Source organism: Hemitrygon akajei, chromosome 16, assembly GCF_048418815.1.
Source record: "Hemitrygon akajei chromosome 16, sHemAka1.3, whole genome shotgun sequence".
NCBI classification, from domain to species: Eukaryota; Metazoa; Chordata; class Chondrichthyes; order Myliobatiformes; family Dasyatidae; genus Hemitrygon; species Hemitrygon akajei.
In genome coordinates, this window is record NC_133139.1 from 91,122,597 (window position 1) to 91,266,775 (window position 144,179).

The window sequence follows — 144,179 nt, forward strand, 5'->3', positions numbered from 1 at the left end:
ACATTGCCCTTTTGACTCGCCTTTTCTATTTCCTGTTGTAACCTGTGGTCCACCTCCCAGCCACTGAAATAGGAGGGCTGGAGATGACTGCCATCAATGTCCTTTTACCCTTGCAGTTTCTAAACTCAACCCACCAGGATTCAACATCTTCTGATCCTACGTCACACCTTTCTACTGATTTGATGCCATTCTTCACCAGTAGGGTCACACCACCCCCTCTGCCTACCTTCCTATCCCTCCGATATAACGTGTAACTTGGACATTCAACTCCCAAATACAACCATCCTTCAGCCATGATTCAGTGATGGCCACAACATCATATTTGGTAATCAGTAATTGTGCAACAAGATCATTCACCTTATTTCCTATACTACATCCATTTAGTTACAACACCTTGAGTACTGCATTTGCTATCCTCTCTGATTCTGAATCCCTAATGATTTGATACTTAGCCTGTTGGCTGCAACTAAGTCCCATCACCTGCTTCCCTTCCTGACAGTCTGACTGCATGCTAACTTTACTGTGCACGCTAACTTTACTTTTTTTCCCTTCACTCCGGTTCCCACCCCCCTGCCAAGTTAGTTTAAACCCTCCTCAACAGCTCTAACAAATCTGCCCACAAGAATATTGGTCCCCCTCAGGTTCAGATGCAAACCGTCACTTTTGAACAGGTCATACCTCCCCAGAAGGGATCCCAATTATCCGAAAACCTGAAGCCCTGCCCCCTGCACCAGGTTCTCAGCCACACATTTATCTGCCAAATCATCCTGTTTCTACCCTCACTGGTGCATGGCACAGGCAGCAATCCAGAAATTACTACCCGAGAGGTCTTGCTTTTCAGGTTTCTACCTAGCTCTCTAAATTCTCTTTTCAGGATTCTTCCTTCCTATGTCATTGGTAGCAATATATACCAAGACATCTGACTGCTCCCCCTCCCTCTCCAAAATGTTGTGGATGCATTCTGAGACGTCCCTGACCCTGGCACCTGGGAGGCAATATACCATCCGAGTGTCCTGTTCACATCCATAGAATCTCCTGTCTGTACCCCTCACTAAGAAGTGTAAAAGAGGCGAGAGTGGATATCAGATCACTGGAAAACAATGCTGGAGAGGAAGTAATGGGGGACAAGGAAATAGTGGATGAATTAAATAAGTATTTTACACCAGTCTTCACTGTGGAAGAGGCGCCATGTGCCACCTAGGCACTAAGGGTTCAGGCAACGACTTCACTGTGGAAGACACCAGCAGTATGGTGGATGCTCCAGGTGTCAGGGGTCATAAAATGTGTGAAGTTTCCATAAGTAGAAAAAAGGTTCTTGGGAAACTGAAAGGTCTGAAAGTAGATTAGTCACCTGGACCAGATGGTACACACCCCAGAGTTCTGAAAGAAGTGGCTGAAGAGATCATTGGAGATATTAGATTCTTGGATGGCTCCGGAAGACTGGAAAATTGCAAATGTCACTCCACCCTTCAGAAAGGGAGAGAGGCTGAAGAAAGAAAACTATAGTCTGGCCTTAGTGGTTGGGAAGATGTTGGAGTTAATTATTACGGATGAAGTCTCAGGGTACTTGGAGGCACTTGATAAAACATGTGGTATTCAACTTTATTCAGTATAGTTTCCACAAGGGAAAATCTTGACAGACAAATCCATTGGAAGTCTTTGAAAAAATAACAAGCAGGATAGACAAAAGAGAATGGCTTGATGTTGTGTACTTGAATTTTCAGAAGGGCTTTGACAAAATGCCACACATGAGGCTGTATAACAAGCTATAAGGTCATGTTATAACAGGGACGATTCTAGCATGGTTAAAGCAGTGACTGATTGGCAGAAAGCAAAGAGTGGGAATGAAGGGAGCCTTTTCTGGTTGGCTGCCGGTGACTGGTGGCGTTCCATAGGGGTCTGTGTTGGTATCAACTCTTTTTACATTATATGTTAATGATTTTGATGATGGAATTGATGGCTTCATTGCAAAATTTGCTGTTGGTATGAAGATAGGTGGAGGGACAGGTAGTTTTGAAGAAGTAGAAAGACTACAGTAGGACTTAGATGGATTAGGAGAATGGACAAAGAAATGGCAGATGGAATACAGTGTCAGGAAGTGTATGGTCATGCACTTTGGTAGAAGAAATGAAAGGTTGACAATTTTCTAAATGGAGAGAAAATGCAAAAAAACTGAGGTGCAAATTGACTTGGGAGATTCCCTAAAAGTTAATTTGCAGGTTGAGTCTGTGGTGAGGAAGGTAAATGCAATGTTAGCATTCATTTCAAGAGGATTAGAATATAAAAGCAAGGATGTAATGTTGAAATTTTATAAAGCACTGGTGAGGCCTCACTTGGAATATTCTGAGCAGGCTTGGGCCCTTGTCTTAAAAGGGATGTGCTGAAACTGGAGAGAGTTCAAAGGAGGTTCATAAAAATGTTCCCAGGATTGAATGGCATGTCATATGAAGAGCATTTAATGGCTCTTGACCTGTATTCACTAGAATTCAGAAGAATGAGGGATGGCCTCATTGAAATACATCAAATGGTGAAAGGCCTTGACAGAGTGGAGATGAAAAGGATGTTACCTATGGTGGGAGAGTCTAAGACCAGAGTACGTAACCTCAGAGTATAGGGGCGTCCTTTTAGAAAGGAAATGAGGAAGAATTTATTTAGCCAGAGAGTGGTGAATCTGTGCAATTCTTTGCCACAGGCAGCTGTGGAGGCCAAATCTTCATGTTTATCTAAGGCAGAGGTTGATAGATTCTTGATTGGTCAGGGCATGAAGGGATGCGGGGAGAAGGCAGGAGATTGGGGCTGAGAGGAAAATTGGATCAGCTATGGCTTAATTCTGCTTTTATTTCTTATGGTCTTGTGGTCTTATGACTCTTTGACTAAGAGTTCACCAATATGTATGTTTTTAAGAGTTTAACAAAAAGTTGTGGCTAAGTTCAAACTTCTAATGTAAGAGATTTAAACACAAATGTTAAATCTGTTCCTCTTTCCACAGATGCTGCCAGACCTACAAAGCACAATGCAGTTCCTGCTTCTATTTCAGGTTTTCCACATCTGCAGTTTGATATTTTTCCTCTTTTATTTCATTTAATTAAATTCCCTAGATGCATTTTTATTCAGTACTTTGGGCAAACAATTACATGGGCTCAGCCCGTTCACTTACTCCTCAACCGAGCAACAAATCCCCCACTCCCTTCTTCCAACATTATCTCGTGAGCCAGAGACACAGGAACATCCAAAAGTGCAGCCATGTTAATGACCCTCGACGGAGCTGGTCAATTGGCTGCTGGAGTCCAGCAGTCGATGCGGGTGGGAGATCCCAGAAGACTGAGTACAGGACAAACCAGAAGACTGAGTACAGGATTAATGGTCAGTTACTTAACAGTGTGGATGAACAAAGGGACCTTGGGGTTCAAATCCATACATCCCTCAAGGTCGCTGCGCATGTTGATAGGGTAGTTAAGAAGGCCTATGGGATACTAGGCTTCATTAACAGGGGGATTGATTTCAAGAGTAGAGAGGTCATGTTGCAACTCTACAAATCTCTGGTGAGACCGCACTTGAGTATTGTGTTCAATTCTGGTCACCTCATTATAGGAAGGATGTGGAAGCTATGGAGAGGGTGCAGAGGAGATTTACCAGGATGTTGCCTGGTTTGGAGAACAAGTCATATGAAGCAAGGTTAGCAGAGCTGGGACTTTTCTCTTTGGAGCGTAGAAGAATGAGAGGGGACTTGATAGAAGTCTACAAGATTATGAGAGGCATAGATAGAGTGGATAGTCAGCACCTGTTTCCCAGGGCATCAATAGCAAACACCAGAGGGCATATGTACAAAATTAAGGGAGGGAACTTTAGGGGAGACATCAGGGGTAAGTTTTTTACATAGAGGGTTGTGAGTGCCTGGAATGACTTGCCAGAGATGGTGGTGGAGGCTAAAACATTTAGGGGTATTTAAGAGCCTCTTGGACAGGCACATGAATGAAAGAAAAATGGAGGGTTATGGGGTAGTGTGGGTTTAGTACATTTTTTAAGGATTATATGGGTCAGCACAACATGGAGGGCTGAAGGGCCTGTACTGTGCTCTAGTGTTCTATGGTTCTATCCCATAGCAAAGGACTGACCTTTAAAGTTCAAAGTAAATTTTTATCATCAGAGTACATATATGTCACCCCATACAATCCCGAGATTCATTTCCTGCAGGCATATTCAGCAAATCTATGGAATAGTAACTCTAGCAGGATAATAAAAGATCGACTAGAGTGCAGGGGACAACAAACTGTGCAAATGCAAATAGAAATAAACAGCAATAAATAACAAGAATGCAAGATAATGAGATAAAGAGTCCTTGAAGTGAGATCATTGGTTGTGGGAACTTCAGTGATGGGGCAAGTGAGTGTCGTTAGCCTCTTTTGTTCAAGAGTCTGATGGTTGAGGGGTAGTATCTATTCTTGAACCTGCTGGTGTGAGTCCTAAGGCTCTTGTGCCTCCTACCTGTTGGCAGTAGCGAAAGAAGATCACGGGCTGGGTGGTGAGGATCTCTGATGATGGCTGTTACTTTTCTACGTCAGCGATTCATGTAGATGTGCTCAATGGTTGGGAGGGTTTTACCCATGATGTACTAGGCTGAATGCACTAATTTTTGTAGGATTTTCCATCAAAGGCATTGGTGTTTCTATACCAGTCTATGATATACTCAGTCAATATTCTCTCCACTACACATGGATAGAAGTTTCTCAAAGTTTTAGATGTCATGCTGATTCTCCGCAGACTTCTAAGGAAGTAAAGGTGCTGCTGGGCTTTCTTCGTAATTGCACTTATGTGCTGGATCCAGGACAGGTCCTCTGAAATAGTAACATCCAGCAATTTAAAGTTACTAATCCTCTCCACCTTTGATCCTCCAATGGGGATTGGTTCTTGGACCCCTGGTTTCCCTCTACTGAAGTCTACAATCAGTTCCTTGGTCTCACAGATATTGAGTGAAGTCAGAAGTCACTTATCTGGCAATCTCCGTCAGTCCAGCTTTCTGTCATTTGGGAATAAAGGCAAATCTGATGGTTACTCCAATGACTGCTGATTGGAAGTTATGTAACAGAGTAATTTCTACATAATAATGTGATTTTGATCAAGGGGGCAGGTGCCCAATCAAATGCATTGATTGATAGTCCCACAGTATGGAAACAATCCATTCAGTTCAATTCATTCAGCTTGGCTGAAATGCCTATCTAAGCCAATACAATTTACCAGTTTGGACCAGTTAATCTCATCTGCATCTCATCAAAAGGGGAAAAGCAACATAAAAATAGAGAATACCAGAGACACTCAGCAGGTCAGGTAACATCTACGGAAAATGAAACAGAGATAACATTTCGGGTCTGAGAATCCATTAGTATGTTCTGGTATAAAAATCTAATATTGATAATTGTGACCACGAAGGGTTGACTTTGGGTCAAGACCAATTTGATCAGTTAATAGCTTTTACCTTTAGTTAATTTTGTCCGTGCTGTGGTCGACATGTGACTCCAAAGCAAACAACGTAGCAGGCTGCCTTCAGATAACCACTTAGAGATGAGCAATGAGTACATGTGATGAAGTTTTAAGGTTATTGGGGACGTAAGAAATGATTCTTGGACTCCTGTAAATAATGGGTTAAAATTAAGTGCTAACTTATGTGTGCTCTGTTCTGGATAGTGTACAAATTTCTGTTTGTCCTTCACTGAGGAATCGACCTGCGGCTTGTCTAGATTAATGACTCACAGATGTCTCTTGAGAACGATATGGGGGTTGGGTTCACACAGATCGCACACACCATGCCTTACGGTTTCACTCCACTGAGCTAAGTTCCCTCGTTTGTTCAGGGAAAAGGGGAGGACTCACTGATAAGGACAAGAACGAATATCTGTCTGTAATTAAAACCTTTATTTATTGGACTCTCTTATCGAAATAATTAAGTTTTGCTCTAACTGACTTGGCAGGAATACCTGTTGAACTGAGTGCTCTTTGTCTCGCTAGTTCTATAAATTGTAACGTTTCTGTATGTTAGGCAGAGGTCTGTTACGAGCTCCTAGAGGGAGAGGAGCACTGTCCCTCTGGTATGCAGCTCCGAGCCTCTCACTGGCTGAGTTTGAACAAATAAACTGGTAACAAGGATAAAGTAAAGAACTGCTTGTGGTGTGGTTATTGGCCTGGCAAATTTAAGTTTACACAAGTCTTCCTAGTATTGCCCTACATCCCACAAATAAATTTAAAAGTGAAACATGACTTATGCTGGGATTTGAAAGTTATACTCAGTTGCCACTTTATTAGGTACGTCCTATTATCTAGTGAAGTGACCACTGAGTTTATGTTCATGGTCTTCTTCTGCTGTAGCCCATCCGTCTTGACATTTTGTGTGTTTAGAGATGTTCACCTGCCCAACACTGATGCAACACATGGTTATTTGTGTTTCTGTTGCCTTCCTATCAGCTTGAACCAGTTTCGTCATTCTCTTCTAACCTCTTTAACAAGGCATTTTTGCCCATGGAACTGCCGCTTACTGAATGTTTTTTTGTTTTTTGCACCATTCTCTGTAATCTCTAGAAACTATTGTGTGTGAAAATCCCAGGAGATCAGCAGTTTCTGAGGTACTCAAACCACCCAGCCTGGGCCCAACAATCATTCCATGGTCAAAGCCACTTGCATCATATTCCTTTCTTATTCTGATATTTGGTTTGAACAATGACTGAATCTCTTGACCAGGTCTGCACACTTTTACGCATTGAGGTGCTTCAATTTGTTTGTCTGATTAGACATTTGCATTAACGAGCAGGTGTACCTAATAAAGTGGCCACTGTGTGTAGATTAGTATTACATCATATATGTCAAACTCAAGGCCCGCGGGCCAAATCCGGCCCATGGTGGAATTATCTTTGGCCCGCAAGATAATATCTAATTACTATTAAAGCTGGCCCCAGTAATCGAAGCGCCTATGGCGTATGATATGGCTAATGCTGAGTTTATTCAGGTACCAGATTTTCAGGGTTTTTAGTGTTTATTCGGCAGTCTTCTTCATAAGAAACGGAATTTGTAAAGTGAAACACTTTGTAGTTACAGCAGAGACTGAGACACATGACAGCAGGCTGAAAAAACGGAGGCAACGAAAGCTGCGTTTGCACGCGTCCGACTGATCCGGCCCGCATGAAGCTGCATTTTGCTCAATCCGGCCCGTGACCTAAAATGAGTTTGACACCCCTGTACAGTGTTACCATTTTATGTTCTGGTATGCAGTGTCAGAAGACAATGTATTTTCCTTTAAGGAAACTACTTATAGTTTGGAACAGGAGATACTAAGATGTCTCTATGTTACTGAGTAGCAGTATATGCACTTAACCACTAATACAGTTTATAGGTACATTCTTCCAGGAATAATCCACATATGTTCCCTTAATCTAATGATAAATTAGCTTCATTTTACAGAGAACATCCATGTAAAACAAAGATATCATTACTCATGTTAGCCTCCATGTCAAATAAAAGGTCATGGCAACTCGAGTAATTTTTTGGAATCTATGCAGCGCCTGAAGGCTGTAGGGTAAGTTACCCTGGAGACCTTGGTGATTTATTCCCATCAACCCCTTCACCTTCTCCATTAGCCTTAAGTAATCCTCAGTCAGAAAAATCTCATTCAACACCCTCTAGCTACTCAAGGTTATTTAAACCCACAGAATATGGATATTAATGGTAGTTCCTCTGATGTTTATCTGAAGTTCAAGAATAACACTGGGTCTCTAATCTGTGTATTGCCAGTTTTGACCACATTTCATTGTACTCAAACAGCTGAAGAATTACCCCTGGCTATGTCTTATTGTGATGATGGAAGAACCTTTTCATTTCCATTTACTCAGATGCTGCAAAGCCTCCAGACCATCTCAAATAAAACACTTCAAATTACATTATTAATCTCACTGCTGCCTCATTTAGATGAAGTCTGTTTTATTGAAAAGGTTTCTGTTCTATACTGCAAATAATCATCAGACAGCACTCAGCTTTTCCTCTGGGATCCCAAATGCATTACAATGATTCAAGTATTGATGATTTTTTTTTACTCCAGAAATGCCTGGTATGCAGAACAAACACAGGGTGCCTCTGTAATCATCAATACCAACCTGACATCGATCATTGCTTGGAGCTGGAGGTACGTGATGAGTCAATCTCTCCTGAATGAGAACAAACCTTTCAAGCTTTTTGAGCGTACTCACAAAATTGGCTTTTTAATACATTTTCTGATGAAATACCATCCTAATGAAAGTAGATGACAAATTCAATACAACAAATTATGCAAGAGGACAGTCAAAACACCTGAGTATTTTGCCTAATGGTCAGTAAATGTAGATTTGTATGAAACTTTGGAAAAGATTAGGGTTGTGGAGAGTGGTCTAATTGGTTAATTCATTTAAATAACCAGCATGGATATATTGGACCAAATAGTGCCTTTCAGTGTTATACGATATACTGTAAATGCAACATCTCACAATTTCACATATTTAAGCAGAGAAAGCCTTTACTTTTGAAATGGACAAGTTTCACAAACAAAGCAATCCATTCTCCAAAATTGTACACTGTGGATTTGTCAGCATTTTCAAATAAAAATGGATTTTCTTCCGTCTTTGGGGACAATTTTATTCCAGCTTATAAAACATCTTTGAACCATATTAAGAAAAAGGAACTTAGCTCTTTTTTTTGCCAAAAGGGTGCCTACAATTATTAATTTGCTTTCAGTTAAATTACATTCACTATGAATGCAGCTAGTTCAGAGTGAAATCTGTATAGAGAATGCAATTAAACTTAAGTCATAAATCAAACTGAGTTTTGCTAAATTCTGAATTATCCAACGTGCTTTACTTATCCATGAGATCCTTTAATTAAAGCTTGTTGCAAATGTAATGAACCAGTTGTAATTAATGTTCCTGTGTGTTACAACTGGACTTACAATGTGAATAAGACCATACGACACAGAAGCAGAATTAGGCCCTTCAGCTCATCAAATCTGCTCCGCTATTTCATCATGGCTGATCCATTTCCCTCTGAACCCCATTCTTCTGCCTTCTCCCCATAGCCTTTCAAGCCTTGATTAATCAAGAACCTATCAACCTCCATCTTAAATATACCCAATGAGCTAGACACCATAGCCACCAGTGGCAATGAATTCCATAGGTTCACCATCCTCTGGCTAAAGAAATTCCTCCTCACCTCTTTTCTAAATGGACATCCCTCTACTCTGAGGCTGTGCCCTATGGTCCTAGATTCCCCCACCATAGGAAACATCCTTTCCACATCCACTCTATCTAGGCCTTGTTTGGTTTGTTTGGATTCAACAAGATCTGCCCCCCCCCCCCATTTCTTCTAAATACCAGTGAATAAAGGCCATCAATCACTCTCATATGATAAGCCTTTCATTACAGGAATCACTCTCATGAACCTTCTCTGAATCTCCCCTACATCAGCACATTCTTTAGAAACATAGAAAACCTACAGCACAACACAGGCCCTTTGGCCCACAAAACTGTGCTGAATATGTCCTTACCTTAGACATTACCTAGGGTTACCTATAGTCCTCTATTTTTCTAAGTTCCATGTACATGTTCTAAGCTCCTTCAAATAAGGGGCCCAAAATTGCTCACAATACTTCAAGTGAGGCCTCATCAGTGCTTTATAAAGTCTCAGCATTACATTCTTGTTTTTTTATTCTAGTTCTCTCGAAATCAATGCCTTCCTCACCACTGGCTCAACCTGCAAATTAACCTTGAGGGAATCCTGCATGAGGACTTCCAAGTTGTTTTGCACCTCAGATTTTTGAATTTTCTCCATTTAGAAAATGGCTAATACTTTTATTCCTTCTACCAAAGTGCATTCCATCTGTCACTACTTTGCCCATTTTCCCAATCTAAATCCTTCTGCAGTCTCCTTGCTTCCACTACCTGCCTCATGAGCAAACATGCAAAGATGTATTGACAGTAAATAAATGCATTTTAAATAATGGAGGCATTAAGATCCAGCTCAGAAATCAGAACATCCTAGATTTAGATGCATTTATCTATAATCTGAATATACGAAATAGGAGTGTAGGCCATTTAGCCTCTCAGTACCTGCTTATCAATTCACCAAGAGCCATTTAGCCTCTCAGTGCAAATCTTGGCCTCATCTCCACTTCCCTTCTTGTCCCACCATAACCCTTGAATCCTCACCCCATTTTTTAGATCCACTTCATGCTTGAAAATCTCAGTTTTCAGTGTCCACATTAGGGTTCAGAAAAATCCAAAGAATCATGGATTTTTGAGAGACCTGAGAGAAATCCCTCCTCATTTTCAGCTTAACTCCTTATTCTGTAACAGCATCCTCCATTCTCTCAGTGTCTGTAGTACCCATGTAAGTTATTATAATTCTATAATAGAAGAGTTATACCCTGAAATACTCAGAAAAATGGAACTTTGTCAAAGGACCTAAGTAGGTTGCAATATTACAAATATTTAGGATCTTGCGATATCATGCCTCAACTACAAAGGGCTGAATTATCTGACCAGCTCCCATTTCTTGGTCTCTGGTCTTCTTGTTGGATACCCCAGGGATCTTTGAACACCTTTTCATCCACTCCCAGAATTTGACTTATGTGCACCCAGTCCTGGGTTCTTTGGATCAGCTGATTCACCTCTAATTAGAACAATATCCTGCAATGCCCGGAAGATTAAAATGAATACTTCTTTCTATAAAATTCACCTCACAACATAGGGAGCTTAAAAGGATTAATGGCACCTAATAGCAACTCCTTTGCTTGCATCTTTGGAAACAGCTCTATTTCCATCATTAATATCCCTTTTTTCCCCTTTCAGAGTCCTTTCAAAGACAGTGAACTGGAGTTACACGCCGATTACGGTTCTTTGTGGGAATGGGACCTGCTCTCGGAGTTTCACGAATGGCCAGTGTTCGGCACCCCAATGGCTTGGCCCAAGAGTTTCACTTGCCTTCAGAGGACCGAGTTTTTGTGACTCTGTAGATGGAGGTCGGTGCCTCTGCAGGAGATTGGTGTGTTGTTGGAGATAGAAGGTCTTTGGCTGTGTGCCCAGAGACTTCAGATCTTTGGGCACAGAGTCTGGAAAAGCGACACAATGGACTTCTAACATCATAAACCAGCGAGTTGTTTGTTATGTCTCCCCTCTCGCTGTGAAACGGAGACACCTCTTTCTCCCTTATTAGAGACAGAGAGAGCCTGTGGTATGTCAAATACCAGGTGAACAAGTAGTCTTTGGAGTTCTGCGAGCCTGTGTCTTTGCTGTTGCTTTGCTCATGCTTGAGTGATCGGTGGTGGGTGCCGATGCTTTTTAAAAAAATCGGTGTGGGGAGGGGGGATTGTTGCTTGCTGTCGCTTATGCGCGGAAGGGAGGGGAGCTGGGGGGTACTTTGGGGTTCTGACATTTAAGTGTCATTCATTCTTTCGGGACACTCCTCTGTTTTTGTGGATTGTTGCCAAGAAAAAGCATTTCAGGATGCATATTGTATACATTTTTCTGACATTAAATGTATCTTTGAAACTTTGAAACATGTTGTCACTAGGCAAAAAAATTGCAGAGCACAAGATTTTTGCTCACACTGGTCATTACAAATTAGAGGAAACATTGATAGTGACACCTGCAGGCTGCATTCAACACAATTCTCGGTTCTGTTACTTGTTGACACAAATGACACATTTCAATTTATGTCTTGATATATAGGTAACTAATCTTTATATTAAAATTGTCCACAGGTACGACTTATATGATTTTAGTGAAACAGCTTAAAGATTTTCTCCCAGAAACAAATGTGCCTAACATATGAAAAATAAGCACAATTATATATTAATTCTTCAAAATTCTGTCAGATCTTATTTGTATTTCAGCTATAATTTTTATGAAGTTCATTTAAGTGGGCTCCTTACTAAATGTTGACCAGCCTCTGTGCTGGTGAAGTGCAAACATTCATATACATAAGTGAAAAAGGCTGGACAATCAAACTCAGAAAAATGTTTAAGGGAACTCAGCGGATGGTGAAAGTGTAATGAGAAGGCGGAAGCTGGTTCAATTTCAACATTTATGAGAAATTTAGATAGGTATGTGGATGGGAGGGCTATGGTCCAAATGCTGGTTGATGGGACTAGACAGAGGGGTCGAATGGCCTGTTTCTATGACTCAAAGCAGCAAAAGCAGGCACTTCAGCCCACTTAGTCTGTGCTGACCACCAAAGGACCCACTTACACTAATGCTAAACTATTTCCTATTTTGTAATTCTCCCCAAATTTCTATCAGCTTCCTACCAGATTGTGTTACTCACCTGCACACTATGCGAAATTTAGTGGCCAATTAACTTACCTATCTGTACATCTTTGGGATGCGTGAAGAAACCAGAGCACCAGAGGAAATTCACATGGCCACAGGGAAAACATGCAAACCTCATACAGGTGTCACTGGAGGTCAGGATCAAACTGTGAGACAACAGCTCCACTAACTGCATCATTGTGCCTCTACAGACAAGGTTAAATTTATTAATTGCCAAATCACTTCTTGGAGAAACTGTTTGATTTTTCCTTTAATAAAACTTTACTTGATTTGCTAAAGGGGAGATATTCCTGGAAAACAATTCATTAAACAAAATTAATTGAAAAGGCTGGGCAAAATACATTATAGATATGCACAGCACCAAATGCCTACATACAGTGAACAAGCCACTATTACAATAAGAAATAGCTTCACAGATAATACGTATCTACTCCAGTCGATGGCTTTATAATGAAGATTTGCAAACAGATTATTCATTTGTCGAAGAATAATGACGCACAGCAGGTAGTGCTGCTGTCTCACAGCTTGGTTTGATCTCAAATTTGGTGCTGCCTGGTGAGTGTACACGTCTTAAAGACATGCTGGCTATGACGTTAATAAGATACGCAAATAGTCCTAAGGTGGAGGAGGGGGAAGTTGGTGGGTACGTTAAAAATAATAGGAGTCCAGAAAATAAGCACTTGCAGGATGCCTTTGTGTCAAAGGACTTTTTGACACAAAAAATGGCAGGTATATTTCTGGGAATAATGCAGAAGGTGCAGGATCGGTTCATTCCAAAGAGGAAGAAAGATCCTAAGGGGAGTAAGGCAGCCATGGCTGACGAGGGAAGTAAAGGGCAGTATAAAAATAAAAGAGAAGTATAACATAGCAAAGATGAGCGGGAAACCAGGGGACTGGGAAGCTTTTAAAGAGCAACAGAAGATAACAAAAAAGGCAATACGCCAAGAAAAAATGAGGTACGAAGGTAAACTAGCCAAGAATATAAAGGAGGATAGTAAAAGCTTCTTTAGGTATGTGAATAGGAAAAAAATAGTTAAGACCAAAATTGGGTCATTGAAGACAGAAACAGGTGAATTTATTATGGGGAACAAGGAAGTGGCAGACGAGTTGAACAGGTTCTTTGGATCTGTCTTCACTAGGGAAGACACAAACAATCTCCCAGATGTAATAGTGGCCAAAGGAACTAGGATAAAGGATAAACTGAAGGAAATTTATATTAGGCAAGAAATGGTGTTGGATAGACTGTTGAGTCTGAAGGCTGATAAGTCCCCGGGACCTGATGGTCTGCATCCCAGGGTACTTAAAGAGGTGGCTCTAGAAATCATGGACGCATTGGTAATCATTTTCCAATGTTCTATAGATTCAGGAACAGTTCCTGCTGATTGGAGGGTGGCTAATGTTGTCCCACTTTTCAAGAAAGGAGGGAGAGAGAAAACAGGGAATTATATTCCGGCTAGCCTGACATCAGTGGTGGGAAAGATGCCGGAGTCAATTATAAAAGAGGAAATTACGACACATTTGGATAGCAGTAGAGGGATCAGTCCGAGTCAGCATGGATTTATGAAGGGAAAATCATGCTTGACTAATCTTCTGGAGTTTTTTGAGGATGTAACTATGAAAATGGACAAGGGAGAGCCAGTGGATGTAGTGTACCTGGACTTCCAGAAAGCTTTTGATAAAGTCCCACATAGGAGATTAGTGGGCAAAATTAGGGCACATGGTATTGGGGGCAGAGTACTGACATGGATTCAAAATTGGCTGGCTGACAGGAAACAAAGAGTAGTGATTAACGGGTCCCTTTCGGAATGGCAGGCTGTGACCAGTGGGGTACCGCAAGGTTCGGTGCTGGGACTGCAGCTGTTTACAATATACATCAATGATTTAGATGAAGGGATTAAAAGTAACATTAGCAAATTTGCTGATGACACAAAGCTGGGTGGCAGTGTGAAATGTCAGGAGGATGTTATGAGAATGCAGGGTGACTTGGACAGGTTGGGTGAGTGGGCAAATGTATGGCAGATGCAGTTTAATGTGGATAAATGTGAGATTATCCACTTTGGTGGCAAGAACAGGAAGGCAGATTACTATCTAAATGGAGTCAAGTTAGGAAAAGGGGAAGTACAACGAGATCTAGGTGTTCTTGTACATCAGTCAATGAAAGCAAGCATGCAGGTACAGCAGGCAGTGAAGAAAGCTAATGGCATGCTGGCCTTTATAACAAGAGGAATTGAGTATAGGAGTAAAGAGGTCCTTCTGCAGCTGTACAGGTCCCTGGTGAGACCCCACCTGGAGTATTGTGTGCAGTTTTGGTCTCCAAATTTGAGGAAGGACATTCTTGTTATTGAGGGAGTGCAGCGTAGGTTCACAAGGTTAATTCCCGGAATGGTGGGACTGTCATATGTTGAAAGATTGGAGTGACTGGGCTTGTATACACTGGAATTTAGAAGGATGAGAGGGAATCTGATTGAAACATAAGATTATTAAGGGATTGGACACACTGGAGGCAGGAAGCATGTTCCCGCTGATGGGTGAGTCCAGAACTAGAGGCCACAGTTTAAGAATAAGGGGTAGGCCATTTAGAACAGAGATGCGGAAAAACTTTTTCACCCAGAGAGTGGTGGATATGTGGAATGCACTGCTCCAGAAGGCAGTGGAGGCCAAGTCTCTGGATGCATTCAAGAGAGTTAGGTAGAGCTCTTTTAGATAGTGGGGTCAAGGGACATGGGGAGAGGGCAGGAACTGGGTACTGATTGTGTATGATCAGCCATGATTACAGTGAATGGCGGTGCTGGCTAGAAGGGCCGAATGGCCTACTCCTGCACCTACTGTCTATTGTCTATTTGGATACTTGAGCAGGATTTGCAATAGGTTGGCGTTTTGGGTACTACAGGAGCAGGCCCTTTGGTCCACAACGTTGTGCCAACCACAACATTGGCTATCAAGAAGGCAAACGGACTGATTTTAAGAGCAGAGAGGTTATGCTGCAACAATACAGAGCACCAGTGAGGCCACACTGCATGCAGTTCTGGTCTCTTTACTTGAGAAACATTGAGATCGTTAAGAGCACCAAATTTCTTGGTGTTCACCTGGTCCCTCAACAGCGGCTCCATAGCAAAGAAAGCCCAGCAGCATCTCTACTTTCTGCGAAGGCTGAGGAAAGTCCGTCTCCCACCTGCCATCCTCACCACATTCTACAGAGGATGTATCGAGAGTATCCTGAGCAGCTGCATCACTGCCTGGTTCCGGAATTGCACCGTCTTGGATCGCAAGACTCTGCAGCAGATAGTGAGGTCAGCTGAAAAGATCATTGGGGTCTCTCTTCTCGCCATTACAGACATTTACACCATACGCTGCACCCACAAAGCTAACAGCATTGTGAAGGACACCACGTACCCCTCACACAAACTCTTCTCCCTCCTGCCATCTGGCAAAAGGTACCAAAGCATTCGGGCTCTCACGACCAGACTGTGCAACTGTTTCTTCCCCCCAAGTCATCAGACTCCTCAATACTCAGTCTAGACTGACATCTACATAATTTATTATTATATTGCAGTTGTCCTCTACTGTGCCTATTGTCGTGTTTATTAATTATTGTACTGCCCTGCACTGTTTTGTGGACTTTATGTAGTTCTGTGCAGGTCTGTAGTTTAGTGCAGTTTTTATGTTGTTTTACGTAGTCTAGTGTAGCCTTGTGCTGTCTCACATAGTCTACTGTAGTTTTGTGCTGTTTCATGTAGCACCAGGGTCCTGGAGGAACGTTTTTTTTGTTTTTACTGGGTACTGTACCAGCAGTCTATGGTCGAAATGACAATAAACTTGACTTGTACTAGCAGAGGAGGTTCACCAGGTTAAGTTAGCCTGAGATTGAATTGCCTTGGACTCAATTTGCAGTTTGCTAGAATGAGAGGGGATCTATGGAAGCATATAACATTACAAAAGGGATAGATAAGATAGAGGCAGAAAAGTTGTTTTCACTGGTGGGTGAAACTGTGGCCCCCAAGAGTTGCAGGTGAGTAGATTTAGCATCGATATGAGGAAAAGCAGTTTTCCTTCCCAGTGAGTGGTGAATCTGTTAAATTTCTCTGCTCATGGAAGCAGTAGAGGCTCCTTCATTAAATATATTTAAGACAAAGTTAGACTTTTTTTTTACATTGTAGGGTAATTATGGGAAAAATACAGGTAGATGCAGCTGAGTCTATGACTAAATTGGTAATGATTTTAATGGTGGGGCCACAGGCCGGATGGACTACTCCGATTTCTTATATGATTGGCACACCAGCTATATAAACAAGGATGGGTTGAATGGCCTCTAACATTATTAGAAATATGGCAGACACACAAGCTGCAGGGAAGGAAGAATTATATTTCAAATCAGAAGGAGAAGATGAACACCGGAGTAAATAAATCTCAATGTAAAGTGAAAAGTAAATGAACAGAAGCCTCTCAGTAATTACGAAGAGCACTGAAGTGAAACACATAGAGGATCAGATTGAAACCTTTCGGCTGAGAAATTGGCCAGTAAGAGCAAAATTAAACCTGTATAAGATGATCAGTTAGAGGAATCAGAAGACAAGAATCATGGTGAGGATGTTGAGGAAGGAACATTAATGGTAAAATATTGAATTGCCTGCTAATAGATCAGAGCATCACAGAAAAATCAATATTACATTTCATTTCATATCAACTTCTGCAGCCTTGGAACTGAGAGAAGAACCGTAAATTCACCTGCAAGCAAATCCTATAAGGCTCTGTCATAAAATAATCTTGGGGAATTGAATTAACTGTTTATTCTTTTAGACCAAACTCATTTGTATTTTATTCCAAGATTGTGGAGGCATATTGCATCTTGTCTGTAATATATTTAATGCAAATCTGAACACACAGATTATAGAATTAATGTATTCATCTTAAACATACTTGTACTGTGAGAGCAAACTGCAGTATAAAACATTTAAGATTCTGATGCCTATGTCACCTCCAGAATTCTCTGCAATTAACAGTATATTGGCAAATTTCAGTACACCAGAGACAAGGTCATAGAGACACAGCATTGAAAATTCCCTTAGCCCAGCTTGATGGTGTTGATCATTAACCACTCTAACCCTATTGTAACCCATTTTATTCTGGCTACATTTCCATCACTTGGATTCTACAAATAGGGTGAACAGTAGAATCCAGGTGATTATTAGCCTACCAGCTGTTGGAGGAAACTGGAACATATGGAAAAAAACAATGTGGTTACAGGGAGTTAAGGCAAACTGTTAACCCAGTGTAATATACACAAAATGCTGGAGGAACTCAGCAGGTTCAGCAACATCTATCTTTCTGATCTGCTGAGTTCCTCCAGCATTTTGAGAGTATTGCTCTGGATTTCCAGCATTTGTAGAATCGCATGTTTACGTTCATTGAATGTGTTTCAGTGGAGCTGCCTTACTCAGTACATTAACATTTCCAAGTGGTTGCCCAGTGTGAATTACAGCCTCATCAGTGTAGTTCCACTATGGCTTGTTTGCATTCCTACAAAATTTCTATCCTTCACAGGAAGATAGAATTCTGAAAGATTTCAGTTCATAGTTTTCAATGATGGGAATGCATTTAGTTGCTGTCTGCCCCAAAAATTTAAAGGTGATTTCAAAACTGAACTAGATGAAATGCTCGATGGGCAAAGACAGCAAGAGTGTACTTAATCTACCCCTGACCCAACCTAGGTTTTCAATATATTTAAAAAATTGTTTTCCAATTAAGGTATATATTTCCAATCAATGTACATATTTTGGCAAGGTCCTTTCTGCAAAAAAAATACCAGAGAGAACATGCATTTTACATTGTAGATCAGTGCACTAAATGGCAGTATGTATGTTCAATATTTTGTCACACAATGCTCTTGCCATTTCCTAACAGTGCAAGATAAAAATAGTCATCCAACTGTAGTTAACTGAGCTTTAAGTTGGCAAACAACACCTTTACACTACCAGCAGCTTAAGTAAATTGCACTTCATATTTCAAGATTGCAGTATCAGCGTGAACACTCAGTATAGATTGGGACAGGATGGTCAACAGTGCAAGACATAATGAGCGAGGTAGTGCTCATGAGTCGCTCAAATATCTGTTGAAGGGGAAGGAGATGTTCTTAAATTGTTGAAATTCAGGATCCTGTACCACCACCTTGATGGCAGCAATGCAGAGAACATGATTCGATGGCGAGGGTCCTTAATGACGGATGTCGCCTTTTTAAGGCACCACGTTTTGAAGATGCCCCTGATGGAGCTGGTTGAGTCTAGAACCCTCTGCAGCCTCTTTCAATTCTGTGCATTGGAGCCTCCATACCAGGCAAGAGAAGTATAGCCACTAAAACACTTATAACAATAATCTCACAACGTAGTCAGGTTATTCCAAAGAATGGTTAGAAGCATCCACATCATGTTGGTGCATTACAATGAGTTTAATGTAACCAGAGCATGAAAGCCCCACACTAGGATCTTCAGTATGTTCACACTCAGAGAAGAATATCAAATGCTTTCTAAGACTGGTTGCAAAATTATCTTGAAGTGAACCTGCAGCTTTTTAAAAACTGCTGAGCCATGTGGTTCAAATGTTCAGCCATTTACTGTTCTAAGATGAACACAACTTGATAGACACTTCAACTTGTTAGTTACCACACATCAAGGAAAAAGTTTTAGCAAGATATGGGCCAAATAGGACTAGCTTATGCAGGCCTGTTTTTGTACTGTATTTCTATGAGATTTATTAGATCATTCAAATTCTGCCACTCTTCCAGTTTTTGTCCCAAGATTCCTCTTGCTCCAAGAACATCCAGCTCACTGCCTAGTAAATGGTTTCAATTGTTTTCTGTGGTAGAGACTGTGTGCGTGTGGGGGGTGGTGGGGGGTTGGAGATACATCTCTACCAAAGGAAATGTAAGGCACGCCTTCCCTCTGTTAAGCTGCAGGTCACCCTTGGACAAGGTGCAGCACCTGCTTAGCCCCCCCATGAGGGTCACATGAAGCCATGTAAGCAGGTGGCAGATGTTCAGATGTTCACAAGTCTTGGTTATGCGACCACTGATGCCAGGCAATCTCTGAAGACTACTGATGATGGATGGAATCACCCATCTTGTAAAGACACTGCCCAGAGGAAGGCAATGGCAAACCACTTCTGTAGAACAATCATGGTCATACGACACGGGATTCAATGAACAATAGACACATGCACAGGTTCACTACTTTACAGAGAAAAGTTTTTGGATCCAGTGGTACTCTAAGACTTGGCTTTATCTTTCAACTATGAGTCTTGGCCTTGGACTCCTAGCTACTAGGAACATCCTTCCTGCATTCAATTGTCCAGTCCTATTAGAAATTTCTGGATTCTGCACTAATTCTCCTAAAATCCAGAGAATACACCAGTTCTGCTATTCCAGGCTGAAGCCTGGGCAGACTGTGCAACAGGATGGCTACAAGGGCAAAATCAAGTTAGGAATGGAGGGAGTTTGGTTTTCCAGTGGGGAGAAGAATAAACTGGTTTTTGGCAAGTTCAGGTAGGTGACAATCATTTAAAAATGATATCTCAGTAGTTTAAAAACCAAAGATATATTACAAAACTAAATCCTTGAATATTGAGCTACAAGATGCTTCCAAAATTGGCCAACAAAGTAAATATTTCAGTCAAATTCAGGCTGCTTAGGCAAGTAATTACGCATTAAAAATAAAACACACAAAGGTAAAGCACATCTCCACTTTAATTCCATTCAAATAAGACACAGAAGTGGTTTTCGGATACCCGGATAACAATGCAAACTAGTTAATGAACTTGCTTCTGCAGAGATGGGGGGGTGGATGCGCGAGGGGGGAATATGCAATGAGATGGCTTCCTTCAATCTTTGTTAAATCAGACATAAGATTCTAAATTTCAGAAAACATATAAAGCTTCAATTTCTTGAATTAGATTGTTGGCAATTCTTATATTTAAAAATGAATGGAAACAGTAGCAACAGCAAGACTCCCATGTGTAGCAGCATACTCAAGGCAAAATCTAGTCTAATACTGTGTGCTAAGTGGAAGAGTGCTCAGTGGAAGAGATTATGGTCAGGATGGGAACGAATAGATACGTGTGCAATTACACAGATTGATACTTTTATTTGCTAATAAACACTGGAAATGAAAAGTAACTTGTATTGGACAAAGAAATCAAGTATTCTGAAATAATTTCACAAAACTAAAGAAAAATAAGTACTGTTCAGAAAAGCACAAGTGTTCATTCTGAAGCCATAAGCTTATTTCCCCGCAAGCTGTTATTTGTGGCAAACTTCTCAGGCTGGAATACACTTCATTGATAATACAGCTCCAAGTTCATTCCATCATGAATCTCATCTGAAGGCAATTTGGTTAAGGCGCACACACTTAAAATGCTGTGCAACAAGTATACACTGCAGTCAACTTTTATTGGAGTATAAAAGTATAAACTTTAACTATGAAGTCAGTTATTTGCTATGCATGTACTCAATTTAGTAGAATGAAATCTTAGGAATGTAGAAGACAATGGTGTGTTAATGAGAGGTAGCTAAAGAACTAAAGAAATGTAGATTAGAACATTGCTCAGTTCTGAGTTTATTATTTTCTATGCATGTATCCAATTTGGTAGGAGACCAAAGTCTTAAAAATGTAGAAGACAATGGTGTGTTAAAGAAAGGTAGCTAAGAGATGTAGATTAGAACATAATTAAGTCGCATAATCCTAGGACTATTATTTGCTATGCATGTATCCAATTTGGTAGGAGACCGAAGTCTTAAAAATGTAGAAGACAATGGTGTGTTAATGAGAGGTAGCTAAGAGATGTAGATTAAAACATGATTAAGCCAATTGATAGGAACAAAAGGGACATGATGTATGCAACTAGAGATTGCTATAAAAGCTGCAGAGTCTCAGCTTTGATTTGCAAATTAAAGTTTAACCCTTCTTGAAGAATCTTCTGCGTCTCCTGGTCATTTGTGAGGCACGAAAAACCACGACATAATTGGCGACTGCGGCAGGACCGGATAGAGACCCGCGGAAGGGAAACGGCAGATTGGGAACGCTTCCCGGTCCTCTAGGGACCCCCACAAGGCTAACAGAATTAAGGGTGCACCCAAACAAAAGGAAAGCGCTTTTTGCGACAATTTGGAATAAAAATTCTGTTGGCTTTGGGGAGGTCTTGGAGTCTCAGAAGTGTGGAACCACTGCCAAAGGGTCTCTCCGGTCCAAAGAATCTGGCAGAATTGGGGGTTAACAGAGGAGGCTCAGAGGATTGCTCAAGAACACTGCAGTGAGGGTAAGTACAAATAAGTTAATACGTTAAGAAGAAGTCCACGTGGTGTTGGTAAATCCCTGTGGGTACCGCTTCGTATGAAACGAAGGGCTGAACGGGCAGGGAAAGTAGAATAGAATTAGAGTAGAAAGTCCTCGTGGATACCGCCTTAAGAGATAAGGGTCTAAACGGGCGAGGTGTTAGAATAGAATTAGAGTAGAAAGTCCTCGTGGATACCGCCTTAAGAGATAAGGGTCTGAACGGGCGAGGTGTTAGACTAGGCGTAGAATTAGAGTAAGTTATAGGAAGAAAAAGTCCACGTGGTGTTATAGGAAGAAAAAGTCCACGTGGTGTTAGATTAGGACTAGGTGTAGAATTAGAGTAAATATTATCCAGTAAACAAACTGTGAATCTCTGAAATACCTTAACAAGAGAGAATAACATGACAGGTAAAGGAACAGCAGTAGAGATTCTGAGCAAAAAATTCCCATTAGTTCAAAATGAGATCACAAAAACTTCAGAAAAATGGGAAAAAAGAACCAAAAACCTGGTCACAAAGTGGCCAAAAAAAGGAACATTTGATGTAAGTTTGTGCGAAGAAATGGAGGGACTAATTAAAAATTACAAATCAAAAGATAAATCTAAGAAAAGCAAGCAAAAAAGAGAACAAGAAATGGAAATGCTAAAACTCTTCAGAACGGAGGGAGAAAGGCTGAGGAGGACAGGTAGAATATTGATTACAAGCGAGGAAGACACTAAGGTGCTGGAGTAACAGCCTGTTAAAGAGAGAGAAGGGTACGGTGAGAAGCTGGCTTCGGCTCCGTACCCGGATGCGAAAGAAACAGAAAACCCTCCTCCCTATAATGAGGAAGGAACCCCTAAGCAGTGCCCCCTGCTGACGGGAACAGTAAACATGCAGGGAGAAGTCCAAGTTTGGGATAATGAGGGAAAAAAACAATACAAGAAGGAAAAAGCAGCGATATGGCAGGAGATACAGGCAGAAAGGATAAAGATAGAACAGGTACAGAGAGAAATGCAAGAACAGATTGAACGGATGAAATACTTGAGAGAGGAAAAGGAATATGAGGAGTATCGATTATACCATAGAAATAAACAGACTAGAAAAGGTGACTCATTGGAGGAGCAAGAGTTAAGTGGAGAGAGAGAGGATGTGAGAATTTGTGGGGAAGAGGTAGGAGGCAGAAGCCTAGAAGGACAGAAGGAGGCAGTAGGAGAGCGACTTGCGGAAGTAGAGAGAGAGCCAGATAAGTTACTGAAAGGGGATTGCCAGGAGAGATGCGAAAAATACTCTAGAGGCCAACCAAGTATTGAATCAAGACAGAAAGGAAGGACTCCACAGCGAGACCGAGGGAAGAGCAGGACCCCGGAGACATTTGTGTGGGAGGCAGTAAAGACATACCCTGAGACAGATGGGGAGTCAGGCGAGGAGGAAAGCCAGGGCAGGTGGGAAGGACGAGGAAGAATGATGCCGTTGTTAGTTAAAGGATCAGGACAAGTGCAGTAAATCCCTTGGGGATCCCAGGACCTAGAAGGGCTGAAAAACACTGCCCAATTTACATGAAGGAGCAGGGAAATGGATTAGAGCCTTTGAAGAAGAAACAGCAGGACGATTATTGGCTATGGGAGATTTGAAGGCACTGTTGATAAGGTTGATGGGAACCTCCAAATTTAACGAACTAATGGAAATGGCTGGCATAGTAAACTCGAAAGACCCAAGAACTGATGGAGATGGGTTTGACAGTGAGGCAGAGGGTATGGCAGGCCCTCAGAAAGCTTTATCCACCCAAAGTGGACCCCAAAGCCTTAAAAGGGGATCCACTGGGAGACACTGAAAACCCAGCAGCCTACGTAGAAAACCAGTTGAAAAGGTGGAGACTGGAGACTGAGCAAGAGGTGGAGAATAGCTTATTTATGACCTCACTGTTCCGACATAGCATTTTGGATGCAATGCCACCACAAGTAAAATCCAAACTGGAGGAGGTGGTTGGGCTAACGTCAAAGACCCCACAAAAATTTAGAGACCACGTAGTCCATGCGGTTGAGAAATACCGGAAAGACAAACAAAGGTTGGCTGAGCAGCAGGAAGAGGTGCAGAGAAAGTTAATACAAATGCAGCTCGAAGAACTCAAAAAGAAGGAAAAAGAGAAAAACAAAAAGATGCTGCCAACAACCACCGGTTCGAGTACAGCCATCGAGCTGGACAAAGCGCTACTATATGGAGGGACCGATCATACTGTAAGACAAGGGCTGGAAAACCCCATGCCAATAATTAACTTTGAGGGAGCATTCCTACAAATGCTCTATCAGGAACAGACTAAATTCAAACAGCCCAGACAGGACTGGAAGTCCCAAGGAGGGGGACAGAGGAGCTATGGGCAAAGGGGAGGCTGTGATAATTGGAAAGCAAGGGGCAGCTTTACAAGTTAAGTGGAACACCTTTTTAGAAAAATGGTACAGGATACCGGAGGCTGCGCCCCATGTAACGTTGTTGGTAAATAAGGGATATCAGTCTAAAGACTTAGGACCTTTAGTTAAGAGTGCTGAAACCGTAACAGCGTGGAGGGAAATTACGCCAGAGGTGTGGACATCAGAAGATAACAATTGTATTAAAATAATGGTAAGTGTAGATATGGTAGGGACAGTGAGAGAGGTCGAAATAACTCCCCAACCACACATGCCCTTGCTGGGGAAGGAAAGAGGCCAGCAGAAAGATAAAAGGTTAGATGAGTTGCCGTCTATTCTGTGGTCACAGCATGACATGGACGTAGGGAAAATAAAAACAGCTAGTCCGGTGGAAATAAGGCTGAAAAAAGGAGCAATTTCACCTAGGAGACCACAATACCCTCTAAGACCAGAAGCAGAAGAGGGAATAGCGTCGACAGTGCAGGGGTTGCTTGAAATAGGAGTGCTTAAAAGAACAAACAGTCCATGCAATACCCCGTTGTTGCCGGTCTTAAAAGCAGATAAATCTAAGTAGAGATTGGTGCATGATTTGCGAGCGGTAAACGATGTGGTAGAGGACTGGCCAGCGGTAGTCCCCAACCCACACACGCTTTTGACTAATGTTCCACCAGAAGCAAGTTACTTTTCAGTGATCGATTTGTGTTCGGCTTTCTTCAGCATTCCTCTGGCCGACCAGTGTCAGTATTTGTTTGCATTTACTTACAGAGGTGATCAGTATACCTATACCAGAATGCCGCAAGGACTTAAACATTCACCACACATTTTTAATCAGGTATTGAAGGCAGACCTAGAGGGCATGCCGTTGGAAAGTACATTGTTACAGTATGTGGATGACCTGTTGATTTGCTCCCACAGCGAAGAACAGTGTAAGCAGGACACTATAACTCTGTTAGAGAAGCTGGCGCACGGAGGACATAAAGTATCCAAAAAGAAACTGCAATTTTGCACGCAGCAAGTGGAATACTTAGGCAGGGTAATATCCAAGGGAGTGAAGGCGATAGCACCAGATCAGATTGAGGCAATAACTAAGGCCCCAAAACCCCAGACTGTAGGGCAAATGATGACGTTTTTGGGAATGGCAGGGTACAGCTCAGATTGGATAGGAGAATATGCTGAGATTGTGGCACCTTTAAGAAAGATAATGAAAGAAGCAGGACATACAAATTTGAAGTACGGCTTACAGTGGAATGGAGAGGCGGATATAGCTTTCAATACTATTAAGCAGGAATTGCAGTCAGCACCAGCATTAGCTTTGCCTGACTACGAGAAGGTTTTTTATTTGTATGTATCCAATCGACAGGAGGGTTATGTTGCAGCGGTTCTAACACAAGAGACAGGCACAGGAAAAGCAAAGCAGCCGATAGCATACTACAGTACGAGACTAGATGAGGTGGCTCAGGGATATCCACCCTGTTATCAGGGATTGGCGGCGCTGTACTATGCATATGAAAAGGCATCATCGGTAACCCTGGGCTATCCTGTGACTTTGTACACACACCACAAAGTAGCAGAATTGCTGGAAAGAGGGAAATTTGTGCTGACGCCAGCCAGGATAGCAGCGTATCAGATGCTATTGACATTTCCTGACATAACTATACAGAGATGCACTACCAGTAATATAGCCGATTATGTCCCTTTAGACTATGAAGGAGAACCCCATGATTGTGTAGGGAAGACGATGGCATTTGCCAAATTGAGAGCAGATTTACGGTCAGAACCACTAGAGGATATAGATAAAAAGGTTCTGTTCGTAGATGGCTCTTGTTATAGGGATTATGATGGAAATCACGCAGGATTCTGAGTGGTGCAGCAGGATCAGTCGAGCTATAAGATTATTAGGATGGAGTCCTGTCCCCAACCGTGTTCCGCCCAACTAGCAGAACTCAAAGCCCTGACAGCTGCATGTGAAATGATGGAAGGTGAGAAAGTAGACATCTATACTGATTCAGCATATGCTCATGGAGTATGCCATTTGATCGGGGCAGTGTGGAAGCAGAGAGGTTTTTAAAAAAGTAGTGGAGATCCCATACAACATTGTCAGCAAATTCTAGACTTAATAAAAGCCATAGTGAAACCTAAAGCATTGGCTATAGTAAAATGCCAGGCACATAAAAAGGGAAACGATGTAATAACAAAGGGAAATCAAGCTGCGGATGAGGCAGCTAGAAAAGCGTCTGGATGTACGTCAGCTGTCATTGCCCCCCAGGTAAGCCTAACTCCAGAACCTGACGTAGAGGACCTAATTGAAATACAAGGTAAGGCAACTTTGGCAGAACAGACAATGTGGAGAAAAAGGGGGGCCAAGCAGAACCCGGAAGGCTTGTGGAGCACGGAAGACGGTTTGTTGGTAGCGCCCGCCCCTCTCCTGACGATTCTGATTTCAGAAGCGCATGGGATGGACCATTGTGCAAGGGGGGAAGTGATAAAGAAAATAAAGAAGGATGGATTTTGGTCACCTTATTTTCAGGCTTCAGTGGACAGGGGGTGTGTGTGTGTAATGTTTGGAGAACAATGCTGCACTTTCATACCGAACAATACTAGCCCAGAAGGGTCTTTCACCAGAGCAATGAATAAGTTAAAGAATCTGCGGACGGAGGTCAAACAGAATGCGGGGTTCGGACATCAGTTCTTTGATTGGTTAGAAAGTAGACTCGGAGGATGGGGAGCATGGCTGACTAAAATAGCAATAACTGTCAGTATTATATTGTTGAGCTGTGCGCTTCTGCTGGCTGTTTTTTTCCTTGTCTCAAACCTCTTGTAGTGCGTGCTGCAACCAAACAATTTCCAATGCTCGTGGCAATTACTGAAGCAAGCTTAGTGGAGAAAGAAACACCGAACATGTATCGTTACAGCCTACAACACCTGCAGGATGAACAGGAGCAAAACGACAGTGTGGGAGTAGATTGTAAGGGCTTCTGAGTCTTTTTCCCTGTCTCAGATACATAGGGACAGGTTTTTGGCTCAGCGGCCCAGGGTATCAGGGAAAGAATACTTTGAGGTCTTGGCGCAGAAAATTATAGTTTAACCCGAGATTTGGGAATAAGTGCTTGAGTTTATTGGGGCTTTTGTGCGCAGACTCTTCGTCTTCCTTCTCTGTGTGAGACCCTCTGGGTCTCAAAGGGGGGATATATTGGAGTATAAAAGTATAAACTTTAACTATGAAGTCAGTTATTTGCTATGCATGTAGTCAATTTAGTAGAATGAAATCTTAGGAATGTAGAAGACAATGGTGTGTTAATGAGAGGTAGCTAAAGAACTAAAGAAATGTAGATTAGAACATTGCTCAGTTCTGAGTTTATTATTTTCTATGCATGTATCCAATTTGGTAGGAGACCAAAGTCTTAAAAATGTAGAAGACAATGGTGTGTTAATGAGAGGTAGCTAAGAGATGTAGATTAAAACATGATTAAGCCAATTGATAGGAACAAAAGGGACATGATGTATGCAACTAGAGATTGCTATAAAAGCTGCAGTGTCCGGGGATCGGGGATCGGGGATCGGGGATCGGGATCGGGGGGGGGGGGGGGGGGTGCAATCAGCGACTAGCTCAATGACTGTCTCAGCTTTGATTTGCAAATTAAAGTTTAACCCTTCTTGAAGAATCTTCTGCGTCTCCTGGTCATTTGTGAGGCACGAAAAACTACGACACTTTCTGGTGACATTTTACAGTGTATAAAAACCTAGAACACAAGATTTGAGGCCCCAGGATCTACCATTCACATATACACTAGAGATGACTTACAATATGGAAGGGGGCGGTTGCAGAGGCAGGTACACAAGGGACATTTAAGAGACTCTTAGAAAGGCAATGATAGAAAAATGGAGAGCTATATGGAAGGGTTAGATTGATCTTTGATCTTAGTGTAGATTGAAAGGTTGGTCAAAGGGCTTGTACTGTTCTAACACACACTGCTACAGGAAGGAGGAAAATTGGGCATGCAGAGTTATAGTGTGAGCATACGAACTCCAATTAGATAGTATCAGTACTCAGGAACCTAGATCTCTGGCACTGAGGCAACAGCTCTACTAACTATACCATTCTGCACCCTGAATAAACTCTAGAACCATAAAGGTAATGTTAGTTATCTGCTTCAGCAATGCTGTTCGTGAAACCACATGCCTATTCAGGAGAAGTTATCTACTATAAACACCTGACCAATGTATTTCCCCAGATTCAGAGTATTGCGCTTTAACAATACTGTGTCCAAGATTGTCACGCAAGTTTCGATGTACTGGCAATTCCTTGTAATCATGTTTAAGCATCCACTACATTATATTAAAGATATGACAGTATACCAGTAATTTATCAGATTGATAACTGGAACCCACTAACTCTACAGCAACTGAGAAACATAAGTTCAAATAATTAAATATTCTGGAATCAAAAAGATAATAATACCAAAAATACTACTGAAATTTCAATGTTTCACTGGCACCTTTCAGGGAAGGCAGCTGTTGCCGTGGCCCACTTTAGCCAAGTGACGTTTCTTCTAAACTGCCCTCTAAAATGTCCCAACATGCCACACATTTGAAGGATTAGGGATGGATGATACAATTCAGGCCCAGACACTTTAGACACCTCACCTCATGAATGGTTTTTCATTATCAAATAAAAAACATTTTCAAATTATTTCTGTATTTTTGACTTCCTAAGGATAACTTTTGAAATTTTCCCTTCACCAGAGACAGGATTTTGCAAAATTTAAGGACAAATTTGATAATATCTGGTACTGATTTCAAAGATTTGCCCACAACAACCACCTCCTCCCAGCAACTCTCAACAGAACTGAGCATAATTACAAGAGCAAAGGATACAATCCTCCAACTGAACATGATTCTTGAAAATGGTGTACCTAAAATTAGAAAACAATAACGTTAGAACAAGGAAATTAGATAAATGGTCTTCTTTCACTTGGATCACTCCAGAATGGCAACTGTTTCAAATTCAGCTCGAGGTCAAAAATATTGATGAGAGTTTTATCGGGGGGGGGGGGGGGGGAGAGAGGAAAGACAAGTCAACAGAACATTTTAGAGCTTAAAATTAAGAAAAAATATCTTAAAGAAACTAATGCCAATAAAAGTCAAATAAGAATACAAACCATTTCTTCAAGACCAGCTTGTCCCATTTTGTTCCAGTTTGTGCAGCGATCAACTTCTTCAGGTCTTGTATGGTATCATCAGGACTGAGGAATAGAAACATTAAGGAAAGAAAACACTTGACGTGAAACATTCCATCCTACAGTGCTGCAAGTGGCCTTGGTTTATAATTAAATCCAAAACCAGATGTAGCTCTGTAAACTACAGCTGTAATTTTAATTCTATGGATCAGTGCATCTTGAGATCCAGTGGAACCATTCCCAACTAATGACAAATATATTCATAAAATCAGCAACTTTTGATAAGGGCACTCCAGAGGTTGCATTTCCTGGTTGTAAATGACTGTTAGAATTTGAGCTTAATTACCATAATCATGCTATATTGGATGTTTAAATGATCACCAGACCTATAAGAAGAGTCTCATAGTGCTAAAAACATGTTCAACATCCATTTCCCCATGGCGATGAAAGAAAGACAGAACAAGAATTCCAGAGATTCAGCATTTGATTTGAAATTGAGTATGGGCCAAATCCTGATGGGAGAGTACAAGTGTCTACACAAACTATGTTATGGAACAGGCACATTTCTTGGTGCCATGGGGAGAGTTCAATGTGATGGATTTCACCACTCTTCTCAAAATGCCACTTGTTGCATTCTAGTCTTCCCACCCAACAACCCTCTCACCCTTGTCTTCCATTTACCCCTTAGCAGCTTACTCAACACTACAACTCTTCCTAGTCCTTATTGATCTGCAGTCTTCACACTAAACATTTGCTTCACCCACTAGTGGCAAACAGGAAACTACCAACCTCCCATCTAAATAATCCAAAATTCACCTCCCCCAATGTCTTTTCTGCTTTAAGGTGTACCTTGACCTGCACTCAACAACCATAAGCAGGTTATAGCCACTCACAACTAGATAGCTTTTAGACAAAGATTTTAAATTGATGCCAAGGTTTCTTTAATATCACCAAACAAGAACATTGCATTAAATTACCTTTTCTTTTTAAAAATAAAATTTCTGAAACCCAATTGGAAAGAACTACAGTGAGACAATGCCAATTTCACATGTTTCGCCTGCTTCTCAGAATGGGACCACCAGTGGACTTTATTCTACTTATTCATTTTTGGGATGTATCCAAGTAAGAAATGTATCGACTTTGAGGGAAACTTGCACCCAGTTATGTTTCATGCAACTCCCACGTTTGTGTTTTAGGTGGTAGAGATTGAACATAGAAGTTGCCCAGGCAAGTAACTGCAACTTTTTTGGAGATGACACACAGTTTAGCCACAGTAAACTACTATGAAGAAAATGAATACTTGGAGAAAATTTACCTTGTGGAAAGTTTGCATGACTCCAACTTGAGTATTTCACAAAGAGTGTCTATGAATAGCATGATGTCAGCCAATGACCTGAACTCAGAGCATGGCTCACAGCAAATTGGCTGCATATACATATGACACAATTTATTCCTAATGAGAAGAGTAGCTGAAGATAAAATTCAGCAACTTACTCTAAAAAATTATTTTATTAAACAAGTGAATTCTAGATACATAGAGATAAAAGAATGATTGAGGGCAGAAAGATCCAACATTTTTACTACGAAAATAATTCAAGCTGGACACTGATAAACCATGCATGTTCAGATTTATGTCGTGTGAAAGAGATGCAAAGGACAACCCTTCACATTGCAGCACAAGAAACTAAAACAAGTTATTAGGAAGTTAAGCTGTATTTCCTTCTGCAACTAGTCACAGCCTTATATAGATGTACAGCACAATAACCTCTATTTCTAACACACATGACTGTTTGCAAGGGTTCAGAGGTATTCATTATATCTGTGGATACAGAGGCGTAACCAATAGGGAAAACAGGGCACCAGAGACACCAACTCAACCACCAGCCAAGAACACGAAAGAACGCCAATTTAAAGAATTGTTACACTGATCACTATCTTTAAAGGATACTTGCACTTAACGCGAACCTTCTTTCCCAAACGGTCGTTGCAAATGATCTCAATCATTTTTATTTCCTGGAAAGAAAAGGAAGAAAAGATTTAAGAAAATAATGCAACATGGAATAAAATCATGTCATAATTCTCATTTCACAATGAAATGTATTCCATGATTCTGCTCTATTTTGATTTTAACCGTTCTAAAGGAACAAGTAGACAAATTTACAGATGGATAGATTTAGGGTATTGACTGCAGTTCAATGCAATTAGTAATGAAATTAAAGTAGGGTAACTAATGCAACATTGAAGCAATACTTCTTCAGTTCTATGTTAGGTACCCTGCATTATCTTTAACTTGTGGAGCAAAGAATTAAACTTGCGTCCAAAAAAAAATGACGATGCATCTTGGGTTGCATCGACATAGAATGTTGGCACTCAGTCCACTGTGCCTGGCTTGGCAAGATTTCTCTAAATAATTCCATTCTTTTACTTTCAGCTGTGACTATCACCTGCTGTGTTGTATTATTGCAAATTTCATAAAATCAAAAATTGCCTTAACTCAGATAACTGCTGTAATTAGTTGTAGATTCATAGAGAAACAGCACCAATTACAGTGAGGGTGTTCATAACACTAAAGACAATATTAATGCTAATGAGGACTTTAATGATAAAAACAATACTCAGATTATACAAAATAATATTGGTTATGTTATTAACAGCAATAGCAATTTAAAAAGCCACAGGTGTTGTAAACCTAAAATATAAAACAAAGCCAGAAACACTCAGCAGGTTAAGTTTCAGTTGCAGAGCAGGTACTTAGGAGGATTAATGAGTCAAATGGAACATCTCAAATGCGGTGAGAGCAAATGAATAAAAAGTGACAGCCGGGGGCACATTGAGCTTTGTAGTTAAGTTTGCTAATTGTAAAGAAAGAGGTACTCAAAGGTGCACAAGTGCCTATCAAGTACAGAAGGCTGCACTATGCCAAGTGGAAGTAGTGATCCTCAAGCCTGCATTGGGTCTGTTTGCAACAATGTAGAAGGCTACACTCAGATGTGTGAGATAGGGAATGGGATGGATAATTAAAACAGAAAGCAAAGGTAGGCTTAGGATTGGCCCCGCAGGCTGAATAAGTGCTCCAGAATATTCTGGCATCATCCCCCTTCCTTCTCAGTCCAGATGAAAGGTCTCTGCCTGGAACATCAGCTGTTTATTCATTTCCATAGATCTGCCTAACATGCTGATTTCCTCCACATTTTGAGTGTGCTGTTTGGGATTTCCAGCATCTGCAGAATCTCATGTTTATGATTTGCTGCTCTATAATATAATGGCTAAATCAATGTTCAATTTTCCCAATGCAAAGCAGGCCATAACAGCAATAGCATTTATGATTAAATCAATAATGTTATCAAAATATTAAAAAACTGACCGATAGCAGCACTGATATAAATGATGACCATTATGGTGATGTATTACTAATTGTATCAAGATACTACGGGTAGGACATAATTGCACAGGAGGGTGTCACAAGCAAATTGCCTTAGGTGGAGTGTTTCAGTTATGAGAGACTGGACTTGTTCTCCTTGCAATGATAAAGCACAAACAATACAGCATTGGAAGAGGCCCTTCAGCGCCAGATCCTGTGCCAAACTAATTAAGCTAAAAATATCTAATGTCTTCTCCTATACATGTTCCATATGCCTCCCTCCATTATCTGGAAATAATGGATCCTAACACCAAGCACATCTTTACCTCCACAGCCCCCCCTCACTTTCCACATGATTCCCTCGTCCATTCACCCTTCACTAACTTCACTCCCTCCAAATGCTACACCTACCCACTGACCTCCATTCAAGGCCCAAATTGGTCCTTCCAGGTGAGGCAACACTTCACCTGCAAATCTGATGGCACCGTCTATTATAACCAGTGCTCCTGATCAAGTCAAGTCACTGTTATTGTCATTTTGACCATAATTGCTGGTACGCAAATCATAGTAAAAATGAGACAACGTTTTTTAGGATACAGTACAAAAACTAGACTGAACTATGTAAAAAAAAAACACAGAGAAAGCTACACTAGAATACAGACCTACATTGGACTGCGTAAAGTGCACAAAAACAGTACAGGCATTACAATAAATAATAAACAAGACATAGGGCAAGGTGTCAGTCCAGGCTCTGGGTATTGAGGAGTCTGATAGCTTGAGGGAAGAAACTGTTACATAGTCTGGTCGTGAGAGCTCGAATGCTTCAGAGCCTTTTCCCAGACGGCAGGAGGTAGAAGAGATTGTATGAGGGGTGCATGGGGTCCTTCATAATGCTGTTTCCTTTGTGGATGTAGCATGTACTGTAAATGTCCGTGATGGCGGGAAGAGAGACCCCGATGATCTTTTTAGCTAACCTCACTATCCGCTGCAGGGTCCTGCAATCCAAGATGGTGCAATTTCCGAACCAGGCAGTGATGCAGATAGGGGGTGGGAGATGGACTTTCATCAGCCTTCACAGAAAGTAGAGATGCTGCTGGGCTTTCTTTGCTATGGAGCTGGTGTTGAAGGACCAGGTGAGATTCTCCGCCAGGTGAACACCAAGAAATTTGGTGCTCTTAACGATCTCTACCAAGGAGCCGTCGATGTTCAGCAGGGAGTGGTTGCTCCGTGTCCCCCTGAAGTCAACAACCATCTCTTTTGTTTTGTTCACATTAAGAGACAGGTTGTTGGCTCTGCACCAGTCCGTTAGCTGCTGCACCTCCTCTCTGTAAGCTGACTTGTCGTTCTTGCTAATGAGACCCACCACGGTCGTGTCATCGGCGAACTTGATGATGTGGTTCGAGCTGTGATTTGCAGCACAGTCGTGGGTCAGCAGAGTGAACAGCAGTGGACTGAGCACACAGCCCTGGGGGGCCCCCGTGCTCAATGTTGGAGATGCTGCTCCCGATCTGGACTGACTGAGGTCTCCTCTACACTGGTGAGACCCGATGCAAGTTGGGATACCGCTTTGTCGAGCAACTCCACTCTATCTGCCAAAAGCAGAATATACCAGTGGCCAACCATTTTAACTCTTATCCCCATTCTAACATGTTGATCTATGACTTCCTCTTTTGCCATGATCAGGGCAGATGGACCTGATATTTCATCTATGTAGCCTCCAACCTGATGGTGTGAACATCAATTTCTCCGTCCAGTAATTCTTCCCCTCCCCTTTCCTCTTATACTCCCTCTTGCCTCTTCTCACCTGCCCATTTATCCTCCACTACCTCAGGGTACCCAATCCTTCGTCACTTTACCCCATGGTCCACTCTCCTCTCCTATCAGATTCCCACCCACCTGGCCTCACCTATCACTTTCTAGTTAGCCTCCTTCCCCTCCCCTCACCTAATGCTTGCATCTTCCCCCTCCCTTTCCAATTCTGAAGAACAGTCTCAGCTCGAAATGTTGATTGTTTATTCACTTCCAAGAAGCTGCTTGACCTGCTGAGGCCCTCCAGCGTTTTGTCTGTGTTGCTCAGGAAATCCGTGTGTCTTGTGCCAACTCAAGGGCCTCTTAGATACCTTCTTTACATTTTTCTCTACCACCATCCTGACAGTGCATACCCAACAGCCACCACCGTATATCTCCATTGAATTTTCCCTCTCTTACCGTAAATACATGCCTTCTAGTATTACACATTTTGAGTCAAAAGAAAAAACACCAGAATCTCTTCTACCTATGTCTCATAGATAGACTTGATAAACAATTAGGTTTTTCCTCAGCCTTCATTACTCTGGAGCAGGGATTCCCTGCGTTAATGGCAGGGGTCCATGACATAGAAAAGGTTGGGAACTCCTACTCTGAGGAAACAGCCCCAAAACCTCTTCTTACAGCACATGCCCTTTAATATATACAGGATCCTGGTAAATCTCCACATAGCAGAGGCATGTCAAATTATGTGAGGTGTAGAGAGATAGCAAACAGCTGCATGGCAGAGGTGCCTAGGGCCACAGTGCATGGGTTCAAAGTAAGTACAGTCAGCCCTCCTTATCCGCGAGTTCCGCATGCGCAAATTCAACCAACCGCGAATCCAGAAAACCCAGAAGTGCTCTTCTAGCACTTGTTGTTCGAGCATGTACAGACTTTTTTTCTTGTCATTATTCCCTAAACAATGCAGTATAACAACTATTTTACACAGCAATTACATTGTATTAGATATTATACGTAATCTAGAAATGATTTAAAGTATATGGGAGGATGTGCATAGGTTATTGTGGATCGGGATCGAAAAAAATTGGAAGTTCTCTTACTAAATAAGTCGGAACAGGTACATCTGGTATTACTTAGCGTCAGTTAGTCAAACGTTTGTTTTAGTATATAGTATATATTTCACCTTTCTATGCATATAAAACACTTAAGAACATATGTTTCAGCACCGGGCTCAGGAACGGAAGTTCTCGAGTCGGATCCAGTGATAGATCGCCCCCGAGCGCGCTCTCCATCCGTGTCTAGTTGATGTGGAGGATTAAAAACCCAAAACCCCAATAATTAAACCACTGCATTGCTTAGTAATAATTGTAGCTATCATCGAGGCAGGGCCTTTCTCACTTTATCCTTTAAAATTGTTCTGATCATTGACCGACTGTAGCCTAACGCTTTTCCAGAAACCGATGGTGTTTCACCTCTTTCTGATTGCTTGATTATTTCCACTTTATTTTCAATCTTGATCGTGATTATTTTCGTGAACAGAAACACTGCGGATTCAGAGCTCCACTGCCGGGTCCCAATGTCCACCTCACTGAGACAGGTTAAATAAGGTCTAGGGTTCCACTGGGTCCTAATGTCCACCTCACTGAGACAGGTTAAATAAGGTCTAGGGTTCCACTGGGTCCTAATGTCCACCTCACTGAAACAGGTTAAATAAGGTCTAGGGTTCCACTGGGTCCTAATGTCCACCTCACTGAGACAGGTTAAATAAGGTCTAGGGTTCCACTGGGTCCTAATGTCCACCTCACTGAGACAGGTTAAATAAGGTCTAGGGTTCCACTGGGTCCTAATGTCCACCTCACTGAAATAGGTTAAATAAGGTCTAGGGTTCCACTGGGTCCTAATGTCCACCTCACTGAGACATGTTAAATAAGGTCTAGGGTTCCACTGGGTCCTAATGTCCACCTCACTGAAACAGGTTAAATAAGGTCTAGGGTTCCACTGGGTCCTAATGTCCACCTCACTGAGACAGGTTAAATAAGGGCATCTGAGTTTTTTGGTATCCGCAAGGGGTCCCGGAACCAATCCCTTGCAGATAAGGAGGGCTGACTGTAATAGATTTAGAGGGGACCCAGAGGCCAGTTAAAACTGGAACACTTCCTAAAAAGGTGATGAAGACAGGTATTCTCAGAACTTTTAAGCATGTGGAGAAACACTTGAATTATCAAAGCATAGGAATAATAGCAAAGAAAGCCCAGCAGTGTCTCTACTTTTTGCGAAGGCTGAGCGAAGTCCATCTCCCACCCCCCATCCTCATCACATTCTACAGGGGTTGTATTGAGAGCATCCTGAGCAGCTGCATCACTGCCTGGTTCGGAAACTGCACCATCTTGGATCGCAAGACCCTGGAGAAAGATAGTGAGGTCAGCTGAGAAGATCACCGGGGTCTCTCTTCCCGCCATCATGGACATTAACACTACACGCTGCATCCACAAAGGAAACAGCATTATGAAGGACCCCATACACCCCACAATCTCTTCTCCCTTCTGCCGTCTGGGAAAAGGCTCTGAAGCATTCGGGCTCTCACGACCAGACTATATAACAGTTTCTTCCCCCAAGCTATCAGACTCCTCAATACCCAAAGCCTGGACTGACACCTTGCCCTACTGTCCTGTTTATTATTTATTGTAATGCTTGCACTGTTTTTGCGCATTTTATGCAGTCCAGTATAGCTTTCTCTGTGTTTTTTTTATTACGTAGTTCAATCTAGTTTTTTTGTACTGTGTCATGTAAACCATGGTCCTGAAAAACGTTGTCTCATTTTTACTATGCATTGTACCAGCAGTTATGGTCGAAGTGACAATAAAAGTTGACTTGACTTGACTAGATGATCAGTACATTCAAGTACTTGATTGCTTTAGCATTGCCTCTTTCTGTGCTATATGACTATGATATTAACTGAAGAGGTTTTGCTCTTAAGAAATGGAAGGATTTGCCAGGTTCAGCATATTCACTTCTCCAGTCAATGCATGGTAGTGTCCCAAAAGGGGAAAAAAAATTACTTATGACAAATAAAGCTATATTGAACCATGCTGTGAAATGCATTGTTTGCGTCAATGACTACAGTTCCAATAACATGCTGGGGTTAGTCGATCAGTGTCACCATATTTTTGGCTCCATCATAGCATGCCCATAACTTACTAAGAGGAAACCAGAGCACCCGAAGGAAACGCATATGGTCATGGGAAGAATGGACAAACTCCATTCAAAAAGCTGTGGGAAATTGATTACTGGCACTAGAAAGTGTTATGCTAACGGCAACACTACCATGCTGTACCAGAGGCAAATAAGCCACCTCGAAGTACACCTCATTTTCACTGATACAGCATGCCTTCTCTGTCATAAATCTTAAGAAAAATATTAATGTAATTCCCTAGTTAAGATTTAACTGCTAATGCTGTGGGATATTTCATTTCATAGCTTTCTGTAGAAGCAGAGAGTTTTACTGACAGTATTTGGGACACCGTTAAATTAAGAGGTTGTGATGTTCAGCTTAGGAAAGTCGTGTCAGCCAATCAGGATGGGGAATTGGTTGAAGGTTCTAGATGGAGTCCAAGATGGAAGATTCTAGTGGTGATCAGTGAATAGCAGTTGGTTCCTTGAGTACAAGGACACCTCCGGCTCTCGGAAGATCCGAGCTCCAACTTTGTGCAGGTTTGACTGTTTTAATAATGCTGGATCCTTTTATTTTCTTTTTCTCCTTTAATAACCGTTTGATTAAATGACATTCATAAATACACCTTTCCTATAAATGTACGCAGTGTAGAATCTGTTATTCCTTGCTGGCGGGTAATAGCAAATGGGCAGTATTTACACAGTATTTGCTCAGATTGGGGTGTGAGTGGTTGAAACATCCTGGCCCTCCCAGTCTGGTGGGAACCAAGTCATATTGATCCTAGACGTATGGAGTTCAAGAAAGATGGTTTACTCACTGCTGAGTCCACTGGATTGTTACGAGGGGTTAACCAGCCATGTTTCTAGCAATGCCAGGTAAAAAAGGGTTTCAACAATAATAAAGAATATCATGTAAACCTTTTAGCTCAGCGTGATTTCCACCATGACCACTTTCAACCCATTCTAAGATAACATAATTTCTACAATAGATAAGGAAGTTGATTCTGTGGAAATTAATATTCGAATTAGGTTTATCATCACTTACACATTTCTGCAGCTTCAGTACAGTGCAATACATAAAATAGCATAAGTTATTATAGATGAATCCAAGATTGGTGAAGTTGTGGATAGTGTAGAAGACTGGTAAAGAATACAGCACAATATAGAGCAGTTGCAGTTATGCGCAGAGAAATGGCAGATTGAGTTTAACCCAGATAAGTGTGAACAAATGCAAGGAGACAGTACAATGTTAAGGGCAAGACCCTTAACAGTGTTGCTGAGTAGAGACCTCTGCTGTTCCAAGTCCACAGCTCCTTGAAAGTGGCTACACAGGTCAATAAGGTGGTTAAGAAGGCTCTTGGAATGGTTCCTTTTTCAAAGAGAAGAATAGGCATTGAGCTCAGAAGTCAAGGGGTCATGTTGCACATTTATAAAACTCTGCTTGAGCCACATTTGGAGGATTAGATACAGTTCTGGTTGTCCCAGAAGTTTACCAGGATGCTGCCTGGTTTAGAGGGCATGTGCTGAGCAAAAGTGGGCTGTTTTCTTTAGAGCAGCAAAGGCTGAGGAAAGATCTGATGGAAGTTTATAAGATTATGAGAGGCATCGATGAGTAGATAGGGAGTATCTGTTTCCCAGGGTTGCAATGTCTAATGCCAGAGGGCACGCGCTGAAGGTGACAACCTTTGAACGTTCAAAGGAGAAGGGGCAAGTTTTTCCTCCCCCCTCAGAGAGTGGTGGATGCCTGGAATGTGCTGCCTGGTATGGTGGTAGAGAGAAATACACTGGAGGATTTTAAGAGATGTTTGGATAGGCACATGAATGTAAGAAAGATGGAGGAATATGGACATGGTGTAGGTAGGAGAGATTAATTTTTTACTCTCCAGCTTGCTCGGCATAGTAGAGTGGGCCGAAGGACTGTATTGCTCCATGTGGGCTCATTAAATTGATGAAATATAATACTTTGGTGGATTCAAACCCCCCCCCCCCACCTCAGCGTCACCACCGAGGCATCTGATAACATAACAAAAATTAAGTTATCTGTACTTAGACCAATGCTAATAACATTCCAACACCGCGAGGCCCATAGGCCACCCTCCCCCCCGATGATACAAACCACAGTCCAAAAAGCTTAGAAAGCTGAAGTGTGATCTCTAATTTGATTCAAAAGAAACGCTTTCAGCAACTACGCTGGACAAAAGCACAACTTACCCGATGGGATACCAACCACTCAGGCTCACTTCACGTAGCAACGACAACCAGGCCGCGACCCTCAGTGACCACACCTTTGTCTTATGGAATTAGCCAATCAGCGCCCAGGATCAGATGACTGACGTGCTGGTCACTGCCCCCGAAGGAAAATGGAACAACGCTCGAGCGTGACGTTTATTGAGTCTCAGATTCAGAAAAGCACTTTCATAACTATTCTAACACTACTGATCTTATTGACCAAATTCCACTAACACTCTGTTTATTTTAGTATCGGAAAATTTGTAAAACAAAAATAAGTACAACGCAGCTTCACTCCTGTAAATTATGTTTCCTCAGAATGTATCAGCTATGAGAAATTGAAATAACGAATTTCAGTAAAGTGTAACGAATAAATAAATGCAAAATATATTTTTTCTTATGCTTTGTCAATCCTTACAATGTATTTTAAAATAGAAAGGTAATTATGTTTAATTTCCAATAAACGACACTGGAACACTGAGTAAACGTTTATTGTTGATGCAGTTTCACCAATCGTTGCGTGCCGATTTCTGACAGACAGGGTATTGTCCAATAATATCTCGGATCTGTACAGGTGGGCGGGATGTTCCGTAACAACGCTTCCGGTATTATGCTTGGTTGCATGAGGGGCGGGATCAGATAATGATTGACCGACATGATGATGTTTCATTTGTCGAATCTTCGATGGACGCCAATCTGACCAATCAGCTTTGAGCCACCGAAGGCGGGTTGCTGGCTGTCGACTCCCGCAACGTGCAGGTTAGGTTGCGCCGCGTCTTGTCTATTGGTAGCAGCACGACGACTGAAGTGATGGCTGAAGAGGAGCCGCTGCCTCCCGGCTGGGAGAAGCGCATGAGTCGAAAATCAGGTAACACACACACGCGCCAAAAAGCACAGTTTCCAAGTAGCAATGCCATCAAATACTGATGATAGTTGAAACAAAACGTTGGTGGGAAGAGAGGCGGGACGTGGGTAGGCCCCTGCTGCATTTCTGGCCCTTGTGATGGGGGGGGGGGGGAGGTAGAGGGATGGGATGTTCTGGAAAGTGGGGGATTGAAGCGAAGGTGGGTGGAGGGATGGTCAACTATAATTGGGAAAAGCTGTAGGAAATGTGAGTGGTGGAGGAGTGAAGGTAGTGGGGGGTGGGAAGTGGTGGCAATTGGAGGTAGTGGGTGGAAGGTTGGAGTCCCTGACAGAGGTGGTGATGTTGGGTGTGGCAACAACCATAGAGGAGATGGTGCAGTAGGAAATTAAGGAGGGTGGGTGTCTGGAGAGGAGCTGAAGTGTGGCTATTCAGTCTGTTGCGCTGGGACTTTTAGGAGTGGAGTGCCTCTTGGTGTTTGCTGATAATGACTGGGAGCTGGGTAATCTGAAGATCTGGGAATTAGGGTTGGCATCTGAGATCTTTCAGATTTGGGCTTCTTTACCCTTGGTATCTGGGGATGGAGTGGAGGAAAAAGTATAGGGACATCACAAACGTACTGCTAATTCTGGGATGCCTATACAGTAGTTATGGACTTCTCAATCAGATTTAATATCAGCTGCATATGTTGTGAAATTTGTAACTTTGTGGGAGCAATACATTGCAAGGTACAATAATAGGAAAAAACTGAATTACAGTAAATAAGGGGGGGCTTTGGAGATCTACCTTTTTCTGTCAATCTTTGGGTTTTCTGTTTTGTGGATGCCTGTGAACAGGAAGAATTTCAGGTTGTATGCTGTATACATTCTCTGATATTAAATTGAACCGTTGAAGTGTGTATGTGTGTGTATAATTAAATAAGTAGCCCCAAAAATTACAAATAAAAAAGTAGTGAGGTAATGTTCACAGGTTCAATGTCCTTTCAGAAATCTGATGGCAAAGGGGAAGATGCTGTTCCTGAATCATTGAGTGTGTGCCTTCCTAGTGGCCCCAGGTGATGGGGGTCCTTAATAATAGGTGCTGCCTTTCTGAGACATCACTCTTTGAAGATGTGCTGGAGACTTTGAGGCCAGTGCCCATGATGGAGCTGACTAATTTTACAACTCATAATCCCTGACTATTTTCTATCGTGCTGGCAGTGCAGACCCAACAGGTGAAGGAAGCACTAAGATATACAGTCCTTGGGTTCCTTAACATTGACACAGACAATCACCTGCGCTCTCTGCCAGCTGATGAGTTGGTGCGTGACCAGTAATAGTCGAGTTCTGAAGTCACAGCTGTTAGGCTAAGTTTGTGGTAAGCACAACACCCTGAGAGAGATGCCTGTGTGATCTTGTCCTTCCAATTTGCCTTTTGCAGACACGTTTCCCCAAGGACCAAGAGTCCTGTTTTCATAAGGAGGAAACCATTCTGCTTTGTGGTAGTGTAGTGCCGAATGCGATACGGTAGATGCAGCAGCTCAAAGCTGGCCATTCTGAAGACACTGTGGACCATTTGCAGTGGAAGGATGCTCCGTCACAATCTGTAACCTTATGACCTACTGCTACAGGATAAACATGTGAGGTGCCGCAACCTGAAAATGAGCAAACCAAGGAGTGGGGAGCAGCAGGGGATTAGATTGTGCTTAACAGCATCACCAGACAAAGGTTGCCTCTGTGTCGACTATATGGTTTTGTCCATCCTATACATGTAATCATGTAATGGTGAAGTGGTGGTATCAGGAACATGACTATATATATTGTATCACATGGTTATCATGTGCTGTGTCGTAAAGACGTAAGCATCCTTGGTCTTTGACCAGGATTGTTCTTGGCAGATTGTTCCAGCAAAGTGGTTTGCCATTGCCTTTTTCTGGGCAGTGTTTTTACAAGACAGCTGACCCTCGCCATTATCAATACTCTTCAGAGATTGTCTGCCTGGTGTAAGTGGTCACGTAAGCAGGACTTATGATCTGCACCAGCTGCTTATATGTCCATATACCATTTTGCGTGACTGTGATTTTGTGTGTGGGATGGGGACAAATAAGTAACTGCTACACCTTGCCCAATGGTGATCTGCAAGCTAACGGAGGGAAGGAATGCCTTACATCTTCTTTGATAGAGATGTATCTTCACCCTGCCACCCACAGTAGTGCAGTTGGGTTTCAATTCCCACCACTGTACAAGGAGTTTGTATGTTCTCCCCATGACTGTGTGAGCTTCCTCCTGGTGCTTCCTCCTGTATGTGTCTGGGTTAGGGTCAGTGAGTTGTGTGCTTCTATGTTAGTGTGGGACGTGTGGCACCACTTGTGGGCTTCTCCCACCCTAATGCACAGATGTGTTGGTTATTGGCGTAAATTATGTATATCAGAGTCAGATTTAATATCACTGGCATATGTTGTGAATTTTGTTGTTTTGCAGCAGCAATACATTGTAATACATAATAAAAGCTGTAAATTACAATAGAAATATTTTTATAATTTTTTTGTATTTTATTGATGTACATTTTTGCAAATAAAGCCAATCTTTTAAGATCCTTTTATCTTCACTCAGTGATGGGAGGAACCTGTACTTCAGTGCTGTAGTCAAAGCTGTAGAATTCACACTTGTCCAGTCAAAAGTGCCAAGTACAATATCTATTTCATCTTCCACTGGAAATCACCACTCTCATAGGAGCTGGTCTTCATCTACTTTAATTTTCTTCACGTAATTTACTTCACGTAGCATGGACTGGAATTAGAGAAACCAGCTGCAGTACTGACCCACATTTGAGAACTGGGCACTCTTCTCACCAAATTGTTTCAGTAGGTGCTGCACTGGTATCTACCTGTCATAGTAGAAAATTGCCCTAGTATAACTTCGAAAAGCAAGAGCACAGTCCATCTACTCAAAGTGAAGTGATGGAAGATATAGTTCATAGCTTGTTAACTGTCATTCAATCATACATGAATGCCTGTAAATAACCATATAACCATATAACAATCACAGCACGGAAACAGGCCATCTCGGCCCTCCTAGTCCGTGCCGAGCTCTTAATCTCACCTAATCCCACCTACCCGCACTCAGCCCATAACCCTCCACTCCTTTCCTGTCCATATACCTATCCAATTTTACCTTAAATGACACAACTGAACTGGCCTCTACTACTTCTACAGGAAGCTCATTCCACACAGCTATCACTCTCTGAGTAAAGAAATACCCCCTCGTGTTTCCCTTAAACTTTTGCCCTCTAACTCTCAAATCATGTCCTCTCGTTTGAATCTCCCCTACTCTCAATGGAAACAGCCTATTCACGTCAACTCTATCTATCCCTCTCAAAATTTTAAATACCTCGATCAAATCCCCCCTCAACCTTCTACGCTCCAATGAATAGAGACCTAACTTGTTCAACCTTTCTCTGTAACTTAAGTGCTGAAACCCAGGTAACATCCTAGTAAATCGTCTCTGCACTCTCTCTAATTTATTGATATCTTTCCTATAATTCGGTGACCAGAACTGTACACAATACAGCCAAATAAAACTGTTACTCTGGGGAAAAGGTGTAAAACCCAGTACCAACAGTCTCAAAGTCACACACAGTACAAAGCACATATAAAATATCAATAAAATCCACACGCAAAAAAAATAGTACAAGATCCTGAGTCCACAAATGTTGCAGAAATCTGCAGCTAACCGCAATGCACCTTGTCTTCTGCTGAGTGAATACTGTGTGGCAGCACTGACTCCAGTTTGAATGCCGCACTACACCGTCTCCGGTGGAGCGAACTGACTGTGGTGTCTGCACCTGGTGTAAACGGGCAACACTGCAGCTTGAGACCTAGTCCTCACTGTGACAGGCCATGCAGCTCCCCCGCTGTCCGTCCTTGCTGTCTATCGCCAGTGAATCAGGCCTGCATTAACAATGTCCAACAGGGTCTTGCAATCACCAGAAAAATTACTGAGATCACTCGCTGTTAGATTGCACACTGACTCCTCTACACAGATGATCTGCACCAGTTCTACTCATAGGGTAGACTTGCAGTACGTTAAGTTCTTAATGTCAAGCAAGGTCTTGCAATAGTAAAATGTGTTTAAGAAGGATAATTACAGTTGACGCCATAGATGATGGTGTGTTCTATTGTAGCAGCTTCTATGGCCTATCAAATCTTGGTACTATCAAATGGCATTTAATTTCCAGTACCCACATGGAAAAATTAACAATAATTCCAAGAAGAAGTGAGAATAATTGCCCTTAATATCATGCCAGCATTTGACTAAGTGTAGCACTGAAGTAAAACAAGTTAATTGGCATTGACATTGTGGGAGAATCTCCAGTGATGGTAGTTGTGGTTATTAGAGCTCAGTCATGCATTGAATGCAGTACATCAAGTTGGAAAAAGTCCAGTCGGCCCTCCTTATCCGCGAGGGATTGGTTCCGCGTTCGCATTCCAAAAAACACGAATGCTCAAGTCCCTTATTCAACCTGTCTCAATGCAGTGGACCTTAGGACCCAGCAGAACTCCAGACCTTATTTAACCTGTCTCAGTGCAGTGGACATTAGGACCCGGCGACGGAGCTCTGAATCCGCAGTGTTTCTGTTCACGAAAATAAGTCACGATCACGATTGAAAATAAAGTAGAAATAATAAAACGATCGGAAAGAGGTGAAATGCCATCGGTCATTGGAAAAGTGTTAGGCTACGTCGGTCAACGATCGGAACAATTTTAAAGGATAAAGTGAGAAAAGCCCTGCCCTGTTTAAAGCTACAATTATTACTAAGCAACGCAGTGGTTTAATTATTGGGTTTTGGGGTTTTGATCCTCCACATCAACCTGGCACGGATCGAACTCGGGAAACATACATTCTTAAGCGTTTTATATGCTTAGAAAGGTAAAATATATATTAAACTAAGACAAACGTTTGACTAACTGACGCTAAATAATATCGGATGTACCTGTTCCAACTTACTTAGTAAGAGAACTTACGATTTTTTTCGATCCCGATCCACGCTAACCCACGCACATCCTCCCGTATACTTTAAGTCATCTCTAAATTACTTATAATACCTAATACAATGTAAATGCTATGTAAAATAGTTGTTATACTGCATTGTGTATCGATATCAACCCGGCATAGATGGTACGGGAGTCACTGGATCGACATCAACTCGGCACAGGAGCGATCTGTCACTAAATGGAACTTGGGAACCTCCATACTCTTGCCCGGTGCTGATCTGACTGCGCCACCAGCGACCGGAACGGGGGTGGGGTGGCGGGGTCAGGGTGAATCTTACTAAGAAAAATTTAAGCCAAATACAAAGTTAAACACTCAACACAGTGTCAACGGCAACGACTTAAAATGGCAGACGGCGTCATGATCCAACTTAAAATGGTGGACGGCGTTCTCTTCCCTCGGTTTGTAAGTGCGAGTTGTCCGAAAGTCGGACGCTTGTAACTCGGGGGCTACCTGTACTCTCTACTTTTCCATATGAGTAAATTTTAATCTCATCCAGGGTAAAACAAAACATTGGCATACCAGCTATTGTCATGTTCTTCATTGGTGCACCTTGGCTATACTGTGTTGCACCTGCAAAGCGCTGGCCAACATACTTGAATAGGAAATTCAAAAAGCAACTCCCAAGAACATAAGTTCTCCCACAAAAGTTATGAGTAGTAGATGCATGTAAGCAACACCAGCTATAGATTTCCACTCCAAGTCTCATGCCATCCTGATTTGGAAATGCATCTCCATTCTTCAAAGGTTCATTTATTATCAAAGTTTCCAATTCTGAAATTCTTCAATTCTCTGGGTAGCCATGAAGCCAAGAAAGAAAAAGGCAGCATGATCATCAACCCCCAAATCCCCCCTCCTGCACAAAAACCAGCAAAAACTGGTCAGGCACATTGACCCCTAAGTTGTTTGAAATCTTGAAACTCTACCAACAACACTGTGTGCATTTCTTCACCAGAAGTACTGTCATAGATTTAGATGTAGAAGTCCATTCTGGCAATTGAGAATTGCTAATAAATGCTATCTTGTATGGTAAGATAGCATTAGTGAACCAAGGTGATATTCTACAAACTGTTTACAAACTTCTAAGTATACCTCTTTCTCAATCTGCAGTATGTTATATTCCTTTAAGCACCATACTTTTAAACCATCTTGATAAACTACAGATTTCATGATCTGAAGGACTCAGTGGATACTTAAGGTGGTATGGCACCTTTAAGTGAACAAAGTTTCGTCGGCATGGCTGGAAACGAGGTGTGCCAGGCTGAAACCCAGAGGAATGAGACCCCCACACCCCCCACCCAGCCTCTTGTTCTCCAGCGACAGTACATTTCCTAACAAGATTGCTGTGTCAGAGGGAAATGAGGGATTGTTGTGTTCTGTGTTTTACCAAGACATGTCTTCCTCTGAGTATGACAGATTCGGCGATCAGATCAAAAGGCTTGATACACAGGATGGATCGAACTGATTCAGGAAAGGCAAAAGGTGGAAATATATGTTTCCTGACATACTCTGGTGCCCCAATGTGGCAGTTTTCTCATACTTGTGATCCTGACCACAGTTTACATATTACCATTGGTCAGCTGTAATTAGGCATTTGAGATACTGCATGCTGCTGTCACCAAACAAGAAACAATCCACCCTGATGTATTTATAATCGGTGATTTCAAACAGATTTGTTTGAATAAATCTCTGGCCAATTGCCATCGGCGTGTAACCTGTAGCACCAGAGGTCCCAGCACAGTAGACCACTGCTATAGTATGATAAATGTCTACCATTCCAGAACCCAAACTGTATTTCAGGAAATCTGATCACTTGGTTGTCCTTCTACCTGCATACAGACTGAGGCTAAAGAGTAAGGCTCCAGAGAACCTCGGGTAACAAATAGATGGTCGAGGGAGGACCTCAAACAACAAACAGGTGGTCGTGGGAGGCAAAGGTACTGAGGGGCTGATCAGACGTATTTAGTTCTGGCGACCAATTAAAATACAAGACTCTGGGTATGGTCTCTGGAAAGCCATTTCATGGGTGAAGTGGCAATTCTGGACTAAACTTAAATCAATGAAAGATGTTTGACTTGAATGCTGTTACCTCTTAAAGTGAAATCAAGCAACATAAGTGACAAGAGGGCTTCACTTCCAGATGAGCTCCATGCCTTCTATGCTCACATTGGCCATTAAAACATGGAAGAACCTTCACAAACTCTCAATAGCCCCTGTAATTTCAATCTCTGAGGCTGACGTGAGAGCATCCGTCATGATGGTGAACCCACAAAAAGCATCTAGCCCAGATGGGGAACCTGAGCAAATACTAAAGACTTGTGCTGATCAACTGGGTAGCATGTTCACCAAGATCTTTAACCTCTTGCCTTCACCAATCTGAAGTACCCTTTTGGGTTAAGCACCCTTCAGTTATACCAGTGCCTAAGAAGAACATGGTAATCTGCCTCTGATTATTTCTGGTAACATTTGGATCCAATGTAATGAACTGTTTTGAGAGTTTGGTGATGTAACATTTTAAATCCTGCCTGGGAAGCAGCTTGAACTGTTCCAATTTGCCTACCAGCACAGCAGGTCCAGAGCAGATACCATTTCATTGGCTCTTCACTTAACCCTGGAACTAGACAGCAAAGATGCATATATCAGAATGCTCTTCATTGATTACAGCTCGACATTCAATGCTGTCGTTCCCTCAAAACTAATCAATAAACTTCAAAACCTTGGTCTTAATACCTGCTTGTGCAATTGGGTCCTGGAATTCCTTACTTGCAGGCCCCAGTCAGTTCATTTGGCAACAACATCTCCACAATCTCCATCAGCACAGGTGCACCACAAGGCTGTGTGCTTAGCCCCCTGCTCCACCTGCTTTATACTTATGACAGTGTGGCCATGCACAGCTCCAATGTCATATTTAAATTTGCTGATGATACTGCTGTTGGCTGAATCAAAGGTGGCATATAGGAGGGAGACTGAAAATCTGGCTGAGTGGTACCATAACAGCAGCCTCTCTCAAATATCAAGGAGCTGATTATTGACTACAGGAGGAGGAAATTGAAGGTCCTTGAGCTGGTTGTCATTGGAGAATCAGAGGTGGAAGAGGGTCAGCAATTTTAAATTCCTTGGTGTTATTTCAGAGAACTTGTCCTGGGCCCAGTGCGCAAGTGCAATACAACAAAAACACGGCAGCACCTCTACTTCCTGAGAAGTTTCCGTAGATTCAGCATGACTTCTAAAATGTTGACAAACTTTTATAGATGTTTGGTGGAGAGTATATTGACTAGTTGCACCACAGCCTGGTTTGGAAATGCTAATGCTATGAATTGAAAATCCTACAAAAAATAGTAGATATGGCCCAATCTATCACAGGTAAAGTATTCCCCAGCACATCAACACAGAATGCTGTCACAGGAAAGCAGCATCCATTATCAGGAACCCCCCCCCCCCCCACCACCCAGGTCAAGCTCTCTTCTTGCTGCTGCCATCAGGAATAAGGTACAGGAGCCTCAGGACTAATGCCACCAGGGTCAGGAGCAGTTATTACCCCTCAAATAACAAGATCCTGAACCAGTGGGGACAACTTCATTCATCTTCACTTGCCCCATCATTGAACTGTTCCCATAGCCAATGGACTTGTCTTCAAGGATTCTTCATCTCATGTTCTCAATATTTATTGAGTATTTATTATTATTATTTCTTTTTTCCTTAGTATTTGCACTGTTTGTCATCTTTTGCACGTTGGTTGTTTATCAGACCTGTTGGATGTGGTCTTTCAATGATTCTATTATGGTTCTTGGATTTACTGGATATGCCCACAAGTAAATGAATCTCAGGATTGTATATAATATATATGTACTTTGATAATAAATTTACTTTGATCTTTTGAACTTTGATTGTTGCTAAGGATACTCATATCTCATCAGAAGCTTTATTTCTGAGAGTGAATGAGTCTAGAATTGTATGCAGAATTCTAAGGTCCACCTGGATTTTGTGTTTTAGTAAATCTAAGGCTGCAGTACAAGCAAGTTGTCATTTGACAGTTGCAAAAGAAAACACTGAAGATTTACACAGGACGAAGCTATGAAGCCCATCATTATGTGTTCAAACCTCTTAATTACACAGCCAAACAGTCATCTTCCATTATGTTGTCTCTTTCAGATAAACTGGAGTAAATGCAGTGTCTGCAGCAGCAGTAAATCAGAGTTCATATTATAGGATGATCTTTCAACAAAACTACTCATTTTCATACTGAAAATCTTTCTTGTATGAAATTGTTGAATTCTATATTAAGTATTAAAGGTTATGCCTTATCAGGTAGTTTCTTTGCCTTTTGATCCTTGTTGGAACAGTGCAAGATATGTCTGTACATGGCCTCCTCTACTGCCATGATGAGGCCAAACTCAGGTTGGAGGAGCAACATCTCATATACCATCTGGGTAGTCTCCAGCCCCTTGGTATGAACATCGAATTCTCCAACTTCCAGTAATTCCCTCCCTCTCCCTTCCCCTATCACACTTTCACTCTGCCTTCTCTTCTAGCTGCCTATCACCTCTCTCATGATTCTGCCTTCTACTACCCATAGTGCTTTCCCGTTAATTCCTTCTTCACCTCTCCTGCCTATCCCCTCCCTGCTTCCCCTCCCCCACTCCTTGATCCTTCCTCTGACTGGTTTTCCACCCTCCCCCCACTTCTTTATAGGGCCCCTGCCCCCTCCTTCTTCAGTCCTGACGAAGGGTTTTGGCCCGAAACATTGACTTTCAACGGATGCTGCCCGACCTGCTGAGTTCATCCAGCTTGTTTGTACGTGTTAACTATGTGTGCATTTGTTCAAGCAGACAGAGACACCAAGTGCAAACACGAGGAAATCTGCAGATGCTGGAAATTCAAACAATACACACAAAATACTGGTGGAACACAGCAGGCCAGGCAGCATCTATAAGGAGAAGCACTGTCGACGTTTCAGGCCGAGACCCTTCGTCAGGACACCAAGTGGCTTAGATTTTGTTTTCTTGGTATTTTACCACCATCCTTTTTCACCTGGCTGAATACATTTGTTCTCCCTTCCTTTACTGGCTACATATAGTAAATTTTTAACGATTAGCTGTATTTGTCACATGTACATTGAAAAATCAAAACATACAGTGAAATGCCTTGTTTGTATCAACGACCAACGCGGTCTGAGGATTGTGCTGGAAGCAGCCTGCTCCTGGTTCCAGCGTAGCCTGCCCTCACTAATCCTAACCCTAACAATATGTCTTTGGAACTTGGAAGGAAACTGGAGAACCCGGAGGAAACTCACAGTCACAGACCTCTTACATGGCACTGTAAACTGTTGAACTAACCACTAGCTGCTGTGCTGCCCCAGAATGTTTAAATTTGTTAAGCAAGGTACCCTTTACATAAACCCATTCTAACACTTTCTACTTTGTTAATATTTCCATATGTTCTGTCTTTATTCTGTTGTATGATTTGTTTATAAGTTATTCAAGATATTCAGAACTAATTCTAGGATTACTAAAATGTTCCTCTTTAATTTTTTTTCTCTTGTTTGAAATATTTGGCACCCTCCAATCAAAAAAAAAGCTACTGAGTAAAGAATTTTGTAAGGTGATTACAAATACATTAATAATTTTTCAGAGTTGCTTCCTCTAGTGTTCTGAAATTACATTATCACATTAGACGTCAGGCTCATGTGCCTTTCGCATATTTAATCAACTCCAGTTACTGAGAGAGAAACACACACACGCTCACACTCACACTCACACTCTCTCTCTCTCTCTCTTTCACACTCACTCTGCTGGTGGAACGCTACAGGCCAGGCAGCATCTATAGGAAGAAGCACTGTCGACATTTTGGGCCGAGACCCTTCGTCAGGACTAACTGAAAGAAAAGATAGTAAGAGATTTGAAAGCAGGAGGGGGAGGGGGAAATGCGAAATGATTAGGAGAAGACAGGAGGGGGTGGGGTGAAGCTAAGAACTGGAAAGGTGATTGGCAAAAGGGATACAGAGCTGGAGAATGGGAAGGATCTTGGGACAGGAGGCCTAGGGAGAAAGTAAGGGGGAGGAGAGCACCAGAGGGAGAGAAAATCCCTTGTTTCTCTATTGGACTTTGCACAACTGTATCTTAAAAATGGTGAACAGGTATCATGTTCTATAATCCATTAAATGATTGAAAATATGATTACCTTATGAAGTGCATTACATAACTATTAAAATGTCAAGTCTCCTTGTTCCACTGGTTCTTGAGTCCGTGTGGGTGACCACCATCTTAGATTTTAAATCTTGGAATCTTGACTTTGTGTAATTGTAGCCTGGAGAATGGTAGGAATAACACTTTCCTTCAAACAACTACCAACTACAGCTATATCTCTTGCATTGTGTAACATAATTTTAGTACCTAGTTTTGATTTTGAGCTTTATTGGCCACACTTCTTGACTGTAGCAGACTGCTGATATTAAACACACAATATCTAAAAGGAAAAAAAAATACAAAAGACTGTCTTGGGACCTGTGTGGGGATGCAGTTAATCAATCAAAAATCAGTAATGTATGTGTGGAGGTCTTGAATCACTTAAGTTTAGATCAAATGCTGGAAGTCTAAAGTGAAAGCAGAAAATACCTGTTCAGGTTACTTTTGTGAGAAGAGGAAGGATTACTGTTACAAGTTGAAAACACCCCATCTGAACCAGAAAGGATCTTTGACCAGTAATATTAACTCTCTTTCTTCTAGCAGTTGCTGTCTGACATGTTGAGCATTGTATTTGTTTTGAATCTTTTACCTATTAGCACCAAAAGAAATGAATCCAATTAAAATTGTTGGCATATTAAATATCATAATATTTACTTATTAGTTTAATTTAATTATTATGGGTTTTCAGCTGTTAAAACTGATTGGAATATTCATGATTTGAATACTTGGATCTTCACTTTCTGTTTGTCATTGTTCCTGGAGAGTTGCCAGCAAGTAATTTGTCAGTGACTAGTTTCAGTGGGTGCAATGGGATCTTTCATATTAGTTAGCTGTTTGGATAGTAGAGGGCAGTTTGCTCAGGAGAGCACGCGCAGAGTCGCCAGATACCGGCGCTGTCTTAAAAACGGTATATCTACAGTCAATTATTAAAGTCAGTGGTCTAAGTACACCAGAGAAATATTGACTACATATTGTTTTGCTAAGCCATCATGTATAGCTTAAAATTGCTCAGCATGATTGAAAAGCGGATCAATGCCTTTACGTTCTAAATGCTTTCTCCCTTTATCCTAATGTATCTGCCTCTACCACCACCCCAACCACCCCAGGCAGTGCATTCCAGGCACTGTTCTGCACCTTCTCCAAAGCCTCAACATCCAAGCAGCAAATTCACTGTTGATCCTGTGCATCTTAATCTTCTGGATGAGCCTCCCATGAGGGACCTTGTCAAAAATGTAGACGATATCCACAGCTCTGCTTTTGTGAATCACCCTCATCACCTCGTCAAAAAATTCAATCAAGTTAATAAGGCACAACTTGCCCCACATAAAGCCATGCTGGCTGTCCTTAATTAGGCCATGATTTTCCAAATGCTCATAAATTCTGTTCCTAAAAATTCTCTACAGTAATTTCCATAGCATTGATGTGAGACTCACCGATCTATAGTTTCCAGGATTCCTGATTCCTGATTCCAGTGCATTCCTGATTCCCTTCTTGAACAATGAGGCAATATTAAAGGTTCAAATGTTCATTTATTATCAAAGTTTATAACTCTAAAATTCTTCTCCAAGTAGCCATGAAGCCAAGAAAGAAAAGAACGGCAGCAAGATGACCAACCCCCAAATCCCTCCTCCCCTCACAAAAAATGAAGAAAAATGGAATAGGCATATCGACCCCTAAATCCCCTCCCCACACTCAAAAAAAAAAACAAGAACGATCAGGAGAGAAACACAGTATATTTAAAAACTATAAGTCTGGGGGGAAGAAATTATGGTTCAAGTCCAAATCTAAAGCATAAAAAACCGGGGTAACATTCTCTGGGCACAGCAGCATCCCTCTCCATAGCAGAGCAGTCCCACCAGTGATCAAAAGGTAGTCTCCCCTCTCTGTAGCAGAGCAATTTCCCCCAGTATGAAAAGGCAAGTGGGTGGCATTCATCTTCTGCAATCACCTCAATGTTTCAACCTCCCTTATTTCCTTAATCGGTGTACAATGGAAACTTTAATTGTCCAAATAGAGTTGAACATGGGCTTGAGTCTCACAGCTGCCTTGCCACGAGATTTGCTCTTCCTGCCTCCCGGCGTCCTCTCGAAGACTGCAGAGCACTGGAACACCCAGACGATCTTCAAACAGCAAATCACAGGTTCCAACAGTTCCAGTCATGTTCAAGATGAAAAACAAACGTAAAAGAGATGTAAAAAAAAGTTTTATATATAAAATATATGGTTTCATGATCTATCCAGAAGATGTTGACTGAAGGAGTATTGCACGCAGGTGCCATTTTGACCGGAACATTAGCTACTCTTTCCAATCCTCCAGGATCTCTCCTGTGGTTTAAGAGGACACAAAGTTATTGGCCAAGACCCCAGGAATGTCTTCACTTGCCTTTCTCAATAATCTGAGTTGTATCCCATTAGGGGGACTTATCTACCTTAAGGAGGAGACGTAACACTACCTCCTCCTTTACCTTGAAATGCTCTGGCATATTAACACCCTCAGCTCTGACCTCCTTATCCTCCATGTCTTTCTCCTTGGTAAATATTAAGGTGAAGTACTCATTAAGGATCTCACTCACTTCCTTTGCAAATGTTATCCTCTTGCACCTGATGTATTTATAGAATACCTTGGGATTCTCTTTAATCCTACTTGTCAAAGATTTTTCATGGCCCCTCCTGGTTTTCCTAGTTCTCTCCTTGAGTTATTTTCTGACTATTTTATAATCCTCCAGGGCTCTGTTTGATGCTAGCTTCCTAAACTTACATACTTTTCCTTCTCGACTAAATTTATCATCTCCATCAGCATCCAAGGTTCTTGTACCTTGCCATCCATGTCCTTACTTCTGACTGGAACATACGTGTCCTGTATTCTCTACTGCTGGTCTTTCAATACCCTCTACATGTTGGAAGTGAACTTGCCCAAAAACAGCTGCTCCCAATAGTTTTCTCAAATTCCTTAATTCTTAGATTCCCCTCTCAAGTCCTGGCAATTCATACCAATTAGTCATTTGGCCCATCATAGACATTAGGTCCTTTTTCATCAAGTGGAGATCTGCTACTAAATTTAATGAACAAGAATGTTTGAAATGAAAGTAAATTTCTATTTCTTGGTCAGAAGAATTTCAAATATTTTGTGCAGTGGATTAAGAACTGCCCTAATTGATTTATCCATGGATTATGCTGAGCTTCCTGTAGTGTAATAAACTATAAGTGAGGAATTCACCATTATATTGTCAGTGAATACATTGGAAATAATAAGCAATAGAGCAATTTGTTTGTGATGATTTTAAACTCTATAAAATAATTGTAGGCCATATAATCCATGTTTATCTAACTTAAATTATTGCAAAACCTAAAATTGTGCAGAAGCCAGAATAAATTAGCAGTAAAAATAACACACTAGTTTATATGACCTGTTCCATAAAAAATTCAAAGTTGTATTCAGTAGCTTTTGTACAAGAGCCTAGGATGAAAAGCTTAGATAATGAACTTCACTGAGGTTTGGATTAGCTCCACGTTGCAGTTTGGAACAGCAAAATAGGCAATTAATGACTGCAGTCTCTACCTGGAAATAATGCAAGACAGAACCACAGTCACTTTGCATGACAGTCAGTAGATAGCATTAGCAAATAGAAATGCCACCAAGCCACAAAAGCAGGTTTTGCAGGATGACTGTAACTAGCTTGATCAAAGGAGGTACCAATTAGCAGGCGGAAAGGAATAGAGTCATCATGAGTGGAAAAGCATGGAAATTTGATAATATTCAAGAGGGTAGAACTGATTAGTGCACATATTTTGGAGAGGTAATAAGCAAGAAATGATTTTAGAAATTGGAAGGAATTTCTGTTGCAGAGAGATTTGAACATTTTAAAATTGGGCTGTTGGTTAATGTGAAGATAGTGTAGGCTAACTAGCCTGGTCATTGGCACTTAAGTATTCAGATGAAGAATCACAAGTACATTACATAATGTGAGAGGCGTGGTTGATGGATTTAGTGGCACATGGGATGGAACAGAGAACAGAGGGTTTTTGGAGTGCAGATAAGCAGCAATTGAATCAGGATAAGGTTTATTATCACTGTCGTAGGTTAAGAAATTTATTTTGTGGCAGCAGTTCAGTGCAAAGACAAAGGTCTATAAATTACAGAAATAAATAGTGTTCAAAAAAGAGATAAGAAGCTAGCAATCGTGAACCGTTCAGAAATCTGATGGCAGAGGGGAAGAAGCTGTCTCAGGTGGTGAGGGTACTGAAATGGGTGCCACCTTTTTTTTGAGGTACTGTGTCTTGAAGATGTACTTCATGGTGCAGAGAGTTGTGTCCGTGATGGAACTGACTGAGTATATCACCCTATTCAGCCTCTTGTGATCCTGGACATTGGAGGTTTCATACCAAACAGGCATGCAGCCAGTTCTGTTCTCCATTATAAATCTATTAGAATTTGTAAGAGCCTTTGATGATATACCAGATCTCCTCAATATTATGTCTAAAAGTAATTAGGCTTCGTATATCTGCCACATTTGGAAGTGGTCTTGTATGGTTTCAGAGAACTGCCAAAGAGCAGAATGGAAATCAATCTGAGAGAGCACTGTAGTTGATGACTTTATTTTTCACTTCAATTAGTTGCATTAAATTTCTGCCAGTTCAAAAATTGAATGTTAGTTATTCAGTCCAGAGGTAGTGGTGCATGTAAACTGGATGTCTTGGAAACTCATGCCATATATTTGGAAATAGGAGAAATTGGCAAATCATTAAAGTAGTAACTAAATTTAAAAAAACAGAATTTGGATATCCTACAGTTGTGGGGAGTGCTACATAAATGTGAAAATAATGCAGCAAGTTGAGGTTGATTACATGGAGATTAAATGAAGAAAGTTAATATCATTTGGAATGATCACCAGTCTGATCGAAAGGAATATTACCCAATCAATTCCACTTTGGGGAGGGATGGTGTTATTACTAGACACAGCCTAATTATGAAATGGAGTTATATCTAGAGCTTTTCAAGAAGGAAAAATTATTAGTGAGAAGGGTGAAAAAACAATTTTGAAAGATTCTGCTTGACTGTTGGTAGCTTGTGAATATTAATACCTCTGACAGGCAGATACCTTTATTTTGTAGGTCGTATCTACTTCTTCAATCATATAACTAATAAGAGCCAATGGGAACGTCCCAAAGCGAGTGGGAACTGCAGTTCTGTTGAGCCTGACAAAGTCCGGTGCTCACACCTCTTGGTGAAGCACAACCAGTCGCGGCGACCATCCTCCTGGAGACAGGAGGAGATTACACGCAGTAAAGAGGAGGCGCTGGAAACATTGAATGGTAAGTGGATGGTAAAGCCTACCTCACTGAAACCACAAAGTCTCTGACTTGGACTATCAACTGGCTTGGTGATCTATCATAGCTATCCGATGACAGAGTTATTTTAATTGTGGCTTTGTACTTTATATAGGCCTGTTAATACTACACATTGTCATCTAAATCAACGGAAAGTACTGAAAATGAAAATTACATTTGCAATATGGAATTAAAAATGTTAATTTCAATAAGCAATGTATGAAGAGAAATATTGTACCTTAAGTTTGAAAAGCTTTTTCAAGAACACAGCAAGAGATCTAGGGCATTGATTTGATTCAACAAGCTTGTTACCAAATATCCCTAAAACATGCCCCCACTTAGTGTGATTCAGAATGTCTGCCTCTGCTCACATCTCCCACTCTCAGGATTCCAACAAGTAAAAGTGAGATGAGGAACTCTACATTAGAGTAATCTAAATTTCTAGTTATTATGATGATTGTTCTATTGATAGGGAATAGGCCCACTGATTTTTGTATATTTCAGAGGACAATTGCACATCTTGTTTCTTCACTATTAGTTTCCCTTTGCATTGTCTTGAGGAGATGGCAGTAATGTTAGCCTCTCCAGTGATTGTGAATAGACTTTTAATATTCAATTCATTGAAACAAAGGAGTTCCCTTTAATACATTGTTTTCTGTTTACATTATTGAGCAGTGCAGTACAGCACAGGAACAGGCCATTCAGCCCGCAATGTTGTGCCAAACCAACTAAAAAGCAAAACTTACTTCCCAAACATTAATCCCTTCTACCTACACACATGTCCCTATCCCTCCATCTTCTTTACGTCCATGTGCCTATCCAAATGTCTTTTAAAAGTGTGTAATGTACTTGCTTCTACCACCAAACTAGGCAGCACCTTCCAGGCATCCATAACTCTGAGTAAAAAAAACTTACCTCTCCTATATTGACTGATTAAAGTTGTCCTGATATAACCCATAACAGTTGGAAATTGCTTGTAAAAATACATTTTTAATATTTGGATTTTGAGGCAAAAGTCATTTTGTGATGACTGACATAAATTTCTCATAAGCTAAGTATTGGTCTGAGTCATGTTTTCTGAGTAAGCTGAATAACACACTGCACTCTGTTCTTGAAATGGTTCCATTTTTTATTGTTTGGGTTTTGGGAACATGGCCAAGACTACAATAATACAAAGTGTTGTAAGCCAATTAACCTAGAGGCTTTCAATGTCCTCTGAAGTTCTCACGTGGGTCTGTTAACAGAGTTCATTCTCAATATCCTGGATATTGGTCTGATTGGTCTATGGCAATCTAAATATTTGGGAGTTGAATTGGAAATTCCATCTAAAGCAGCAGTATGGATATTCTGTCATCAAATGGTAGTAACATTCGACCTTTAATATTTTCAGGCATAATGTTAGCAGGAGGCTATTGATTTTGCTGCAGTAGATAGCAGATTAATTGTGGAGTTTATTGTGTATTTGTAGTTTATGTGGTGCACTCTTGGTTTGGGTTAAACGCTTTCTCTTCTGTCAGTAAGACTGCTGTGATAATTTATAAATCCAGGTTCCACTTGGGTAATGCCTAAAGTGATATGCCGGGGCCTTTTTTCAGATTTGTTTGGATGTAGTTTCTAATTATCAGCTTCCTAATATGAGTTTTCAGTGCTTTTGTTTGGGTAAGTGTTACACCCATAATGGGATTGTGTGGTTCTGAGGCATATTGTACTGTTGGGATATTAATAACAATGCTGAGCCATTGGATATTCCATTAACCTTTGTATCTTTATTCAGAGTACATCCAAATGATCAAATCTGGAGATGCATCATTTGAAAGCTTAGCATCCAAATACAGTGATTGTAGCTCTGCAAGAGAAGGTGGAGATCTAGGCTACTTTGGCAAAGGTAAGATGTGATATCTCAATAATTTGCAGTAACGATGACCAGTCACAGGTTGTCGCTGCTTCCAATTCCACTAGTTTGATTGCAGTGATAGCCCAATAGCACAGGCTCCATTTGGTCACTATCCACCATGATACAAATGGGGCTTTGTCATATTTGACTGTGTGGGACTAGCAGCTATCAGCTTCCTCTTGTGAATAGCCAGAACCTTTAATGCTCTAATCCCCACCTGTAATATGCTGCACGGGGATTTCATTCGCTGAATCTGTTGCTGAATTTACAAGCTGTTTACTGCCTGTTCTTCTAAGTAAGTAGATCACTTAATTTAGAAATTTTATTGTTAACTTCTCTGATTGCGACTGAGATGGCGCTGGTTTGGAATAATGTAATCTGATTTTTCCGCAGTTAGTTTTCTTTTCCTTTTAAAGTACTGACCTTTCCATTGCTGATTTTGCCCTGTGCTGCATATTGCATCCATATTGTACTGTCTCAGTACTTTTATATCTGTATGCTGTAGTACTTCTTATTTGCAGTTATTTTGTAAATAACACTATTCTTTTGCACTTCTGGTTAGATGCTAATTGCATTTCATTGGCTTTGCATCTGTACTCGGCACAATGACAATAAAGTTGAATCTAATCTAATAAGCAAGTAACAAATTGTGCAGGATTGTGTTTTACCTTTGTCACCCTACCTTCCAATCCTCCTCTGGTCCTCTCATTTCTGTTGTCTTGTCCATAGTTCACATCTTCCATTGCAATGATCCAGCTGATCCCATTCTCCCACCCTCTCTCCACAGTCCTGTAGATATTTTTACATTTACAGCAGATAATTATTTAGTTCGCTCTTAAATATGACGATTGAATCTGCTTCACTGCAATGCCAACTATTTTATTTCAGATATTAACTGTTGACTATTGAAAAGCTTTCCTGGAATTACCTTTTATTTTTCCAATCCCCTTCATTCTGTTTTCCCTATTTCTTAATGCTGTTGCCAATAGCAACGATTTTTCTGTCTTCTCCACCTACATCCTTCATGAATGAAGTATCTCAGTATTGCAGCCCCCCCCCCCCCCCAGATATACAAAGAGCACAATCCCAGCTTTTCTAATCTAAGGTCTGTCATTATTTGAAGTATTGTAGTCATCAAGCCATGAAGCATGGAAAACAGGTTCTTCAGCCCAGCTTGTCTATACTGGCCAAGTTACCTAAGTGAGCTAGTCACATTTGCCAATTGCCCACATCTCTCAACCTTTCCTATCCATGCACTGATCTAGATGTCTTTTAAAACATTGTAATTATACCCACATCTACCATTTCCTCTGATAGCACATTTCATATACTCACCATTTTCTCAGTGGAAGAAGTTGCCCCTTTGTGTCTCTTAACTTCTCCCCTCCCCCCAATTTTAAGAAAATGCCACTGGTTATGTGCTCTCTTGCCCTCGAGAAAAGACTGTGGCTGTTCAGCTGATGCTATTCTTTTGTTCAAGTTCCTTTCAATCCCTTCTTGTTTGGTAAATTGCTCTGTTTTTGCTCCTTGTTGTCTCACTTTGTGGTATAATATAATAATGTCAAACAATTCAAGATGGAGATATGAATTCTGGTTGACAAAGAAAAAAGCTTCAATGTTATAACTATGGGTTTAGATCTGCTTGGCTCACTTTTTAAAAAGCTAAATTCTCACGTTCCTTTTCATTTAATTATTTATGACTTGAAATTTAGCTTATTATTCAGTTCTGTCCTAAGCATGTTTTTTAGTTCATGAAAATGAAGCAGCTTTGTTCAGATATGCATCTGATTTTGGTATCTAAAGTTGGACTAAATTTCTTGATAATCTCATGCTCTCAACTCCAGAGGGATCCCATCAGTAGCCACATCTTCCCTCTTCCCCCATCCTCCTGCTTTCTGCATTGACCCCTCTGTTTCTTCCTTGTCCACTCATCCATTTAGGTTCACCATTCCCTGTTCTCTAGTAATTTCCTCTTCAACTGCAGGGGATGCAGCACTTGCCTCTGCACCATTTCTCTCATCACTATCCAGGGACCTAAACAGGCTTTCCAGGGTGAGATGGGGATTCACGTGCACCCTGTTTGACCTGGTTTATTGTAGTGATTGGCTCAAAACATGGCTTATGATTTGTTGGTGAGACTAAGCCTAAACTTAGAGTCTTGGATGTGGTGTGCATTCTGTCGCCAGCAGCCAAGCTGAATTTTCAGTTGCATGTTGTTGATACTCTGTGCCCACCCTGACCTGTCTGTTCACAGGCTTCTCCATTGCCAGGATGAGTCCAAAGGCAGACCAGAAGCAAAGCACCTTATTTGCTTTTGGATAGCCAACAGTTTAAAGGCATGAACATTTGAATTTTGCAGATTTGGTTTCCATTGGTCCACCCAGGGTGCTTGATATTTAGTGGAGTTACATCTGTTTAAAAATAATTCTACAGGGCACTTAAGCTTTTTGGAGCATTGTTGAAATAAGACAGCGTGGATTGCATCTTCTTCCATTTGGCTGTAAGCCAACTGCTTCCTGTCATGCTAAATAATTTTGGCAAACTGTTCATCTCTATTATAACTTTGAATATTTAAAATTTTTTATTGACATCTATTTGAAAGTGGTGATACGTTTTTATCACTTTCCAATGTCTTTGTAAAGTTAAGTGCTCAGCTACTGCAGGTGTCAAATAAGATGGTGAAGTGTGGATGAAAAATCACTGAGTGCCTAAACATGAATAATCGCCATGTGATATTGGAGTGCCAGCACCTAAGATGGGGTGAAGTTGAAAGTGTCACTGACCAATCACAGACCAGCTCTTCTTGTAGTCATCCCAAGCCCAAAAATTCTCACTCACATTAAAATCGAGGCCTCAAAAGAAGGTAAAACGAAATTTGGAAGTTTGCAGCTGGTATTAGTATCCTATTGGCATCTGCCAGTGTGAATAACTGGCGGAGGAACGTTACGCTTTTTCCTGGTAGATTGCATTGTTTTATTGTCAGTTTCCCTGTTTCTAAAGCTTGACATGGGTATAGTTACAAAAACACGAAGTATTTCCTATCTAATCACCTAATTACAGGTGTTACGTACCCCGTAACTGGGTCACTTACCAGCAAAGATAGAGAGGTCTGTTGAAGTCTGATGGTACTATTTTTAAAAGTCTTTATTTATAAAGGGGCACAAAAATAAGATTAATATAAACATTCAGATAATATACGTCGTCAATACTCAATCTAAAAGCGCGGGTATAATCATAATCATCAATAAGAAATAACTCTATCGTTTGTCTAGGGGTTACTGTATTGTCCGATGAAGAAATAAAAGTCAATTGTCATTAAAGATGCAGCTTTTTGGGTTGTAGAGAGAGACAGTCTTAAACTTGCCCGTGTCTTTTATGAGGCTAATCCGTTGAGTCGGGGGGAGTTGGTTCCCCGTTGTTAGTTCAAAAATCGTTCTCCGTGGTACTAGCCACCAGTTCCCAGGCAAGGGAACCGAACGCACGTGGCTTCCTTCAAATGGCTTCCCGCTATCTCGGGATCGCTAGCGTTTCTTCTGGTGCGTCTGAGGGGCCGTCTCTACAGCCCCTCTTTTATCTTGACTCGCAGGATAGTAGATGTCAATCAGGTTGGGGGTGATGCAATCTCTCTCTCAACCAGCCCACTTTGCCTGAGGGCTTGCACGTAGCATAGTCCCCAATCCACAAATGTGTCTCCAAGAGACAATGGCCAATGTCTTGTTATTTTGCATCGCCGGGGAACGAGGCATTCGGCACGTCTCTCTCCCATTTCCTGGGTCCACTGACCCAACCCACTAGTGCTCTTGCGATTCTCACAAAGGAGCGGGCTGCGGGCATAACACAGGAAGGATATTAATAAGGTTGAAAGAGTGCAGAGAAGGTTTACAAGGATGTTGCTGGGATTTGAGAAACTGAGTTACAGAGAAAGGTTGAATAGGTTAGGACTTTATTCCCTGGAGAGTAGAAGAATGAGGGGAGATTTGATTGAGGTATATAAAATTATGATGGGTATAGACAGAGTGAATGCAAGCAGGCTTTTTCCACTGAGGCTAGGGGAGAAAAAAACCAGAGGACATGGGTTAAGGGTGAAGGGGGAAAAATTTAAAGGGAACATTGGGGGGGGGGACTTCTTCACGCAGAGAGTGGTGGGGGTGTGGAATGAGCTGCCAGATGAAGTGGTAAATGCGGGCTCTCTTTTAACATTTAAGAAAAACTTGGACAAGTACATGGATGAGAGGGGTATGAAAGGATATGGTCCAGGTGCAAGTCAGTGGGACTAGGCAGAAAAATGGTTTGGCACAGCCAAGAAGGGCCTAAGGGCCTGTTTCTGTGTTGTGATGTTCTGTGGTTCTATGGAAACAAGCTAGTGTGGACATCGTCTATTGATTTATTGCAACCATGAATATTGAACAAACAAAGCATTTTATTGGCGACAGTTGGGAATTCTAATGTTTATTCTGGAAATTGCAAATAAAGCAGTGAATGTTGATGCAAGATTTTGGAGGAATTTAGGCTAGATTAGGTAGGGTGCATTGACAGAAGTTTCTATGGTTAGCAGATGGTTTAAGGGCTCTGGAGCACCAATTTCAAACATCTTGTATAAAAGAATCACATGAAATGTGGGAGCAATTATGGTCCTGGAATTCATTGACTGTGGCTGTGGAATCGAGCACTGCCTTCTGATGGGAATTGGAAAGCATTGAATAATTGGCAGGACATGGGAGAAAGAGTAATGGCACTGACCAGTTTTGGAATCAGAATATAGTTTGTTGGGCCAATGGTTGTCTACCGAGCATTAAGAACTGATTCTAGTTCTGAAGTATGAATTGTTGATCTTGGATGACTTGACAGGAGCTGATCTGGGAAAGGAAAGGATAACTGTTTGCTTCCCTGGAGGGATACACAGAGCTGCAAAACCTTTATGTTTCTCTGGGCGTTGGCCCTGAATCAGCACCATGCAGCATAGGTTGGCAGTCAACATGAACATCTTTTCATCAAGTAGTGTTTGAAAGTAGAACCAGGAATGTTCACCTTTTGTTCTTGGTAAGTTGAGCTCCTAAAATAGTAGTGGAAGTTGGTTTGAATCTTGGGCAGCTCTTTTTCTTTGTGTCACAAGGGAACAGAAGTGATACTGCATGGATTTTGTGTCTCAATATCACAGTTTGTGCTGTGGTAAATTATGAAGAATTTAGCTTGTGAATACGTTTTAAATTTTAAATAGTTGAAAGCAATTCTTAAATTAAAATTAAATATTTATACTGCAATCAATAGTTGTGGCTCTCAGTCAGTCACTCACTTTCCATGTTACGATTGACTGATGTTATTATCCATAATGGATGCTGAGCAAAATACCGCTCAAATAAGATTAAGAAATTCCTGTAAGTTCTCAGCCAGGAAGCATCCATTGAATGAGAATCGGAGTTGACATTTTCAGGTGATGAATCGTTCCACTCCACAAAAACCTGACACATTAATTTTCTCTCTCCACGTACATTTTTAACAATACCTGTAATTAAAGGTCATCTAATTTCTTTTGCCTTAGCAGCTCAACAGCTGTGATAAGGTATCTTCCGGAGATGTGCAACCTCAGGTTAGTAAATTGTGGTGTGCCCGAAACATGCCGATATTCCATGATGGAGGACTCTGGGCTATAATTGGGTGAAACCATTGGAAAGGCTCTGGGGTAGCACCCTGCTGCCATTGCAAACTAATAATTTGGAATCTCTGTAAAACATCATGGCTGAAAGAATGTATATGGATAATAACTGATGTCAGTACCAGAAATAAAATGATTGGCGGTGAAAATACAGAATTGAATTGTCTACATTGTATATTTTTTATGAATGATGTTTATTGTGAAAAAAAAATCCCTGCTGAATGCAGATGACTCCAGTGTTGTGGCCATTCAGGTTATGAGAATTTGCTCTTGCAGGATTCACAAATCACTACCCAGGAATTTTAGATTTAGTTTTACCGTGTCACATACATTGGAACTTAGTGAAATGCGTTGTTTTCATTAAATCAAATCTATGAGGATTGTGCTGGGCAGCCTGCAAGTGACTTTGAGATGCTGAATAAGATACACTCTCACAGAATTTGAGCCAGTGGGGTGAAAGTAAATCAGTCAACACAAATGTGTGTTATAAATGGATTTTCGTGACATATGCACAGCTGATGTTGCTTTGCATTACAGGAAATCATAAGTCTATTTTCTAGGAACACAGCCTCCTCAGTAACATGGGGGGGGGGTGGGGGGCAGTGTTTGCTTATTGATCTGCATGAACACAGCATTTTATGAATGTGATTGCGGAAATGACCATCAATTTGTGGACTTTATGCTATGTCCTTTTCGTTTAATGCTTCCAGTGAGTCTGGACTTTCCTGCCACTCTTCAGATTTTCTGACTTCAAAAAGGATTTTTTTTTAAATTCTGTGATTTTTGACATCTGTACGCACTGATCTTTTTTTATTTTGCTTTGTGTTGTAGGTCAAATGCAGAGACCATTTGAGGAAGCTTCATATTCGCTGAAGATTGGAGAAATGAGTAATCCAGTTTTTACAGATTCTGGTATTCATATCATACTCCGTACTGCTTAAGGTGCCTCCTTTGGTTTGTCTTTGCAGAGTGAATCACCCAGCCACTACTGAAGACCTTTATGGAAACATTCACCCACTTTGCATCATATATTCTGGTCTCCCTAGTAGTTAACAATTCTGTCTTCGGCCATTTGTCCAGCACGCTTGCAGGCACTCGGGACGGCAGAGGGAGGAATTGTCCTTAACGATTATAGAAAATGAATCTTTACAATAATGCTCTATTCAGCAGTCCAGTCATTGATCCAATCTGTAGGGTGAGTGTGAGTTAGTGCCAGTCTGAGCTGTATTACCGTTACATTGTTGTAGCTTCTGCTATACATTGTATTAAAGACAATTTAAATTTTATTGGAGTAATGCAGGCTTAATTTAGACAAAACTAATGTTTATTTTCCCAATACAGAGCGATCGTGAGAAAGTGTAGCACTCGTATTATCATTCAGCATTGCTTTAGTTATCAGAAGTTACGCTAGTGCAAAAGTTTATTAGGTGTACGTGTTTAATCTCTTATTGCTAGTAGTGTCTGTTAAACTATTGTTTATAGTTACAACAGGATTCTTTACCACTTCCATAGAAATGCTTAAACATTAATATGTGGAGAGGACTTTAGATCACTTAACCTTTGGCAGTTGTGCTCCTGAAATACTGTATTGCAGCTGAGTCTTGGAAAATGATTGTATGGTTGAACCACCCTGTTTCCCTGCATCCCTCACCCCAGCCCCACCACCAAATTCCTGACCATTCCACAAGATGCCAGTAGAAATGCTGTTCTGAAAAGTTGTTGTGGATATCAGGATATCAGAACTACTGGTAGAGAGCACAGAATAACTTAAGTTTGTTCTTTTCTGTTGTTAAGATCTTTTTAAGCTGGTTAGTTTGCGTGTGCATGCATTTTTTTTTTGAACAGTTCAAATTACACCGAAGCTATGGAAAGAAGCTGAGGTTATGGGAAAAGTAAGGTTATATTTGTCTGGCTAAGTCAAAATAAAGAAATTCCACAGAAAAAATACAGGCAGTCTTGGAGTCTGTTGTTTGGTGTAGTTGATTGTCTTTCAGCAACAAACTAACTTCTGGAGGAACTTGGTAAGTCAAGCAGCATCTGTGGTGGGAAATGGAATTGTTGATATTTTGGGTAAAAGCCCTGAACAGTGGAGAGGAGGAAGTCAAGGGCATTTTATTTGTTATACTCGTATTTTCTTGCAGGCATTTACAGGAAAACAAAGAAATACAATAGAATTTATGAAAAACTAAACACAAAGACTTGACAAGCAACCAACGTTCAAAAGAAGAAAATATGTACTAATAAAAACCTAACACTGAGAGCAGGAGAGATAGAATCCATGAAAGTGGGTCCAGAGGTTTGGGAATCAGTTCAGAGCTGAGGTGGTCCACGCTGGTTCAGGTGCCTGATGGTTGTAGGATAATAAGTGTTCCTGAACTTGGTGTGGGATGTAATGTTTCTCTTTTGTGTAGTGAAAAGAGAGCATGGCCTGGATGGGGGTTGTCCAAGATAGGTGCTACTTTCTTATGGCAGTGCTTCTTGTAGATGTGCTCAATGGTGGGACATTCACTGTAAATTACCAGTGTGAAGAAGAGGGGGATAATGAAAGGGGAATAGTACTGTGGATTATGGTGGGGCTGTGGAGTGGTGATGAAGAATGATTGGCTTACTAAGCCGATAGGTGCCTCTGATGTGTACAAGCAGCTGTACCTACAAAAACAACTAGTTTCTCCTCTCCACTTTCAGTAATTATTTTTTATTAGTCTTGCCTGTTTCTGATGTCTTTTATTACAATACTGAGGAGGTATGGTAACCACATTAGGTGTTTTTCATGTATTTTCTGACTTCAGACAAAATTAACTTATAGATGTTTGTGAAATGGACCATTTAGTTGTCTGAGAAGGGCATGTAATTTTTTCAAATCCCACATTATATAGCCTAAAGCTCTGGAGAGTTTTCAGATGGAGTTATATGCCATAATTGCAGGTTATATGAAGGATAAGTAGTGGATGAATGGTCTTTTTTGCAACAACAGGTATGTTTATCTGTTCAGGGTCCTTTTATAAAAATGAAAGGTTCTGCAGATTGTGGAAGATCTTGAGCAATACACACACACAATGTGCAGGAGCAACTCAAAGCCAGAGGGGAATAAACAGTCAACGTTTTGCACCTAGACCCTTTGTCAGGTTGTAATAGAATGGAGTTGGGAGATGGTAATACATTCTTCTCTTTCATTTCCAGTCCCACAGATACACCAACCCTAAGTGAAAATACATTAAATGTAATTGGTTTAAAATTCTGCCATTTGAATATCCTTTAAGTTAATTCCTTTAAATGGATTTAAAACTGGATATCCTCCACACAGCTCTATAAGCCTATGATCTTACATAAGTAGTACTTCTCTCAAATATTCCAAAATATAATTGATTTTAAAGAATTTTTTAAAATATCTAGTTTACTGAAGTCCTTCAGGGAAGGAAATCTGCTACTCTAGCCCATGCTGCCCTTATATAGCACCTTGGTGATCTCACCTATTATTCGGTAATAGCTCCTCTCCTCTCCCCCCACTAGGAAGGTCAGATCACAACCTGGTGCATCTCAAACCCTGCTACGTGCCTCTGGTGAAGAGTAAACCTGCAACCTCGAGGACAGTGAGGAAATGGTCAGGGGAGGCTCATGAGGCACTCCAGGGTTGTTTTGAGGTGACAGACTGGCAGGCACTCTGTGAGCCACATGGAGAGGACATTGATGGGCTCACAGAGTGCATCACTGGTTATATCAACTGGTAACGAAACCGGGATCAATAAAGTATGTCTGTCTGTCTGTGTGGACTGCAATGTTCCGGCAAGAACTGTCCTTTGTTATTCAAATAACAAGCCATGGGTAACTAAGGACATCCTGAACGCTAAAAAGAGGGTTTTAGAGATGGAAATAGGGAGGAGCTGAGGACAATGCAGAGGGACCTGAAAGCCAAGATCAGGGAGGCTAAAGACAGGTATAGGAGGAAGCTTGAGTGGAAACTCCAGCAGAACAACATGAGAGAGGTGTGGAGTGGGATGAGGACCATCACTGGGTTCCAGCAAACTGGCAACAGAGGAGCTGAAGGCAGTGTGGACAGGGCCAACAAATTTAACCTGTTCTTCAACAGATTTGACACTGTGGCCCCTGCCCATCCCCCACATGATTCATCTGTTGTCCGCCCCCAACCAACACATAATCCACTCTCCCCTCCTACCCCTCCTCACAGCCCCCGACACTGCTCTCATGACTTCACCCCTCCCCCACCTGAAACCACCACGGTGGGCTTCACAGCTGAACAGGTAAGAAGACAGCTGAAACATCTCCACCCAAGCAAGGCTGCAGGCCCGGGTGGTGTCAGTCCCAGGGTGCTCAAAGCCTGTGCCCCCCAGCTATGTGGAGTACTTCACCATGTCTTCAACCTGAGCCTGAGTCTCCAGAGGGTTCCTGTGCTGTGGAAGACGTCCTGCCTCATCCCTGTACCGAAGACGCCGTGCCCCAGTGGCTCCAATGACTACAGACCGGTGGCATTGACCTCCCACATCATGAAGACCCTGGAGAGACTCGTTCTAGAGCAGCCCGGGCCTATGGTTAGGCAACACTTAGACCCTCTCCAGTTCGCCTACCAGCCCCGACTAGGAGTTGAGGATGCCATCATGTACCTGCTGTACCGTGTCTACGCCCACCTGGCCAAGCCGGCGAGCACTGTGAGGGTCATGTTTTTTGACTTCTTTGGTGCGTTCAACACCATCTGCCCTGCTCTGCTGGGTGAGAAGCTGACAGTGATGCAGGTGGATGCTTCCCTGGTGTCATGGATTATTGATTACCTGACTGGCAGACCACAGTACGTGCACTTGCAATACTGTGTGTCAGACAGAGTGGTCAGCAGCACTGGGGCTCCACAGGGGACTGTCCTGTCTCCCTTTCTCTTCACCATCTACACCTCGGACTTCAACTACTGCACAGAGTCTTGCCATCTTCAGAAGTTTTCTGATGACTCTGCCATAGTTGGATGCATCAGCAAGGGAGATGAGGCAGAGTACAGGGCTACAGTGGGAAACTTTGTCACATGGTGTGAGCAGAATCCTCTGCAGCTTAATGTGAAAAAGGCTAAGGAACTAACTGGTGGTGGACCTGAGGAGGGCTAAGGCACTGGTGACCCCTGTTTCCATCCAAGGGGTCAGTGTGGACATGGTGGAGGATTACAGATACCTGGGGATACGAATTGACAATAAACTGAACTGGTCAAAGAACACTGAGGCTGTCTACAAGAAGGGTCAGAGCCGTCTCTACCTCCTGAGGAGACTGAGGTCCTTTAACATCTGCCGGACGATGCTGAGGATGTTCTACGAGTCTGTGGTGGCCAGTGCTATCATGCTTGCTGTTGTGTGCTGGGGCAGCAGACTGAGGGTAGCAGACACCAACAGAATCAACAAACTCATTCGTAAGGCCAGTGATGTTGTGGGGGTGGAACTGGACTCTGACGGTGGTGTGTGATAAGAGGATGCTGTCCAAGTTGCATGCCATCTTGGGCAATGTCTCCCATCCACTCCATAATGTACTGGTTAGGCACAGGAGTACATTCAGCCAGAAACTCATTCCACTGAGATGCAACACTGAGCGTCATAGGAAGTCATTCCTGCCTGTGGCCATCAAACTTTACAACTCCTCCCTCAGACTGTCAGACACCCTGAGCCAATAGGCTGGCCCTGGACTTATTTCCACTTGGAATAATTTATTATTTAATTATTTATGGTTTTATATTGATCTATTTCTACACTATTCTTGGTTGGTGCGACTAACGAAACCCAATTTCCCTCGGGATCAATAAAGTATGTCTGTACTCCTTTCTCCTGCAGTATTAGTGTAAAATTTTATTGACACAATGCTTCAGCACTCACTACCTGGTTTACCTTTATTTTCAAATGTCTTCTCTTCAATGAAGATAGTTCTGAATTTCTCAGTCTTTAAGTTAATCCTCCCAGCAGGGCCAGACTACTTACTAGCAGTTTTATAACATTTTGTATCCTCTGTGACTAAGCATGCCCTCAAATGTAAAAGGCTATCTGTGTCATACATTGTACTAAATTGTATAAATAGTTTTAAGCTGTTGGTATTGATGTAGAAAGTGTTAAATTGCTGACTAGTGATGATCACTAGTCCTAAACTTTCACTGTTGTGGAAATCATGGACTTCCAGTCTTAAATTTCTGAATCAGAATCAGGTTTAATATCACTGGTCTATGTCATGAAATTTGTTTTTTTTGCAGCAGCAATACAATGCAATGCAATAATTAAAAAAAACAAATTGCAACAAGTGTATATAAATATATATACTATCAGTTTAAAATGCCACTACTGAAGTTGTGCAACAGCTTAACGGTATTTCAGAAGGCAAAAAATATGAATAAAAACATTACTAATAACTCCTGTTCTGAAGTAAATTGTGGTCAACTATCACTGCGAACAATGAAGAAGCAAGAGAAGGTAGAGTTGTTTCAAAGCATGAGTTGTACTGGTGTATTACAAAGCTGGAACACAATGTGTTCAAGATGCGGTCGAAGATGGAGTTGGTATCGCTGTTACTGTTGGAGTGTACGATTTGGAGAAGAGTTGATATGAAAGAGTTTTGATATCAGTCTATCTAACTTGCACGTGAGGTTGGATCACTCCAAGCACCATTCATGCTCCTATACCACCTCCTTGATGGTAGCAATGAGAAGATGGCATGTCCTGGGTAATGGGGGCCCTTAATGATCTGCTACTTCAATTCCCTACTGAATTCCGACACTGGCTTATAGCTGTGGTCTCCTACACTTATCATGAGATCCGACACTGACTTATAGCTGTGGTCTCCTACACTTATCATGAGATCCAATGTAAAAGGAACAATGTCTCATCTTTCATCTGGTCACTATGCAGCTTGCAGGATTCATGTTGGATCTGCTGTCTTTTGATACTTTGCTCATTCTATTAGAACTGGCTATTTTTGCCTAGCATTCCTTTGTATAATCTGATCTGAATTTGTCTCAGTGGACAAGAATATACAGGATTAGCAACACACACCTCAAAGGAGGGACATCACAGTAGCGTAGCAGTTAGCACAGTTGCTTTACAGCGTGAGCTGTAAGATCCAGGATCAATTCCAGCTACTCAGCAAGGAATTTGTACTTTCTCCCATGAGTGCATGGGTTTCCTCTGGTTGCTCTGATTTCTTCCCACATTCCAAAGACTTGCTGTTAGGATTAGTGAGTATAGGCATGCTAGTTGGCGCAGGAAACATGGCAAAATGTGGGCTGTCTCCAGGACATCTTGGACTGTTGGACATTGACACAAAACAATGTATTTCACTGCATGTTTTGATGTGACAGTTAACCAATATAGCTCATTGAGTTTTTTCAGCATTTTGTGTGTGTTAATCTGACAAATAAAAGCTAATCTTTTAATGGCCATATTAGTTCACCTTATTGAAAGTAACTGCCTTTGTTGCATCCATTGGCTTTCTCACCTTCTCTGCTACCTAAACTAATTTTTGCCTTTCACGTTCTCCAATTTGAAGCCCTCTTTTCTCTTTTTCAGCATTTTGCTTTTCCAGCATTTTCTGTTTTATTTCACGTTGTCTTTTACATTGGTTCTCCTAACGCCACCAGAGGGCAGCATTGGTAAAATAAACTTGTTGCTCCCAAATTGGGAGAAATCTTTTCAAAATGAAACAAACCAGAATCGAAGTCCTGCTGATGTTTGCTGGGAATCGTGGTTTGTGTTACATGACTTGAAGCATCAATAGCGGTGGGATTTACTGAGCCAATTATTTAATAGAAAACATTTATCCTGCCCCTTAGAAGCAAGGTAGCAATCAGTAAAAAGAAGAAAAAAATGGGGCTTTAACAAAATGGCATTGATGTTACTGTGTTAATACTGTTTTAAAAGGGGGCATGAAAAGGTCAGAGTTGTTTATTGCTATATGCAAAAGGAAATCTATGCACAGATGCAATAAAAAAAAACTTGCAGCAACATTGCAGGCACATGGCAACATACATTCTGTGGCCATTTTATTCGGTACACCTTGATATGCAAATATCTAATCAGTCAACACACTGCATCTGCAAATTTTCTCCGTTATCTAATCAGCCAATCATGTGGCAGCAACTCCATTTCATAAAAGCATGTAGACATAGTTAAGAGGTTCAGTTGTTGTTCCGACCAACATCAGAATGGGGAAGAAATGTGATCTAAGTGACTTTGAAGAACGCACAATATATCAAACCTTCAAGTGGATGCTCTACACCAGCAGAAGACCACATCTGGTTCCACACCTGTACCTAATAAAGTGGCCACAAGAAAAATAAATTACTCAATTTATATAAATCCATTGCAGTGCAAAGTAATCACAGTGGTCATAGTGTTGCTGCATTAAGGTAGGGGTTATAATTATAAAGTGCGAATGGGAAAATAAAAGCCAATGTAATTATACTTTGTATTTTTCAGTAGAAGTAACACTTTCCATCTGCTGTAATAACCATAATCTCCCTGTGGTCGGCCATTTTAATTCCACTCCATCCCAATAAATGTCATGCCTCTCCGCTGCCTCCTTTACTGTCACATTGAGGCCAGGAGCAAATTGGGGGTACAATATGTTATATTGTATCTTGGTAATTTCTCATATACCATTTGTTTTTCCTTATCCTTCCTGCTCCTTTACTCCTGTTTCTCCTCCTCTATCCTCACAGCCCATCACCACCTACATCTTCCTCCCTCTGCTTCCCTACCACTTTCCCATATTCTGGTCCACTGTCCTGTCAGACTCTTCCAACCCTTTTCATCTTCCACTTATCACCTCCCAACTTCTCACATCATTTGCTATACACCCCCCCCCCCCACTTCTCTCGCCTCCTTACTTTCCCTTCTCACCTGTATTCACCTATCACCTTTTAGCTCATGGTCCTCTCCACCCATTGGTGGAGATGAAGCCTGAATGTTCACTGTTCATTTTCCTGTATGGATAATGCCTGTCATCCCGAGTTCTTTCAGCATTTTGTGTCTGTTGCTGCACATGTCCAGTATCTACAGTCTCTCTTGTGTTCAAAATATTTTGGGATTTTTGAGTGTTATTCAGCGATGCCCTTAGTAGATTTAATTGATTAAGTATTATAATGGTGTAATTGCTTGAGTCAAGTATGATGTACTCCTAAGGGGCTATTTCCTTTCATGGGGAATGCCTGTGCATGACTTTGTTTAACATGGGGAGACTGCTGCATGGGCAGCCAACACACTCCTTGACAGCTCAGGGTCAGTGTCCAGTGACATGGCATGCAGGATGACTTCATTGCTGCAGCCTTCCTCCATCTTCACTGCTGTTGTGATTTGTCATCATTTTTGACCAGCTCCACCATTGAGGTCTTTATTGGATCACTCTTTATCTGGAACCTCCCCCCTGACTTTGCTGCCATGGGTGACACTACCAGGAGCAAAGCTCTAGACTGCATAGCTCTTGTGATCTCAGGAGCTCACAAGCCCTCCACAATGACAAGGTAATAATCCATGGAGAACTATATAGGCTTCTTGTTCAACTAACCATAAACACCATAGTAAACTGTTCATATAATGTGTATTGGTTCTGAGTGTTAGTGATTGGAGTATTAAAGGTAGGTAGAATGTGTTGCAGGAAGTCTGCAAGCCAGTTGCTTACATTTATGGAGTTCTTGATCTATCAGAGGAAGAGACTCTGACCAAGGCTTCCTTGGATGGGGTCACTTCCAATGAAAGCAGCATCTAATTCCTCAAAGCCTCATTGCACGATGATCAATATAAATAGTGACTTTCCCCATTACATGGGTGCTCAAAGAGCAGGTTCTGAGTGGCATATGGTAAGAAGGAAGCTTCATCCGATATCTCATTTTAACTGATCCTTTCAAAATGTCAGATGGACAGGGAAATTATTTTTGCTCAGTTAATCAAGTGGATGGTTGCTTCTATTTGTCGAGAGGTCAAGGTCCTTTGAGCAGAGCTGACCACTGATTAAATCTTCAACATTGCCTGTGTTTCAAGGGCTCCTGTACACACAAATAATCACAGGTGAATTTCCTCTTATTTCTGCTGTCAAGATCTAGTGAATCCTATTTGTAAACATAGATTCTACAGATGCTGGAAATTCAGAGGAACACACACAAAGTGCTGGAGGAATAACCAGTCAATGTTTTGCACTCCCAACCCAAAAATTTGAGTGTATTCCTCTCCATGGATGCTGCCTGAATTTTCCCCAACGTTTTGTGTGTGTTGCTATGAACTGAATTTGATAGCTTTTCATCCAAGTTACGTGGTTAAACAAGCCTTAGCTTTTCCATTTGTAAAGCCTAGATAAAACGAGGAAGAGTGGATATGATTCCTGCTGATAATAACATGTCACAGAACGTTAACTGCTTCTCTTCCACAGATTCTGCTTGACCCTCTGAGATATACAGTGTATACAGCACAATGGGTCACATTCACTGTGGCTGTTGTTTCTGTTTGTACATAAACTCATGATTCTTTTTAACCAAACAGGATGAATTGAAGACAATGTTAGCATTACTGACAACTTGTGTCTTGGTTCTAATAATGATCTGCCAGCTACAATAACCTCCTCCCATTGAGTACCTTCAATGGCTTAGGTAGAAATCCAATGCAATACTTGGAAAACTTAACCTGTGTGAGTCTGCAGAGCTTGGAAGTACTGAAGATACAGCCTTCTCTCCCACTGCTGCCATTTCACCCCTGACCATATTGCTCTGAACAACGTTATAAGTTACTCATGTGGAAGGACGAAAGACGAAAGTGGGTCTGTCTTGCCAATATTGGAAGTGATCTCATTGAAGTGCACAAAATTCACATGGGCATATCATAAGCACAAGAGATTCGGAAGATGCTAGAAATCTAGAGTAACATGTACAAAAGGTCAAGCAGCATCTATGAAAAGAAATAAACAGTCAACATTTAGGGCCAAGACTCTTCATTAAGTCTGGAAAGGAAGGTGGTAGGGGAGCGGAGAATTTGCCAGAATAAGGTGGTGGTGGTGCTAGATGGAAAAAGTAAAGGGCTGACAAAGAAGAATCAGATAGAGGAGAGTGGACCATGGGAGAAAGGAAAGGATGAGGGGTACCGTAGAGAGGTGATGGGTAGGTGAGAAGAGAAAAGGTATGAGGTGAGCCACAATTGGGAATGAAAGAAGATGGAAGGGAGTTGGGGAAAAGTTACTGGAAGTAGAGAAATGGATGTTCATGCCATCAGGTTGGAGCCTAAATTTGTGTGTGTGTGGAGGGGGTTGGGGGTGGTTGGTGTCACATTTCTAGTCACAGTAAGTAGCCATTCAGGAGTCAGTTTTTTTTAACTGAAGGCAATGAATCTTTGAAATTCATTGAATAGGTCAAAGGGGGAGGGGGTGTCAGTCACCAAGGATATTTAATTGTTTCATCTAATAGCAGAGAATGTGTACAGTATACAACCTGAAATACTTGCCCCTCGCAGACATCCATGAAACAGAAGAAAATCCCCGGAGAGTGAATGACAGAAATTGTTAGAACCCCAAACCCCCTCATTCCCCACCGCCCAAATGCATAAGCAACAGCAAAGAATCAACCCTTTCCCTCTCCCACTTGTTCCAGAATCAGCCCCCACCACCCACCAAGCAATAGCAAAGCTTCCAATCAGACCGTGATCTAGAGTCCATCAAAAACCACTGTCCATCCCAACACTTGGACATGCCACAGGCTCTCTCTCACTAACGAGGGAGAGGGGAATCACTCCAGCCACAGCGAGAGGGGCAGCCAACAACTCACTGTTTCAACATTACAGTTTGCAGCTGCTTTATTTCAAATTCTCCCAACTCGAGAATCATCAGCAAACTCTCACCATCGGAAGAGATAGGGTAACATTTTGAATGTTAAGGGGAAGAGGTTGCTGGAGAAGTAGCAATGGGGTGAAAAATCTTATTGAGGCATTTGGGCAGACACAATGAGCAGATGGAATGGAGGAATGTGGATTGTGTGCAGGCACGGGATTAGTTTATGCTGGTTTAGTGACTGGCACAGACATCTATGGAGGAGCAGGCTCAAGGCACTGGGTGGCCGATTTCTATGCTTTATAATTTGTTCCACTCATTGTTAATTGTTTTTTTGTTGTCCCATTTACTGAGATAACAATGAGAAGTGTCACCTTTATAGGTAGATAAAAGTAGTAGAAAAGGAGGAAAAAACTAGAATGCAGGACGTCGGAAGCAAAGCAATTAGAGTAATGCTGTCACAGGGCCAGCAACCTGTGTTCAATTCTGCCACATTTTGTATGTTCCCCCTGAGACCAGGTGGGTTTCCTCCCACTTTACAAAGACATACAGGTTAGTAGTTTAGTTAGTTACATGGGTGTAATTGGATGATGCAAACTTGTTGGACTAGAAGTGCCTGTTATTGGACTCTATCTCTAAATTTAAAAAATGTAAATGAGTGTTATAGAGAAAGTGCAGTTCAGGTAGACAAAGTGCAAGGGAGCTGATAAAGCAAACTGTGAAATCGAGAGTTCATCTTTATCGTACTAGACCTCTATTCAATCATCTTATAACAGTGGGATAGAATCTGTCCTTGATCCTGGCTCTCAAGCTTTAGTATCTGCTGAGCGTTTGGAGGGGAGAGAAGAGAGAATGATGGGTGGAAAGGCCTTGACTGTAGGCTTCTTTGTCGAGACACCGGTAAGTGTAAAATAAACAGTGTGCAGGGAGGCTGGTTTTTATGATAGATTGGGCAATGTTCACAACTCTGCAATTTTTTTGCAGTCTTGGAGCAGTTGCCACATTAAGCTGTGATATATCACAATAGGATCCTTTCCATGGTGAATGGGAATTGTACATCGAAAACTAATGGGAAAAGAATTTCCACTGTGACTGGGAGCATTAAACATAGCAAGAATAACCCATCAGTTGCAACTCCTTGAAGTCCATGCATTTTAATTAATTTTGTAATAAAATGTAAGACTTGAGCCCTATTAAGTATGACAAAGTCTTACTTAAAATAGACATGAGGAAAATGCATTAAAAACTAAATGTAAAATATTCCAATATAACGCCTAGAAAATTGTTTCTGTTTGCTGCGTCAGCACAGTGTACTTTGCTTATTCATTCAATTGAAGCATTGTACACTGAGGTTGTGTACAATGTTTTGACACATAATCCAGGCTCAGACTTCCTACTTGGGAGCACCATGCTGGAGGATCTGCTGTGTTGTAGTGAGTAACCAATGGGAGTACAGAATACAACAAGCCAGGCCATAAAGGATGTTGACGTTGACATCCAGGGAACCAAGACCAATCACGTCACTGCTGGAGACTCGTGAAATATTTACAAAGTACCTAGACTAGCATTTGAATCAGTAAGACATAAAAGGCTATAGACTATTTCAGATATATGGGATTAACTTAGATAGATACAATGGTGGCATGGATGTGGTAGGCCAAAGGGTCTCTGTTCTGTATGAGCTAATGGGATTTCCAACTGCTACCTTACAGGTATGATCTTCCGTAAGTGGTGGTAAATGCACTGCACCCTTAAAGTGTCTTAAGCAGTGCACCAGTCTTTGGGAAGCATGTTTGACTGAGCGTTGAGGAGAAGCAAGAGAAGACAATTTGGATTGTGGATTTTACATGGAATTTACAATCCTGTCAGTGGGTGGGAGATGGCATTGGATGTTTCGACCCTCAGCAAACTCAGAAAACTGATATAATGAAAGCTGTTTGACCTAAAATGGTAGCTGTTCATCTCTCCACAGATGCTGCTTAACTGCTGAGTGTTTCCAGCATTTCATGTTTGGAAACAGTCCTTTTGAGATGCAGATGAAGTAGAAACTACAGCAATGTCACTAAATTTAAAAAAAAGCAGAAAAGATGTGGTGTGAATGTTAGTATATCTGAAATGTGCTTTAAAGCAATCCATATAAAAGCAGGTCCAAATGAAGGGTCTCAACCTGTAATGTTGAATGTTCATTTCCCTCCATGGCACTGCCTGATCCACTGAGTTCCTCCAGTGGTTTGTTTTTGTTTGCTCCAAATTCAAGCATCTGCAATCTAATAAGTCTTAAAATTGGCTACCAGGCATTATTGACAGGTCAGTTAGTAAATTATCTCCCACCTAGCAGCAGGTTTTCCATTATACGCACCAGTTTATAAATTATCAGACATGCCACTTGAAATCCTAAGGGCTTATACATTTGGGTGGAATGTGTGTATTGTGACCAAGTATCTGGTCGTGTAGAAAAACAATGGCCATGTGGAAGGATAGAGCAGAGCCTCCACTAACATCCCTGGTTTAGAGTTGATCAGAGCTGAAATATATTGTGAAACTTGTTGTTTTGCAGTGGCAATACATAAAAATTACTATGTTATAATAAGAGTACAGTATATATTTAAAAACGCTGAAAAGAGACAAAAAGGTTCATGGACCATTCAAAAATCTGATGGCAGAGGGGAAGATGCTGTTCCTAAAACATTAAACATGTGTCTTCACACTTCTGTACCTTCTCCATGATGGTAGTGATGAGATGGTGGGCATCCTTCATGATCGATGCTGGCTTTCTGAGGCATTGCCTTTTGAAGATGTCCTTCATAAAGGGAAGGCAAGTGCCCATGATTGAGCTGGCTGTGTCTACAACCCATTGCAATTTTTTTATCCATTCCTGTGCATTGGTGCCTCCATATCAGTTAGAGTACCAATTAGAGTATTGTCTACTGTACATCTGTAGAAATTTTCTGGAGTCTTTGGTGACATATCTAAATCTCAAGCTCCAAATGAAATAGAGCAGCTAGCATGCCGCCTTCATAATTTCAGTTTTAAGTTTCTGGCATCAACATCCCAGATCCACTGCTGACTTCTTGATGAGGGCTGGTGTGTGTTCTTCCGACTTCCCCTTCCTGAAGTCCACAATCATTTCCTTGGTCCAACTGATGTGTGTGAGTTTGACCCCCTAAAGCAGATGATTATGAATGTAAGCATTATTCACAGAGAATGACACTGAAGCTTTCAAGGAAGTGATTCCTGGTTACTGAAACTCAATTACCTGGCTATCCATACATAACAGGAAAAAATAATTTTCTGCTTGTATATTTAATTGGAGGTGTTGATTGCACATTCCACCGTAGATACACATTAGCTGTTCTGGCAGACATCTCCAGACTCGGCTCACTGACAGTTCTCTTCTCCAACTCCTGTGAGTTGTGACAGTTGCGGTGTGCGCTGTCACCATTCTCAATTAGGGAAGGCGCAGGGTGATGTTACTGCAGTTGTCAACTGACAGAGACTCGTCACATTAGGGAGGCGTATGGAGGTGCTGTGATAACACAGACAAGTTCTACCACTGTGAATTCAGCGATGTGCTCTACAAATGCCATTCAAGCAGTATTTGCTATCAAAGTACTGGGATGCAGAGAAGGATTTTACGCACTATTATAGTAACTGCTATTTTTACCCCTCTAGAAATTATCTGCTCTTTATAAAATACTGTTTACTGCTATGATGGGTTTGCAAGCTCTCCAGGATGGAGCTAAGTCTCCTCAAGCTGCAGAATAACTCTAGAAAACTGCAAATAAACCCACGTGGGGAAAACAAATCCTTGGAAACATAAATGTTTAAAGAAAAAGTGCACATTTCCTTTGAATTCCCCAAATTTAATTGAGGATGAAATTCAGAAGGAAAATGGAACCTAACAGAGCGTAGAAGTCTGTTTGCTTTTTACTGGGTGAACCTATCAATAAATGAAAGGTTGGGCAGCCCATGGCAGGGAGGAGAGGAGGAAGACCAAGATGTCAGTCAGAAGGGAAAAGCCTGCAGGAAATTTGATCAGAGTTGATCACTCTTTGCTTGGCAGTGTCCCAAATAGGCAGGCTGGTCAGTTATCTTGGAGCCGCCTGGTGGCTGAATACAGACCACAAAGCAAGTGCATTTAGTTGTAACTTGTAATCACATTACATTCAACTGCTGCTGAAATTCATAATGCAGACTCTTCGTCCACTAGTTATCTTAGGCTATCAATCTATTCCAGACCATCAAGCTGAATTCAGGTCCACCCACATTGGTTCTGTTTCTATGTCACATAATTGGATGGCTATATGGGAGGGAAGGGTTACGTTGATCTTGGAGTAGGTAAAAGGGTCAGCACAACGTTATGGGCTGAAAGGCTTATACTGTGCTGTACTGTTCTATGTTAAGGATAAAGATTAGCTTTATTTGTCACATGTACATCGAAACATATGGTGAAATGCATCATTGTGAAGGATTGTGCTGGGCAGCCCACAATTATTGCCATGCTTCCAGCACCAACATAGCATCTCACAGCTCACTAACCTTTAAGAAATGTCTGAAATTTGGGAGGAAACTGGAGCACCCGCAGGAAGCTCATGCAGTCAAAGGGAAAACGTGCAGACTTCTTACAGACAGCAGCGCGAATTGAACCTGGGCACTGCAAAGCGTTGCACTATCCGCTCTGTTACTGACAACCAATGTTGAATCCATTGCAATTTGTTAGTTATTCTTGTACCAGGGTGATTAATCTTTCTGAGTTCTAGGTAAGAATGATCCATAGGTCTTTGCACTATATGTACTAAAGATAAATAGAGAGAGACAAAGGGAGCTGAGCTGCTTATCTGGTGCAGTGACCAAGAAGGTGAAGTAAGATTAATGCGTTGTACCTTGAATTGTTTATCTCCTCTCAGATGGAAATGGTGGATAATGGTCCACTTGGGAAAGGAACAGGCTGTGTTCTCCCAAGGTCCTGAGCATTGCCAAATGTATTGCCACATTGCTATCTGTCAGGATTTACCTTGTGTACCAGCATCTTTCATGAGCTGGAACTTCCCAGCTCTTTACTTCACCCTCCCCCAGTTTCACCTATCACCTGTCACCTTGTACTTTGTTCTCCCCTCACCACCTTATTCTGACTTTTCCCTTTCCTTTCCGGTCTTGCTGAAGGGTCTCGGCCTGAAACATCGACTGTTTACTCTTTTCCGTAAATGCTGCCTGGCCTGCTGAGTTCCTCCAGCATTTTGTGTGTGTTGATTTGGATTTCCAGCATGGCTCAGTCATTCAGTGGTTCCATTTAATATCAGAGAGTGCATACAATATACATCCTGAAATTTTTACTCTTCACAGACATCCAGAAAACAGAGGAGATCCCCAAAGAATGGATGATAGAATAAAATGTTAGAACCCCAAAGCCCCACCTCCCCCTCTCATGCACAAGCAGTGGCAAACCATCAACCTTCCCCCCCACCCTTGTTCCAGCAGGAACATCAGCCCTCCCCCCACCCACTGTGCAAGCAATAGTAAAGCCTACAAAGAGACCATCATCTAAAAACCACAGAACTTGGATATGCCACAGGCTCTGTCTCTCACTAATGAAGGAGAGAGAGGTATCACCCCTTCCATAGTGAAAGGGGAGACTCAGCTCGCTGTTTCAATGTTATAGTATGTAGCGCTGCTTATTTGCACTCATCTAACTTGAAATCCAGCTGCTGCTGTTGAGGATCTGTGTTCAGAGTAAGAGACCTATGCGGAGCATAAATACTTCAATGGATCAGATAGGCCTTTTCATTTCTCGAAGCTATGCAGATGTTTGTATAGCTGATATTTAATGGTCAGCAGGCTTGATCTCATGCTGAATCAGTCATGAGTGCGATTCAGTCTTCCACTCTCTGTTGACTTTTGTCTACAGTAACTTGTGTTCCTGCATGAAGAGGATGAAAACTATCATTCAGGATCCCTGCTCAATATGACTCATGGTGTCATGGTGGTACAGTTACAGATTTGGCGCTAATGGCATCGTAGTGTAGTGGCTAGGACAATGCAGAGACTGTGATTAGGCTTCAATTCCCACCTCTGCCTGTAAGCAGTTTGTACGTTCTCCCTGTGATCATATGGGGGTCTTTCGGGGACAAGGTCTCTGGTTCCCTCCCACATTCCAAAGATTTACGGCTTAGGGTGAGTTGTAGGCACGCCATTTTGATGATACTTGTGGGCTGCCACCCCACATTCTTGGAGTTTGTTGGCTGTTGACAGAAATGGAGCAATCCACTGTATGTTTTGATGTACATATGAGAAGTTATAATCTTTAGATCTTTAGGCCATTGGGCCAGGCCAAAAGTTCAAATCCCATGGTCATTTCTGGGATATTTAAAATGCTTTATTGAAATAAATTAGGATCCCAGAAGCATTGTGGATTCACTGTATTGTAAAAACTGGTCTTGTTGCCTCATGTCCTCAGGAAAGGAAACCTACCATGAGAGCCAGCAAAGGAATATGCATAGTAGATCAGTACCGCACAGGAACAAACTGTACAGAGCATCATGTCCACAGTAACCAGTATGCCAATCTAAGCTAATCTTATTGTTCTGCATGGGACCTCTATCCCTCCATTCTCTGCATGTCCTTGTGTCAGTCCAAAGGCCTTTTAAACATTGCTATCATATCTACTTCTACCACCGCCCCGGTGGCATGTTTCAGTCACCTTCCACTACAAGTGGAAAGAACCCTTGCCTTGCATATCTCCTTCAAACCTCAGCCTTCTTACCTTGTGTAAGGAAAGCAATAAATATGATTCCTCCTTGATGTATGCTAAAATAAAACAGTCGTATGTAAGATAAAATGGTGTTAGCTTGGAGTAGGATTGCTCTGAGAAAGTACAAGAGAACCAGTCCTAATAAAGTTAAAACAGTACAAGTCTACAGATATAACAGTGGATAATGGTGAAAGACATGTTTGTCTGGGGAAGGTGAGATCATTGTGCTGGTACCAAATGCATGTGAAAGAACTGGAGTGATATGGTGTGCTTTGAAGGCATCTTAATGGGTATAAAAAGAGGTACTTACATTGTTGTAATCATGACCGGTGCTAGTGCTAAGAACTGGAGAAGTTAGGGATAGGTATATCGAGAGCGATAGACTATGTCAGATTAGAGAAAAGGATATGTGAAAGTTGTTGGCATTCTGCAGATCAGCTCATTTAGTTCATAAGTATTATTTTGCTTTCTACTGCAGACATTTGTTTTTCTCTTTCTGTATTACATTTATACTAGTTCTGATGAAGTGTTTTCTTGTGGCTCTCAACACGTGCAGTGCCTCTCATTGTTTGTGAATACATATGCAAATGTCCTGAGCTGAATCAGAAAAGAACACCGAATGAATTTTAAAATATTTTCATTACTCCTTAATCATGTGCTCTCGAGTATTTGACATTACCAATCTTGGGCAATAGATTCTAACAATCTACCCTATCAATTATGCTTCTTATAGTTTTATCTATTTCTATCAGGTTACCCCCAGATGTCTAGAGAAAACAAGTTTATCCAATGTCTTCTTATAGCTAATAGTCTCCAATCCCGAAATCATCCTGATGAACCTCTTCTAAACCCTCTCCAAACCTTCACTTCCTTCAAAAAGTAGAATGACCAGAGCTATATACAATACTCCAACTGGAGAGATTAGTTATCTTATTGATGCACCATCAATAACTCACTCTGAGACATAGGAAGCGAGGTATCGGCTTTTATTGACTGGAAGAATGAACAACACTACATCCTGGGGAATGAGGCTGGGCAACAGGCCTCAGTCGCCTTTATACAGGGGTCTGTGGGAGGAGCCACAGGAGCAGTCCAGACAGGTATATGTAGTTCACCACACTTATTGAATGACGAAACAGGCTCACAGCCAGATGACCTACTCTTACTGCTATTTCTTATTCTCTTACTGCTTCTTCCACCCATGCTGAGCTCATCAATTTCATTAACTTTGCCTCCAAAGTCCACATCTTATACAAACCCACTGACCCACATGGTTATTTTGACGATATGCCTTCCAGCCTGTTCCTTTCTCTCAGTTCCTCTGTCTGCGCCACATCTGTTCTCAGGATGAGGCTTTCCATCCTGTAATATCTGAGATGTCCTTTTACACAAAGTAGGGAAATGGGGCTGCCCTCATCCATATTTCCTCCATTTCCCACACATCTCCCCTCAACTCATCTACCCCACCAACATTATAGGGATGGTAGTCCACTTGTCCTCACCTACCATCCTGTATCCAACAGATCATTATCTGTAATTTCAGCTATTTCCAATGGGATTCCACCACCAGGTACATCTTTCCTTTTCCCCATTCCTTCCACTTCCAGCAGAGATTACTCTCTCCATGATCCCTTGTCCACTTGTCCTTCCCCACAGCCCTCAGATTCAGAATATGATTCATTTACAGTGCCTATTAAAAGTATTCACCCCCCCCTTTAGAAGTTTTCATGTTATAATTTATGCAACATTGATCACAATGAATTTAATTTGGCTCTTTTGACTCTGATCAGCAGGAAAAGATATTTGTGTCAAAGTGAAAACAGATCTCTACAAAGTTATCTAAATTAATTACAAATATAAAACACAAAACAATGATTGCATAAGTATTCACCCCCTTCAAGCCAGTGTGCAGTAGATGCACCTTTGGCAACAATTACAGCCTTGAGTCGGTGTAAATAAGTCTCTGCCAGCTTGGCACATCTGGACACTACAATTTTTCCCCATTCTTTACAAAACTGCTCAAGCTCTGTCAGATTGCAATGGGATCATGAGAGTAACAGCCCTTTTCAAGTCCAGCCACAAATTCTCAATGGGATTGAGGTCTAGATTCTGACTTGGCCACTCCAGAACATTAACGTTGTCATGTTTAAACCATTCCTTTGTAACTTTGGCTTTATGCTTGGGGTCATTGTCTTGCTGGAAAACAAATTTTCTCCCAAGTTGCAGTTCTCTTGCAGACTGCATCAGGTTTTGCTCCAGGATTTCCCTGTATTTTGCTGCATTCGTTTTACCCTCTACCTTCTACCCTCTACAAGCCTTCCAGGGCCTGCTGCAGTGAAGCATTCCCACAGTATGATGCAGCCACCACCATGCTTCACGGTAGGAATGGTGTGTTTTTGATAGCGTTTGGTCTGTTGGGCAAAAAGCTCAATTTTGATTTCATCAGACCAACCTTCTTCCAGCTGACTTCAGAATCATCCACATGCCTTCCAGAAAACTCTTGCCAAGATTTCTAGTGAGTTTTTTTTTCAACAGTGGCTTTCTGTTTGCCACTCTCCTGTAAAGATGTGACTGGTGAAGCACTCAGGCAACGGTTGTTGTATGCACAGCCCCTCCCATCTCAGCCACTGAAGCTTGTAACTCCTCCAGAGTCGTCAATGGTCTCTTGATGGCCTCTCTCACTAGTCCCTTTCTTGCACACTCACTCAGTTTTTGAGGATGGCCTGCTCTAGGCAGATTTCCAGCTGTGCCACTTCCTTTACATTTTTTGATGATTGACTAAGCTGTACTCCAAAGGGATATTCAGTGACTTGGAAGTTTTCTTGTATTCATCTCCTGACTTGTGCTTTTCAATAACTTTTCATGGGGTTGCTTGGAGTGTTCCTTTGTCTTCATGGTTGGTTTTTGCCAGGATACTGACTCACCAGTAGTTGGATCATCCAGATACATGTGCATTTTTACTACAATCAATTGAAACATCTTGACTGTACACAGGTGATCTCCATTTTACTAATTATGTGACTTCTAAAACCAGTTTGGCTGCACCAGTGATGATTTGGTGTGTCATGTTAAAGGAGGTGCAACAATTATTTTGTGTTTTATATTTGTAATTAATTCAGATCACTTTGTAGAGATCTGTTTTCACTTTGACATGCAAGTCTTTGTTGATCAATGTCAAAAAAGCCAAATTATATCCACTGTGATTCAATGTTGTGAAACAATAAAATGTGAAACCTTGCCGGGGGGGGGGGGGGGGAAGGTGTGAATTCTTTTTATAGGCACCGTATTTATCATGTATCGCCTGATTGAAACCTATCGAACGGTGAAAGACTATAATGGAGTAATTGTGGAGAGGATGTTTTCTATGGTGGGAACGTCGAGGACCAGAGGATGCAGCCTCAGAATAGAAGGGCATCCTTTCAAAACAGAGATGAGGAGGATTTTTTTTTTTAGCCAGAGAGTGGTGAATCTGTGGATTTGTTGCCACAACTTGCTGTGGAGGGCAAGTCTTTATGTATATTTTAAGGCAGAGATTGATAGATTCTTGATTATTCAGGGCATGAAGGGATCGGGGGAAAGACAAGAGATTGGGGCTGAGAGGAAAAATGGAGCAGCCATGATGAAATGGTGGAGCAGGCTTAATGGGCCAAATGGCCTAATTCTGCTCCTATATCTTCTGGTCTAATGTACATTGATACATACATTGAACTGTGTTGTTTGCAATAGCAACCACTATAAGTTGAGTTAAGGATGTGCTTGGGGCAGCCATCAAGTTCTGCACACATTCTGGTACTAACACAGTAATCCTGAAATCTTCATCAGATCAACACAAGCACCAACAACACAACAACAACAACAACAACAACAGCAACAAAACAAAACAACATCAAAATAACCCCCTTTCCTGCCTCCCACCAGCAGACATACCTCCAACCCTAGGATAAGCCACCTCCAGGCCTGCAAGCTCCAGTCGCTGACCTGTACTCATGGTTATGCATACATTGGTCCTCCAACCTCTGGACACACCACCCCAGGGATCTTGACCGTTGGGCCTCAACTTAGGGACACACCAACTTTTTCCTCGGCCTTTATTCTTTAAACTTTGGTACTGACTCCAGGAGTTGCAGGTGAGGGCTTTGAGCTCTGGGCTTCAATCTCCCACATTCCCTACACCTCCTCCCTCACCATCATTCAAGCTCTATAAAGGCTTTTGAGTTCATGCCACACTTCACTTGTGAGTCTTTTGCTGTATATGGTGCTCCATATGTGGCCTCCTCTACATCTGTGAGACACAATGCAGGTTGGGGCACTGGTTTATTGAGCACCTTCACATGGACCATCACAGCAGTCAAGATTTTTTAGTGGTTACTCATTTTAATTTCACTCCCCATTCCCATGCAGACATATCTGTCCATGGCCTCCCCTACTGCTACAACAAGGCCAAATGCGCCTTGGAGATGCAATTCCTCATATTCTGTCTCGTTAGTCTCTAATTTAATTGCATAAACATTGATTTCTCCGATCAGCTAACCATTCCTCTCTGTACACCACCCCTATCTTCTTGCTTGCCTTCATTCTGGTGTTTCTCTCACCCCTTCACATCTTCTCTCCTACCCATTACCTCTTTCTAGCTCCCCACCTTCTTCCCTTTATTCCATGGTCCACTGTCCTCTCTTATTAGATTGCTACTTCTTCAGCCATTTACTATTTCCTCCTCTCACCTCCCAGCATCTTAAATCAGACCCTCCCCCACCCACTCACATTTTCCCTCATTTGGTCTCACCTACCATCTGCCAGCTTGTACTTTTCAAAGTTCAAAGTAAAATATATTATGTTTATTATCAGAGTGCATATACCAAATAAAACCCTGAGATTCTTTTCCTGCAGGTATACTCAGCAAATCTATAGAACCGTTACTGTAAGCAGGATCAAAGAAAGCGCAAATAGAGCATAGAAGACAACAAACTGGTGCAAATGCAAATATAAATGAATGGCAATGAAAAATAAGAGCATGAAATAACAAGATAAAAGAGTCCTTAAAGTGAGATCATTGTTTGTTGGAACATCTCAATAGAGAAGTGTAGTTAACCTCTTTCGTTCAAGACCCTGATAGTTGAGGGGTAGCAACTGTTCTTGAACCTGGTGGTGTGAGTCCTGAGGCTCTTGTACCTTCTACCTGATGGCAACAGTGAGAAAAGAACATGGCCTGGGTGGTGAGGATCTTTGATGATGGCTGCTCCTTTCCCACAACTGCGTTTCATGTAGATATGTTCAATGGTTGGGGAGGCTTTACCTGTGATGTACTGGGCTGAATCTACTACTTTTGTCAGACTTTCCATTGAAAGGCATTAGTTCTCCCACATCAGGCCATGATGCAGCCAGTCAATACACTCTCCACTACACATCTATAGAAGTTAGTCAAAGTTTTTGATGAGAAGTTGTTGTTATGACACCACTCAGCTAAATTTTCAGTCTCCCTCCTATATAATAATTCATCAACACGTTTGATACAGTCCACAACAGTGGTGTCATCAGTGATCTTGAACATGGTGTTAAAGCTGTACTTAGCCACGCAGTCATAGGTGTAAAGTGAATAGAGCAGGGGGCTAAGCACGCAGTCCTGTGGGGCACCTCTGCTGACGACGATCGTGGAGATGTTGTTGCCAATCCGAACTGACTGGGGTCTGTATGTGAGGAAATCCAGGATCCAGTTCCCCCCTCTCACCCCACCTACTTACTCTGGCTTCTGCCTCATTCCTTTCCTGTCCTGGTGTAGCATCCTAATTTGGGGAAACAGGATGAGTGGAGATGAGCAAAAAGTTTGGCATGGGCCAGTTGATGAAAGGACCTGTTTCTGTGCTGTGGAGTCAGACAGCAGGAGAGGATGACAAACATAAACATGTAACGGAGATAAATGGATCTTTTGCTGTCACCACTCCAAAGTATTCTAGCCATTTTTCTTCAAGATTTTCACTGTATAATTAATAAACTATACACATGTCTAATTTTAATTTTGGAGAATTGAAGTACTGATTTATCTTTGTTAAAGTAAATGTATTATTCTACTTGCAAGAAAGTTCAGTCCACTGTTTAAATGAGAAAGTGGGAATTGCATGCAGTAATTTATTCATAGCAATGTTAAAGAAAATTAGACTTTAAAAAAGATTCTCAGGTGTCATAATTATAGTAATTAGATCCATATTGTGAAGTTGTCCTCATCTTGTTGATATGAATATGCACTTAATTTTCATAGTAATTACTTCCTTGTGCCACACAGCAACACAGTGTATTGTTTTCCTTGTTGCAATAATACTTTGTCTTTTCCAGTGGTGCAGAGATGATCCAGGGCAGATTAATTATAAGGAATCAGAATCATGTTTAATCTCACTGGCATATATTGTGAAATTTGTTATCTTTGCAGTAGCAACACAATGCAATACATGGTAAATAAACAAAAGGAACTAAATTACAGTAAGAACATATGTATATTAAATAGTTAAATTGAGATAAATAGTGCAAAAAATGATTTTTTTAAAAAAGAAGTGAGGTGGTGTTCATGGTTTCAATGTCCATTCAGAAATCTGATGGCAGAGGGGAAGAAGCTGTTCCTGAATCATCGAGTGTGTGTCTTCAGGCTTCTGTACCTCCTTCCTGATGGTAACAATGAGAAGAGGGCATGTCCTGGGTGGTGGGGTACCTTGATGATGGAAGCTGCTTTTCTGAGGCACTGCTCCTTGAAGACGACCTGCATACAACAGGCACTAGTACCCATGATGGAGCTGGCTAATTTTACAACTCTGTAGCTTGCTATGATCCTGTGTAGTAGCCTCCTTTTATCATTCCAGCTGCAGTGCAGGAGCATACTAAGGAATGATAAAAGGGCCTCGAGAAAATGCAGATAGAAATTTCAAAGGGGTTATGGTTACTAACCTCAAGACTGGTGGGATGATAGAATGCTTAACAGAACTGCAATCACTAACGTGTAGCTTTACACTCTGCCAGGAGGTAGAATATAAGAATAAGGATGTCATGATCTTTCTAGGCAGTGGTACATCCTGCTCTGCTGGGTTGGGAATCATTGAAGAAAAGCAGAAGCAGCAGGCATCCCAGATGAAAGCCAAAATGCAGATCTCTAGATTGAAGGACTTGAGAAGACTAAAGTAAACACCTTTTACAAGAAGAGGTAGAAGGTGTAGTGGTGGCCTCCTGAGAGATCGTCAACCCACAAGGAGACGGGAATGATAAATCTGGAAGAGCGTTGGGATTGTGGGAGAGGAGGGGTGAATACAAGGGGGTTTCATATAAATGGTGGAATCATTGAAGAAAATCTAAATGCGAAAAAGGAGTCAGATTGTTGAGTTCTTGTGGGTGAATTGTGAAGAACTCCCTGTTGGCATTTTTTTCTTCAGTGATTCCACCATTTTCCTAACCCTAATACATTTTCTCCAGTCAAGTCTATTCCTTGTATTGGAATCAAATTTAATATCACCAGCATATGTTGTGAAATTTGTTGTCTTTGTGGCAGCAGTACAGTGCAATACATGATAAATATAGATTAAAAGCTGAATTACAGTAAGTATATATGTATATTAAATAGTTAAATTAAGATAAGTAGTGCAAAAAATGAAATTGAGGTAGTGTTCATGGGTTCAATGTCCATTTAGAAACCATATGGCAGAGGGGAAGAAGTTGTTCTTGAATCACTGATTGTGTGCCTTCAGGCTTCTGTACCTTCTTGATGGTAACAATGAAAAGAGGGTATGTCCTGGGTGGTTAGGGTCTTTAATGATGGACGCCGTCTTCTTGAGGCATGACTCCTTGAAATTGTCTTGGACACTACGGAAGCTAATGCCCACGATGGAGCTGACTAATTTTAAGACTCCTCCTATGTTCCTCTCCCATAATCTAAGCATTCTTCTGAGGTTAAAAAATGAAAGTGCTGGATATATTTAACAGGACAAGTAGTGGCTGATTTGAGTACATTCCTGGTAGACTGAGTTCAAAATTTTACTAGATTGTAATCAACTTTTCCAACAAGAATGCCAAGTTTGCAGATGATCCAAAGATTGGTGAAGGGGCAGGTAGTGTTGAGGAAACATAGAAACATAGAAAACATACAGCACAATACAGGCCCTTTGGCCCACAGAGCTGTACCGAACATATCCCTACCTTAGAACTACCTAGGCTTTACCCACCGCCCTCTATTTTTCTAAGCTCCATGTAGCCATCCAGGAGTCTCTTAACAGACCCTATCGTTTCCCCCTCCACCGGCAGCCCATTCCATGCACTCATCACTCTCTGCGTAAAAAAACGTATCCCTGATATCTCCTCTGTACCTACTTCCAAGCATCCTTAAAACTATGCTCTCTCATGCTAGCCATTTCAGCCCTGGGGAAAAGCCTCTGACTATCCACACAATCAATGCCTATCATCATCTTGTATACAGGAAACAAGAAGGCTGCAGAACACCCTAGACAGATTAGGAGAATGGGCAAGAAGGCGGCAAATGAAATACAATGTTAGAAAATTCATGGTCATGCACTTTGGTGAAAAAATAAATGTGCAGACTATTTTCTAAACGGGGAGAAAATCCAAAAATCTGAGATGCAAAGGGACTTGGGAGTCCTTGTGGTGGTATTGGAGAGGGTTCAGAGGAGGTTCACAAGGATGATTCTGGGAATGAAGGGGTTATCATATGAGGAATGTTTGATGGACCTGGGCCTGTCTTTGCTGGAATTTAGAAGGACGAAGGGGGACCTCAGTGAAACCTTTCGAATGTTGTAAGGCCTAGACGGAGTGATGTGGAAAGGATGTTTCTCATGATGGCAGCGTCTAGGACAAGAAAACACAGCCTCAGGATAGAGGGGCACCCATTTAAAACAGATATGCAGAAATTTCTTTAGCCAGAGGGTGGTGAATATGTGGAATTTGTTACCACAGGCAGCTGTGGAGGCCAGTTTGTTGCATGTATTTAAGATGAAGGTTTATAGGTTCTTGATTGGCTATGGCATCAAAGGTTACGGGAAGAAGGCTAGGAAGTGAGGCTGAGGAGGGGAGAAAAGGAATCAGCCATGATTGAATGGCAGAGCAGACTCAATGGACCAAGTGACCTAGTTCTGCTCCTATGTCTTATGGCCTTCTGAATTGCTTTCAGAAATTCCAGCCATTGCTGCTCTGCCGTCATTCCTGCCAGTGTTCTTTTCCAATCAATTCTGGCCAATTCCTCTGTCATGCCTCTGTAATTCCCTTTGCTTCACTTCAGTACTGACACATCTGACTTCAGCTTCTCTTCAAATTTCAGGGTGAATTCAATCATATTATGATTACTTTCCCCTAAGGGTTCTTTTACCATAAGCTCTTTAATAAATTCAAGTTCATTGCACAACACCTGCTCCAGAGTAGCTGATCCCCAGTGGGCTCAACCACAACCTGCTTTAAAAAGTTAACTTGTAGACACTCTAGAAATTCCCCCTCCTGGAATCCAGCACCAACCTGATTTTCCCAATCTACCTGCAAATTGAAACCCCCAATGACTATTGTAACATTGTAATTTTGGCATGCATTTTCTATCTCCCTTTGTAATTTGTAGACCACATCCTTACTGTTGTTTAGGGTATGCATATAACTCCCATCAGGGTCATTTTATCCTTGCAGTTCCTTAGCTCTATCCACAATGACTCAACACCCTCGGACCCAATGCCACCTCTTTCTAATGATTTGATTTCATTTTTTACTAACAAAGCAAAGCTGCCTCCTCCTGCCTGCCTTCCTGCCTGTCCCTTCAAAAAATTGGTATCCTAGTACATTAAGCTCCCAGCTATAATCTTCTTTCAGCCATGATTCAGAGATGCTTACATCATACCTACCAATCTGTAGCTGTACTGCAAATCCATCTACCTTATTATATTCTGAATGCATGCTGAATTTCACCCTCAGGTAGGTAAGATTAGAACTAGATATTATATGTTTAGGGTAAAAGGTAAAATATTCGAGGGGAATCTGAGGGGAAATTTCTTCACTCAGAAGGTGGTGCAAGTGTGGAACAAGCTGCCAGCAGAAGTATTAGACATGGGCTCAGCTGTAATATTTAAGAGAAGTTTGGACGGTACATGGATGAGAAGAGTTTGAATAGATATGGTCCTGGTATAGTACTGGTAGATAGAACTAGGTAGAAGATTGAGTCAGGATGGGCTAGATGGGCCAAGCGGCATTTTTCCTGATGCAGTACTCTGTGACTCTTCCAAGCCACCGTTTCTCACCATTCCCTTTATCATCATCCGTCGCTTTCTTCCAAGTATGTATTTCTGTGGCTTATTCACCGTGCAAGGAAATCTCTAATAGCCATTAGATTAAAATTGTCTATCTCTATTTGTGTTATTAATTTAAGTCTTGTTTCCAATTCTTCATGCATTCAAATAAAGTAAGTTTAACCTGTACTATTTTTCCTTGATGTAACTTGCTCACTCAATCAATTCCGACATGAAAACCACTGCACTAGGCTTAAGATGATCCAGATTATTATCTTTCACTGTGCTCCTAAATTTTGAAGGTATGCCTGCCTTGAATTTTGTCCATTTGTTTAGTGTAAGTTTTTTAAGTGATAAATCCATAGTTCTGGAGATGCTGGAAACTGAGGTTAGAAAATGAAAGTGCTGGATACATACAACAGGACAATTAATATCTATGGAGAGATAAAGCAAATTAAAATTTGTGGAGAATGAGTCTTACTTACCATTGGTGGCCATACATTCATTAACCCCAGAACCTTAGCCCTTGGATAATAAAGCAATTATTAGCCTTAAACTGTAAAGGCTGTTTCGATGTTACAATCTGCAGCATCACTTTTTCGAGATCCCCCAACTCAAGAGTTTTCTTTCAACAGCAGTGTACACTGCTATCTCATGTGTTGGCGCGTGGCCAAGTGGTTAAGGCGTTCGTCTAGTTATCTGAAGGTCGCTAGTTCGAGCCTTGGCTGAGGCTTGCGCATGTATCCTTGAGCAAGGCACTTAAACCACACATTGCTCTGCGACGACACCGGTGCCAAGCTGTATGGGTACTAATACTGCCAGTCTTCCATAAACAAACCTTGCCCAGGCTTGCGCCCTGGAAACTTTCCAAGGTGCAAATCCATGGTCTATTGAGACTAACGGAGGCTTACTACTACCACTGCTGTCTCAATGTTTCAAACTCCCGTGACCTTCAGTTGGCGACACCGGTGAGGAATCAGGTCGTCCACAGGGCTGCACACCAAAGGCTCACATTTTCCTGGATGCAACTGGAGATCCTGAAATGCAGGCCATTTGGCGAACTCTGGGGGTGAGAATCCACCACTCATAAAGAACTGTAGTTTGAGTGCAGTTGTAGATCATGGACTCTGACAGAACCCCAGCCACCTTGAAAATGGGAAAAAAAAGACATTCAGGTAAAGCTTAATTTCTTCTGTTGTCCAGTTGGTCTGATGGCCAACCTTGGGAATTCCTCTTAATCTCAATTATAAACTGTTCCTTAAATATCTACCTCATTCACCAATTCTTTCATTTTAGTGTCAAGTTGTGTTAATTGCATTCCTTGCGAAGTGCCTTAGCAGGTCTAAACTCATTATGGATACTATGTAAATAAAAAAAAGTTTAGTTTCAGGGTCATCAGGCAATCTAAAATAAAAGTTACTTTTTTAAGGTATCAAGCCTGCTATAACTGAATTATCCAGTTATTTCCATTGAAATAATTCACAATCTGAAGAAGGCTTCAAAAATATGTCAATAACTCATTAGTTAATAAACCATCTCCAACATGATGAATAGTAAGAGGTTAAACATCCGCAGGCTTTGCCACAGCTAATGTTGCTGTATACCTAACAGGCGAGTATTTCCTGTTAATTAGACCCTGGCTTTTTGATAATAAAGTAATCATTAGTCTTAGTCTGTCATCAGAAACAAGCAAGTTCAGGCGAAGCTCTGCATCTGATGTCTGCTGCAGCAAGTGGGAAGGAGATAATGAAGTAGAAAGCCTACAGTGGAGTGGGAGGTAGAAATGGATAGTGGAGAACATGATGGTCACTTTAAAACTCTTATCTAGGTACAAGAGGCAGCAGATGCTGGAACGTGGAGCAAGTAACAAACTGCTGGAGGAACTCAGTGAGGAGCCATATCTGATAAAACTCTGATACCCTCTGATCCACTCACCCTGCTAAGGTACTCTTTATCCCACTCCCATTAAGGAGGAGGTTACGTAGTGTCTATGTCACGACTACCAGACTTGAATGAAGTGACACGGTAGCGTAGTGGTTAGCACAACGCTTTACAGTATCAGTGACCCAGGGTTCAATTCCCGCTGCTGTCTGTAAGGAGATTGTACGTTCTCCCCATGACCATGTGGGTCTCCTCCGGCTGCTCCGGTTTCCTCCCACATTCCAAAGGTGTACCAGTGAGTAGGTTAATTGGACTTTGTAATTGTCCTGTGATTGGACTAGGATTATATTGGGGGATTGCCGGGTTGCACAGCTCAAGGGGCTGGAAGGGTTGTTTCACGCTGTATTTCAATAAATAAATAGTGACTTTCGCCAAGCAGTAAAGCTAATCTACACCTCCGCCCACTAACCCACCCCTTCACATTCCCCCCCCCCCCCCACCACCACTACTATATCATTTTCTGTACAGACACTCCAGAGCCTAACGTCACTCTATGGACATACAATCAACCTATGTATATAAGCTATCCTATGTATTTATATCTATTGTGTTTTTTTGTGCTGCATGGGATCTGGAGTAACAATGATTTGGTTCTCCTTTACACTTATGCACTGGAAATGACATTAGACAATCTTTATTTTATTTTATTTTATTTATTTTTTGAGATATAGCATGGTATAGATACTTCAAGCCCTTTGAGCCATTCCGCTCAGCAATCCCCTGATTTAATCCTAGCCTAGTCGTGGGACAATTTACAATGGCCAATTAACCTACCAACCGATAGGTCTTTGGACTGTGGTAGGAAATCAGAGCACCCAGAGAAAATCCACATGGTCACGAGGAGAACGTACAAACTCCTTACAGACAGCGGTGGGAATTGAACCCAGGTCACTGGTTGTGGTGAACTACATATACCTGTCTGGACACGCCCCTTGCTGACTGCTCCTGTGGCTCCTCCCACAGACCCCGGTATAAAGGCGATTGAGGCCTGAGCCCGGCCCTCATTCTCCAGGATGTAGTATGGTGGTCAACTACTGCTTGTTCTTTCTTCCAGTCAATAAAAGCCGATATCTCGCCTTTACGTCTCAGAGAGAGTTATTGATGGTGCATCACTGGTGCTATTAAGCTTTGTGCTAACCACTACACTACCATGCAAAGCCACCCCAATCTTGAATAATCTGCGGTACAATTGCATGGAATTACCTATGGTTTGGCATTGAGTCCCCCATACCTGTGTTCCCTTTAAACTTACCAAGCTTATGAGTAAATGTAGTATGCACTCTTATAACCTTAAATGACTTGAATGCCGTAATAGCATTATGCTAACTACTTATTGGAAAAGTATTGAATAGTCAGGAAACTCTGCCAGTTTAATACCATCAAAGTGGTGGATTTTCGGAGTTTTACATTTGAAGAGGACAAAATGGAGACTAAAGTTGAACAAAATACAAATGGTAATTATCTAAAATTATTTACTGCTAAGAAGCAAACTATTTTTAGATGATGGAAATCTGCGAATAGGAAAAATATACACTTATTTTAAATTCCTGTAAACGCAGGAACTGTTTTCCTGGGATGGTGACACCGGGTACAAGTGGAGGTGACATTTTCATCACAGGCAATGGGAGGATGAAGCCATGTATGGATACTGAGTCATGTAATTACTCCAGCTTTCCTGTTACTAACTCATAAAAGATGTCAAGGAATGGGAGGATCTGAAGTTACATGTACAGCAAGTAGCAAGCTAATTAAGAAGGTGGCTAAAAAGGAATACTGGCACCTGGGCTTTATAAATAGAAAGCTCCATTGAATGATCACAAACAAGAGAAAATGTGCAGATGCTGGAAATCCAAGCAATACACATCATTCAAGTGACATATGTAAGTACATCATAAGTACATCATTGAGTTGCTAAAGAAAGAAAAACAGGATGGAGAATATAGCATTACAGTTACAGAGAAAGTGCTGTGCAGGTAGACAATAAAATGATGTGATCACACTGTGTATGAAGGCTGCTCTTCCCAAGACCATAAGAAATTACAAAGAGTTGTGAAACAGCAAAGTCCATCACAGAAACCAACCCTCGCATAGGAACTCTGTCCATGTGATGACAAATCAAACACCTGTAATGCTGTTCATGAACAGGAATCTGAGATCTCGCATAGACCTCCTGAAACCAGATCTACAGAGGGAAATACAGAACTCTGTCTCTCTCTCTCTCTGTCCAAGGGTACATGTGACAATAACAACGCAATACCAGTACCAATTAATCTTGCATAGGGGTCATCATAGAGTCAATGGGCCAAATGGCCTCCTTCCCTGCTGCAGCTTTTCTGTGATTGCATGAGATTTCTTCCAGTTACACCACAGACCGCCAGCAGTGCTCTGTGATTTAATCAAAAAAGCACACACACTACAACATTAATTCAGAAATACAGCAGCTTATGCAGATGATGGAAATCCAGAGCAAAACACACAAAATGCTGAAGGAACTCAGCAGGTCAGGCAGCATCAATGGAGAGGAACAAGAGGGTTGATGTTTCAGGCCAAGACCTTTTTATCCATTTTAGGTAGTTCTGCAACACAGTGTGATAGATACATTCCTGAGAAGCACCATGTTGTAGAAAGTCACGTTGAGCAAGCTGTAGCTGCCTTCAAAGCACCTGGTTTCCCAACTATGTGATAACTAATGCTACTTGCACAATGTTAATAATATTCCCTAATCCATCAATTGCATTATAACCATTCAGATGAAGGAAGCACACACACTAGAGCAGAACAAGTGTACAACGGAATGATATCCTACTGGTGAAAGGGATGACTGAAGAACAATGGCCTCACAGCGCTGTTAAGCAGCTAACAGCTCGAATCTCCCAGCCTTGCTACTCCAGAGCTTTATCCCACTGCAGTGTTAAACAGTTAGTTTGGTCACTAGCAGCAATCTGTGCCAACAGAAAGAAAGAGTTTTATGACAGATTGGATATTCTGTGATCTTCAAAGAATTGGCTTTGAGGTTCATGTCAGATTCTGAGGGGACCTGGTGGGGTGAATGTTGAGAGATTCTTCTTGCGGGCTTTGAGGTGTAGAAACAGAGCTCAGTCTCAGGTAAAAGAGCCTGGCCATTTAAGACCATAAGGCCAGAAGATATAAGAAGAGTGATTATCCACTATCCTTGAGTTTGGAAATCTTGCTTAGTTGCCAGCTGAGGGAACCAGTGTCCCGGCCATAGACACTGCCTTTACTTCTCGCTATATCAATAAAGACCATAAGACTTAAGATATAGGAACAGAATTGGGCAATTTGGCCCATCAAGTCTGCTCCACCATTTGATCATGTCTGCTCCATTTCCCATAACCTGTATCCCTTTATGTCCTGACTAATCAAGAATCTATCAACCTGGGTCTTATATATACTCAATGACTTGGCCTCCACGACTGCATGAGGCATCAAATTCCATAGATTCACTACTCTCTGGCTAAAGAAATTCCTCCTCATCTCCATTCTAAATGGATATCCCTCCATTCTGAGGCTGTGACCACTGGTCTTAAGACTCCCCCACTATAAGAAACATCCTCTCTACATCTACTCTATTGAGGTCTTTTAACATTCGATAGGTTTCAATGAGGTCACCTCCTATTCTTCTGAATTCCAGTGAGTACAAGCCCAGAGCCAACATATGCTCCTCATATGACAAGCTTCTCAATCCTGGAATCATTTCCATAACCCTCCTTTAACTCCTCTCTAGTGTCAGCACATCTTTTCTTAAAAATTAAAGCTTAGCTTTATTTGTCATGTGTATATCAAAACATGCAGTGAAATGCATCATTTATGCCAATAACCAGCACAGTCTGAAATATGCTGGGGGCAGACAGTTCTTCTGATGAATACACAACATGCTTATAACTTCATCTTTGGAATATGGGAGGGAACAGGAGCACCAGGAGGAAATCCACATAGTCACAGGGTGAATGTACAGACTCCTTACACACAATGGTGGGAATTGAACCCCAATCGCTGATTGCTGGCACTGTGATAGTATTACACTAACTGATTTGATATGGAAGTGGGGAGAATTATAGGAGCTAGATAGGCTCAGTATAGAATCAGAATCAGGTTTATTATCACTAACGTAATGTGGAGCTTGTTGTTTTATCTCAGCAGTACAGTGGACTACACAGGAGGAATGGAGGTTAGAGGAGGTTAGCCCTTATTGACATCCATGGATCTGGGGTTGAGAGGGTGAACAGTTTTAAGTTCCTTGGCATACACATCACCGAAGATCTCACATGGTCTGTACATACTGACTGTGTATGTACGACAGTGTCTCTTTCACCTCAGACGGTTGAAGAAGTTTGGCATGAGTCCCCAAATCCTAAAGATTTTCAACAGGGGCACAATTGAGAACATTCTGACTGGCTGCATCGCTGCCTGGTATGGGAACTGTACTTCTTTCAATGGCAGGATTCTGCAGAGAGTGGTGTGGACAGCCCAGTGCACCTGTAGATATGAACTTCCCACCATTACAGAGACAGGAGTGTATAAAGGGCCCGAAGGATCAATGGGGACCCGAACTGTTCCAGCTGCTACCATCCGGGAAACGGTACCATGGCATTAAAGCCAGGATCAACAAGCTCCTGGACAGCTTCTTCCACCAGGCCATCAGTGTGAGTAATTCATGCTGATACAATTGTATTTCTATGCTATATTGACTGCCCTGTTATACATACTATTTATACAAATTACTATAAATTGCACATTGCACATTTAGACAGATGCGTAACGTAAACATTTTTACTCCTCATGTATGTGAAGGATGTAAATAATAGTCAATTCAATTCAATTCAGTGCAAGGCATAAAACTTATCATAGGTTACAAAGAAAAATAAATAATTAATGCAAAAGAGAAATACTGATTGGTTCATGGACTGTTCTGAAATCTAATAGCAGAGGGGATGATGTTCCTACAATGTCGATCTTGGGTCTTCAGGCTCCTTCCTGTACCTCCTCCCTGATGGTAGCAATGGGAAGAAGCTGGCATGATCCAGGTGCCGAGAGTCCTTAATGATGGGAACTTGATGCTTGGCATGGGCTCAGCAGACTGAATGATCTGTTTTCCTGCTCTATCTCTTGAAAAGAACTCGTGGTTAAATTCTTTCGAAGGAAATGGACTGTGAACATTTATATGGAAATCCTTCAACAGTCCAGACCAAGAGCTCCAACCTGGAATGTTAACTCTCCTTTTCCATTGGGTCCCTCTTGTACCTAATGAAGTGGCTACAGAGAGTATGTACGTAGTCTTCTGCTGCTGGAACCCATCCACTTCAATTTTTGATGTGTTGTGCATTCAAAGATGCTCTTCTGCACGCATCAGTTGTAACGTGCGGTTATTTGAGTTTCTGTCACCTTCCTGTCACCTTGAACAAGTCTGGCCATTCTCCTCTGTCCTCCCTCATTAACAAGGTGTTTTCACCCGCAGAACTGCTGCTCACTGGATGTTTTAATGTTTCTCACACCATTCTCTGTAAACTCTAGAGACTGTTGTGTGTGAATATCCCAGAAGATCAGCAGTTTCTGAGATGCTCAAACCACCCCAGCTGGCACCAACAATTGAAGTCACTTAGATCACGTTTCTTCCCCATTCTGATGTTTGGTCTAAGCAACAGTTCAACCTCTTGATTATATCTGTATGCTTTTATGCATTGAGTTACTGCTACCTGATTGGCTGATTAGATATTTGCATTAATGAGCAGTTGTACCTAATAAAGTGGCCAATGAGGGTATTAGTGTTTATGGAACCAAGCTGGGGAAAGGTGTGGGGAGGAAGACTATCTTAACTTACAGAGAAGCCTTGATTTCATTGAATGATAGCACAGCTGGAGGGCTGAATAGCCTGTGTTATTTCCTCTGCTCCTTGTTCCTACACAGTGACTGCACTCACTAACAATGGGGAGGGTGAAACAGCCATGAGAGGCAGAAAAAAATGGCAAAACGGAAAGTGATAAAAAGTTTGAGAAGGCAGTTAAAGCCTTGTGTTCCAGTACAGCAGGCTACAGGGCTGATGCAGTGAGATACCTTTAAATATGTACATGCTTTTTGCCACCAGGGAGCTTCTCCTGGATGCTGTATGCAAGCAGCAGACTGATTATTTTCCATCTCTGACAGGTCTGTGACAAGTGTGTGGTTTGCGTCAGGTATTCCAATTGGTGCCTCATGAGAGGTTTCCAGGGAGCTCCTGTCACGCAGTGCTGGAGTTACATTTCCTTCTTATTTAGCTCCTCTCCAGAGGCTGCTTTGCTTTATGACTCATCGGCTAACTCTTCATTATTTGTCTGGATTCCTGTCAAAGTCATACAAGTAGTTATTGGCCCACATATTCTGAAATCTTCCCCACCTCTATAACGATCTTTTTTTCCCGCATACATATACCAAGCACTAACATCTGACTAAGGGCTTATCTAAGTGTCCCCTGACTTCAATAATTAAGTGGTCCAGTTACTGTATTTAGTATAAATTTAAACATGTGCAAATTATTTCACTGTGTTTAATATCCATTTAGTTCCTCCGCTATTGATGCCTATGCCTTCAGCTGTCTGAGCTCTCAAAGCTGTAGAACCCTTAAGCTCTCTTTGGTGGCTTCAATATTCAAGACTTAAGATGGTTTATTGCCATTCTTCAGTACACCCGCGCAATGGAGACCAAAATGATTGTTACTGCAAATCTGATACGGCACAATAAGGATAAAGAACACTGTAAAAAAACAAAGATACACAATAAATAGAAAGGCAATCCTATAAAAAAGCAATGCACAGGTAAATGTTATATACATGGACTGATTGTATGTACAGTACTGTGCAAAATATATATAGACACCTAGAGTGCCTAGGACTTCAGCACAGTACTGTACTTGTCAACATGGAGTGAGTGGAGAGCGGGTTTGTAAATACGACAGGGACAAGGGATGCTGGGAGTGTCGAAGGTGGAGTGCTGCAGGAGGGGTTGGGACAGGTGGCAGAGAAGGAGTGCCAGAAGAAAGGGTAGGCGCAGGCACACCCAGCCTTGAGAAAACAGCAAAGGTCATTTGACTCCAAACGATTGGTTTCGTGAAGATCTGGCTCACCTCTGACCCCTGATCAGATCAGCCCTCAAAACATCGCAGTTTGCTTACCAGAAGCACATTGGAGTTGAAAATGCTGACATTTACTCCCTGCCCCCTTCCCACTCCTAGTCCACAACAGACACTCTTCTCAGAATCGGGTTTATCATCACTCACATATATCATGAAATTTGTTTTTTTTTGCAGCAGTACAGTACAATACATAAAATTACTACAATACTATGCAAAAGTCTTAGGCCTCCCTCCCAGCTATATAATATATATGTGTGTCTGAGACTTTTGTACCGTTCTGTACATAAAGTGATGTGTATGTATTGGTGATGTTGGTAGTGGCGTGAGTTAATTAAGTGGAGGTGTTGATCAGGCTGATGGCTTTGGGGAAGAAACTGATTTTGAGTCCAGTGGTCCTGGTGTAGATGCTCATAACCTCCTCCCTGATGGTAGTGGTACAAGTATTTTATAAATTCTGTGGTGGGATCCTTTGTGATGTTACTGGCCTTTTCCCAACACCTTTCTGTATGTACGCTCTTGATGGCAGGTACAGTAGGCAGGTGCAGAAGCTTTAACAACTCATTGTAGAGCCCTCCTGTCCACTTCAGGGCAGTTTCTGTTGCACACAGTGATCCTAGGGAAAGTTGACCTTGTCTCAATTCATAGGACAAAGTCAAGTTCATCAAGTGCTGACCTTGAGCTGGGTGTTCAGAAACGTAGTCTGTGGCTAAGACTACAGAGCTGTGTTGAAGTCCTGCTACTTTCCAGGTGAGACATTGAACAACAGCCGCTTTTTCTGAAGGAGGCATGCTCTTGTCTAGTTGATCAATAAAAATCTGATTATCTAGTCATATTTCTGTTTATGTGTTCTTACTACATACCAACTGACAGCTGTCTTATACAAATGACACATTGAATAGAGCTTTGAGCCACCTTGACTGGGATGTGAAAGGACCTTCTCTCTTTCTCTCCACTGCCTGTTAGACCATTGGCATATACAGCAGCAATGAAGATCCTCCATCTCTGAATGTCCTTGACCATCTTTTCTATTGTGCCCCAGGTGTGGTTCAAGGTCCTCATTTCTGACTCTATGATATAGTATCAAGTTGCCTTTGGTCTCCCGTGTTTCCTCTGCCCTTCAGGAGTCCAATGAACTGCTGTCTTGATGACAGAGTTGGCCTCTCTTCTCATCACATCCCCAATGTTTCTTCATGATAATTGTGGCCATGCTCTCTGGGTGACACTGAAGGGATAAGGGATATGACTTATTTTAAGGCTGATGTCTTCTTGAGTGAATGTCACCTGCCCCAATATCTTGTAATGTAGATCAGTGTCAAATTTTGTTCTGAAAATCTCTGGTGAATCACCTGTTCTATGTTTAAGCTGGATTATAAGTGGAGGTTATTACTGTTGTAAGATAGAAGATGCTGGATAGAACTACTGGCAAAATTAATTGACAAACTCAATAAATTTAAGACCAGAAGACCATAAGATATAGGAGCAGAAGTAGACCATTCGGCCCATCAAATCTTCTCTGCCTTTCAATCATGGGCTGATCCAATTCTTCCAGTCATCCTTACTCCCCTGCCTCCAACCCATACCCTTTGATGCCCTGGCTAATTAAGAACCTATTTATCTCTGCCTTAAATGCACCCAATGTTTTGGCCTCCACAGCTGCTGAAGCAACAAGTTCCACAGATTTCCCACCCTCTGACTAAAGTAATTTCTCCGCATCTCTGTTCTAAATGGATGTCCTTCAATCCTGAAGTCGTGTCTTCTTGTGCTGCACTCCCATACCATGAGAAATAACCTTGCCATGTCTAATCTGTTCAGACCTTTTAACATTTGGAATGTTTCTATGAGATCCTCCCTCATTCTCCTGACCTCCAGGGCATACAGACCAAGAGCTGCCAGACGTTCCTCATACGGTAACCCTTTCATTCCTGGAATCATTCTCGTGAATCTTCTCTGAACCCTCTCCAATGTCAGAATATCCTTTCAAAACAAGGAGCCCAAAACCACACACAATACTCCAAATGTGGTCTCATGAGTGCCTTATAGAGCCTCAACATCACATCCCTGCTCTTATATTCTAAACCTCTAGAAATGAATGTCAACGGTGCATTTGCCTTCTTCACTACTGACTCAACCTGGAGGTCAACCTTTAGGGTATCTTGCACAAGGACTCCCAAGTCCCTTTGCATCTCTGCATTTTGAGTTCTCTCGCCATCTAAATAATAGTCTGCCTATTTATTTCATCAGTCAATGCACCACCTATGCTAGTAATTCCCCTATAATTCCATAGGATCTTATCTTGCTAAGCAGCCTCATGTGTGGCACCTTGTCAAAGGCCTTCTGAAAATCCAAGTACACTGCATCTACTGCATCTCCTTTGTCTACCCTGCTTGTAATTTCCTCAAAGAATTGCAGTGGGTTAGTCAGGCAGGATTTTCCTTTCAAGAAACCATGCTGGCTTTGGTCTATCTTGTCATGTGCCTCCGGGTACTCCATAATCTCATCCCTAACAATCGATTCCAACAACTTCCCAACCACTGATGTCAGGCTAACAGGTCTATAGTTTCTTTTTTGCTGCCTCCCTCTCTTCTTAAGTAGCAGAGTAACATTTGCAATTTTCCAGTCATCTGGTCATACGACATGGAAACAAGCCCTTCTTCTCTCCCAGACCACTCTGACCACAAAGCCACTGAATTCTCTTGCTCACCTACTGATTAGGTGGCTGACCTGCTGGATTCCCTCAATATTCTGTGTGTGTGTTGATCTGGATTTCCACTGGCATTTACAGTGTCCAAATAACCTAGCAACCAGCTGGTATTTGAGATGAGGGTGACACAGTAGCATTGTAGTAGTTAGCACATTCGCTTTACAGCACCTGCAGTCACCAATGTGGTTTCGATTCCCTCCGCTCTCCGGAAGGAATTTGTACATGCTCCGTTTTCACTGTAACTGCATATTCCTCTGGGTGCTCTGGTGTCTTCCCACATTCCAACGATGTATGGTTTGGGTTAGTGAATTGTCGGCATGCTATGTTAGTGCTGGATGTATGGCCCCCAGCACAATCCTGGACTGTGTTGGTCATTGGTGCAATATGATGCCTTTGATTGTACATGTTTAAATGTACATGTGACAATTAAAGCTAATCTTGTCCCTCTGTAGATGCTACCTGACCCTGACCTGCTGAGCTGCTTCTTCGTGTGTTGCTCTTGGTAAAACTTTAGTACCCTTACCCCTCTGATACCATGGAAATTGGGGATGGAGTAGTTAATTCCTCTGGTGTGGAGATCTCAGATCGTAGCACAACACTTTACAGTGCCAGTGACCTGGGTTCTATTCCCGCCACGTAAGGAGTTTGCACATTCACCCCGTGACCACGTGGGTTCCCTCAAAGTGATTCAGTTTCCTCCCACAATCCAGAGAACTTCCAGTTGGTTGCCCTTTGATTAGGCTAGGGGTAGATCAGCAGAGTGGCTCAAAGGGCCAGAGGGCCTGTTCCACACTGCATCTCAATAGATAAACTGTATGCATGGCTGTAATAAACACAATCAATAGTGATGGTGGAATGGTGCAAAGTGAGCAGTGCAATCTGAAATCATGCAGAAAGAAATACTAATGGAATAACTGAGCAAGGTAGAGTTAAGAAGTTTGTGAAGGGTACAGTACATGAAGCAGGTGATTAGGTTAGAAGTCTGATAGTTGTGCAGAAGAAGCTGTTCTTGAGACTTGTCATGTAGGCTTTGAAGCTCCAGACAAGTCAATTGCAGTTACCGAGCCTTCCGCACCCTCTGCCAACCAGCATCACCACCTCTTGAGCCACCAGTCTTTCCTAGATTCTACCATATCAGAAACATTACCTTTATTTTCTCCACCTTTCCCACTTCCCTACAATGTAACAAAAGGTTGCTCAAAGGATTGCAAAAAAAGCTATTTCTACCTCTGATGACCTGAAATGCCTACTGTCTTTCTCTGTCTCCATAGATGCTGTCTGACCTACTGAATATTTCTATATTTTCTAATTTCACTTCAGAATATTAAGATATAGCTGTACAAAATACTCTTTTGCTAAGTTAGGTCATAGCAGAATCAATATGCAAAGTGAAACACCAACTTAAGGCATTTGGAAAGGTACTGTAATTTCAAAAGCAAATGAATTTTGCAATGCAAATGAGGACTATTAGGATGCGATTTATTGCAGTGGTACACTTGGTAATGCTCTACATTTTCACTCTTTGTGATTCACAAACTAGTTTAAAATAGCTTCTGATTAATTACAAAAGTAAATTAGCTTTGAGAGCTTAATCAGTGTGCTACTAACTTACTGGAGGATTCAATTGTGGCACAACAATACTCTAATTACTGGATATGGGGCTGAGAGCACAGGGTGAGGCAATGCGATTAACTACCTACTAATACTCCTCAATGCAGCTACGTTGGTCTTGGGTTTTACAGCCTTGCTGCTCTTAATTTGAAGGGAGAAGAAAGCAAACGCTTCACAAATGGTGTCCTTCCAAATGATAAAATAAGAATTTCCATTTACATTGCATGATTAAAGTTATTAAAAAAACTTAACTTTCAATCTTTAAAGGTTTTTTTTAAGAAAACCCTAGGAACAACCATTTGGGCCAATTACTCCATGTTGTTGTTTATACTTAACATGAATCGTCTTTCATAAGCACAGACATGGCTCCTTCACCCTAAAGCCCATGCTGACCATTGTGCACACAATGGCCCTACCTGGTTTACAAAGGCCTGACTTATGGCCACCCCACAATACACTCACCTGTACACCTGCTCATTAATGCAAATATGTAATCAGCCAATCATGTGGCAGCAACTCAAAGCATAAAACCATGCAGACATGATCAAGAGATTCAGTTGTTGTTCAGACAAAACATCAAAAAGGGGAAGAAGTGTGATCTAAGTGATTTTGGCCATAGAATGATGTTGGTGCCAGATGGGGTGGTTTGAGTAACTCAGAAACTACTGATCTCCTGGGATTTTCACACTCAACAGTCTCCAGAGTTCACAGAAAGTGATGCAAAAAACCCCCAGAAAACATCCAGTGAGCAGCAGTTCTGTGGGTGAATAAACTTCTATTAATGAGAGAGGTCAGAGGAGAATGAACTGACTGGTTCAGGCTGACAGGATGGCAACATTAACTCATATCACCACACATTACAACAATAATGTGCAGAGGAGCATCTTTGAATGTACAACACGTTGAACTTTGAAGTGGATCAGTCACAGCAGCAGAAGACCACAAAGATGTACTCAGTGGTCATCTTATTAAGTACTGGAGATACCTAATAAGGTGGCCACTGAGCTTATGAGCGAGCTTTTGGGGAACCATGGGATTAAAGAGGATGGATTTGTCGGCTGATGCAGAGCTGCAGGCATCATCTGTGAGGTTGGAATATAGAAATGTAGAAAACCTAAGCACAATACAGGCCCTTCGGCCTAAAAAGTTGTGCTGAACATGTCCCTACCTTAGAAATTACTAGGCTTACCCATAGCCCTCTATTTTTCTAAGCTCATGTATCTATCCAAAAGTTCCTTAAAAGACCCTATCGTTTCCGCCTCCACCACCGTTGCTGGCAGCCCATTCCACGCACTCACCACTCTGAGTAAAAAACTTACCCCTGACGTATCCTCTGTACCTACTGCCAAGCACCTTAAACCTGTGTCCACTTGTGGCAACCATTTCAGCCCTGGGAAAAAGCCTCTGACTATCCACACGATCAAGGCCTCTCATCATCTTATACACCTCTATCAGGTCACCTCTCATCCTCCGTCGCTCCAAGGAGAAAAGGCCGAGTTCACTCAACCTGTTTTCATAAGGCATGCTCCCCAATTCAGGCAACATCCTTGTAAATCTCCACTGCACCCTTTCTATGGCTTCCACATCCTTCCTGTAGTGAGGCGACCAGAACTGAGCACAGTACTCCAAGTGGGGTCTGACCAGGGTATGTCCCTGAGCCTTCTCTCTGCCAACCCACCACCTGGCCTGCAGCAATCGGAGGCTGTGTAGAGGAAGTGGAGCCAGGAGCACTGATCAGAATCACTCACTTGTACCCCAGTCCTCAATGTTTCTGTGACCCACCATGTTGTTCATTTCCAACGTTCAGATTGGGTTGTAAACAGCTCTCATGTACTGAACCCTGCTGTAACACCGTTTTATTGCTCCACATTTCCAACAACTCTGGAAAAGTTAGTGTTCGTGGTTAGGTTCACCTTAGGGGCAATTCACAGTGACCGCTTAACGAACTGATCAGCACAGGGTGGGAGGAAACCGGAACATCCGGGAAGCTCTCATTAGGGTCTCGGGGAGAATGTGCAAACCCCCCACAAACAGGCCCAGAGTCAGGATTCAACCCAGCTGTCTGTGAGGCAGCAGCTTTACTAGTTGTGCTACTGAGCTGCCACCCAGCAGTTCACCATTTCTTTCTTAATCAGGAGTATGGTAAATAGATTTAGATATCTGGACATACCGTGCCATAAACTGCAGATGCTGGAATCTGGAGCAACACCCAACCTGCTGGAGGGAATTAGCAGTTCCAGCAATATATGTGGGAGGAAAGGAGTTATCAACATTTTGGATTGAAAGTCTGCATCAGGTCTGTGTGTGGAGATATGAGGTGGCCAGCCTAATGAGAAGGGAAAAAGCCTGAATGTATTCACCCTATCCGTACCTTTCATGTTGCTGTGCTGCAGGGAATAAAGTTGTAATCTATTAGGATGGCAGAGTAATAACACTACAGTGCCAATGACTTGTGTTCAATTTGTGAGTGCTGTCTGTAAGAAGTTTGTATGTTCTCCCTGCGAAAGCGTTGGTATCCTTTGGCAGCGCCGGTATCCTCCCACATTCCAAAAACATATGGGATGGGGTTAGCAAGTTGTGGGTATGCTATGTTGGCTCTGGAAGTAGGGTGACGCTTGGAGGCTGCAGCCAGCACATCCTCAGACTGTGTTGGTCGTTAATGCAAACAATGCGTTTCACTGTATGTTTTAATGTTTCGATGTGCACGTGACAAATAAAGCTCTTGTTTTTTATGCAACCATTTCATTCCCTGTAACTTGGGCCCTCAGACTCAGGTGTTTGGGAACATTTTCACAGCATTAAGCATTATCCCCACCTGCTACTATTTAAACATATCCCTTAGGGATCCTCTCACCTTTTTCATTGTTAACAATACATCACCAATGTTCAAAGTTCAAAGTAAATTTATTATCAAAGTACATATATGTCACCATATACAATTCATTTTCTTATGGTCAATCTCAGTAAATCTATGGAATAGGAACTATAACAGAAACTTACTGTGGTTATTGCAGCTACAAGCTTACTAAAATTAAAATAGTTTAATTGGTTTCCAGAAAGTCAAAGGGGGTGGCTCCTTTGTGAACAAATTACTAAGTGACAATAAAGGAGCAGATTCTGAAAATAAGCAACATAAATGCAGGAAGCTCCCTGCAGGTCAGGCAGTTTTTTTGGAGAGGGAAGCTGACTCTGTGCTTTATTGCTGAGAATTCTCATCACAACTGTTAAAGACCGAAAATGTTAATTTTAATTTGCAGTGGGGTGGTGGGGGAGGGAGAGCAAGCTTCATTCAACTTTTTATTCTTCATGGTTTCCTCCACTTTCAACAAGATTCCACCATTAGACATGCCGTCCCCCTCCCATGGCACTTTAGCATTCCAGAGGGACTGTTCCCCTTGGAAGTCCTGAGCCCCATTCCTCCCTCTCCACCAATTACTGCCCTGCCTCCAACATTTCAGCATTCCAGAGGAACTGTTCCCCTTGGAAGTCCTGAGCCCTACTCCTCCCTCTCCACCAATTACTGCCTTGCCTCCAACATTTCAGCATTCCAGAGGAACTGTTCCCCTTGGAAGTCCTGAGCCCTACTCCTCCCTCTCCACCAATCACTGCCCTGCCCCTAGCATTTTTCCATGCATCCACAGGAGATACAGCAGCAGACCTTTCACCTCCCACCATCCAGGGCAACAACAGCTCCTTCTCAGTGGCCACCACAGCCGTCTATGGCAATTAATTCCACAGTTTTACCACCATCTGGCTAAAGATATTTCTCCTCTGCTCTGTTCTAAAGGGATGTCCTTGTATTCTAAGGCTGTACCCCCGGTCCTAGACCCTTCACTATAGGAAACATCCTCTCCACATCCACTCTACCTAGGCCTTTCAATATTCAGTAGGTTTCATTGAGATCCCCCCCTCCCTCTTCATTTTGTATAAACCTGAGGTGAAGGTTCATGAATGAACATGCACCCAAGTCATGCTGAGAAATGTCACTCACAAAATGCTGGAGGAACTCAGCAGGCCAGGCAGCATCCATGGAAAAGAGTAAACAGTTGAAGTTTTGTGCCAAGACCTTTCAACAATTCCTCCTGCATTTTGTATGTATTGCTTGGATATCCAGCATCCGCAGATTTTCTCGTGTTAACGCTGAGAAGTGTGGTTGCATCTACATCGAAGATGCCCGTCAACTGATCACTCTAAGGAGCGCCAGTGCTCCATCCCCACGAGTGACTCTGAGATTCCACATGCACGTTAGCTTGCCATCCCACTCCCACTCTGACCTTGCTGGCTGTGTTCTCCTGCACAGTTAACCAGGGCTTAATGTAAGCCTGAGGAGCAACACTACGTCATCTCTCTGTGGCACTGCAACCTTCAAGGCGCATAGCAAATTGGATGATTTCAGCTATTTCGCTTTCTCTGCTTGTATCAGAACTGTCCTGTCTCTCTTTAATCATTCAACTGTAATATTGGCTCAGTTTCTATGTATTGCCTATAACTCTACATTTCAGAACTTTTATATTTCTTTGATCATGTTGTCTCCCTAACGCTTCCTCAGTAAACTTGTCACCAGGTTTGGATATAGCCCAAGTGCGGAGTGAGAGACACTGAAGCAGGTCGATAGTTCACAGACTTTAAAGCAAACAGTGTTAAAGGGAAATAAACGCTAGGCCAAATAGTACCATTAACTAAAACTCTCAAATGGAAAACGAAGCTTACACTGCAGCTGAAAAGAGCAACTAGTTTTCTCTTACCACTAGTTTTCAGAGCCAGTTGACTCATCAGTCCAATTTCTCAGGCAAGGTGGAATGCAAGCATGCATCGAAGTGTTGCTGTGTCCAAGTCTTGACAAGCACTACAACGTCAAGTATACAGTTAAATACTTCTTCTTCTTCTTCATGTGCCTTGCGCGTTATGCGCTTGGGTGGTCATGGCTCTCCACATCGAACAATCCCACGCAGCGTCAATGATATCTCGCACACTTAGATCTGTTAGTTCTTTCACAGTGTCCATATATTTTTTTCTTTGCCTTCCTCTTCCACGTTTCCCAGGCATACGGCCATGTAATGTAAGGCATTCTATTTCTCCCTTTCTGATGACATGGCCCAGGAAATTAAGTTGTCTCTCATTTAATGTTATCACTAAAGATCTTTTTGTATGGGCATGTTGGAGTACCGTCTCATTAGTTACCCTATCTCTGTATGATATTTTCAGCATTTTTCTAAGAAACCACACTTATGTTGGCTCTAAGTTTCTTTGGAGTTCTGGTGTTATTGTCCATGTTTCGGAAGCATACAGCAAGATTGACCAGATGTAACATTTTAGTAGCCTAAACCCTGTTGTCATAGAAATGTGTCTGTTGGTAAAAATGGGTTTCATTTTTGGAAGTTGGTTTTGGAAATGTTAAATACAATCACAATGAAATAATAATTAGCTGACATGTCCAATTGCTGTATCTACTGCGCTGCCGAATCCGTGGTTGTGACAAAACTATCAAGCAGATCATTTCAACACCACCACGAATTTGACATCTCTGAGATATCCAACCATCTCTCCCTCACAGAATTTAATGTTTCAATGAGATCACCTCTCACTCTTTTAAATTTTGCACAGTGTCACTGCATAAAGACTAAAGAAAAAGAGTAGCACACACAAAATGCTGGTGGAACACAGCAGGCCAGGCAGCATCGATAGGGAGAAGTGCTGTCGACGTTTCGGGCCGAGACCCTTCATCAGAAAAAGAGTAGCTTTATTTGTCACAAGAACATTGAAAAAAATACACTCAGTGTCCACTTTATTAAGAACCTCCTGTAAGTACATAATCAAGTGGTCATGGGAGTGAAACCCATGGCAGTAGTCTTCTACTACTGTAGCCCATCTACTTCAAAGTGATGCTCCTCTGCAAACCATTGCTGTAATGTGTGGTTATTTGAGTTACTGTCACCGTTCTGTCAGTTTGAATCACTCTGGCCATTCTCCTCTGAATTCCTTCATTAACAAGGAATTTTTTCCCACAGAACTGCCACTCACTGGATAATTTTTTTTGTTTCTCGTACCATTCTCTGTAAGCTCTAGAGAAAATCCCAGGAGGTCAGCAGTTTCTGAGATACTCAAACCACCCCATCTGGCACCAACAATTGAAGTCACTTAGAGCACATTTCTTCCCCATTCTGATGTTTGGTCTGAACAGCAACTGAACCTCTTGACTACGTCTGCTTGCTTTTATCTATTGAGTTGCTGCCTCATGATCGGCTGATTAGATGTTTGCATTAACAAGCAAATGTCCAGATGTAGCTGATAAAGTGGCCATTGAGTATGCACTAGGGTAGTCCATGGCTGTCACTATGAATCCTGAGTCATCGCAGTATGCCCACAACTTACTAGCATTCACTGACCTGCATGACTTTGGAGTATGGGAGGAAACTGGAGCACCCAGAGGAAGCCCACAGGGAGGATGGACAGTCTCCATGGGAATTCACTACAAAGTATCTCGCTAGCTGGAATGGTGCTGTGCCACCCCATGTTGCCACAAGGCCCATGTCTTACCCCAGGGTAACCACTGCAATGCATCTAAAGCGTAAACACTCAACTGCATTTACATAGCTTCTTTACATTGAAAAAATGTTCAAATGTGGCTAATAAGATGAAATGAGACATGACAAGCATCTACTAAGGACGATCAGCAAAAGCTCAGTTCAGATGAAAGGTCCTAGGCCTATTTCCCTCTCCACAGATGCTGCCTGACCCACTGAATTTTGTATTTCAGATTTCCAGCATCTTCAGAATTTTGGTTTTCCTGTGTGAAAGCTTGGTTAGTGAGGTAGACCTTAACAATGAGAGAGGGAGGAATGGTAACCGAGGAAGCATTAGGCCTTGGCAATGGAAGATATTGTTGCCAGTGGTGGTGTGAAGGAAACCAGAAATTCTCAAGGTGTCTCTTTGTTGAGATGGTCTTCATATCTTTTGCTGGTGAATGGGAAATAACCTTGATACTTCATTTTATAAACATACTCCTTTATAGCGATTTTCCTGTGGACGTCTTCACAGTTCAAAGTAAACTTATTATCAATGTCACCATATATAACCCTGAGATGCATTTTCTTGCAGGCATTCAGTACAGAGCAAAGAAATACAAGACTGACAAGCAAATGATGTGCAAAAGAAGACAAGCTGTGCAAATACAAATAATAATAATAATAATAATAACAATACATACTGAAGTAAATAAATGATGCTGAGAAAATGAGTTGTAGAGTCCTTGAAAGTAAACTCTAGGGATTGTGCTCAGTGACCAATTCAAAGTGAAGTTTTCCACACTGGTTCAGGAGCCTGATGGTTGAAAGGTAATAACTGTTTCTGAACTGAAGGAAGTTGGAAAGGCTTGTAATAGTGTTGTATCTCTACATAAAAATAAAATTATAAAGTTAATAAGGAACTCAACAGTTCTAACAAATTGTTTGATGTCTTGATGCAGGGTTTTGACCCAAAACATTGGCAATTTCCGCACAGACGTTGCTCAAAGTAGTGAACCTAAGGCTCCTGTACCTTGTTCCCAATGGCAGCAGTGAGAAGAAATCATGGTATGGATGGGTTGCGGGGGAGGGGGGGGACTTGTCCTCAATGATAGATGTTGCATTATTGTGTTAGTACTTCTTGTAGATGTACTCAAAAGAGGGGAGTGCTTTTCCTGTGATGCCCTGGGCATTTTGTATGCTTTTCTGTTCTTGAGCAATGGTATTTCCATATGGGCTATGATGCAACCAGCACGTGCTGTGCCTGGCTCCCTCTTGATGCTGTATGGATGTCCAATGGAGTGTCAAACATAGGAGGACAATGTGTTGCCGTTCTACAGCCTCCTGCTCACTCTGGTTCTGTTCTTTCAGATGCTGGATAATTAATAAAACACAAAATTCAAATGTGAGGACAAATAGGAGGACAATGTGTTGCCGTTCTACAGCCTGCTGCTCACTCTAGTTCTGTTCTTTCAGTGCTGGATAATTAATAAAACACAAAATTCAAATGTAGCCAGCTGAATATTAAGCATCATTGCAATAAAATCAGTCCAGTTTAAGCAGAATTAGATCCATCATCCCTCAGGGTCCTCCAATTTTCTGCCAAACATTCAACATATTTCAGAGAATAATGAGTCTAATTTTCCAGATGCAAATTAATTCTGTAAAGGAGTTCTGAGAAAAATGGCAGTTTAAAAAGCACCAATTAGTCAATCCTCCTCGATGGTCAGGAAGCAACAGTGCTAAATGTAAAGTTGAAAAATCTGTAGCAAAAACAAGCTGCTGGAGGAACTCGATGGGTCTGGCAGCATCTGTGGAGGCAGAGGGGCATTTGGGTCCTGATCTGCTGAGACTTCTGACAGTTAGTTTCTTACGCCAGATTACAGTCTCTAGTGTCTTCATTAAATAAACGGTGTCTGTCTCAACGATCTGCTGGGGTTCATTTTGTCGCCATCTTTACATTCTTTCCCACTTCTCTGCATGGAAAATCTCAACTGATCTTAATTTTTTAAACATTCACTTGCTTTCAGAGGAACAGATGATGTGCTGGAGGAACTCCCTACTTTGAGCAACATTTGTGTGGAAATTGTTGATATTTTGGGTCAAAACCCTGCAGCAGGACATCAAGCAATTTGTTAGAACTGCTGAGTTCCTTATGAACTATATAATTCTATTTTTACATAGAGACACAACACTATTATAAGCCTTTCCAACTTTGACAAACTTATATAGATGCGCAGTAGAGAGTATCCTGACTGGTTGCATCACAGCCTGGTACAGAAACACCAAGGCCCAAGAACAAAAGAGCATGCCAAAGTGGATGATACAGCTCAGTCCATCACGGGCAAAGCTCTCCCTCCCCACCACTGAATGGACCGACAGAGAGCACAGCATCCATCATCAAGAACCACACTATCAAGGCCATGCTCTCTCCTGACTGCTGCCATTGGGAAAGAAGTACAGGAGGCTTACAACCCACACCATTTGGTTCAGGAAAGGTTATTACCCAATAGCAACCAGGCTCCTGAACCAACATGGATAACTTCACACACCTCAGCACGAAACTAACCTATGGATTCACTTTCAAGGACTACAAGACATATTCTTAATTAATTAATTAATTAATTAATCTGTCCATCTGTCTATTTATTTGTCTATTTGTCTTTATTTATTATTTATCTACCTGTCTATTTATTATTTGTGTTATTTTTAATTTACACAGTTTGTCCTTTTTTGCACATTGATTGTTTATCCATCTTTGTTTGTGTGTAGCTTTTCTTTGTATCTACAGTGTTCCTTTGCATCTACTGTGAATACCTGCAAGGGTAGTATATGATGACATATACACTCAGTGGCCAATTCATTCGGTACCTTCTGTCCCTAATAAAGTGGCCACTGAATGTGTTTGTGGTCTTCAGCTGCTGTAGCCCATCCACTTCAAGGTTCAACATCTAGCGCGTTCAGAGATCACACACAAAATGCTGGTGGAACGCAGCAGATCAGGCAGCATCTATAGGGAGAAGCACTGTCGACGTTTCGGGCCGAGACCAACACTTACTGGTTTTATTCAGATTTCAAACATACTGATTTTCACCTCCTTGTTGCATTTACGGTATTTGTATTTCCAGATGGATAACTGGCTCAAATCTTTGCAATTGCATACTTTATTGTCTGCCATCGTTGCCCTCTCAGAGTGCATTTCAGGTTTTATCAGAATTGGAATCTATAAAAGTAATTTGTTTTGCACAGTCTTTTATACATGTAGACTCATTTGTCTGACATGATTTTCTGTGTAAGCAGCAAAGGGAGACAAAGCTGGATCATTGAATATAGAACATAGAAATCTACAGTATATTACAGACCCTTCAGCCTCCAATGTTGTGCTGACCATGTAACCCACTGTAGAAATATCCTAGAATTTCTCTACTGCATAACCCTCTATTTTATAAGCTCCATGTACCCATCTAAGAGTCTCTTAAAAGACCCTATTGTATCTGCCTCCACCACCATCTCTGGCAGTGCATTCCATGCACCCACCACTCTCTCTGTGAAAAATATAGAAATATGGATCATAGAAATACTAGTTAATCTGAGCATTACATGTGGTTCAGGTCATGACACTACAGAAAAAATTTAATAACCTTAGATAGGGTGCAAAGGAGATTCATTAGGGCATTAGCAGGGCTGGAAAGTTATGGTTGTAGGGAGAGACCATGGTTTTGTTTCACAAGAGCGAATTTCAGTTGATGCATCTGCCCATAAGATTATCATGAAGAAGCTACTTTACTGGCAGAGGGGTTGATAGTGAGCAGTTGATAAGTTAATTGATGCAAGGATTAGAGAGGAATTGATGATTTCTTTTCATCAGACGGTGTAGGAGAGTGGGGCTCACTACCTACACAGCATTGGAAGTGGAAACACTGAACACATTTAAAAATTTTCCCAAACATAAGATATTCTGCAGATGCTAGAAATCCCGAGGGACACATGCTAAGTGCTGGAGGAACTCAGCAAGTCAGGCAGCTATGGAATGGAAGAAACAATCAACATTTTGAGTTGAGACCCTTCAGCAAAACTAGATGACAGCTCTTGGCCTGAAACACTGAATATTTAATCCCCCCACGTAAGTTACCCTATGAATGTTTGAAGAGATGTGATCTGCATGGACGCAGATTGAGAGCTGATAATGTGTGATTAACTTAAAGAAGCCTAAACTCATTAAAGTAGTTTCATCTTCAGTGAAGATGGATCACAGTGCAGTGAATAGCTCCTTCTGCTGTGTATATCTCCACGAGTCTATGGTAAGATTTAAATCTTTGACATGGCTCACTGGCGCAGTTTCAGTGACCCAGGTTCAATGCTGAAGTCTGGTGCTGACTGTGTGGAGTGTTCATGTTCTCCGTATGAGTGAATGAACTCCCCCAGCCCCCCAGGTTTGCCAGTATCCTCCCACATCCACCTGGGAAGATCAGTTGCCCTTCGTATAGGGAGCGGTGGCGTCTGGGTGAGCTGAAATGAATAAGGGACAATGATTGTAACTGAGTGTGGATTCAGTAGGTTGGAGCTTTTATCGATGATGCATGTTCTGTGAGCCTAGTTTTAACGGAATATCTTCCAGAGCAGTAGAGTCTTCTATTGATGTGAGCTTGTGCACCACATTATCCTTATCCTAAAGAGTCCCGTTAATGACCCTCACTTTATAAATGTTTAATTATGAGCACAAGCAGTGTAGATGCCAAAGCCTGCCTCTTTTTAGGGCAGTGTTTTTGATTCAGAGCATCATGAGTCAAAGCAAGTTACAAGAACACATAAAAGAGTTGCTGAGATCCTTTAAAATTGGAAAAATTAACATTGCTTCTGTTTCACTATATAAGGGACAAGCTTATTAATTATGTTACAGTATGTACCGACAAATTTTATTTGGTTTATTTTATTTCAAGATTCTACATGGTACTAGGCAGCGAGAAGGCAGAAAAATCAGGCTGAGACAGAAAATAAATCAGCCATCATGGAATGGTGGAGCAGACTCAATGGATGAATGGCTTAATTCTGCTCCTATGTCTTATAGTCTCATAGTCTCAGAAAACATCAAGCTGCAAGTAATTAATTGCTGTATGGGGAGTGAGCGCTTTGCTTTACGGGCGAATGGTGGAATCCAGGCAGAACTCTAGTCAATCTGAGATTATTGTCAAATGTATGGATTGTTACAGATACAATAATAAAATAAAACTTGCTTGCAGTATAGGCACATAGAGTCAGGATACAACACAAAAGATAAATTATACAAGATTGGAGAGAAAAGATTGTGCAAAACAAACAATATTGCAAAATCATAATTATAAGAGTCCATGGTGTGGCTTGTCTTTTCCAGAACCTGATGATTGTAAGAAAGTAGCTGCTCTTGAACCTTGTAGTATGGTTGATGTTAATGTAGGATTGATGAACCAACTTGGGCTCTACAGACCCCTTGGTCAATGGTAGGAGTCTATGGCATAAAAAAAGGTTGGGAACCCCAGATAATGGTTCGTGTGGACTTTGTGTTGTATCTAGAAATTAGAATAACGCACAGTTCAGCACAGAAAGGCCTTTTTGTCCATGATTTTGTGTGGAGCTAATTAAACTAGAGACTAAATGCCTAACTCAACTTTTCTCTTTAGCCTACGGAATATTCCTATCCCTCCATTCTCTGCACCCAGGAAGCTGAAGCTGCTCACCCTTTCCAACACTCTCAATGAGGACTGGGCCACTGTCCACTGACTCCCCTTTCCTGAAGTCTGTCATCAACTCCTTGGACTTGATGATGTTGAGTGTGAGATTGTTACTGTGGTACCACTCAACCAACAGATCTATCACATTCCTGTACACCTTCTTGTTTCCATTAACTAACAGTTATTGGTTTATTATTGTACTGTTCTTGTTTGTGTGCCATTCAGATAGATCATGTTTAGTATTTGTGCCTGTTGAACTTCCTTGGAGTCACTTCTTCAATAAATCATGTGCCACAGTAGTGTAGTGGCTAGTGCAATGCTCTTACAGCTTGGAACGTTCTGAAGTTCAGAGTTCAATTTCCACATTGCCCATAAGGAGTTGGTACATTCTCCCCATAAACCATGTGGGTTTCCTCTGGGTGTTCATTTTCTTCCCACAGTCCAAAGATGAACCGGTTAGTAGGTTAATTAATCATTGTAAATTGTCCTATGCTGGTGTTAAATAGGTGAGTTATTGGGCAGTGTGGCTTGGTGGGTCAAAGGGCCCTGGTCCACAATGTATCGATAAATAAAAATAAAAATAATCATGTTCAGTTGAACTTTGCATTTTTTCCATACAAGTTGAGTGCAAAGTGTGTAGTTATCAAAGCGCCATGGTTATTTATAAGGCTGCATTTCTGCATATCTGACGATTGTACCAAACACTAAAACACCACTGTTTCAAAATACAAGAGATTCTGTAGATGTTGGAAATCCAGAGGAACACACTCAAAATGCTGGAGGAACTCAGCAGGTCTGGCAGCATCTGTGGAGGGGTATAAACAGTCAATGTTTCATGCTGAGACCCTCCTTGGAAAGGAATCGGGGAAGAAGCCAGAATAAAAATCGTGGGGGGAGGGGAAAAAGTACAAGTTGGCAGGTGATATGTGAAACCAGGTAAGGAGAAAATTAGGTGGGTGGGGAGGGGGAGTGAAGTAAGGCACTGGGAGATGGAAGAGATAAAGGCTGAAAAAGAAGGTATCTGATTGGAGAGAAGAGTGGCCCATGGGAGAAAGGGAAAGAGGAGGGATACCAGAAGGAGGTGATGAGCAGGTGAGGAGAAGTGAAAGGGTAACAGGGGAGCCAGAATGGGGAATGGAAAAAGAGAAGGTGGGGGGGAGGATTGAAGAAATTACAGGAAGTTAGAGGAATCAATATTAATGTGATCAAATGAAATATGAGGTGTTGTTCTTCCAATCTGAGTATAGCCAACCTTAGATTGGAGCGTATATGCTTGACTCCTGTATCAAATGATTTTAGCCTCATCATGAAGTTTGTATTCTTCAGAGTCGTTGTCACTTCCTTTCGGCTTCCTGAGATTAATTGTATTGGCGATACACTTAGTAGCCACTTTATTAGGTACACCTGTACACATGCTCAATAATGCACATATCTAATCAGGCAATCATGTGGCAGTAACTCCATGTATAAAAGGTGAGACATGGTCAAGAGGTTCATTTGTTGTTCAGCCCAAACATCAGAATGGGGAAGAAATGTGAGCCAAGTGACTTTGACTGTGGAATGATAGTTGGTGCCAGATGGGGTGGTTTGAGTATCTCAGAAACTGCTGATCTCCTCAGATTTTCACTTACAACAGAGAATATGTGAATAACAAAAACATCCAGTGAGTAAGAGTAAGGCAGTGTTGATGAGGTTCTATGGGGCACTGGTGAGACCCCATTTGGAATACTGTGTGCAGTTTTGGGCCCCCTATCTTAGAAAGGATCTGCTAATGTTGGAGAGAGTTCAGAGAAGATTCACAAGGATGATTCCTGGAATGCAGGGACTAACATATGAGGAGCACACACAGGGCCCCAAATGGTCCTTCCAGGTGAGGCAACACTTCACTTGTGAGTCTGTTGGGGTAATCTATTGCATCCGGTGCTCCCTGTGCGGCCTCCTCTACATCAGCGAGACCTGACGCAGATTGGGGGATCGCTTCGTCGAGCACCTACGCTCTGTCCGCCACAACAGACAGGATCTCCCGGTTGCCACTCACTTCAACTCTCCTTCACATTCCCATTTGGATATGTCCATACGTGGCCTCCTCTACTGCCATGATGAGGCCAAACTTTGGTTGGAGGAACAACATCTCATATACTGTCTGGGTAATCTCCAGCCCCTTGGTATGAACGTCAAATTCTCCAACTTCCGGTAATTCCCTCCCTCTCCCTTCCCCATCCCACCTTCATTCTGTCTCCTCTTCCAGCTGCCTATCACCTCTCTCATGACTCTGCCTTCTTCTACTACCCATAGTGCTTTCCCCTTAGTTTCTTTCTTCACCTCTCCTGCCTATCCCCTCCCTGCTTCCCCTTCCCCACCCCTTGATCTTTCCTCTGACTGGTTTTCCACCCTCCCCCCACCTTCTTTATAGGGCCCCTGCCCCCTCCTTCTTTAGTCCTGATGAAGAGTCTTGACCTGAAACGTTGACTGCTTCTTTCAACGGATGCTGCCCAACCTGCTGAGTTCATCCAGCTTTTTTGTACATCCTGATTTGACCACAGCATCTGCAGTGTACTTTGTGTTAACGTATGAGGAGCGTTTGTCAGCTCTTGGATTGTATTCATTAGAGTATAGAAGAATGAGAGGGGATCTCATAGAAACATTTTGAATGTTGAAAGGGTTGGACAGAGTAGATGTGGAAAGGCTGTTTCCCTTGGTGGGTGAGTCCAGGACAAGATGTCACAGTCTTAGAAATAGAGGGACCCATGATGAGAATTTTTTCTAGCCAGAGGGTCGTGGATTTATGGAATTCGTTGCCACATACAGCTGTGGAGGCCCGGTCATTGAGGGTTTTTAAGGAGGAGATTGACAGGTACCTAATTAGTCAGGATATCAAGGGATATGGGAAAAAAGCCGGAAATTGGAACTAGACGGGAGAATAGTTCAGCTCATGGTGGAGTGGCGGAGCAGACTCGAGAGGCCGAATAGCCTACTTCTGCTCCTTTGTCTTGTGATCTTGTGAGTGGCAGTTCTGTGGGCAAAAATGCCTTGTTCAAATAACCATACATTACAACAGTGGTGTGCAAAACAGCATCTCTGAATGCACGTGTTGAATTTTGAAGTGAATGGGCTACAGCAGCAGAAGACCACATCAGGTTCCAGGTGTACGTAGTGAAGTGGTCACCGAGTGCATCTTCTACGTCACTGCTAGTGTAAGTAAGAGCAACTGTCCATTTCTTTTCACATTCTCCCCCAGGCTCAGGTGTTGCACTGCATTTGTGAAGTGAACATTTTTTACCAGGTGAACAATACCTGCTCTGGTTGAAGTTTAATGATGAGCATTGATACCTTCAAATCCTCCTTCACCAGAAAGTCCAGCAGTAAATGTCACTGTGGCAACAGTTTCTTCCATAATCCTCCTGAAGTTTTAACTCTGACTGAGTCCTGTGCGCTGGCAGCATTATAAATTGCGCTTTTTGTGTTATAAAGTGATAAGAAATCTGGAATTATGTCAACATGATTTAATAGCTCCTTTATATTTTGATATATAAAAATAGAAACAGGAATAGGCCATTAGGATTGCTAGCCTGTTCTGCCATTCATTACACTCAATGCTTGTTCTTTCACTCAACTCTACTTTCTAGCACTGGTCCCATATTCCTTAACTCACAGAAATGTATTGATCTTTGTGATGAATGACCGCAATAACTGGGCTTCCACAACCCTCTGGGCCAGAGAATTCAACAGTTCTTCTACCTACTGACTGAAGAGTTTCTCTTCCTCTCAATCCCAATTGGCCTAGCTGTTCTAAAAGCCTGCTCCCCCTCCTTTTCCAGGAGAAACATCTAACTTGTCAATCCCCTTAAAAAGGTTTATACTTTTCAAAGATGTCTCCTGGCAGTCTTGTAAATTCATAATGATATACTCCCAATCTCTTCTCACTTGGGAGAGCCATTAACCCTGATATCAATGTGGTGATAATTTTCTGTACCCCTCCAATGTTTTAGAAATGTTGCCAGCTCTTTTCTTCCCACAGATGCTGCCCTGCCCTCTGAGCTACTCCAGCAGAGTGTATGTTGCTGCTATCTTGCTCCAGTTGCTATGAGACTTTCTTGCTCCTAGATTTAAATCTCTTTATTGCAATAGAAGCTAACATACCATTTGCCTGCAATTTTAATTATTTGCTACACCCACCTGTTGGTCTTGAGTAACTGCCCTGGCACACCCAGATCCCTTCAAACATCAGCGCTACACAGTGTTTAACAATTAGCCTGCTTTTCTACTACATGGACCAAAGTTGATGGCCTCACATTTTTCTGCATTGTCCTCCATAAGACCATAAGACCACACAACAAGTGCAGAAATGGGCTATTTGGCCCATTGAGTCTGCTCTGCCATTCCAACATGGGTGACTTAATATCCTTTTTAACCCCATTCTCCTGATGTCTTTCCATATCCTTTGATGCCCTGACTAATCAAGAACTATAAACCTCTGCTTTAAATACACCCAATAACTTGGCCTCAACAGCCATCTATAGCAATGAATTCCACAGGTTCACCACCATCTGGCTAAAGAAATTCCTCTTTATTTCTGTTCTAAATTGAAAGTTACAAGGATTACCCCTTAATAATAATGATCTGTTAGGCACAGAGAGGACCTCCCTGTGGTACAGACAAGTACCTTTACTGGCTTAGTTAGCAACCACAAGAATTTACACAATGAAATACCTGTGCGGACACTGACTACATGCTCTGGACCATTCATGAAAAGTCAAAGAAGACAAAAGGTAATACCCAGGAAAACGAGTCTACCCTGGTCAGGTGTTTTTCTTGATCCTGATGGAGCATGCGCATAGCTGATGTGGAGCTGGTCTCCACAGAATTGTCACTATCTGTGCTTTTTCATTTTCTTCTTCTCCTTGTAAAGTTTAATGGCCGTTTGCAGACCAACATATGATGCAATACCGCCACTTAGAGAGTTAGAGTGTGGAGCAAAGAGATGGGAAGTAAACCCATTAAATTTCACCTTTCAAAAAAAAACTCAAATCAAAAAGTCTAATGCTTTTCAGAAAGTCAAATATGCTCTTATATACATTCTAATGGGAGTGATGTCCTAAGAAAATCTCGTGTTAAACTCTGCCTGTCCCAATGATCTCAATTTTGCAATTAGATCTTTCATTTGCACCTCATAGGAATTGCATTCAAACAATATGTGCTGTGTCATTTCTTGACGTGTACTCCCCACAGATGATCTTACCATACATATATATTTTGAACAGAAAATTACTCAATTTAATATCTTTAATCCATAAATATGTAAGTAAAACTTTTCTTTTAAATCATCTGTAGGAATAAGCATGCAGCAATTCCTCATCTTGCACTCAGTCAGTTGCAGATGAAGATAATCCACTTTGAACATTGGAGAGCAGTGTATGCAGGTCAGAACAGTCATCCACTCCTGGTTTTACTTGTATTTGGAAGAGTATATTGCTCCAGTGCCAACAGCAGAGGCCAAAAGTCACCTTGCCAGAATGGCGTGTGTCATCTTCAGTGTGCATTGATTCAGAGACCAGTTAAGTCCTGTCACTAACCCTAATCCTTCTGTGGCTTCACAAACAGTTTATTTCTGATCACTCAATGCACTGAGTCATCCTATTCTGTGAATCAGAGGAATAACAGATGGAGACAGCTACAGGATAGGTCACTCAGACCCTCAAGCCTATCAGACCACTCTATGTTATCATGGCTGATCTAACCCAGGCCTGCCTCAGCTCTTCCACTGTACTATGTCCTCATTGGTCCCGGTCTCCCAATCTTAGCTCCATTTTAAATACCACTGCAGAGTGAACCACAGAGCAACTCATACAAAATGCTGGAAAAACTCAGCAGGTCAAGCAGCACCTTTGGAAATGAACAAAAATTTGATGTTTTGGCCTTGGGCCGAGGCCTTTCTTTAGGACTGAAACGGAAGGAGGAAGATGCCAGAATAAAAAAAATGGGGAGAGGAAGGAGGATTGCTAAAAGGTGATAGGTGATACCAGGTGGGTGGAAAAGGTGAAGGGCTGGAGAAGAGGGAATCTGATAGAAAAGTGGACCATAGAGGAAAGGGAAGGAGGAGGGGACCCAGGAGAAGTGATAGGCAGATGAGAAGAGTTAAGAGGCAGAGTGGGAAATAGAAAAAGAGAAGAAAGGAGGTAAGTTTTATTTACCAGAAGGAGAAATCAATGTTCATGCCATCAAGTTAAACACTACCCAGATGGAATATAAAGTGTTGCTCCTCCACCCTGAGGGTGTCTTCATCTTGGCACGATGAGTGAGAAAGCTATTTATTGAAAAATGCAGAGGGACAAGGGAGACTGCAGATGCTGGGAGAATGCATCATGCACACAAAATGCTGGAGGAAATCAGGAACTGGTCATGCAGCATCTGTGGAGGGAAGTGAACAGTCGACTATTTTGTCCAAGACGTAATTGATGAATACAATTGTCAGTTTCAACATAAAAAATCGTTAGCCTTTCTGGTGAGTATTGAGCAGGAGATGTGTGCCCTTGGATTACAGGAATTAGACCTATCAGCTGTATAGCATGTCCAAGAGTGACCATAAGGCCATTCTGCCCATCAAGTCAGTTCCACCATTCCACATGGCTGATTCATTTTCCCTCTCAACCCCATTCTCCTGCTTTTTTCCTGTAATCTTTGATGCCCCGACTGATCAAATACCTATCAACCTCTGTTTTAAATATACTCAATGAATTGTCTCCACAGTTGTCTGTAGCAATGAATTCCACAGATTCACCGCACTCTGCCTTAAGAAATTCTTCCTCATCTCTGTTCTAAATGGATGTCCCTCAATTATGAGGCTTGTGCCCTCTGGTCCCAGACTCACCCACTCTACCTAATATTCAGTATGTTTCAGTGAGATTTCCCCTTCAGGTCAGCCCCAAAGCCATCAAATGCTTCTCGTGCATTAAAACTTTCATTCCTGGAATCACTCTTGTACTTCCCCCCTCCCCCAGACCCTCTCCACCCACTCCAATGCCAGAAGATCTATTCTTAGATAAAGGGGCCCAAAACCGCTCTCAATAATCCAACGATAGTCCGACTAATGCCTTAAATCCTTAGCACTACATTGTTGCTCTATATTCAAGTTCTCTCGAAATGAATGCTAACATTGCATTTACCTTCCTTACCACCAACTCAGCCTGCAAGCTAACCTTTAGGGAGTCCTGCATGAGTACTCCTGTTCTTTTGCATCTCAGATGTTTGAATTTTCTTCCTGTTTAGAAAATAGTCTATGCTTTTTTTCCTTGTAACAAAATGCATGACTATACACTTCCCTATACTATACATCATCTACCTCTTTGCCCATTCTCCCAATCTCTATCTTTCTGAAAACACCATGCCTCCTCAACACTACCTGCCCCTCTACTTATCTTCGTATTGTCCACAAACTTGGCCACAAAGCCATCAATACCCTCGTCTACATCATTGATAAATAATAGGAAAATGAGCAGTCCCAACACAGACTCTTGTGGAACACCACTAGTCACTGGCAACCAGCCAGAAAAGGCTCCTTTTATTCCCACTCTTTGCCTCCTGCCAATCAGCCATGGCATTATCCATGCTAGAATTTCTCCTGTATCTTGTTAAGCAGCCTCATGTGTGGCTCCTTGTCAAAGGCCTTCTGAAAATCCAGGGACACAATTTCAACAGATTCTCCTTTGTCTATCCAGCTTGTTATTTTTTCAAAGAGTTCCAACAGATTTGTCAGACAAGATTTTCCCTTGAGGAAACCATTCTGACTTCAACCTATTTCATCATGTGCTCACAAGTATCCCAAAATATAATTCTTAATAATAAATCCAATATTTTGCTAACCACTGAAGTCAGGATTACTGGCTGATAATTTCCTTCCTTCTGCCTGCCTCTTTTCTTAAAGAGTGGAGTGACATTTGCAATTTCCCAGTCCTCTGGAACCATTTCAGAATCTAATGATTTTTAAAAGATCATTACTATTGCCTGCACAATCTCTTCAGCTCCCTCTTTAGAACCCTTGGATGTAGTCCATCCATCCAGGTGACTTATCTACCTTCAGCTTCCCAAACACCTTCTCCTTAGTAATAGCAACTACATTTATTTCTGCCCCTGACACCCACAAATTTCTGGCATACTGCTAATGTTTTCCACAGTGAAGATTGACGCAAAATACTTAATAAGTTTGTCTGTCGTTTCTTTGACCCCTAGTCTCCAGCATCATTGTCTAGCAGTCTAATAACATCTCTTGCCTCTCTTTTATTCTTCATATATCTGAAAAAATGTTTGGTATTCTCTTTTATATTATTGGCTAGCTTACCTTCAGTTTTCATCATTTCTCGCCTTATGACTTTTTTAGTTGCCTTCTGATGGTTTTTAACAAAATCCCAGTCTTCTAACTTCCTACTAATTTTTGCTATATTACATGTCCTCCCTTTTGCTTTAATGCTGTCTTTGACTTCCCTTGTCAGCAATGGATTCATCATCTTCTCTCTCATGTCTCTTTAATTCCTTTTACTCCATCATAGTACTGATACATCTGACGTTATCTTCTCCCTCTCAAATTGCAGGGTGAATTCTTTCATATCATGATCTCTGCTTCCTCTGGGCTCCTTTACAAGTTCCCTAATCAAATCTGGTTCACAACATGCAGCCCAGAATAGCCTCTCCCCTAGTGGGCTGAACCATAGCTGCTCTAATAAACCACCATGTAGGCATTCATTGAATTGCATCTCTTGGGATCCAGCACCAACCTGATTTTCCCAATCTGCCTACATATTGAACTCCCCAATAACATTGCTCTTTTTACTTTCCTCTCCTATTTCCCATTGTAATATACACCCTACACCCTGGCTACTGTTCAGATGCCTGTATAGAACCTCACACCCTGGCTACTGTTCAGATGCCTGTATAGAACCTCACACCCTGGCTACTGTTCAGATGCCTGTATAGAACCTCACACCCTGGCTACTGTTCAGATGCCTGTATAGAACCTCACACCCTGGCTACTGTTCAGATGCCTGTACAGAACTCCCATCAGGGCTTTCTGACTCTTGCACTTTCTCCAATGAAAATGATTCTACATGTTCTGATCCTATGTCACCTCTTTCTAAGCACAAAGTACACTGCAGATGCTGTGGTCAAATCAACACGTACAAACAAGCTGGAGGAACTCAGCAGGTCGAGCAGCATCAGTTGAAACGAGCCACCTACTTCAACTCTGCTTCACATTCCCATTCGGATATGTCCATACATGGCCTCCTCTACTGCCATGATGAGGCCAAACTCAGGTTGGAGGAGCAACACTTTATATACTATCTGGGTAGTCTTCAGCCCCTTGGTATGAACATCGAATTCCCCAACATCTGGTAATTCCCTCCCTCTCCCTTCCCCTTCCCACTTTCACTCTGCCTCCTCTTCTAGCTGCCTATCACCTCCCTCATGATTCTGCCTTCTACTACCCATAGTGCGTTCCCCTTACATTCCTTCTTCACCTCTCCTGCCTATCCCCTCCCTGCTTCCCCTCCCCCACCCCTTGATCCTTCCTCTGATTGGTTTTTCACCTGGCACCTTCCCCCCCCCCCCACCTTCTTTATGGAGACCCTGCTCCCTCCTTCTTCAGTCCTGACGAAGGGTCTCGGCCCGAAACATTGACTGCTTGTTTCAACGGATGCTGCCCGACCTGCTGAGTTCCTCCAGCTTGTTTGTACCTCTTTTCAAGGATTTGATTTTGTTTTTTACCAAACAGAGCCACTCTTCCCCCTCTACCTACCTGCCTGTCCTTTCAATACATGGTGTATCTTTGGTTGTTAAACTGCCAGCTATAATCCTCTTTCAGCAAGACTCTCAGTGATGCCCAACCTGCCAATCTCTAACTACACTATAAAATCATCTACCTTATTCGGTATACTTCGTGCATTCAAATATAACACTATCAGTCCTGTATTCATTACCCTTTCGATTTTGCGGCCCACGTTACATTTCAACACATCCCACTGACCTCAGTTTTTCCCATCATCTGCCTGTTCTTGCTCACAGTCTCACTGCACACTACATTGATTTGTATACCAATTTCTGCATCCTCAACCCTATCACTTTGGTTCCCATCCCCCTGCCAAACCTTCTCCAACATCTCTGTCAACCTGCCCACAGGGATATTAGTTGCACCCCTGCATTCTTTTGTACAGGTCTTATCTTCCCCAGAAGACATCCCAATGATCCAGAAATCTGAAACTCTGCTGCCTGCACCGGTTCCTCAGCCACTCACTCATCTGCACCATCACCCTCACTAGCATGTAGTACTGGGAGTAATCCAGAGATTACTACCTTGCATCCCGCTCTGCAACCTCTTCCCTAACTCCCTCCACTCACTGTGCAGGACCTCTTCCCCCTTTCTATCTGTGTCGTTGGTGCCAATGAGCACCATGGCTGCTGGCTGCTTACCTTCCCTCTTGAGAATCTTCTACAACCAGTCTGAGATTTCCTGCAGCTTAGCATCTGGGTGGCAACATATCCCAAGGCAATCTCTTTTGCAGCCACAGAATCTCCTGTCTGTCCCCCTAACTTTTGATCTCTATCACTATTGTTCTGCCTGACTTTATCTGTCGCTGCTGAGCCAGCTGCAGTGAAGCTGACCAGGCTGCTGCTGCTGTGCCCCGATAGTTCAAGCCCCACAGCAATATCCAAAGGGATAAACTTGTTGCTGAGGGGATTGACAACAGGGGAACCCTTACTCCCCTGACTTCTGGTGGTCATCCACCTACTATCTGAAGTTTGCACTCCGGGTGTGACCACCTTATTACAAGTCTCATTTGTGGTGTTTTCTCCTGAGTACATCCAGCCCCAGCTCCAGTTCCTTAGTCAGGAAGCTGAAGTTGGGTACACTTCCTACAGATGTAGTCCTTAGGGAGATTGTTAGATACCCTGCAATCCCACATCTTACATGAGGAGCTGTCTTAACTACCATCCTGCCTATGCTTGTTATACCCCATCTTCTCAAGATTAAGTTCTAGGCTGCAGCTGTTCTCGCTATAGCCTGTTTAGCCGAAGCCTGGCTACTCTAATACTGGCCCACTCCAGCAATGGCAGCTCCAACAGTGGTTGTTCGGCTTACACCTCACTATTTTTTATTGGCCCAGCTGAGTTCCTAACAGGCCATTATGATTGCAGCCCGCCAAAAAGCTCTGAGAACCTCCTGAGCTCTTTTAAAACCTTGTGCTGCTTCAGCCAATTAAATGATTGCTCTTGATGATTACAACCTGCCATAAATTTCTGAAAGGCTCTTTGTAAACCTTGTGCTATCGCAGTCAATCAAGTGACTGCTCAAACCAGTCAAATTGAGGTCATAACCCAGTGGAATGGCATGCAAGATGACTGAGGACCCTTCACTATGGCAGCCTTCCTCCACCTTCACTGCCATCATGATGTGTCATCATCTTCCACCATTTCCATGTCGATTGGGTCTGTCCTGTCTTGGTTGGTTTACTCCTTGTCTGGAAGCTTCCCCTTGACCTTACTGGTGTGGGTGACCCTACCAGGTGTTAAGCACCAGATGGCTAATCTCCAGATGGCATCACTTTTGGGATAATAGTAGCTATTGAGCCTCTCCGCCGCAACGTGATGATCTGTGAAGACAAAGAATTACAAAGTAAGGAGAGGACTCTAAATGGCAGGGATTATTTAATCGTCCCTGTCATTTAGTGTTTCCTCTTTACAGCAGTAATAAAGCCTTCTGACCCTACTGGCCTTCTCTGCCCAATTAACATCCATGTGACAAATTAGCTTACACACCTGTATGTCTCTTGGAATGTGGGAGGAAACCTGTGCACCCAGAGGAAACCAGATATGAGGAGAATGCACAAACTTCTTAGAGTTAGCGGCAGAATTGAACCAGGGTCGCTGATGCTGTTATCGCATTACGCTAACCGCAACACTGATTGTTGGCCCTTCAGCCACTTTAGAATGTCAACTGAGTTGAAACTAACAGTTAGTTATTTCAGTCTTTAATAATATTCAAATCACTGAAGGGATATGGGTGTTCAATTAATTCTGATCCCTCTTAATGTCTTTGTATTTAACTCACTGCACCAGCTTATTACTTGTCCAGTATTTTACAGAGCTCAAGGCATGGATTTACCCAGGTGGCTGTTCCCTATACTAACTAATTTCTTTCTTTCTTAGGTTTCCCATCTGACACATTAACTATTTTTCCCTCTACAGATGCTGCTGGAACTGCTGGTTATCTCAGCATTTTTCATCTCCTAAAAAAACAATAGATTCTGCTGATGCTGGAATTCCAGAGTAATACACATAAAATGCTGGAAGACCCCAGCAGGTCAGCAAGCAAGTATGGATAGCAATAAAGAGTCAACATTTTGGGCTGACACTCTTCATCAGGACTGAAAGGAAGGGGAAAGAAGCCAGATTTTGACAGACAGACAGACAGACAGACATACTTTATTGATCCCGAGGGAAGTTGGGTTTCGTTACAGCTGCACCAACCAAGAATAGTGAAGAAATATAGCAATATAAAACCATAAATAATTAAGTAATAATAAGTTAATCATGCCAAGTGGAAATTAGTCCAGGACCAGCCTATTGGCTCAGGGTGTCTGACACTCCGAGGGTGGAGTTGTAAAGTTTGATGGCCACAAGCAGGAATGACTTCCTATGACGCTCAGTGTTGCATCTCGGTGGAATGAGTCTCTGGCTGAATGTACTCCTGTGCCTAACCAGTACATTATGGAGTAGATGGGAGTCATTGTCCATTCATAAACAACAGAAAATCTGCAGATGCTGGAAATCCAAGCAACACACAAAATGCTGGAGGAACTCAGCAGGCCAGGCAGCGTCTATGGAAAAGAGTAGACAGTCAACATTTTGGGTTGAGATCAGAACCCTTCATCAGATTTTTCATTTCCTTGTCTCCCTTATCTTGCTCTCATAACTTCGGCCTGCCAAGCAAGTTACCATTAGCAAGTTGTTTCACAGGTCTAATAGTTTATTGTGCTGAAAATTAACACGTTTCATTTCATCCTCTCTCGGACTATCAGGTTTGTTGCTTTTATCTGTTTCTTGACCTCATGTCTTCCCTGTCTTAAGCCCTTCTTTCTTTCCCAACTATGAATGTCTTACGCTGGTCACTGGTTATCTGAAGTATCTGACTGGTCAATGGAAACTATTTGGAGATACAAATATAAACACAAGAGATTCTGCAGATGCTGGAAATCCAGAGCAACACACACAAAATGATGGATGAATTCAGCAGATCGGACCACATCTATGGAGAGAGAGTAAATGGTCAATGTTTCAGGATGAGACCCTTCATCAGGTTTGGAAAGGAAGTCAGCAGAAGCCAGAAAAAAAGGTGAAGTGAGGGGAAGAAATACAAGTTGGCAGGTGTTAGTATTGTCATCAATTAACAGTTCACACTCATTATTCAATCACAATTTATTTACTTGTGCACTGTTGCCATTGCATTCAGTCACTGGAGAGACATTGAAGAAGATGTAGGTATAAAAAGTCTTTATTCATCACAACAAACAGACATTCCCTTGAAGACTTTCTCAGTAAGGTCCCACATCTCAAACAACATCACATTTCATAACGTTTAGATCAAAGGTTCAGCAGTTAATTCAATACAATTTCAATAGTTGCAATCACATTGTTGAACTTGAATACTTTGACTTGACAAATGGTTCCTTTGAGGTGCATATTTACAGTGGAAGCACAGTGTAATGGATAAGACATTTCTGAAGGTTCAGACACTTTTGCTGGGAGATTAAAAACTTCAGAGGATGGAGCCAGACAAAACCCATAGTTGCCTTGATTGATGCTTTTCAGTCCTAAAGATGAGTCTCGGCCTGAAACGCCAACTATTTATTCATTTCCATAGATGCTGCCTGACCTATTTAGTTCCTCCGACATTTTGTGTGTGTTGCTTTAGATTTTCAACATCAGCAGAATTTCTCATGTTTATGCTTGAAATTTCTGCATAACTTTGGAATAATCACTTACATACCCTCTTTTTTGCCCCGGAGAGAAGTCTGTCTCAGGAAGGCCAGACTTCAAGGAGGAGCTAATTAAATACAGCAGCTAAAATGCCCTTTTTTTTGGATCCCTTCCCTGATTAATAACCTGTGATCAACCTTACCTAGACACTGTCTGTCATCCCTAATTGGTTATCTACAAGACTGAGCAGAGATGGCAATAAAACATTTTAGAAATATGATCACGTCCTCGTCTTGGACACATTTTTCTCAATTTCAATCAGTCTTTAAAACACAGCTTTTCATTCATATGCTTCTTGTCTCATTCCCTGCTGGCCCATTCCAGTTTAACCACCTCCTTACCATTGCCCCTTCAATCTCTGACAGCTGAAGCTGTCAGTAGTTTCTGTGTGGGCAACAGGTACCAATAGTGTAACTTTCAGTTTCACGGGCACAGTTCATACTCCATATCCTGACAGGAGATTATGGGAATAACCTGACAATGAATCTCTCAGTCCCTTTGATTGAGCAATAGGAATGTTTGTGGTGATCTCCATTCAGAAGTTGAAAGGACCTCCCTCTGTTGGAGCCTCTCCTGGACTTGGACTGTTCTTCTGATCACTGGCCCTACCATTGAAAGGACTCGGCTCTTTTGTGTTCACTCCCCATTCAGCCTGGAGTGGCTGCCTTCAGATGCTGTGTGCTATTTCTTCTCTCTTTCTCGGTCTGCCTTGCCATCAAGGTGGATGCCTCTGCCAAACTTGGATCCATTCCCAATTTATTTTCTCCATATCTTTCTATTCGGATCTATATAACTAATCATCTACCTCCCAGAATCAGCTTTCATTCCAAAGTACCATTATCACTATATGTTACACTTTGTTCAAGGTTTGCTGGCATCCTCTCTCTGGCTTCTGTATTCACATTCCCATTCCTTTTCACTCAGGAGGTTGTAAGTCATTATTTAATTTCCTGTAATGAGATTGTTAGTGGGCTGAGTCACCTTGTCTGCCTTCTCCCTTTGGTTCCCTATGGGCAGCAATGGTGAACTCTCATTTGCATTTTACCCGACACATGGCGGACTTCAAACACACTTTATATTTGTATTCTAAGAGGATAGGAATGGCCTGAATCCTGGCTACTTATTTGTATTTTACGTGACCAACACTGTGACTCTGTCTTTTTGTCTGCATCTTTTTTTCTCCAGTCCTGCTGAAGGGTCTCGGCCTGAAACGTCAGCTGTACTCTTTTCCATAGATGCTGCCTGGCCTGCTGAGCTCCTCCAGCATTGTGTTTGGGTGTTGCTTAGATTGCTGGCATCTGCAGATTTTCCCTTGTTTGTGACCATGACTATGTCTAAGTTCTTTCCAAACTTGTCAGTGCATTGACAATACCCAATATATATTTTAACATTATGAAACATTCTTGTTAAGAAAAGTGATGTTTCAGATCACTCCCCAAGAGTTCCAGATCCTCCCCAGAAACATACTTTTCAAGTTCTCAATTTGAGTATACACAAATCATCAATTTCGCAAAAAAACAATTTCTTTCAAGAATATGTGAATCTCTTCCCTGGGTTAAAGACACTCATCTTTCCATCACCTTAACCCGGATTCCACATGGCCAGTGTTGGAATCCAGGTCTTTTTCTCCCCAAGACCCATTCCAAAGCAAATACTTAAAGCGCAGATAAGACAAAACAAAAATCCATGCTTGCACTCTCCTTCTGAAGCTTCACAGATAAACTGAAAAAGAATTGGGAATAAACATTTAATACACAGTAAGCGTATGTTCCAAAGAGTAAAGGAGATAAAAAGAACAATGGGTGGGTTCCCTAGTCATGCACAGTCACACAGTTTCTTAGGACTTCTTCAGAAGGCATCCAGAAAATGAATCTCACTCCAAGGAACAGAATTTTCCTCTTGGATTAATTCAAACCCTTCCAATACAGATTTAACAACATGACATATTCTGCACTCACTCATGTGAAATCTCCCTCCTGCTCTCTCAAGTGAACTCACATGTGCTCACACTTCACACAATACTTTTTGAACTCAAACCATTCATGTTTTTGTTAGTTTCTTTCAAAGGTTACACATTCAATAAAACATCTTAAAACTCACATTCACAAACACCTTCCAGTATTTTTGACGTTAAGGTTTTGGAACAAAGAATGCTGGTAATTATTGGTCCTGGACAAACAAACAAACATTCAATCATCCCCTTCCTCTTTTACTACTGTCCATTACGCCGCTGGCGTTTGGGGCTGCAGTGAAGGTCATCTATCTGTGGCGGCGTTCAGGGCTTCCTTCATCATGTCAGTAGCTTGTTTTTCACTCCTGTCAGTTATGCAAGTTCTGGGTGGAGACTCAGAAATACCTTTACACTCAGATGTAGGATTCTCCATTGCTGTTTCCATAACCAGTCTGAACCTGGAGGATTGATGGACCACTCTTAATCTGGCCTCTACCTTCTGACCTATTTGGCATGAGTGACACTACAAAGAATCAAAACAAAAGCCCTGACCCCAGCCAACTGACTCCCTCTAAGTACTGTTGGGCTCCCTTTATTCTGCTCTCATTGTTTCCCCTCTACACCTGTGGGATAAATAGCCTCCACAGATGTGGGCAAGGGTAGGTCCCTTATAGATACTGAAGCTCCTGTCCACTAACATGTCGCATTACTGGCTCGCTATTAAAGCTCTTGTATACTTCTGATTGACCAGTTCTGGCAATGGGAACTGCCAATAGCTGTTTCTCTAAATTGGCAGTAGTTGTAGAATCTGGCCAGTGGTTAATATGGCTAGAGAGAATTCTGCCTGACTTGGTGGGTGACTGTCACACTTTCAAGACGTAAAAAAAAGCTGGATGAACTCAGCAGGTCAGGCAGCATCCGTTGAAAGAAGCAGTCAATGTTTCGGGTCGAGACTCGACCCGAAACATTGACTGCTTCTTTCAACGGATGCTGCCCGACCTGCTGAGTTCATCCAGCTTTTTTGTACGTCTTGATTTGACCACAACATCTGCAGTGTACTTTGTGTTGACTGTCACACTTTCATTCTGACTTATGACTTTGCCTCTGACCATGATCTGAGAGGCCAGAGCTGTAACAAACCATTGTCTTTCTCCTTCTACATCTGGTCTGGCAGTCCTTTACTACTTGCCCTGGGTGCTAGCACAGAAAGCAAATCCTCTGTGTCCTTGAATGAAAATGAATCTCAGGGTGTAGACCATAAGACATAGGAGCAGAATTAGGCCATCTGACACATCGAGTCTGCACCGCTAATTAATCATGCCTGATCCATTTTTTTCTATCTCCTCTTCCTGACCTTCTCCCCGTAACCTTTGATGCCATGTCAAATCAAGAACCTATCAATCTCTGCCTTAAATACACCCAGTGACCTGGCCTCCACAGCTGCATGTGGCAACAAATTCCACAAATTCACCTCCTTTTGATTAAAGAAATTTCTCTGCATCACTGTTTTGAAAGGGAGCCTCTTGTCCTAGACTCTCCCACCATAGGAAACATCTTTTCCACATCTACTCTGTCTAGGCCTTTCAACATTTGAAAGATTTCATTGAGATCCCCCCTCATCTTTCTGAATTGCTGCGAGTTCAGACCCAGAGCCACCAAACATTCCTCGTATTCCTTGCGTTCCTGGAATCATCCTTGTGAACCTCCTCTGGATCCCCTCCAATGCCAGCACATCTTTTCTAAGATGAGGGGCCCAAAACTGTTCACAATACTCAAGGTGAGGCCTCACCAGTGCCTTATAAAGCCTCAGCATCACATCCTTCTTCTTGTATTCTAGACCTCTTGAAATGAATACTAATGTGGCCTTTGCCTTCCTCATCACCAACTCAACTTGCAAGTAAACCTTTAGGGTGTTCTGCACAAGGACTCCCAAGTCCCTTTGCATCCCAGATTCCTAAATTTTCTCCCCATTTAGAAAATAGTCCTACCAAATTCTACTACCAAAGTGCATGACCATGCATTTTCCAACATTGTATTTCATTTGCCACTTTCTTGCCCATTCTCTTAATCTGTCTAAGTCTGTCTGCAGCCTACCTGCTTCCTCAACACTACCTGTTCCTCCACCAATCTTTTGTTCTTCTACAAACTTGGCAACAAAGCCATCTATTCTATCATCTAAATCATTTATAAACAGCATAAAAAGAAATGGTCCCCTGCAGAATACCACTAGTCGCAGGCAGCCAATCAGAAAAGGTTCTTTTTATTCCCAGTCACTGCCTCCTACCAGTCAGCCAATGCTCTAACCATGGTAGTTACTTTCCAGTAATACCATGGGCTCTTAACTTGGTAAGCAACCTCATGTGTGGCACCTTGTTAAAGGCCTTCTGAAAGTCCAAATATACAACATCCATTGCATCCCCTTTATCTATCCTACTTGTAATCTCCTCAAAGAATTCCCGTGTAACCTCCACAAATAATTCCAGCAGGTTCGTCAAGCAGGATTTTACCTGATGGAAACCATGCAGATATTGTACTATCTTGTCCTGTGTCTCCAAGTGCTCCAAAACCTCATCCTTAACAATTGACTCTAACATCTTCCCAACCACTGAGGTCAGGCTAACTGGTCTATAATTTCCTTTTTGCTGACTTCCTCCTTTCTTAAAGAGTGGAGTGACATTTGCAATTTTCCAGTCCTCTGGCACCATGCCAGAGTTCAATGATTCTAATGCCAGCACAATCTCTAATGTTACCTCTTTCAGAACCCTAGGGTGCAGTCTGGGTGATTTGCACACCTTTAGGTCTTTCAACTTTTTGAGCACCTTCTCTCGTGTAATAGTAACTGCACCTTTCAACATCAAGCATACTGTTAGTGCCTTCCACAGTGAAGACTGATGCAAAATACTCATTTAGTTCATCAGCCATCTCCTTGACCCCCGTTATTACTTCTCCTGCCTCATTTTCTAGTGGTCTTATGTCCACTCTCATTTCTCTTTTATTTAACATACTTGAAAAACTTTTACTAACCACTTCGATATTATTTGCTAGGTTGCTTTCATATTTCATCTTTTCCCTTCTAATGTTTTTTTAGTTGCTCTCTGTCGGTTTTTAAAAACTTCCCGATCCTCTATCTTCCCACAAATTTTTGCTTTGTTGTATGCCCTCTCTTTTGCTTTTACATTATCTTTGACTTCCTTTGTCAGCCATAGTTGTACTATTTCACCATTTGAGTATTTCTTCATTTTTGGAATACACATGTCCTTCACCTTCCTCATTTTCCCCAGAAACGCACACCATTGCTGCTCTGCTGTCATCCCTGCCAGCAGCTCCTTCCAATTTACTTTGGCCAACTCCTCTCTTATACCACTATAATTTCCCCTACTCCACTAAAATACTGCTATGTCAGACTTTACTTTTCAAATTGAACTCGATCATATTGTGATCACTGGTTCCTAAGGGTTCTTTTACCTTAAGCTTTCTAATCGCCTCCAGTTCATTACATAAGCCCCAGTCCAGTATAGCTGATCCTCTAGTAGGCTCAACAACAAACTGCTCTAAAAAGCCATCTCATAGGCATTCAACAAACTCACTCTCTTGAGATCCTTACCAACCTGATTTTCCCAATTAACCTGCATGTTAAAATCTCCCATGACTACCATAACATTGCCCTTTTGACATGCCTTTTCTATTTCCTGTTGTAATCTTTGGTCCACCACCCAGCCACTGTTGGGAGGCCTGTATATAACTGCCTTCATGGTTCTTTTACCCTTGCAGTTTCTTAACTCAACCCACAAGGATTCAACATCTTCCGATCCTATGTCTCATTTTTTTACTAATTTGATGCCATTCTTTACCAATAGATCCACACCACCCTCTCTGCCTACCTTCCCATCGCTCCGATATAACGTATAACCTTAGATATTCAGCTCCCAACTACAACTATACTTCAGCCACGATTCAGTAAGGGCCACAGCATCATACCTGACAATCTGTAATAGTGCAACAAGATTATCCACCTTATTTCTTATACTATGTGCATTTAGATACAACACCTTGAGTACCGTATTTGCTATCCCTTCTGATTCTGCATCCCTAATGATTTGGTACTCAGCCTGTTGGCTGCAACTAAGTCCCATCACCTGCCTGACCTTCCTGACAATCTGACTGCATGCTATTTTTATTTTTATACCATCTGTCCTATCCTGAGTCCCTTCACTCCGGTTCCCACCCTCTGCCAAATTAGTTTACATCCTCCCCAACAGCTCAAACAAACCTGCCCACAGAATATTGTTCCCCCTTGCGTATGTATATGGTGACATACTGTATATGTACTTCAATAATAAATTTACTTTGATGTTTCCACTACAGCCACATTACAACTTCCCTTTCCTCTCTTTCGATCTATTTCCCTGGCCCATGAAACTATTGTGGAATAGCTGGATCCCACAGTTATTTGTAAGTCTAAAACTTCGTTTTGGGCTGAGCTCAGCATTTCCTTGAGTATTTTCGGGAAGACTAGATTATCTGTCCCTGGATTGCCCAGGCCAGAGTATTCCTCATAGGCCCAGTATTTTCACTCTGTGTGATCCACGGCAGGTTCATCAACTTCCTGATAACTGACATTATCATTCCCCAGTTACTCTCTCCTCCGATTTGCTGCTTCACTTCTTCCTTAAAGCTCCAAAATCTTTCCTCGTCACCGCCATTCCCACCTGCTGCTCATGCAATCATACTGTCCTAGGTGCATGTCCAGCATTTAGCTTGAAGTAATATGTGTATGTCATTGGGGTGCATCTGTGGATTTTGATCATTTCTTCTAACCTTTATCAAAATTCTACATTGCCACACACAACTCTAACAAATCTAACAGATAGAATGCTCTGCTTTTCCCCTGGGGTGAAAGGCCTGTGCTTGTTGGTGATGAGCATGAGTGCTTGGCTCTGATTATCAGAACTCTGACTCTACCATTGCCTGGTCTCTGTAGGTGCCATTCTGACAGGCAGTCCTGGGTATAATCCTTCCAGTTTGTGTGTACTTACCCACTTGTCAAACCCCTGGTCCAGCAATTCCCAATTTACCTCATCACCTTCCTCAGCAGTTGGCCCCATGGCTGCTGCCCAGCGAGAACCAACCTGCTGGGCCTTATCCCATTTACCTCTCAGTCTGCTCAAATCACTGACTAATTCATTCATTCTTCTTCTAATTGTTCTGCTTGTTTTTCAGCCACATCTCTTTCTCTCTCCCTCTCTGTAAGTGTCCTTGTTGTTCCTTTAACCTGTCCAGTTCTGATTGTACACTGTCTTGCTGTTGTCTGTATTCATCCCCTTCCTTCTGTCGCTCTACAGTTTGTACACTATGTTACTGCTGACCAATTCACGTGACATAGAATGACTACTGCGTTATCTCCCTTCCTTTTTGATTGGCTTTTCCCCCTCTGACAATGTTCCCCTGGAGTCGTCGTCTTAAACTACTCTGCTTTATGCATTCCCTGTGCAACCCTCTCAAGTTTATCAAGAATATACTCTGTGAGTTCTCCCATTTTCACAATCAAGCCCAAGATATTGATGTATCGCTTTTACATAGAAAGTTAAATATTCCTGCACTATCATCACTGCTCACGTAGTTCCATGCATATGGTTAAATGCACACTCACAAACAATGCACTGCTACATGTTTTCCTGACCGAGTATATTGTACATGTACCTACCTCTCTGGCATTCTGAGTGGTATCTTCCACACTGCCCAAGTGTTCTCAATAGACGTTACACTGTTGCCCACTGGGTGGGTGCACATCCCCCTCTCTGGCATCCCAAATGATTAGGAATCTCCTTTTGCAACTGGTGGCCCTGTCTTGACAATCTATCTAGTGCTGTCTGGTAACTGGTTTCTTACAGAAAACATAGGCTCTTTCTGAGGCTCTCTCAGACCTACCTTTCGGAGGCCCTCTGCCACGTTCTTTGATACTTTATGACCCCATGCTCATTGGCCTAAGCATAACTAAGCATGGGATGTCATTATCAGAAATACTCACCGCCTCCTTAGACTGCTGATGTTGCTGGCCATGTAATTGGTTTACAGACATATCCTGGGCAAGCCACAAAATGTCGTTAATTTGTTCAAAGTCACTTGAGAGACACTGGAGAAGTTGTAGATATAAAAGTCTTTACTCATCATGACAAACAAGACATTCTCTTAAAGACATTCTTGGTAAATTCCCACAAACTCAAAAGCACATCACATTTTAATACCCTTAAGATCAAAGATAACAGTCGGTGATTCAATACAATTTCAATAGCTACAATGGCATTGTTTATTTCAATACTTGACAAATGGTTCATTTGATGTACATGTTTACAGTGGAAGCACATTGTAATTGATAAGACACTTCTGAAGGTTCAAACACCTTTACTGAGATCTAAGAACTTGCTGGGAGGACAGAGAGCCAGACAAAATCCATAGTTGCTTGCCTGGATTGATTCAGGCCAATTAACACAACCCCATTGTTTCAACACTTAGCTGATGCATTACGGAAGTCTCATGGCCACCATTTTGCAAACCGTATCTCTTCGCCTGTGCTTCACAAACAGAATTGCAAAGGCGTGCATCTAAATTCAACTTACTGCTTATAGTTTACAACTTACATTAAAAACTGAAGGCTGGTTGTTCCTTAAATTAGAATTTGCTTTATTCATATAACTTGGAATACTCTCTATCATGCACGAGAACAGCTTCGCCCCGGCACCAGGCTGGCCAAGGCATCAGGGCTGGAAGGGAAGGGGGAATAAGCACCCATTAGTTGTAGTTTATCAGATTGTTCTCTTTCCCACCCATTACCTGCTTATTTTGGCTACTTTCCCTACCAGAACACTCGCAGGAAACCCATGAGTTCACGGTGTGAATGTACTCCTTACAGAAAGCAACTTTGAACCAGAGTTGGCATGGTAGTTGCATTACCATGACCGATGAAGTTGTGACTGTTCAACTTTGACCATTTGGGGAGTTTTCCTGGTGATGTGTAATTTAAATGTTTAATGGAAACCTGCGGAGCCCACGGGAAAGAAAGGGATAGGAAGATGAAAAGAAGGGAGGTACATGGAGGGTGGTATTCAGCTGGGCTGAATGGCATGTTTCATGCTGTACCTTTCTCTCATTCATTCTTGGACCAAACGCTCGGGGAGGAGAAATCAATCTTAATCAGAAATTTTCACTACAAACACAAATGCCGTTTTAATAATGATTATAACGTATGCAAGGAAATTGGTTGTAAGTTACCTGCATGATAATAGCATGGGAAGTCAAAGAAATTGAAGCATGCTAATAACGTCTGAAATGGAATTCACAAATTATTTAACATTTCATAAATCTTAAACTGGCAGGAGTCACAAAGGTTAATAGTTGTGATGTGGTTTATAATTAAGCTATTTATCTTATTCAATGCGATTAGAATAGGATGGCAGAAGTTCAGACCCTCATGTGGCTGCAATGTAGAAAGTGTTTCATGCTGTCATGGCAGAACTTAATCCGCAGCTACCCAGTTGAAGGGAAATCTTTGTAATCGAGGACAGTGAGTGGACAGGTGATTGTGAGTGAACAATAACATTGGGGCAATTCTTATTTGTGTGTGTGTGTGTGTGTGTGTGTGTGTGTGTGTGTGTGTGTGTGTGTGTGTGTGTGTGTGTGTGTGTGTGTGTGTGTGTGTGTGTGTGTGTGTGTGTGTGTGTGTGTGTAGGAATTCAAAGTTTCAAAGTCACATTTATCATCAAAGTATGTATGCAGTATACAACCCTGAGATTTGTCTTCCCCACCGACAGCCAGGAATCGAACAAAACCCATGGAACCTGTTCAGATACAGTGCCTATAAAAAGTACCCCCCCAAGAAATTTTCATGTTTTATTGTTTTACAACATTGAATCACAGTGAATTTAATTTGCCTTTTTTGACGCTGACATGAAAGAGTCTTTTGCTGTTGATCAAAGTGACAACAGATCTCTACAAAATGATCTAAATTAATTACAAATATAAAATACAAAATAGTTGGTTGCATAAGTATTCACCCCCTTTAATATGAGACACAAAATCATCACTGGTGCAGCCAATTGGTTTTAAAAGTCACATAATTAGTAAAATGGAGATCACCTGTGTGCAGTCAAGGTGTTTCAGTTGATTGTAGTAAAAATACACCTGTATCTGGAAGGTCCAACTGCTGGTGAGTCAGCATCCTGGCAAAATCTACACCATGAAAACAAAAGATCTCTCCAAGCAACTCTGTGAAAAGGTTATTGAAAAGCACAAGTCAGGAGATGGATACAAGAAAATTTCCAAGTCACTAAATATCTCTCAGAGTACAGTTAAGTCAATCATCAAGGAATGGGAAGAATATGGTACAGCTGTAAATCTGCCTGGAGCAGGCTGTCCTCAAAAACTGAGTGACCATGCAAGAAGAGGACTAGTGAGGGAGGCCACCAAGAGACCTATGACAACTCTGGAGGAGTTACAAACTTCAATGGCTGAGACAGGAGAGATTGTGCATACAACAACAGTTGTCTGGGTGCTTCACCAGTCGCAACTTTATGAGAGAGTGGCAAAGAGAAAGCCACTGTTGAAAAAAAGCTCAGTTGAAATCTCAGTTAGAGTTTGTCAGAAGGTATGTGGGAGACTCTGAAGTCAGCTGGAAGAAGGTGCTATGGTCTGATGAAACCAAAATTGAGCTTTTTTATCATCAGACTAAATGTTATGTTTGGCGTAAGTCAAACACTGTACTTTATTAAAAACACATCATCCTTACCATGAAGCATGGAGGCTGGGATGCTTTGTTGCAGCAGGCCCTGGAAGGCTTGTGAAGGTGGAGGGTAAAATGAATGTAGCAAAATACAGGGAAATCTTGGAAGAAAACCTGATGCAGTCTGCAAGAGAACTGCAACTTGGGAGAAGATTAGTTTTCCAGCAAGACAATGACCCTAAGCATAAATCCAAAGCTACACAGAATCTAGACCTCAATCTAATTGAGAATTTGTGACTGGACTTGAAAAAGGCTGTTTCTCTCATGATCCCCGTGCAATCTGACAGAGCTTGAGCAGTTTTGTAAAGAAGAATAGATAACAATTGCAGTGTCCAGATGTGCAAAACTGATAGAGACCTATCCACACAGTCTCAAGGTTGTAATTGCTGTCAAG

The 144,179-nt window shown here is 41.9% G+C and overlaps 2 protein-coding genes across 2 annotated transcripts; one reads left to right on the forward strand and one right to left on the reverse strand.

Moving 5' to 3' along the window:
- Positions 1 to 20,052: 20,052 nt before the first annotated feature.
- On the reverse strand, positions 20,053 to 39,850 carry ubl5 (ubiquitin like 5). Its single transcript, XM_073069440.1, has 5 exons — positions 39,708 to 39,850; positions 31,164 to 31,228; positions 29,198 to 29,281; positions 28,914 to 28,951; positions 20,053 to 20,701 (listed from the first exon to the last, which is right to left on the reverse strand). The coding sequence occupies exons 2-5, from the start codon at positions 31,217 to 31,219 to the stop codon at positions 20,658 to 20,660; spliced, it is 222 nt and encodes a 73-aa protein (XP_072925541.1). The 5' UTR covers positions 31,220 to 31,228; positions 39,708 to 39,850; the 3' UTR covers positions 20,053 to 20,657.
- A 609-nt stretch (positions 39,851 to 40,459) lies between these two features.
- Positions 40,460 to 66,621, forward strand: pin1 (peptidylprolyl cis/trans isomerase, NIMA-interacting 1). The gene is made up of 4 exons (XM_073069441.1): positions 40,460 to 40,593; positions 56,914 to 57,114; positions 58,904 to 59,014; positions 65,508 to 66,621. Exons 1-4 carry the CDS (start codon positions 40,536 to 40,538, stop codon positions 65,615 to 65,617), a joined length of 480 nt encoding a protein of 159 aa, XP_072925542.1. The 5' UTR covers positions 40,460 to 40,535; the 3' UTR covers positions 65,618 to 66,621.
- The last annotated feature ends 77,558 nt before the right edge of the window (positions 66,622 to 144,179 follow it).

Coding starts and splice junctions, on each gene's coding strand:
- pin1 (XM_073069441.1), top strand. CDS start 40,536: ATGGCTGAAGAGGAGCCGCTGCCTCCCGGCTGGGAGAAGCGCATGAGT. Junction 40,594..56,913: donor GCGCATGAGTCGAAAATCAG/GTAACACACACA, acceptor TTTATTTTGTAG/GTCGTATCTACTTCTTCAAT. Junction 57,115..58,903: donor GGCGCTGGAAACATTGAATG/GTAAGTGGATGG, acceptor ATCTTTATTCAG/AGTACATCCAAATGATCAAA.
- ubl5 (XM_073069440.1), bottom strand. CDS start 31,219: ATGATTGAGATCATTTGCAACGACCGTTTGGGAAAGAAGGTTCGCGTT. Junction 29,282..31,163: donor AAGGTTCGCGTTAAGTGCAA/GTATCCTTTAAA, acceptor TCTATTCCTCAG/TCCTGATGATACCATACAAG. Junction 20,702..28,913: donor TCATGTTCAGTTGGAGGATT/GTATCCTTTGCT, acceptor AATTGCCTTCAG/ATGAGATTCATGATGGAATG.